This window comes from Herpailurus yagouaroundi, unplaced genomic scaffold (assembly GCF_014898765.1).
Source record: "Herpailurus yagouaroundi ecotype Mexico unplaced genomic scaffold, PumYag 162, whole genome shotgun sequence".
In the NCBI taxonomy this organism is placed as follows: domain Eukaryota; kingdom Metazoa; phylum Chordata; class Mammalia; order Carnivora; family Felidae; genus Herpailurus; species Herpailurus yagouaroundi.
Genome location: NW_024412403.1, coordinates 554,021 through 694,002, shown reverse-complemented (window position 1 = coordinate 694,002; position 139,982 = coordinate 554,021). Strand labels below are relative to the sequence as shown.

Genomic DNA, 139,982 nt, shown 5'->3' with positions numbered 1-139,982 from the left:
AAATAGAGAGGAGTGTTACATAATGATAAGACGGCCAATTCATCAAGAAGACAATCTAAGTGGTTATTCATCTAGCGGCACCCATGTGGCTCAGCAGTTAAGCATCTGATTCTTGATTTAGGCTCAGGTCATGAACTCGTGGTTCCAGAGATCACGCCCTGCGTTGGACTCTGTGCTGGCAGCAAGGAGCCTGCTTCGGATTCTCTCCGTCTCTCTATCTCTCCCTCAGTATCTTCCCCTCCCCAGCTCCTGTTTGCACTCTCTGTCTCTTTCTTGCTCAAAATAAATAAATAAACTTAAAAAAAAATTAATGGGTATTCATCTAATAAAAGAACCTTCAAAATACATGAATTAAGAACAGACAGAACTGGCAACCCCACAATTGCAGTGGGGACTTCAACACTGCTCTCCGTGACCAACAGAACACAGGCAAAAAAGTCAGGAGAGCTATAAAAGACTCAGTTAACGAATGTACCTAATTGACGTTTATAGAAGTGTACATTTAACGACGGTGGAATAAGCATACTTTTCAGGTATGTGTGAGATGTTCTATAAAATAGACCACATACTGGGCCATAAAATGAGTCTCAATAAATTTTAAATGAATGAAATCATACAGGACATGTTCTATGACCACAATGGAATGAATCTAGGAGTCAATAACAAAAGATAGCTGGAAAATCCCCAAGTATTCTAAATTTAAACAAAATTCTTACACATGAAGATTTAGTCAAAAAAGAGGTCAAAAGAAACTTAGAAAATATTTTGTACTGAGTGAAAATGAAAACCCAATACATCAAAATAGGTGGTATAGTGAAAGCCGTGTCTAGGGGAAAATGTATACATGAAGTGCTTATATCAAGAAAAAGACCTAAAATGAAAGATCTAGTCTTTTTATATTCAGAAGCTAGAAAAATTAAAAGGTAAATAGAAAGAAGAAAATTAAAAGGAAAAGAGTGGTATCAATGAAATAAAAAACGGAAACAAAATAGAAAAAAAAATCAATGAAAACAAACCTGGTTTACTGAAAATATCAATCAAATTGGTAAACATCCAGATACACTGAGTAAGATAAAGAAGAAGAACCCCAAATTATCAATATTAGGAGTAAAACACGAGTCCAAAGCATTAAAAGGGTAGGAGGCTATTACGAAGACCTTTATCTCCACCAAAATTGACAACTTAGAAGAAATGGAAAAATTTATTGAAAGACACAAATTAAAATTACCACCTCATTTTTTGATGCCAGTATTACCCTTGCATCCAAAAGAAAGACATTATAAGGAATGAAAACTACAGGCCACTATCCCTTATGAGTATAGATGAAAAGGTCCTCAAAAAAATCAAATCCAAGAACATTTTTAAATGTATCTTGATCAAATAGCAGCCCAGAAGTACTAGATTCATTTAACATCAACAAATCAAACAATTCAAGTCACCATATTAATAGAATAATTAAAAAAAACCAATATGATTGTCTTAATAGATGTAGAAAAAAGCATTTGCCAAAATTCGACTGCTATAAGGAAATCAAAACTCTTAAATATCGGGAATAGTAGGAAATTTCCTCACCCTGATAAGGGACATTCACAGGAAAAAAATCTTATAGCTAATATCAATTTAATGTAAAAGGCTAAACGTATCCTTCTTAAGAAAAGGAACAAGGCAAGAATGAAATCGTATATTAATACAAGACACAGGAGAAACACAGCTTCTATTCAACATTGTACTCATAGGGCTCACCTAAGACCTAGCCTTACCATAAGCCCTCCTTTCAAAAATAAAGACATAAAAGTCATACCGATTGGAAAGAAAACAGTAAAATTGTCTTTCTGCACAGACAATATGATTGCATACCCAAAAAAATCTTCAGTAATCTACTAAAAAGCTACTAGAACTGACATACGAATTTAACAAAGTCATAGAATACAAGATAGATACACCTTTAAAAAATTCATTGTATTTCTAGATTCTGCCAACAAACAACTGAAAGTTGTGATTTTTTTTTTAATTTTTTTTTAACGTTTATTTATTTTTTGGGGACAGAGAGAGAAAGAGCATGAACGGGGGAGGGGCAGAGAGAGAGGGAGACACAGAATCAGAAACAGGCTCCAGGCTCCGAGCCATCAGCCCAGAGCCCGACGCGGGGCTCGAACTCACGGATCGCGAGATCGTGACCTGGCTGAAGTCGGACGCTTAACCGACTGCGCCACCCAGGCGCCCCTGAAAGTTGTGATTTTTAAAATATAATTTATAACAGCATAAAATTAAAAAAAAAAAAAAGACCTGCTCAGGGATAAATTTAAGAAAATCAGTTTGAGACATGTACTCCTAAAACTATACAACATTGCTGAGAGAATTAAGACCTAAATAAGTGGAGAGGTATACCATGTTTATGAGTCAAAAAACACCATAACGTTAAAATAAAACTCTCCAAAATGATCTACACTGACCTCCGACCACTAAGTTACCATGTGACGTGAGCAGCCCATCGATCTCATAAAGCCATAGCGTTGGGCGTGCACAGCAACACTCCATCATCACATGGAAGCGATGTACACATGATCAGACCCAAGCAGGCCCTAAAGGCACAAGTACGTTACATGAAGTAGTCCAAATGCTCCTGGCCCCCGCTCCTGCTCCACTGCCTTCTGTCCCCCAGCCTGCACCTGTGGCCTCATGGGGAGCGCCCCGTGATTAGTTGACAGAGGAAGAGAAACTTCAGCCTGGTTTTCACAATGTAGAGACACCACTCAGAGTGGACAGCAGCCACACTACAGCCTGTCCCTGAAGGACAGTGGAGATGGGAAATCCTCCCCAGTGGGCAGAACTCCAGGCCCAGCGCCCGGTTGTTGACTTTGCTTGGAAGGAGAAATGGCCTCACATGTGGTTATATGCCAATTAATGAGCCCTGGCCAATTGTTTGGCTGGACTGGCAAGGACTTTGATTAGATTAGGACATGATTAGAAAATTGTTGACAAATTTGGGGAAGAGATTTGTGGAAAGCCTTCTACCTTCAAAAGTGAAGACATGTGTATCCCATGTGACTACTCACCAAGGTGTGACCTTGGAGGAGGATTTTAATAATCAAGTAGATGGGATGAACTGTTCTGTGGATACCAGTCAGCCTCTTTCTCCAGGCCACCCCTGTCATCATCCAATGGGCTCATGAGCAAAGTGGCCATGGTGGCAGGGACGGAGGTTAAGCATGGGTTCAGCGACAGGGACTTCACTCACCAAGGCTGTGCTGGCTATGGCCACCATGGCATGCCTAAGCTGCCAGCAGTAGAGACCAACACTGAGCCCCCATGTGGCACCATTTCTTGGGTGATCAGCCAGCCACCTGGTGGCAGTTGATTACATCAAAGAAGGGGCAGGATTTTGTCCTTCCTGGAGAAGACACTTAATCGGGATATGGATTTGCTTTTCCTGCACATAATGCTTCTGCCCGTCCCTGGACTTAGAGAATGCCTCCTCCACCATCATGGCATTCTCACAGTACTGCTTCCAATCAAGGAACCCATTTCACCACAGCAATGGGCCCACCCTCATAGAATCCGTTGGTCTTACCATGTTCTCCACCATCCTGAAGGAACTAAGTGTTTTGCTCAAATGGTGACACGGCCCTTTGAAGACTCAATTACAGTGGCAGCTAGGTGGTTCTCCAGAAGGCTGCACATGCTCTGAACCAGCGTCCCGTGTATGGTGCTGTCTCTCCCCGTAGTCGGGATTCACGCGTCCCGGAATCAAGGGGTGGAAATGAGAGAGATACTACTCACTCTCACCCCTAGCAACCCAGTAGGAATATTTTTGCTTCCTATTCCTGTGACTTTATGCTCTGCTGGCGTGGCAGCCTTAGTTCTTGAGAGAGGAGTGCTCCCACCAGGAGCTACAAGGATTCCACTGAATTGGAAGTTAAGACTGCTGCCCAGTCACTTCCAGATCCCCTGCCTGTGAATCAAAGGCAAGGAAGGGAGTTCTTGTGCTAGCTGGGCGATTGATCCCAACTTCCAAAGGGAGATCTCACTACTCCTCCACGGTGGGGGCGAGGAAGAGTGTGTCTGATCACTGGAGATCCTTTAGGGCATCTCTTAGTATTAGCATGCCCTGGAATTAAGGTCAGTGGAAAGCCACAACAACCCAATCCAGGCAGGACCACTAATGACCCACAGACCCTTCAGGAATGAAGGTTTGGGCCACCCCAACAGGTGGTGGTCAGAACCATGACTAGCCGAGGTGCTTGCTGCAGCAAAGGAGTACAGAATGAGTAGAATATAGCTATAAATGCCAACTATTACCATGTGACCAGTAACATGGCTGTAATTCCCGTAAGTATTTCCTCCTTATTTTGTAATAGATATATTTGTATGTGTGAGTGTATGTGTATTAAACAAACGTCTTTGTTTTCTTTCCTCTCTTATTCCCTTCGTATGTAATACAAAATGTATTGACTTCATACCAGTATTAAGTATTGTTAATTTTCCATCATAGTATTTAAGCTATGGGATATCAGGCAGAAGACTGTAAGAATCACCCAAGGTCTTTACCTCCTCTTCTGGGGAAGGAGTTAATGCAATTTCACCTGTATGCAGGATGGTTGTTTCATGTTAGGCAAAATTATGTATGACATTTTATTGCCTTTATTTGGAGATTAAATATGGTTTAAGGATATGTGTATGGATGCCAAGTTAACAAGAAGTGGACCTGTGATGTTAATTTTATGTGTCAACCTGATAGGGCTAAGGGCGCCCAGATAGCCGGTAAAACATTATTTCTGGGTGTGTCCGTGTGATGTCTCCAGAAGACATTAGCATTTCGATTGGTAGACAGAATAAAGTAGATCACCCTCCCCAAGGTGAGTGGGCCTTGTCCAATCCATTGAGGGCCTGGTAAAATAAAAAGGTGGAGGAAGGGGACACCTGGGGGGCTCAGTCGGTTGAGCCTCTGACTCTTTTTATTTTTTTATTTATTTTTTATTTTTTTTTCAACATTTATTTTTGGGACAGAGAGAGACAGAGCATGAATGGGGGAGGGGCAGAGAGAGAGGGAGACACAGAATCGGAAACAGGCTCCAGGCTCTGAGCCATCCGCCCAGAGCCCGACGCGGGGCTCGAACTCCCGGACCGCGAGATCGTGACCTGGCTGAAGTCGGATGCTTAACCGACTGCGCCACCCAGGCGCCCCAAGCCTCTGACTCTTGATTTCAGCTCAGGTCATGATCCCAGGGTCGTGGGATTGGGCTCACGCTGGGCATGGAGCCTGCTTGGGATTCTCTCCCTCTGCCCCTCCCCTCCTCTCAAAAAAAAAAAAAAAAAAAAAGTGGGAAAGGACAGATTCTCTTTCCCTATTGAGCTGGGACATCCGTCTTCTCCTGCCTCACACAGTGGAGCTCCCGGTTCTCAGGCCTTTGGACGGCAGGACTGACCAACACCACCAGCTTTCCCGGGCCTCCAGCTTGCAGACTCGGATCGCGAGGCCTCGGGCCTCCATAACCCAGGGAGCCAATTCCTCTAATAAGTGTCCTCAGATAGATAGATAGATAGATAGATAGATATTTTTATAGATCGATATTTTATTGGTTCTGTTTCTCTGGAGACCCTTTGACTAATACTCTTGCCCCACAGACTAGAAATGCAGAGCCAGTAACAGGCAAAGGCCCTCAGTGTCCTTCCTGATGCTTCCTGCGCTTCCCCCCAACCCCCGCCGGGGGCTGCCATTGGATTCCTGTGTGTGGCTCCCCCGTTGGATGTACTTCCTGGCCCTCTTGACTCCAGTTAACACAGAAGGCACAGAAAATGGGTCTATGCCTATGTTCGTGTTTCAAAATCCTAGTCCCTGAGGGGGACTAGGGGGACTAGAAGGACCTCAGGGAGAGTGGAAGATTCCAGAAGATCCTGCATCACAGGCCGAGCCTGGGGAAGGCAACCTTTGTGTGGGAAGTGTGGAGGGCACAGAAGCAAGGGCCTCCAGGATGGGGCGGGGCCGCCAGGCCCACAGAGCACAGAGCCAGAGGAGAAGGGCTGTCTGCAGACCCTGCGAACATGAGGTGACTGCTGGGCCTGAGGGCTGAGGCAGGGGTTGCTGCTGGCCCCAGGGTGGGCACCCACTGTGCCCCGATGCCTCGAGCCACAGGAGCCTCCTAGGATTCTCTGGGACGGGGCCAGAAAATCCCCCATGACGGGGGTTTAACACACATGGTTCCAGGGCCGTGGAGGCTGATTAGCCACTGAGCAGGGTTACGGGGAGATAAGGGATCTAGTGTCCCAGCGCCACTGAGCGTGTCCCGCAAAGTGCCACAGAGGCACCTCGGAGACACCCAGGCCCTGCCAGGCTGGAGAAGCGGTCCCAGGACCCCCAGCTGGGGACTCTCAGGAGGGACCCCAGACCACCAAGCTGCCAACTTGTCTTCAAAACCCAAGGATTCGAGTCAAGTGGTTCCAGATGTGGGTCAGAAGTGCTGATGTGGTCACGTCCCTGACCATGCCCCCAGGGCTCTCAGTGGCCCAGCATAGATGAGGACACAGTCCCCCACAGGGTCCAAAGAGTACATGAGGCTGAATATAGCTGCTCGGATTCCAGCTTCCACACACAGCGGTCTCTCTGCCAGTGGGACACATAATTGGAAACAGACCTGTGTGTGACTCAGAGGAAGCCGGCACCACCCTCCCCCACCAACTCACACAGGCTTTTTAACAGGGGGGTTCACTTCCTGTGAGCTCCCAGCTCCATCTGGCTAACATGTGTTGGCCACACAGCTGATCTCATCCAGCCAGGGTGTTCTAGAAGGTTCTGCTCCCAAGCATGTCTCTCCTGACTCCAGGAGAGTGGTCACCACAATGCCTCATCCCTGCCAAGGGCACCTGGCTACATACATATACATTTATATACCCGTATACACACATATACATGTATGTGCACATGTATGTGCACATACACACGGAGACACGTATACGCACGCGCACGTGCACATGTAGGCACACACCCATGTACACATGCAGACATATACCATATTCATATTCATAAACATGCATGCACACATACATATCCACATAACCACAGCTCCTCAAGGACATGGGATCCTGGCACACTGAAGCAACCATGCAGGGCTCCTGATACTCTGCCTCAGGCCCCTCTCCAGGGCCTCTACTTCAGGAAAATGCAGCAGAGAACAGGAGTCTCCACTGGGGATGGGAGGGGTGGGAGGGGCACTGAGTCTCTCCTACAGTCACAAGACTCCCTCACCCCCACTGAAAAGCAGCCCCTGAGCTCACGGCAAATCAGTCCCTGCTTCGTGGGTGTGCAAGGGTGTGTATGCTATGGGGTGTGTGCCACGGGGCGTGCCCCATGGGGTGTGTGTGCTATGGAGTGTGTGCACCATGGGCTGTGTCTCGGGGGTACACCTTGATGGAGGACACGCGCCACCTGGTCCCGGCCTCGCCTCATCAGCGCAGGCACCTTCACCTCTTATACTCTATCTTCCGGTTACCTGATCTTGATCCCTAGAGGGTGATCCAGATGGGACCTGCCCACACCCCCCCCCCAACATCTGGCTTCCCCTCACCCACCACCAGCCGACCGGCGAGGAGCCAGGAGCACATTCCATGAGTGTCAGGCAGATGCCAGCCCGCAAGCTGGCGAGGCCCCCAGGGCACTGTCCAGTGGGGTCGTAAAAGTGCCACTAAACCGGCAGGGCCAACGCAGAGAGGCTGCCAACCTTGCAGGGGGTTAGAGGCCCCTGGGCTTGGCAGGAGGGGACCCCCGGGACCGTGTTAGTTTCCCACAGACTCTGCGCCACACCCACTCTCAGCCCATGCTCTGTAGGTAAGAAGCCCGGGGGCCAGCGGGTCCTCACAGGCTGACGCCAAGGGCTGGGGTCCGGTCGGAAGCTGTGAGGAAACCCTCTCCCAAGCGCATCCTGGCCACTGACCAAACCTAGTTCCCTGCAGCTGTGGGACTAGGGCGTCCGGCAGGCTGTCGGGGGGGGGGGGGGGGGGGGGGGGGGGGGGGGCAGGGCGGAGCTCGTCTCCTTCCACGCGACCTCTGTACCCCACCACGAGAACCCCCACCTCCCTCACACCCAATTCCTCGGGGCTCCCCGTCCCTTGGGCTTCCTCTTCTGCCCCCAGCAGGGGAAAACCGCTCCCCGAGGGCTGTGTGACCTGGTCGGGCCTGCCCAGGTCACCTCCTCCTGAGGTCAGCTGGTTGACCAGCTTCATCGCACCTGCAGGCGTGACTCGGCGGCCACAGGAGGGACAGGAGGCGGCAGTGCTGTGCTCGCCGCCGCTGCCTACAAGGACCTCCTGGGGCCTGAAGCGGCTTCTGCAGGACCACGGGCAGAAGCGGAGACTCCCAGACGCCAGCTGATGCTCGGGCTCCACTGGGGACCCGACACAGAGGGCCTGTTGGGCAGCCAGTGTGATGTGTGTTTCCACGGTTACTCACAAACAGCCACATCTCTTTCTGATAAATTCGCTGTGACACATCCACCTGGACCTGACCACCTTCGGAACATTTTCCCTGAGTGACTAATACAGCCCAACTGCCCGGATTCTGGAAAGTGTGTCATCACCGGAGCCACAGCGGCCAGTATAGCTGCCCCAGGGGAGGGACTGTGGCCACGTCTCCCCCCGCAGTGGGCAAGGGATGGATGTGAAGCTTCCTCCCGGCCCCACAGACCCCACCAAGTCCCCGGCAACAGGACCTGAGGGGCAGGCCCAGAGCAGGAAGGAGGAGAGTCCGGCCTTGGGTCTCTGCGGGGCTCCCCCTGCCCCGTGCCACTGGGCCAACAGCAGCTAGCTCTGAGCCCCCAGTCCTCCCAGCCCCAGACAGTGGGGACGCCCATGCCCGCGAGCAGCTCGCACACCCCGACCTCAGGGGCTGACGGATTTAGCCCGACCAGAACTGGGGGCCTCCGGCCAGCAGCGTCTCGAGCAGGGACGCGGGAGGTTCACTTGTTCTCTTAACGGGGAGCGGACAGCCACCTGCTCTGTCTCACAGACTGTCTCAGGTGACGCAGACGCCCACCTTACAGGTGGGGAAACTGAGGCAACCAGGGCGCGAGTGGCTGGCCTCAGGGAGCACAGCGGCGAGTGGGGCTCTGACCCCCTGGCTTCCGGTCGGTGCCACGCGTGAGCAGAGATCAGAGGGTGCACGTACCGAGACTGGACTGGGGGCCTAGGGGTGGAGAGACCCTCCGAGAGGTGGACAGAGGCCCCCACCTACCGTGCAGGCGCCCAGACCCTGAGACACCATCCCTCGGGCAGGCTGCGCCGCTGGGCCCCGAGAGGCTGGGCTTCGCGTCTATAGGCAGTGTGGGAGCCCAGCCCTGGAGGCAGCCCCGAGGCCAGGCCAGGAGGGTGGGGCAGGAGGGCTGCAGATGGACATCTCTGTGCTTCGTGGGCCCGCAAGCCCCGCAGCGCCTCACCCTGCGTCAGCCGTGGCTCGAACGATGAGGCCGAGGGCTGACCGCCACGGCAGGGTGTACGTCCTCCACGGCCACCATCGGCTGCCTGCCCCCCCCACCCTCATCGGACCCCCAGCCCAGGCCAGTCAGCTCCCCAGAGACACTCCAGCTCCGCCCAGCCCCGTAGGCCAGGATCGCGGGCAAAGCCGTCCTCTCACTTTGGGCCCCAGGTCCAAAGCTGAGCCTGGGACCGCCAGCCGCAGGGGCACCTCGTGGACCAGCAGGGAGAGAAGGCTCAGGAGGACCACGCTGGCTGGTGCCTCCTCCAAGAGGGCCTCCGCTTCTACTTCCACTCAGAATGGGGAGACCAGGTCACCAGACATAGGCCAAGTGAGATGACAGGCTGGCGGGGACCTAGGGCAGGGAAGGGTGGCCGGGGTTCCCTGAGAAGAGGGGTCTCTGAGTTGGTGGAAGATGTGCTCCAGGAAGAGCCGGCCGGAGTGGGGGCTTTGCCACGGCCCAGGCTCAGGCTCAGTGATGGTCACAGGCCTTGGTGCCAAGCCCACAGTCCAGACTCCTTTGGGGCCCAGGGAGCACACAGGCAGGGACTTGAGCACGGCCAGACCCCTTCGACAGACACCCGAGCTTGGAGACGGTGACCTGAAGGCCACTGGGCTTCCTCCCGGCTCAGGGAGTCCGGGTCGACACGGGCTTGCTCTTTGTAGAGGCGCTGCCCCCGTTTGAGCCTGTTCGCCCATGAGCCCCTGGACAGCGCCGGCCTCACCCGCAGAGGGAAGCAGGGACTGCTGTGTCCCTCCGGCACGTGCCGCCACGTCTACACCCGTGGAGGGTTAAGTGTGTGGGATACCAGTGGGTGGAGCAACACGCTGCTGGCCTCACCTCGACCACGTCCACGGTGGCCCGGTGCGCATGACGAGGCAGGACACCCGCAGCCATGCCGGGCCTCACCACAGGCAGGTCACACAAAAGCAGAGGGCAGGCGACAGCTGCACCCGTGAATCCCTCCTGGCCCTGGGAGTCCCCGATCCCGAGGAGGAACTGATAGGGCTCCGTGGCTTTTCAGAAAATCCCACACCCATGATTACCCTGAGCCCTGGAATCAGGGCTCTCTTGAAGTCCCTTCCAACTCACAAATCCGTTCCAGTCACCGCCCACAGCGCCGGCTGGCCCCCTGAATGTAGGTCTGTGGGAATTCACCCATGCTCTCGTTGGTTCTGGGTCTCAAGACCGTTAATCCTCAGACAAGCTGGTTCTGTTTAGGGCTTAATTTGTCACAATTTAAATGTTTTTTCCTGCCAGAGAGTGGGTCCATCAAAGGGAAGCGATCCTTCTCTGGCTGATGTCACTGCGTCTCCCTCCCGGAGGCAGCCCGCGGAGAAGGGAGAGGCTGCAGGCAAAGTGGGTGCAAACCAGGGGAGGGGTCTGTGCCCGTGTGAGGAGGGTGGGCTCCTGAAGAAACACAGCAGGGCACAAGGCTGGCTGCTGTGGCCCCACGCCCCTCCTGACTGCGGGGAGCCGCACAAGTCCCAGAGTCCTGGCCGGGCTCAGGGGGTCGGGCTGTGAGACGAGCGCGCCTCCTCAGGTGATCCCAAAGGTCGCTTCCGGGGGCTCTCCTCATTCCCGGGATGTGTTCCATTTCTGACGCTCGGCCGTGTGCACACTGCTTCTGGTCCCCAGGGGCCCCTTCTGCTTCCCGGCCCTTCCCCAGTATTGGCATCTCAGCGGCAACAACCGGACTCGCTGTCCAGTCTCTGGGGCTGAACACACGCCAGGTCACCTCCAGCCCCCAGGCCTCCAACTCCAGCTCCGAAAGATGACCCGGTGCCCCGTCCCGAGCCCTGTGATGTCCCCTGCCCTCTGAGGCTGGAACAAAGCCCAGATGTCCTAGTGCCCCACCACCCCCGTGCAGCCTGTTACCTGCCCGCCCCGGGACTTCTCGTGGGAGGTGGTACGCTCCTGTGTTCCCAGCACTCTGCGTTTGCACATCTCTGCCATCCTGGGGGCCAGGTCAAAGCCACGCTGGAGGAGTGGGGGCGTGTGACTGCCAAGCTGATGAGGCTCTGAGCCTGTGGATAACACAGTAGAACTAGGGAGGGTCACAGATTCAGTGAGAAGAGCAGAGGTGGGGACACGTCCCACACCAGGAGGGAGCTGGGAAAATGAGGAACGTACAGGAAAGCAGCCCAGATTTTGCTACTGAGCGTGAGTGTACATGCCTACTAATGTGAGAATAAGGTCCAGCAGAAACGGGTATTAGGTGTTTTTGACGGCAGTTTGGGCCTCTCTTTAACCAGTGACAGGTTTTCTCCTCTTCTCTCCACGTGGGACACGTAGATGTGCCTCCCTGGGTTCAGCTGGAGTGAGTTCATGAACACACCAGGCAACACGCAGGTGCACCCGGTGGTGCTGAGACCTGCCAGGGAGCTGGTAGATGCCAGAGAGGTCGAGACACAAAGCGCATCGTCCCGACCCTAGAAGCCTGCAAAGTTACTGATGCGGAACATGCCACCTGACAACGTGCCATGAACCCTGGCCAGCATCACAGAGCACAGGTCTGAGCCTGGGGCCGTGCCCTTCACAGCTGGTCACTCGTGTGCTTTGGCCGCATCATCTTGACCACTGTCGTCATGGACCCACCGGAGGCTCTCACCTCCACAGACAGACTGGCCTGGTCATCATCCCAGACAGAGACAGGCCTAGCCACACAGGGAAGTCAGGCAGAGCATCGTGGTCTGGTTTGGGTATCAGGGTAATCCTGGCCTCCTAAAGCGAGTTGTGAAATGTTCCCTTCTCCTCTACATTTTCAAGAAGTTTATACAGGATGGGTGTTACTTCTTTCCTAAATGTTTGCTAGAATTCTCCAGTGAAGCCCTCTCAGATAATGAATTCAATGCCCTGATGAAATATAGGGCTAATTCTTCTTGGGCTAGTCAGATAATCTGTATAGTCCCCCCAAAATTGTTTCTTTTATCTAAGTTGTCTCAATGTACTGGCATAAAGTTGATCATCATATTTCTTACTGAGTTGATGAGAGAAGAAAGAAGCCTCAGCAAACTCACCAAACCATCAACACAATGAGAATTATACCGGAAAGAACCTCGGGTCTGATGTTTGTTTTAGTTTTGATTCTTGAATGCTAATGTGGAGAATTCTACACGAAACATGCAAAAAGCAAATATATGAAGACAGAACATAGACTAGTAGTTTCCGGGGTGGAGGGTGGGTAAGAGGCATGAGGAGTCTTACGGGGTGGGGAAAAGTTCTAAAACTGATCTATGGCCATACCATTCAATTTACCAAAACTTGTGGAATTGCACACCTGAATAGGATGAATTTTGTTATGCAAAACATACCTCAACAAGCCTGTTTTTAAAAAAGCCTAAAATAGCCTTTGCCATCTCTTTGATAGGGAGACAATACCTAGAATTCAGGACCCTCAAAGGGACAGGACCCTCGGTTAGACATAAATACCCCAGGCTCTCAACGGGGCCCTTAGAAAGTTATGTTCCAGGAGGAAGGAAGGAGTGATAACACCCCGGTCTTCACAGAGAGATAAACCCAGATTTGAATCATATAAAGGGAATCTTCCCTACACTAACTGCCCACCAAAATAAAATTAAATCCAATTCTAAACAAAGAAGATAATACTATGCAGGACCCCTACAATCCTTCACACATAATGTCCAGCATTTAATAAAAAATCACCAGGCAGGTCAAGAGATGGGACCACATGACTCTATGGGGAAAAACAAACAAGAGAAACAGACCCACAGGTGGCCCTGATTTTTGGAGTTATCATATATGGACTTTAAACTAAATGTGACTAAGGGGCGCCTGGGTGGCTCAGTCGGTTAAGTGTCCAACTTTGGCTCGGGTCGTGGTTCGTGAGTTCGAGCCCTGCATCGGGCTCTGTGCCGACAGCTCGGAGCCTGGAAACTGCTTTGGATTCTGTGTCTCTCTCTCTGCCCCTCCCCTGCTCGCTCACTCTCAATCTCTCTCTCTCTCTCTCTCTCTCTCTCTCTCCCTCTCAAAAGTAAATAAACATTAAAAAATTTAAAGTAAATGTAATTACTATCTCAAGAAAGAGGAATATGAGACAGACAACTGGATAAGAAGACTGTAATCTGTAAGTTGAAGAGAAAATGCAAATTCTAAAAATAAAAAAATGCAGTATTTGATAGTTAAAATTCAATAGATTGGGGTTACCGGCAGATTAAACAAAGCAGAAGTGAGAGTAAGTTAATTGGAACAGCTCAGGAGAAAATGGGCAAGACCGAAAGACAAATTAAAAACAGATATAAAATACAGAAAAGAGCACACGACATGAGGCCTGATGAAAATGTCTAACATATGTGAAATTTAAAGCCCAAGTGGAAAATACAGACAGAATGGCGCAGAGGCAGTATTTGAAGAGATTTTCTAAAGGATTTTCTAAAACTGATAAGAGATATCTTTCCAAAGATTCAGAAGAGAAATCCACGTGCCAGACAGATGCAGAGCGCCACATGTGAGTAGTACGTCACCGCGAAAGCGCTGTGAGCCGGAGATAACGGGACGTCTTAGAAGCAGCTGGAGAAGGGAGGCAGGTTATCCTCAGAGGAACGACAGAGAGACAGATTTCCCACAAATCTGGACACCAGAAGACAATGTAATGTCGTCTTTAGAGAATCACAAGGAAATAGCCGCTAAGATGGAATTCTCACCCAGAGAAATAGCCTTCAAAACTGAAGGTTCAATAAAAGTCGGTGACACAGGTAAATCCTGAAAACTGTGCTGCCTGCAGACGCGCACTAACCAAAATGATAAAGGGGATGGTGGCAAGCTGTCTCTAAAATGGCTTTCATGACCCTGCCTCCTGGTACTCATGACAGAGTGTAATCCTGTTCCCTGGAGTGTGGGCTGGGCCCCAAGACTCATTTCCAACAAGCAGAGATCATGGTGAAAGTGATAGGAGGTCAATCCTGAGGTCAGTTTACAAAAAGATGTTGGCTTCTCTCTTGACAGACCTGTCTCCTCTTGTTTTCTCTCACTGACGCTCTGTCCCTTTGTGTCTCTGTCTCTCTCTCAGCTCCCACTGGGGGGGGAAGTGAGCTGCCGTGCTGCCGTGCGTTGGGGGCCGAGACCCGCCACGGCCCCGTGAGTGAGCTTGGAGATGATTCTCCCCAGGCAGACCTCGCAAGGTTCTCTGAGAGGGAAGGCCGCCTTTCACCCCATGCCCTGTTGTACCTTATGAATCTGGGACGATGAACATGCATTATCTGCTCCAAAATAAATAAATAATATTACAAAAGTTTAACACCAACCATTAGTAACATTTTAAAATTGTTAAAAAAAAAAAAAATTCAAAGGCAAAGAAAAATAAGCCCAACTGACAAAGGGCACAATCTAGTCATGCACCAGACAGAGGCCCCCCCACCTGCCCCAAGATGGAAGAGTTCCAGACCGCGGGACCTGTGCCCTCTGACTCCCTCAAGGCTTCTCAAGCCTAAGTGAGCCTTTACAACGCCACTGTCCGTCCATCATGAACTTGTCTCTTATCTTCACCCACGCGACAAGACCTCTGAGGACAGAGGCTGTATCTTTCTAAGATCCAACCCCCTGCAATCGTCAGTGCCTGCCTGTGGAGAGGACGGTGGGGGAGGCAAAGCTGACGGTCGCAGCAGTGGGTAGATGGTGGCGGTGGTGGCGGAATAGGCCGACGGTGGCGCTCTTCCCGGCAAGAGCTGGAGCCCTCGTCTCCACTCCCCGAGTCACGGTTGGCCCTGTGTCTCGCTTCGACCAACAAATTGTGGCAACACGATTGGTTATGACCCCTGAGCCCGGATCTCAAGAGTCTGCGTGGCTTCTGCCGCCATTCCGCTGCACGCGGCCACCACATAAACGGATCTGAGTTGTCCTTCCAGGGAGGCCACAGTGAGGAGAGCAAGAGACCTGTGAGTAATGCCAACCTAGATTGTCCTCCCCCTGCAGGCCTTCCTGACTGCCACAGCCTGGACGAGCTGAGATGAAACCATCAGGTGAACTGCTCCGCTGATGCCAGCCCAAAACGTCAACCCACCGAAACTGAGCAAAGGAGATGATTGTTGTTTAGTCCAGTAAGTGCAGGGATGCTTTGTTATGGAGAAATAGATGATGGTGGGGAGGTGACGGCAGGGGTCGTGGTCATGAGGAGGAGGACAGCTCCAGACCTCCTAAATCATCCAGAAAGATTAAACAGCATGATTTTGTGTATTTTGTTGTGTCCCAGTTCACTGAGTATGTGTAATGCTTCTGGAACCACCTGCACCTTTGAGAATCCAATGGCCCCCTTGCCAGGAGACGCACATAGACAAGGTTTGGCTCAGACTCTGGGGCTGTGGTGACCCTGCCTCCCCACCCTGACTCCTGAGGAGAAGCCCTGGGGTAGGGCTCCCAGCGTTGGCCCACTCGGGTTGGCCAGCCCCTGGAGTGTGTTTTGGAGGGGCCCTCCCGGGCCAGCAGGGAGCCGAGGCACGTGACGTTCTGGTGACCCTGTCACCTCAGGGAAGCACAGCTGGTGACGAGGAGCTTTTAATGAGGCATAAATATTTTGAAGCATTTTATAAACGAGTTTCATGAAGTTTACATACGCTTGGAGGGGGCAAAGGGGAAAGACCACCACCCTTGGACCAAAAGTTCTTCCCCCCGCACATTCCCCCGGGAGACCCCGTGTCCTGCCTGTGAGACGCCCACGAGCAGGATCTGATCAGGTCAGGCACGTGAGGGGAGCTTTGTAGGCGTCCCACTGGCATGCTGTGGTCTCGGGCTGGCTTCACTTTCCAAGAAATGACCGTACATCCAAGGCCAGAGGCCAGAGCAAGTGGGGACCCCTTGGGAGCACCGCCATGTGTGGACCAAGTCCATTGGGAGACACAGCCCCTCTCCACCCAAGGGGCAGCTCCCATCCACCAGCACTTGTCCCCAGACCTCCCTGCCACCTGGCACCTTCGCCCCTACAGGCCCTCCCCGCGTGCCTGGCTCTGTCCTGGCTCCCTGGAGATGCGGACAAGTTCTCCGCCCAAGTGTCGTCATAGAGTTAGAAGGCTGACATACCAGCTGCCCAAGACCTAGAGGGATTACCAGGACTAACGGGGTAGCTTTGGCTTAAATGAATAGAAGCCACCTCTCGCTCACCAACTGGAACACACACCACGATGTGCTGACTCCCCCGTGTTGCCCGTGGATGGTGGGTTTTGTAACGTTTTCAGGTCTCTGGAGAAAGTTGAGAGCGGTTGGGGTGGGGGAGGGGAACCTTACCCTTCGACCCCATGAGCACGCAAAGGAAAACAAATGTCTTCCGAAATGCGTTTCTAAGGCCATAGAGCAGAGCCCTGCCGCCCAGAACCGTCCCACGAGACGTGCAGAGCATGAGAAAGCCTCGGGGGGGTGGCCTGTCCACTCAGAACCCCTCAGGCATCCCTGGGCCTGAGAACATGTGGGCAGACACAGAAACGGCATTCCTTGACCGTCCCTCAGGCCCAGTGTGCCCAGATGACAAATCCCTTCCCTGACGGCTCCCACGAGGCTTCTCCTGTTACAGTCGTTCTCCTGAGCACTGGCATCTACGCCGCTCATCTGCTGTCACCGCACAAACAGGGTCAGAGCGGCACGGTCTCGCGACCTTGGACGGGCTTCCTCTCTGGAAACGCAGTCGCACAAACCACGTGGGGCGCTGTGAGCATCCAGTGCCGGCCTCCGCACAGACAGCCCCCAGATTCGGGACACCCGAGCACCCCCACGCCCCTCTGCCCCTCACACCGTCCCAGCTATTCCGCCTCTGGCCGCGGGAACACTCAGGCAGGAACAAGGCGACGGTGCGGGCGCTGGTGTGGTGACGCTCAAAGCTCTCCGGACAGAGAGTCTGGTGGGCCAGCCAGGCCCGCTGAGGGAGGTGACCCAGCCCACCGGTGGTTCTAGAATGTCAGCAAATCAAGGAAAACAAACCTGTGGCAGACAAGGGGAGGGTTCCTCAGGCCCAAGAGACACTGAGACCGACATTCACGCCCTCCGGGGCTGTTCAGCAAAGCCACCGGGAGGCCCTATTGGTTTTAATGGTGGCCTGGAGCACTGCTCAACCCCAGAGGGCGATTCTCAGGCTCTCAGCCCCCTCGTGAGTCTCCAGAACCACGGGGCCCCAAGGAGGCTGCATTTCAGAGGCTCCAGGACCTCCTGACTCACGGCTCCCTGCAGGGGCCGCTCAGCTCTGGGTCCTCCCCTGCAGATGTGGAGACACAAGGCGAGTCCTTGCCCAGGGGCCTGCCCTCTGCCAGCAGGCTGGGCCTTCTGGGGAAGCTTTCTTCAGCTCTGGCCTATTTCCTCTCAGCTGAGGGCAGTGGGGGGGGGGGGGGGGGTGGTCCTTGAGCTGCACACGCAGGGTCTGGCATGTGACGTGCTCCTCAGGAGGCACGAAGCGATGGCATGATTACCACTCTCATTACCGCTTGGAGAGACAAACAGAAACTCAACAAGGTGAGGCCACTCGCTGGTGGTCCTTATGGCAGGACCCTTGCACAGAAGGAAGTGGGTAGGAAGTGAACCAGCAGGAGCCCCAAGAGCCCTCCACTGGGTGTCTTTTCCCACAGGGACATCTCCAGCACCGCATGGTCCCAGCCGGGGCCTGCTGCAGAGACATGTCCTGCTCCTAGGCTCTCCTTAAAGCTGACTGCCTCCGCGTCACCTGAGATATGGGTCAGAGTAATATTCCCAAGGGTGGAATGTAGTCTTCAGAGCCCACAAGTCCCACCAGGCCTGTACTTTCTTCTCTGAAGCAGAGGATACAACAGGAGGCTATTTGTCTTTTAATTTCAGGGGGATATCCCAGCATGCCCTTGACCACCAGACCCCTAAAGCCTTCCCTGAAGTGCAGACCTCTGGATGTTCACAGGAGCTCATCTCCCACCCTCTGGGGCACATGTGTCCGAAGGCCTCCGGCACACGAGCCTCCTCTCCCTTGACCTGCCCGGTCAGCACAGTGTCCTGCCCCTGGGGGACGTCCAGGGCACCTAGCTTCCCAGACCACGTTAGGACAGAGGGGAGGATTAACGTGACCCTGAGGCCAAACCACAAATGCATATTATCTATCATCCCTCCCATGCGAATGCAAACTGTTCCTGTCTTTCCTAATTAGGATGGAAAATAATGCAATTGTAAATCCACAGCCCCATTGATCTGCTCTCGCCAGAATTCTGCGGGAATTCCAAGGCCCACACAGCAGAGGAGGTTGGGCGGCCCCGTGGTTGAGCCTCAATGGCCTGCAGCCTCTCTCGTTGGTCTCCGGGCTCGGTGGGAGACCGAGCTTCTTCCAGGTCTCAACCTCCAGGGACACGATATTGTTTGCGGTTTGCTCTCTGGGCCGTGGGGGGTGGGGGGTGGGGGGCGGAGTGGGGTGGGCAGTGTCCGAGTTTCCCCTGGGCTTCCCCCTGCCGTGTCCACAACCACACCGGCCAGAACCCAGTTATTCCAATGGCCAAGTATGGGAGTGACAATGACACCCTTGGGAACCAGGGAAACGACCCCTGGGTGGTCTGTTGACTAGGGGACCCACTGTGACCAACACTTTAGCCAAGAGTCCTTTTATTACCTGGCCCCATAAACCTCCCTCCAACAGGGAGGCCATGATGACGCTCTGGGGGTGAATCCAGTCACCCAAGTGAATGCTGTAGGGCTCTTTAGGGGAAGACAGGCACAGACACACTCTCACACACCTGCCTCCCTCGGTGCCCCTCACTCAGGGCACCTGACGCACACAGAGAAACACGGTGCCGGACCAGAGGAGTGACTGGTGCCTCCCGGGGATGGTGGGCAGAGAGTGGGCACTGAGAGTGGCCCAGGCAGAGGGGTGATCTGGGAGCCAGGAGCAGGTGGGAGGCCACGTGCTGGGGCCAGGGCACATCTCAAAGGCCCTTTGGACATCAAAGTAGGGGCGTCCTGTGGCGCAGCCGCAGGGGTGGCCTGTCCCTCCTCACGGGAGACATTACTCCCCTCTGCCTGAACAACCTGGGTCTGCACGGGGCTCCCTGAAAACACAAAGATGCCTCCTTAGAACCCTGCCCTCATCTGGCCAGTCGGTGGGACCCCGGTGCACCAGAATCAGGCTGCAGATGGAAAGAAGTGGTTAGGAAGACCAGAGGGCGTGCCCCCGGGGCACATATAGGTGACCAAGAAGCAGCGCACGTCTCTCCTCTTGAGGGGAGGGTGCTAAATCAGAGATTTGCCAAACGGAAGCTGGAGCCGCAGCCCCCTCCCTGCAAGGCAGTGATCCAGCCCGGCCCCAGACCCCCAGGACCTCTGCCCAGCCCTGCCTGCACCCCAGTGGGGGTCTGCCACTCCAGAGTGGGGAGCAGGGACTCCCACCACAGCTCTGCCAGGGACCCCCAGACTCTGCTCACGGGTGGACTTTGGACATCACGGCGGCCTCTGGGCCCAGCACCAAGCCCACCTGCGGAGTTCTCCAGGGAAAGTGCACCTGCAGGCTCCACCCGCCCCGCCCCTGCAGCTCCTGAGGCTCCCCCTGTCCTGGAACCCCTGCCCTTTCCCAGCCAGTCCCCTCCCATCTGACCGGGAGGCTCTCGGGCCCTGGGGAGGCGGGAGCCCACGGCGCAGAAACACATTGTGACTCGCAGGGTCGCAGGAACTGCGTGTTCCCAGACCAGGCTAGGTCAGGCTAAGCCTGAGCAGGGGGGACACGGAGAATGGGGACCCCTTGGCGCCGTCCAGGGGCGAGTCCCCGGTGCCTCCCACCACTCCAGGTGCAGGGCGCGGCTCCCCATCTCCCAGGTCAGCTCGGCCTGGAAATCCGGCAGCGGCAGCAGGCAGCCAGGCCGGGCGTGAAGTCCAAGCAGCTGCCTCAGTGAGGTCCAGGTGTGGACGGGTGTGGACTGGGCGGCGCGGAGGGCTGTGAGGACCGCTGGGGCGGGGGCTTCGGACCAGTTCACGGAGAGGTGGCAGCGCCCGCGCCCCGGCCACGCCCTGTTTCCAGCAGTGCCCCCCCCCCCCGTGTCCCCCTCCAACCCTCCGTCCTCCCGGCCCCCCTCGGTCCCCCCGCCACACTGCACCCCTGTCCCTTCCTCCCCACCGTGCCCTTTTCACTTCCCGCCCCCCAGTCCACCCCTCCGACCCTACATGCCCCACCCCAGGGCCCTCACTTCCCACCCCTGGTCCCCCGCCATCCGCGGGGCCGCAGCGCCTCCCGCTGTCCGCGCTGTCGGGGCGTCGGGGCGCGGCCCTGGCGGGCGGCGGGAGGCGTATAAAGTGGGCGGCCCCCGCCGCGGACCCCTCCCTCTTGCCCGCTCGGAGCCCGCGTCGCGGCCGCCAGCACCCGGAGCTCCTCGAGACGTGTCCGGCGAGGGCGCCCCGCGCGCTCCGGGGTCAGGTAAGCGCCGCTCGGCCGGCCCGGCACCCCCCTGGAGCCGCGGCCGCGCGCGGGCGCCTTGGGACCCGCCGGCCGGCTGGCCTCCCCGGTGGCGAGCGAGCTCCTCGCGGGGGTCCAGGGGGCCGGGGGCGCGCGGGCCTGGCGACCCCCGTTCCAGCTGCTTGCCCTCCCTCCGAGCTCCCCACGCCCGCTGCTTAGGACGCGGTGGGGACCGGGGGAGGGACTCGTCTGGCCGCCCCCTCTTTGGCACCTTCTGGGGCAGAGCTGAGGGGTTTGGAAGGGATTCCTCCATTTCCGGGCTCGGTGCGAAGACTCTGCGGCTTCCGGGCTTGGCTGCTGGGACGGTAGGGGAGACCTCGCGGTCACCTCCTCACCAAATAGCCCCCAGGGGCTCAGCGTGTGCAGGCGGACCCCTGGCTGCTTCCTGGGAGTTTGGTTTTATCTCTGGCCTAGAGATCACATTCAGAGGGCTGAGGAGCCCAAGTCACCCCCCACGGGAAGACCAGCCCCTCTGACTTGGAACCCTCACCGGGTCTCCAGCGGGGCTGGTCCCTCTCCTGTGGGCTCAAGAGGGAGAGCCTGTTCCTCCTCCTTCTGGAAGGAGCTGCCAGGTCCAGAATGAGCTCTCCAGGGCCCCCCAGGCACTCTTCAGGTGACAAAGGGTCCCTGATACTCTAGTGGAGAGGACAGGTCACCCCTCCACCCTCGCTCTAGAATCAGCAAAAGTCTAGCCTGCCCCCCATTCCTCTGAGGCTGGAGGTGGCCCACCCGCATTCTCCAGCCCCGCTGCCCACCAAAGTCTGCCGGGTTAGACTACGCAGGGGGAGCAGAAGTAGGAGTCCTGGCTGGTGGCGCCTGTGACGGCCCCCTTGCTGGGCCAGACCCCACACCCTCCCAGGACTCCTCATCCAGTTTAATAGGGCCCTGGGGTCCCAGCACCCTTAGAGCAAGGCTTTAGGGTAGGGGTGGGGGGGGTCAACTGAGAGGTCTCTGACACTAACAACACAAAAACCAGCAGGGCGTGGTGCCTCAGGTGTGCCCACAGGGCATATCACCACCACCCCCGCCCCCCCCCGCCCCCGTACCCAGGGAGAAAATCACCAGCTCCAGCACCCATACCTTCTGTCTACCCAGCTGTCCCCAAGAAAAGGAACCTCATTTTTAGATTAATGCCCAAGAAGAAGGAAGCTGGAGATCCACAGATTCGCGGGGTTTTTTCTTGCAATAAAGGAGTTCTGGCCCGGGGATAATCTTACATTTGTTTAACAACAAGAAAGCCTTTTGGGGTTTATTCCCAGCCTCATCTCACCAGGCCAGGAGGCAGGACAGGCCTTTGGGGCTCTGAGGAGGGACACTGTCTGCCTTCCTGACGTTATTCAGAGGCAGGAGAGTGGGGTGCAGGGAGCGGAGGCAGGAGCCCCGGGCATACGTGACCTGGAGTCTCCCAGGCCAGGCTGGAGGGGGTGGGCACAAGAGTCCCAGGTGTGGCCCATTGGCAGACTCAGGAATCGATGCGCCATTGGGCCCTGCTGGCCACGGTGACGCTGCCACCATGTGCTAATGAAAGAAACCCGGGAGGCTGACAAAGTCCGCAGCAGGGCGGGGGCTGTCGTTGGGCACAGCGGTTAGAGAAGGCACCGTGCAGGGACAGAGTAGGTAGGGCTCCTGCCACTGGGCCACCAGGTTAGGCGCTGCCCGGGCCCCGGCCCCGGCCAGTGCATATGACACGCAGCGGACTCGGCATCACTGGCCAGAAGGGTGGCTCTGTGTTTCCGCGAGCTGTGGGCAGCAGGGGGGCCTTCAGATGAGCACCCTGGGATGGGCCAGGTCGGAGGAGGGACGGCCAGGGCCGAGGAGAAGGAGCTGGGGCCTCGGCAGCGGCTGTGGGCCTGCCCACCCTCCTCCCCAGCCAGCATCTTCTCATCTGTAGGACCAGGCTGGGCTTAATAGTACCTGCCCTCTTCACTGCCAGGGCTGCCAAGGGTCTCCGGGTGCAGAGTATGGGAAGACCACGTTTGCACCTACAGAATGCTTTGTGATGCTGGAAGAACTTAGTTCTTATGATTAAGAAAACCACAAATAGTTTGATTCTTTCCACATTTCAGTGGATCAGTCCCTTCTCTGGCTTCTTTCACACATTTGTGCAAAGTGAAGGGGGGACCCTGGTGTGGGGTGCACCTGCAAAGAAGCAAGGATCATGGGATGCTGCTCATTGAGCAGCACCTGGGGGAGCCCAACCCCCACCCGAGGGGCGAGGCGTGGCATTGGGCCATGTCATAAAGCGACATTCTCCACAGACGGTACACACACCCTCCCGGGTGACCTAAAACATGTCAACGCTCCACGCCACACAGTGTGTGAGCCTCGTGGTGGCCCATTGCAGCCGCTGTAATAAGCAGGTGGAGGTGGGGATCCAGTGGTGAGGGGCCCCTGCTGCTGGGAGAGTGGCTCTGGGTAAAAAGCTCTGACAAGTGTCAAGGCTTTCAGGCTTCCCGTCAGATACGCACCAGGAAAGTGGGGAAGGACGCTGGCATTCTCCACAATGGGAGGGATTGCTGTTTGGTTTGTTTTGGTTTTCTCACATGCCGGTTTCATGGGTGAGGAGCCGCGCACTGTTGGTCTGTCTATAGGGCCTCAATTCCTGTGCCTTCGACAGCTTTTGATTACTGACCATTTGCCTGGTTGTGGTTTCCCCGTGTTCCTAATGGGTGCTCAGTTTTACTAATTTGTAAGGACTTTTCCCCCCAGTTTTTACACATAACATAAAGCTTATTGTCGTAACCATTTTTAAGTGTAGAGCTCAGCGGTATTAGGTACATGATCATCTCCGTCTCTGAAATTCCTTTCCTCTCGAAAAACTGAAACCCTGTACCCATTAAACACTAACTCCCCTTTCCCGTCCCCAGTCCCTGGCAGCCACCATTCTACTTTCTGTCTGTGATTTTTTCAATATTCTAAGTCCCTCATATAATTGAAATCTTACAGTATTTGTTTTTTTTTGTCACTGGCGTATTTCACTGAACATACTGTATCCTCAAGGTTCATCCATGTTGTGGCAGGTGACAGAATTTCCTTTCTCTTTAAGGCTGAATAATACTGCACTGTGTGAATATACTGCACTATATTCTGTGCTTGCACTGTGGTTATCCATTCAAGTGATGCAAGTGGACACTTGGGTTGTTTTCATGTTTTAGCTATTGGGAGTAACCACTAACGTGAGCAATGAAGATGGGCGTACAAATATCTCTTTGAGACCCGGCTTTTGATTTGGGGGGTGGTATATAGCCAGAAATGGAATTGCTGGATCATATTGTAATTTTATCTTTTTTTTTTTTTTTTTTTTTTGAGGAACCACCGTACCGTTGTCCACAGAGGCTCTACTGTTTTACATTCCAGCCAATAATTCCAATTTCTCCACATCCTCCAACATGTGTTATTTCCTGGGGTTTTTTAAATCTTAGCCGTCCTAATGAGTATGAGGTGATATCCTCAGAATTTTGGTATGTGCTTCTCTAATAATTCATGACGTTGAGCATCTTTTCATGTGCTCATTGGCCATTTGTATATCTTCTTTGGAGAAATTTCTATTCAAGTCCTTCATCCATTTTTGAGTCAAGTTGTTTGGTTTTTTTTGTTGTTGAGTTTTAGAAGTTCTCTATCTATTCGGGACTTTAATCCCTTACCACATGTACAATTTGCAAAGACTTTTTCCCATTCTGTAGGGTTGCCTTTTGACTCTGTGGATAGTATCTTTTCATACACAAAATGTTTTATTTTTCAGAAAATTCAGTTTGTCTATTTTTTCTTAAGTGGCTTATGCTTTTGGTGTCACAGCCAAGAAATCATTGCCAACTGCAATGTTGTGAGGTTTTGCCCCACGTTTCTTCTAAGTTTTATAGATTTAGGTCTTATATCTAGATCATGGATCCACTTTGAGTTAATTTTTGTGTCTGGTGTTAGGTAAGGGCCCAACTTCATTCTTTTGCTTGTGGATACTCATTTTTCACTGCACCAGCACCATTTGTTGAAAAGAACTCTCTTTAACCCCACTGAATGGTCATGACATCTTTGTTGAAAAGTACTTGAATATGTATGCAAGGATTACTTCTGGACTCTATTCCACAGGTCTATATGTCTGTCTTTATGCCAGTACCACACTGTTTTCATTACTATAGCTTTGTAGTAAGTTTTGAAATGAGGAAGTGTGAGTCCTCCAGCTTTGGTCTTCTCTTTTAAGATCGTTTATGTTATTCAGGGTCCCTTGAGGTTTCTTATGGATTTAGAATGTTTTTTTCTATTTCTGCAAAAATCATCATTTGGATTTTGATAGAGATTGAATTAAATTTATAAATCACTTTGAGTGGTATTGACATCAATACCACTCAACTTAATATTGTCTTCCAATCCATGAACATGTACATCCAAGTCAATTTTCATATATGGCTTTTGTTATATTGAGATGGGTTCTTTCTGTTCCTAGTTTTGGGGTGTTTCTATCATGAAAGGATATTAAATTTTATCAAAAGATTTTTCTGCATTGAGATATCATGTGGGTTATATTACACTGGTCAATTTTCAGATGTTGAACTATACTTGCATTGCAGGAATGAATCCCACTTGCTCATGGTATTTAATCCTTTTACTATCCTATTGAATTCTGTTTGGTAATACTTTGTGGAGGATTTTTGTGTCATTGTTCAATAGGATTACTGGTCTGTATTTTCTTTTCTTATAGTATCTTTGTCTGACTTTGGCATCAGCATAATGCTGATGTCATAGAATGAGTAAGAGAATATTCCCTCCTCTTCAACTTTTTTTGAAAAGTTTAAGAAGTGCTGGTGTTAGTTCTTCTTTAACGTTTGGTAGAACTCACCAGCGAAGCCATCAGGTTCAGGGCTTTTCTTTGTCAGGAGATTTTCAGTTCCTTATTCAATGTCGGTACTAGTTATAGATCTGTTCGGAATTTCTGTTTCTTCATGGTTTGTAGGTTTTGTGTTTCTAGGAATTTGTCCATTTCCCCAAGGCTATCCAATTTGTTGGTGTACAGAGAAGCTACTTTCTGTGATATTTTCTTCTTAAACCATTGAGGCTGCCATTGTTGTTTCCTTTCCTCCCATCATTGCAAGTCCCCATCCCTTCCTTCTCTGGCTGAATTTACTTACAGGGGATTTAAAGTATTGCCACTTTTTTTTTCCCTATTCACTTTTCTCTTTCTTTTTGGGGGAGCCAGACATTGAAGAGTAGGGCATTAGAATGCAGCTGCATATAGAGAGGAATTAGGTGGGCAGTGAACCTGTTCAGGGAAGGTGTGTGGTCAGGAAACACCTGAGAATACCTCTTACTTACACTTCAGGCTGATCCTTGGCACGAAGACGGCCTATAACAATCAAAACCAAACAAACAGCAAGCCCTGGGGAAGGAGAATCTGATTTCCAGACATATCACATCATCAGATTCAAATGTCCAGTTTCAACAACAACAACAAAAAAAAATCACAAATCATACAAAGAAACAGGAAAGTATGGCCTGTTTAAAGGGAAAAAAAAAAACATAGACCAACAGAAACTAACCCTGAAAAAGACCTGATGGTGGATCTACTAGGCAGACCTAAACACAACCATCTTAAAAACGCTCAAAAAAACTAGAGGAAAGCATTAAAGAAATCAAGAAAACAATGTCTGAAAAAAAAGGAAATACCAATAAAGAGATATCTATATAGAATTCAAAAAGAAATAAAGGAGCTGAAAAGTACAATAACTAAAATGAAAACTTCCTTAGAAGAATTTAAAGGCAGACTTGAGCAGACAGAAGAAAGAGCCAGGGAAGTTGGAGATAGGACAGTGCAAACTATTGAGTCTGAGGAACATAAATAAAAAAGATCAAAGAAAAGTGAATGAGCCTAAAGGACCAGCATGCACAGTGTGGGAGTCCCAGAAGGAGAGGAGAGAGAGAAGCAGGCAGGAAAAGTATTTGAAGAAATAATGGCTCAAAACTTCCAACTTTGATAAAGACATGAACATAAAATCCAAGAAGCTCCATGAACTCCAGGTAGGATAAATTCAAAGAGACTCACACTGAGACTCATTGTCATCAAACTATCAAAAAACCAAGACAAAGAAATTTTTGAAATAAGCAGGAGACGTGACTCATGATATCCGCGTGTCCTCAATAAGATTACCCACAGATTTCTCATCAGAAACTTGGGAGACCAGAGGCAGTGGGCTGATGATATTCAAAATGCTAAAAGAAAAAAAAAAACTGTCACCCAAAAATTCTATATCTAGCAAAACTGTCCTCCAAAAGTGAGGGGAAAATTAAAACATTCTCAGATAAACAGAAGCTGAGGGAATTTGTTACTACTGGACCTGACCTTCAAGAAACACCCAAGGGAGTCCTCCAGGGTGAAATGGAAGGACTCTAGACAGTAACTTGAAGCCAGATGGAGAAATAAAGTTCTCAGTGAAGATAAACACATGAGCAATTATAAAAGTTAATGTTATAGTAACAACGGTAATTCCACATTTTGCTTTCTACATAACTTAAGAAACTAATGCATTAAAAATAATATTTTGTTATGTTTTGAATACACAATGTATAAAAACGTAGTTTTTTGACATCAGTAACTGAAAGCGATAGGGGTAGAGCTTGTAAAGGAGCAGAGGTTTTGTATAATACTGAAGTAAAGCTGATATAAATTCAAATTAGCATGTTGTAACTTTAGGATGTTAAATGTAATCCCCCTGGTAACCATAGATACCTAAAGAATACACACAAAGAGAAATGAGGAAAGAATGTAAATGTTTCACTACAAAAATCAACTAAACACAGAAAAAGTCGTAACGCAGAAAATGAGAAACAAAAAGCTATAAGGTATATAGAAAACAAATAGCAAAAGGATGGAAGTGGGTCTCTCCTTATCAGTAGTTACATTAATTGTAAACAGATTACACTCTCCAATCAAAAGACAGAGACTGGCAGAATGGATTATAAACAAACACGATCCAACTGCAGCCAACCCTTGAACCTGAGTTTGAACTGTGCAGGCCTACTTACGTGCAGATTTTCTGCACTACGGTACTATAAAGGTATTTTCTCTTCCATATGATTTTCTTAACATTTTTTTCTCTAGCTTACTGTAGCATTAGAATCTGTAATACGTATAACATACACGGTAAGTGTTAATCGACTCTCTATTATCAATAAGGCTTCCAGCCAACAGTAGGCTATTAGCAGTTAAGTCTGGGGGAGTCGAAAGTTTTACCCAGTGTGGGGAGCGGGGGGTTGGCGTCCCTGACCCTCGCACTTTTCAAGGGTCAGCTGTGTAAAAGAGACTCACATTACATCCAGGGACACAAGTAGGTTAAAAGTCAAAGGATGGAGGAGGCTCCTGGGTGGCTCAGTTGGTTAAGCGTCTGACTTTGGTTCGGGACATGATCTCACAGTTCGTGAGTTTGAGCCCCACATTGGGCTCTGTGCTGTCAGCGCAGACCCAGCTTCAGATCCTCTGTCTCCCTCTCTGTCTGCCCCTCCCCCTCTCACCCTCACTGTCTCAAAAATAAATAACCATTAAAAAAAAAGTGAAAGGATGGAAAAGTTATTCCATGCAATTCAGAACCAAAAGAGAGCAGGGTGGCTGTATTAATGTCTGGTAAAATGGACTTTAAGTCAAAACCAGTTACAAGAGACAAAAGACATTATATGTTAATAAAAATTTCAATAGAGCAAGAAACTGTAATAGTTATAAACATTGCACACCTAATAGCAGGCCATCAAAATTTTTAAACCTTAAAAATATGAAATCTTGGGGCACCTGGGTGACTCAGTCGGTTAAGCATCCGACTCTTGGTTTGGGCTCAGGTCATGATCTCATGATTTGTGGGATCGAGCCCCTCATTGGGCTCCATGCTGTCAGCATGGAGCCTGCTTGGGATTCTCTCTCTCTCTCTCTCTGTCCCTCCCCCACTGACATGTGTTCCCTCACTCTTAAATAAATAAATACATACATAAGTAAGTAAACTTCAGAAAAATATGGAATCTTGGAAAGACTGTTGTCTGGCTCTTGGTCTGTCCCAGGGCTGCTCACATTTGTGCTATGAGGAAGGTCCCCTGTGGGAGTCCAGTTATCAAGAGAGTGGACCCCGAGCCGTGCCACCTGGCTTTGGCTGAGCATCCTGGACAAGTTGCCTCCACTTGGTCTCCGTCTCCTCCCTGGGAGGCGGGGACCGTCAGGGTACCAGTGCCCGAGGGCGGTCGTGTTGCGTGAGGAGAGGTAGCGTGGTGTCTGGTGCACGGCGATCGTAGGAGATATTACTCCCTCGTCGTCTCATTCTTTCCATGTTTTCCCCAAAGGCTTCTTAGTCTCTTTCGCACTCACCTCTGGAATTTATCTGGGTCCAGGCCAGACTACACCCGTTTCTCATCATGTCAGGGAGCCCTGGCCCAGGACCCCGTCGCTGCGCGGAAGGGCCAGTCTCAGCCCAGTTCCGGGCGGCGTGGCCCGTTGCTTGCCGGGTGGCCTGTTGGCGCCGTCCACCACCAAACCATAAGTGCCGGATCGCTGCGGTCTTATTGTGGCGCGAGCCCTTGATAGCACAACTCTCCTCGTTACCCTGTGTCTTTTGTTGCTCTCAGCCACCCTTTATTCTTTCTGCCTCGGGTTCTTTTTGTCAACATGTCGGCAGGCACGAAGCAAAAATGTTTCCTGGAGATTCTAGTCAAAATTACATTCAGGTGTAGATCCGGTTGGAAATAACTGATATTCTTAAACCATTAGAGACTCTTAAATACAGAGCACACACTGAGGGTTGATGGGGGTGCGGGGGAGAGGGGAAAATGGGTGATGGGCACTGAGGAGGGCGCTGTTTGGGATGAGCGCCGGGTTGTGCGTAAGTGATGAAGCGCCGGGATCTACCCCCAAACCCAAGAGCGCACCGTACACGCTGTATGTTAGCCCACTTAACAATACATTATATTTTAAAAATAATTTAAAAACTAAAAAAAGAACTGATATTCTTAAATACTGTGTTTCTCATCCAGAAACAAGGTTTGTCTCTCCTGTGTGTTCCTTAGAAATTTTTTTTGAGTTTGTTTAATGAGTCCTGCACATTCTTAGATTCTGAAGTTCACTCCTTAGATTTACATTGCTTTTCTTGCTAATGTAAATAGTGCTTTTTCCATTGGATTTCCTCACTAGTTGTTGCCGACAGAAGAAAATTGACAGCCTTTCGTATATATTTTTCTTATAACTGCCTCACTGAACCTCCCCTGCCTTCCCATAAACTTTTTACAATTGATTTTATTGGGTTTTCTGGGTGGACAGTCCCGTCTTTAGTGAGGGCACTTTCCATCTCTTCCCTTTCCAAGATTTATACTTTATTTCTTCTTATGGTCCTATTGCATTGGCTTCCAACACAACACTGAAAACGAGAGAGGTTTTTGTCTTGTCTTTTTGTCTGTGGACGTTGTTTGAGCGCAGGAGGTTTTTGTTGTGGTCGCTGTTGTTGTTTTAACGTTTATTTATTTATTTTTTTAATTTTTTTTTTCAACGTTTATTTATTTTTGGGACAGAGAGAGACAGAGCATGAACGGGGGAGGGGCAGAGAGAGAGGGAGACACAGAATCGGAAACAGGCTCCAGGCTCTGAGCCATCAGCCCAGAGCCCGACACGGGGCTCGAACTCTCGGACCGCGAGATCGTGACCTGGCTGAAGTCAGACACTTAACCGACTGTGCCACCCACGCGCCCCTAACGTTTATTTATTTTTGAGAGACAGAGAGAACTAGTGGGGGAGGGGCAGAGAGACAGGGAGACGCAGAATCCGAAGCAGGCTCCAGGCTCCAAGCTGTCAGCACAGAGCCCGACGTGGGGCTCGAACTCACGAACCACGAGATCCTGACCTGAACTGAAGTTGGACACTCAACCGACTGAGCGCCCCCAGGCACCCCTGAGTGCAGGAATTTTTAATCTGGGGTCAGGTCCATGGATGGACTCCCTGAGTTCATGAAAGGTGTGATTTCTGTACATGGGCATCTGTGCATTTGTGTCACATGGAATGGTCCAGATTCTTGACGGAATCTGTGCCCTACAAAGATAAGGACGCCTATTTTAGTTTCTGTATAAAATACGATATTGTTTGTTGATTTTAAATTTATATGCTTTGTAATGTTAATTCAACTCCTAAATTTCTTATGAAGTTTGCCTTTTTTTTTTTTTTCAGTCAGAAATGGATGTATCTGGGCTCCTTAAACCAGTTACATGATTTTCTTTTTATATTAATGTGCTTCATGTTAATATGCTTTGTAGTGTCGCATCATCATATTTCTAAACTAACTTCGTCTAGCTTTGGTACAGTCGTCCTTAACATGCTACTGGACTTTATTGTCTAGTCTCTATTAGGATTTTTGCAACTGTGTTTAAAAGTGAGATTTGCCTATAGAATTCCTTTAGGGACTTCCTTGATCAATTTTTGGCCTCTGGCTTTTCCAAGTTTAAAAATGAATTGAAAAGCTTATCTTTTTATGTTTTGGAACAGGCAGAGAAGCATTTGTCCTTGAAGACCCAAATCCATGTGGGCCAGAACCCTAGGGGCGTGTCCCCTTCTGGGGCCGAGTCCCATCAGTTCCGCACCTCTCCTCAGACTCTTCCAGAGCATGGTCTTTCATACTATTAGCTTAGAGCTGCACGTGGTATGCTCCTTCAAAACCTTCTTCATCCATCACTACATTATTTTACTCATTCCTAAACTCTTGTATTACTATATTCGTGCCTCATCATTTTTATTTTTGATTAAATTTTTTTACTTTATTGACTTTTCCAAAGAACCAGCTCTTAGGTGTATTTATAGTTCTACTGTTGTTTTGTAATCAATTGGTTTATTTCTTATTATTTTCTTTCTCTTATTTTCTTGAGATTCATTTTGTTAATTTACTTTTGCCCTTAGCTTCTTTAACTGTCTAATTTGTTACACTAATTTTCCATCTTACAACATAAAGCATCTAAGGCTACGTATTGTCCTGCAGTTACAGCTTTGACCTTTTAATATTTGTTTTGATACATAACACTGTTGTCACTAATTCCTATGTCGTTTTAGCAAGAGAGAATTTTTTAAATTTCCAGATGCTTTAATATTTTTGTGTGTGTGTCTTACTAGTGACTGGTTTTGCATTGTGGTTCAGAGAATTTGATCCTTACAATTTCTAATTGTTTTTTAAATTAATTAAAGCTGATTTGTGGTCGCTCTAGAAATGAATTTTCTAAAATTTTTAAAAGAACATACATTCCCTACTTGTAGGTTTCAAAGATAGATCTAGGTACGTGTGTGTCTGTTCTATGCACATTATCCAAATCCTAATGTTTAGAAAATACATATTCCATACTTGTTACTACCAGAGTTTTACAAAACATGACATTCAGATCCTCTTTTTTGTTATTATGTGATCTATCAAGAACTTTGAAAGCTGAGTTAAAGTCTTCTATTAATAATTGGCTTGTCAGCTTTTTCTTTGATTTTTCACCACTTTTGGTGTATATAATTTTGTGCTACAAAACCCGATAGACTCATTATCAGATAGCAGCCTTTATCTTTTTCTTGGCGCCATCCCTCACCCTTGTCCCATTTTAGATTGGCCCTATGATGTGGCCCCACCATCTTCCTCTCTGTGCTCACCTGCCCTAAGTTTCTCTGCACCATCTGTGACAGTCTATCTAGTGTCACTCCCGTGTAAACCTCATCAGACAGGTTTCATTGTTTGATCCAATTTAGTAATATTTTTCTTTTCTTTCTCTCTTTTTTTATTGAAGTATAATTGACACGTAATACTAGATTACTTTCAGGTGTACGGCCTAGTGATTCGACAATTCTATACATTCAGCTGTATGCCCCCCCCCCCCCCCCCGTTAGCGTGGTCACCACCTGTCACCACGCGACGTTATCATGGAAGTGCATGCTGCGCTGTCCGTCCCCATGACTCATTTATTTTATAACTGGAAGTTTGTACCTCTTCATCCCCGTCACCTATTTCACCCATCCCCCATCCACCTGCCTTCTGGTACCCATCAGTTTGCTCTCTATATTAAGAGCCTGTTTTTAGATTTATCTGGTTTTTACTCCCTTTGTTTGTTTTGTTTCTTAAATTCCACATATGAGTGAAGTCATATGATATCTGTCTTTCTCTGCCTGACTTATTTCACTAGCGTAACACTCTCTAGCTCCTTCCATGTTGTTGCAAATGGCGAGATCTCATTCTTTTTGATGGCTCAGTAATATTCCATTGTGTACAGAAACCACATCTGTTTTATCCACCCATCAGCCAGTGGGCATCTGTGCTCTTTCTATAGTTTGGTCGTTGTTGATCCTGCTCTTGTAAACATAGGGTGTGTGGGAATATTTGTCTTTAACGGAAGAATTTAAAGCATCCACATATATTGTCCCAACTGGCCCATGTGATGTTTCTGGCATTTAATTGTGCTTTCTGGCCCTTTTTTCCTTCATTTTTTATATTTTACTGTATTTCTCAGGTTTCTTTGCTCTCTCACTTACTCTTACTCATTTCTCTGTTGTCTGCAGAATTTTTTTAGAAATGGTATGTAGGTGAGCCCCTGCACATCTGAACCTTTTATCTTTTACATAAAGCTAGGTTGACTAGACAGACATCTTTGGTTCATTTTAGTTTCTTCACAAAATTCTGCAGTTACGGTCTCATTGTTTTTCTGTCTATAATATTGTGGAGGAAAAGTTTGATGCCTTAATTAGTTATCTGTTGCTGTGTAATAAATTACCTCCAAACTTAGGGCTTTAAAACAGTGAGCGTTTGCTATGTCATAGTTTATTTGGGTCAGGAATGCAGGAATGGCTTGGCCAGGTGATTCTAGCCCAGGGTCCCTGATGAGCTGCAGTCACAGTCAGGGAATTGGCCAGGGCTCCGCTCACATGAAGCCTTGACTGGGCTGAGGATGTGTTTCTGCAGTGGCTCGCTCACCTGGCTGTTGGCTGGAGGCCTCGGTTCTCCCTCGTGGGCTTCTGCAGAGGCCGCGTGAGCGTCTTCATGTTATGGCGGTTGGCGTCCTTCCAGTGGGTGACCCGGGAGAGGGCCAGGCACCAGCCGTGATGCCTTCTGTGAGTTCATCTTGGAAGTCACACACTGTCCACAGCTCACACAGGCCAGTGACAGCTGAGTGCGTGAGGATTTCAGAAGGGCGTGAGATCCAGGAGGCAGGAGTCATCGGCCCCCCCCTGGAGGCTGCCCACCACACACCAAAATAACTCTTCCCTTTAGGTCCTTTACGTATTTTGTTGCTGCTATTGTGTTTTCTCCTGTGTAGATGACTTTTTTAATCCTTCATTTCATTTGAGAGTAAGATTTTTCACCAGAACACCTTATTATGGGCGCCTCTTTTAATTGATTGTGTGTGCAGTAGCACGTGTGTGGGTGTGTGTGATATGTGTGGTTTGTGCAGTGTGTGTGCACCCATGGAGAGCGGGGCCGAGCGGGGCACAGAACCCCCGGTCCTTCAGCAACCCCTCCCCTCCCATAGCAGACAGGACAGGATGGGACTCAAGGCTCCCCGGCTGGGGGCAGCAGGGCGAGGGCCGTAGAGGACAGAGTTGCACCCACATCCCAGTGCTCAGCCCTGCCCAGCCCCCACCCTGCCCTGCCAAGGTCCCACAGCGACCACAGCGGCCGTCACCAGTGGTTGATGGCTCTGGACCTCTTTGCTCTGACTGATGCAGCCTGACTTCCTCCGGCTTCCAGGTTCTTCGGGAAGCCCCTCGCTTGCCCCTCACGCCACCTTTCCGACCCGCGCCTCAGCCAAGGGCTGCCCCCAGCCCTCCCTGAATGAACCTTCCCTCAGCCAGGAGCTCGCCTTCCTCCAGCCAGTCCCCTCCGTCTGGGCACATCCAGCACCCCATGCAGGAAGCTCCCCTGGATTCCCTGGCACACCCACTGGGCTTGCTTTAGTCTGGGCAATCGTCACCGCCCTGCTGGGTCACAGCCTCTGCCTGCAGGGTCATGGCCTCTTGACCTGACCATGACCTTTGCTGGGGAGGCAGGGCCCTGTCCTGTTCACCCCTAACTTTACCAGGACCAGCCCCTCTTACCGTCAACCCAAGCGACCTTGAACCTTAAACTTGCCCCCCGCCCAAATCCACCTCCTCTCAAAAGAGGTGATGCGCTGAGGGGCATCACCAGGGAAACTACACCAACTGCCCCCAGGGCCCAGCCCACCAGTGCTCCCCACTGGCAGGCCAGGAGTCCCTGCTGGGGCAGCATTCTCTGCTGTGGGGGCTCTGAAAGGCAGCGAGGCATTTATGTGACCCAGGTTGTGCGAATCCCGCAGAACCAGCCCCTTCCTCTCCCTCCTGGTCCCCAGAGGCCACCCAGCCACCCACCCATGCCCTAGGCCGTCTCCCCATCTGTCTGGTGGCAAGGGGCAGCAGGGAAGCCTCGGTCCCCACGAAGACATGACAGGACACGGTGAGCCGCACTGGGGAAGGACCCCCCGCCATCCAGCGCCGCTGTTCCCCCAACAGAGCGGGACCCTGGCACTCACCGCCTGCCAGCCCCCCCGGGCCTGTCTGCCTCTCATCCCCCCCACCCCATCCCAAGGCCGCTCCCCCTGGTCTGTCAGCATGGGGTCAGCTGGATGGCTGGCATCGACCGCCAAGGCCACCCTGCCCCAGCCTGGGCCTCTCCTCCCCTCCCCTGCTACCCCTCCTCCCAATCACCCCAACTGACCCCTCTGCCCTGCCCGCCCCCAGGCCCCCTGCACTGTGCTCATTGTCACCAACGCCTGCCACTGGCACGTCAGTTTCCGAGAACGCGCCATCTGCCTAGTGCACCCAGCCCCGCAGGGCAGAGACAGGAACGTCTGAATCCACCCAGAATCAAGCCCAAAGCTCGCAGTCTCTTAGCCCACTAAATGTGTGCGGCCTGCCCCCGCCTAGGGCGAGGGAAGAGGGCGTCTCCCTGAGCCCACGCACCGCCCGCTCCCACCGCCTGGGGAGGAGGGCCCCAGGGGCCCGCAGAGGTGCCGCAGCACGAGCCGCGAGCGCCGTCTGCAGTGGCCGCTCCTCCCTGTTGCAGGACACCAGAGTGCATGGGTGCTACCAAGATGCTCCGGGGCCCCTGCTCCGCCCTCCTGTTCTGGGGGCTCCTGGGGACCCCCCGTGCCCAGCAGCAGGAGCTCATCAGCCCCAGCACCTCTGACAGAAACCACTGCCCAGGTACTGGCCGCGGGGGCCGGGGGCCGGGGCCCGGGGTGGGCAGCAGGGGGCCGCTGTGGGGGCAGAGCCCCGAACCCGCGGGCGCGGGGCCTCCCTCCACCGGGGCGGCCGGTGACGCGTGCCCCGCCCCCCCAGAGAAGGCCGACTGCCCCATCAACGTGTACTTCGTGCTGGACACGTCGGAGAGCATCACCATGCAGTCCCCCACCGACAGCCTGCTCGACCACATGCGGCAGTTCGTGAAGCAGTTCACCAGCCAGCTGCAGGACGAGGCCTACCTGGACCAGGTGGTCCTGAGCTGGCGCTATGGCGGCCTACACTTCTCCGACCTGGTGGAGGTGTTCAGCCCGCCCGACAGCGACCGGGCCTCCTTCACCAGGAGCCTGCAGGGCATCCAGTCCTTCCGCAGGGGCACCTTCACCGACTGCGCGCTGGCCAACATGACCCAGGAGATCCGGCAGCACAAGAGCAAGGGCGCGGTCAACTTCGCGGTGGTCATCACCGACGGCCACGTCACCGGCAGCCCGTGCGGGGGCATCAAGCTGCAGGCCGAGAAGGCCCGCGAGGAGGGCATCCGGCTCTTCGCCGTGGCCCCCAGGCAGAACCTGCTGAACGAGCAGGGCCTTCGGGACATCGCCAGCATGCCCTTGGAGCTCTACCGCAACAACTACGCCACGATGCAGCCCGACTCGGAGATCGACCAGGACACCATCAACCGCATCATCAAGGTCATGGTGAGCTGCTCCCTGACCCTAACCCGCGGGGCACCAGGAGGGGACGGTGGGGGCCAGAGCCCTGGGACCCACTTACCCGGGACGGCGGCGGGCCATACACTGCTCTGGGCCTCAGTTTACCCATCTGTGAGGGAGGCATCCGGAGAGGGTAAGCCCCGGGCAGGGTCTCCCCCTGCCCCAGTGTGCAGTGTTCCCACCCAGATGCAATGCTGCCCCACCTGCAGCTTCAGCTAAGCAGGGTTTCTCTGTCTTTCCTGCAGAAACATGAAGCCTATGGAGAGGTGAGAGACGTTTACCGTTCCTGCCAGCCCTGGCCCGGTGCTGCTCGCTGGGCCTCTGAGGCGCTGACCCAGGAGGGACTACCCCCGTGCCAGCCCCCTGGTGCTCCCCGGCGTCTAGGACACACAAGCGGAGGCCAGGCAGCAAGGCCCCTCTGCTCCACGTTTGGGCCTGAGACTCTTAAGTCTGCATGAAGGGCTCCTGTCCAAAACCAGGCTGTTTAAACCCGGGGGTGGGCATTAGGGTCACCACCGAGCACACACCACAAGGACCAAGGCTCAGGGTCGCCCTCCACGCTGGTGGGCTCTGTCCACCTGAGCCAGGCCAGCAGGACGGGCAGGGGGCTCGTGTGCCGTGTGGCTCGGGACCTTCAGCTCTGACACTCCCCTGTCCCTGTGCGTCCTCAGCGCCAGCTCACAGCCCGGAACGGTCGCTTCCCACTCTGCGAGGTTCCCGCAAACACGCCCCTTCCCAGAACAGCTGCTCACAAACACGGTGGTTTGACACGCAGGCATAAGTGGCTACGATCAGACATTGTTTAACCCAGCCTCGGTTTTCCCAAACGTGACCAGAGTGTGTGTGGGCTTGGGCTTCCCAGGCACCTCCTGAGTCCGCTCCTGCCTCCAGCCCGTGCTCGCCACACCCCACCCCCCAGTGGGCCTCCCACCCGGGCCTTACTGGACGCCGCTTGCTTCTTGTTTCAGTGCTACAAGGTGAGCTGCCTGGAGATCCCCGGGCCTCCCGGCCCCAAGGGCTACCGCGGACAGAAGGTAAGACGCCTGCACGGCCCCCCGGGCCTGGCCTCTTCAGCTCCAAATTTAGGACCAACCACACCTCGAATGGCCTCAATGCTTCGGACCTTAGAAGTACCAAAATTCAGTTTTTATCTACGTCCTTTTAAATGGCGTTTTGAGGAAAGTAGGAACAGTTCTGTTAGTACTGAGGTTGGTAAAGCAGCCTGCTCGAGCACGTCAGCGAAACCGGAAGCAGGTTTGTGTAGTGATGCGGTTGCTAATTCATGCAAAGCACCCGCTTCTGCCGTCTGTCAAACAGGCAGGTTTCCATTTTTCTTACAACACTGACTACCAGGGTATCAGAAATACCACTAGTTCACGTCAAAGGTTATAGATAAAGGCCGAGGAGGGAGGGAGGCCTCGGGGGGCTGAGCGCCCCCCACCCAGAGACAGTTATGGGGAAGTTGTTACCACGTAGCCTCAGGTTTTCGCCTTTTCTAAGGGAGCTGCTTAAACCAGTAGAGATGTAGACACACGTCCACCAGGCCTCCGGGTAAACACTCGCACTGCCCTCTCTCCTGGGTGGTGGTGCCCAGGCATGGATGTGGCCACAGCTCTGGCCGCCGTGGTCCTCCCGGGTGCGGGTCGCTGGAAGTTGCCTCAGGGACCACAGCTGGCCTCTGTGGGGCCACAGAGGAGCCCCAAAACAGGACACAGCAGTACAGAAGCCTCTGCCCTCTTGCTTCCTGCAGTCTCTTGTCCTCTTTCTGCCTTAGTTTACCCCTTTTTCCATCATCTGCTTTTAGGGTGCCAAGGGCAACATGGGTGAGCCAGGAGAGCCTGGGCAGAAAGGACGACAGGTGAGTGTCCTCCCCACCCCTGCCCCGTCGGCCGTGCTTCTCCAGGACTGGGGTTATAGCTGTGGCCTCTGTTCTTCCACAGGGAGATCCAGGCATCGAAGGCCCCATTGGATTCCCGGGACCCAAGGCAAGTTGCTGCCCGCTCTGCCCCCATGGCCGGTGGGACGTGGGGACAAGCCTGGGTCAGGTGGGGCTGGCCACCCTCTCCACCCCCAACGCAAGAAGTGAAGCATCTCGATATTTTGGAAGTCGTCCCCGAATCGAGCACCCCGCCTGAGGCTGACACCCAGCCGCTGTTCCCCTGAGCCCGTGGGTGCAGCTCACACCCCACAGTGACGCTGCTCTTTTTTCCTTCCAACCTCAGGGTGTTCCTGGTTTCAAAGGAGAGAAGGTGAGACTCTGACACAGCCACGACCCCAGCCCCCAGCAGCATCCGTCAGCGAGCCTGTGGCCCCCATCAGGGCAAGGGACCCGTCGTCATGCCACGAGCGGCCCTCTCGGGGGCCCTTGTGGCCTCGTTGGTCCAAGGCAGACCTGGGCCCCTGAGGCAGCGGTGTCTGCGATGCTGAAGGCGCCTAACTGACCCACCTCGCTTTCCTCCTGCACAGGGTGAATTTGGAGCTGACGGGCGGAAGGTAAGCTGGCTGTGCAGGCCGGGCGGGCCGGGTGCCCCACCCTCCTGCTGCTCCCGGGTTGACGATCACACCTCTCCCTCCAGGGGGCCCCTGGCCTGGCTGGCAAGAACGGGACGGATGGACAGAAGGTAGAGTGCGTCTTGGGCACCCTCCCTGGGCTGGGCGGGAGTGCAGGTGCATATCGGTGTTTCCGACGTATGGGGGGTAAGCGAGCCTCCGGGAGACCCTCAGGTTCTTACCTAGGGCCAGACTTCTGGGCCCCACCGGCCACTGCCCACAGCCCGTAGCTTGATGGGTCCCAGTGGCACCTATCCAGTGGACACGGGACAAATAACACCGACAGAGCCAGTGGACATTTGTTCCCGAGGGCCCACCCTGTGCTCCAGATCTGGCCCACCTGGCAGGCTGCGCACATGCACACGTGTGGGCACGGGGAGAGGCACTCGGACCCTCTGTTCTGGCTACGGCCCGGGGACTCACCGTCACCCCACAGAAATGCCCCCATGCAGTCGAGCCGCTGAAACACAGCTGTGTGCCCGTGGGTGTGGAAGCCACACAGACCGCACCTGTGCATACACCCATGATTGGTACACCTCCCTGACGCACCCTGCCCCTCTCCTCCCCTCCCCTCCTCTCCTCCAGGGCAAACTGGGGCGCATTGGGCCTCCTGGCTGCAAGGGAGACCCCGGGAGTCGGGTAAGCCCAGCTTGTGTTCCTCCTCCGGTTAAGCCCCCGGCTCTGGGTACCCGGCAGGGTGGGCAGGGTGGTGGCCAGCCCCTCGAGCTGCAGCAAGGAAGCTCAGACCCTTCCTTCAGCCCCTCTCCTGCCTGTACCTGACTCCCACCCAGGGTTCAGCTGGGGCCGTGGTCACACAGGAGGGAGTAACCTCAGGGAATTCTGGGGGAGGTCAAGGGCGGCTACTTCTCAGAGTCCTGATGGAGGGTTCTGGCAGCAGAGACCCAGGCGGAGCACTCAATCCAGACAGTGGGTGTTTGCCGCCCTCCCCCAGCCAGCCCCGAGCTGACCGGGAAACCCCGGCACCGCTCGGGGCAGGAGCCCTAACATCCTGTCTTGCAGGGCCCCGATGGATACGCAGGCGATGCCGGCAGCCCTGGGGAGCAAGGGGACCAGGGCACCAAGGTAGGCTGCCTGGCCAAGGTGGCAGGCCCTCCACGACAGACCCAGTGGCCCTCTCCCCACCTGCAGCACCAGGCCCCGGGGAGAGGCAGCCTGGCCGAGAGGGCCTGTCCCTGCAAACCGGCTATCAGGCAGGAGGCCTGGGAGTACCCTGCCTGAGGGGTCACAGGGTGCCCATGTCCAGGGGGTGTGGGGTGCTCACACTCAAGAGGGTCACGGGGTGCCCGCCTCCAGAGGGGTCAAGGGGTGCCCATGTCCATGGGGTGTATGGTGCTCACACTGGGAGTCAGAGGTACTCACACTCGGGAGGGGATCATGGGGTACCCACGCCCTGGGGCTGTGGGGTACTCACACTCAGGGGAGTTACGGGGTGCTTGCACTCAGGAGGGTTGCGGGTGCCCACGCCCAGGGGGTCATGGGACACCCACGCCCTGGCAGTGCTCTCACACAGGGGGCCACAGAGTGGCCTGCCCGAAACGGTAGCAGTCCATGGCCAGCTTAGGACCGTGTATCCTGGCTCAGCTCTGCGGTGCCCCGATGGCCACAGCAACAAGCCCAATCCCCTCCCAGACCTCTCCGGGCCCCCTCTGGAAAGCTCTCAGCTCCCTCGGGTGTTCTGCGTCCACCCTCCTGGCTGCCCAGGCCGCCGGAGGAGCAGGAAGGACAGCCCTTCGCCGGGCCCCTGCCTGGCGAACTCGCCCGCGCGGCTGTGCGGGGCCCACCCCTCGAGAGCAGGGTCCTGCCCTGTTGCCAGCGTCCGAGGGATGGGAAACTGATCTCTCCAAACTTTGCCAGGGAGATGCTGGCCGCCCAGGACGCAGAGGACCCCCAGGAGACAACGGGGCCAAAGGCAGCAAGGCAAGTGCCCCTGGCGGGTCCCCGCTCTCCCGCTGCAGCCAGACAGCAGCCGCGCCCGCCGGCACAGAGCAGGGAGCGCAGGAAGGCCCTGTGCTCTGCGCACGCTGCCGGGTGACCGGGGCCCCCCACACCCACCCGACGGCGGCCGGGCTGTGGAGTGAGGACGCTCAGCGGGGCCGTTCCCTGCCGTGGCTCACATGTCTCCTCTCCGCAGGGGTATCAAGGCAACAACGGGGCCCCCGGAAGTCCCGGTGTGAAAGGAGCCAAGGGCGGGCCTGGCCCCCGAGGACCCAAAGGCGAGCCTGTGAGTTCACGCTCCTCCCCCACAGACCCCTGGGGCCCAGAGGTCAGTGGCGGCCGGCCGGTGTGAGCTGTTCCCTCTGGGTCCGGCCTGCCCACCCAGCCCCGCCTGCAGGGGCACCCCCCACACCCTGCTTGGGGCCTCTTTGCGCCCTGCATCCTCCAGCTGCTCCTCGTGTGCCCCTTGCCCCCTGGCGCAACAGACCGCCTGCGGTAGCACTCAGGCAGGGCCAGACCCCTGCTGGCCAGGCTCCGCTGCCTGGGAACGGACCTGGTGTCCCCACAGTGCCCTCCCAGCGAGACACTCCGAGGGCTGAACCTACACGCAGGCGTGCACCCTGTGGGTCCCTCACGGTGACCCCGCCCAGCTGTCCCCTCATGGCTCCTGCAGGTCAAATGGGACCTGGTCCCAGCCTGACCCTCAGAGGGGACACATCCCGAGGACTGGCCTCGCCCAGAAGTGAACAGAGTGACCGTGCTGATGGCTGGTCCAAGCTGGGCCCCAGTCACATCAACTAAAACTCCTAATTGACTAGGTCTTACGAGCGGATCAGGAACTCCTCATTTCCTAAATCCTTGGGTACAACAAAACTTACCCAACAGATGACCAAGGCCCCTCCCCCAAAGTCCATGTCCAAGTGTGGAGAGCAGAGCGTGGAGGCCCCACAGGGCCCTACCACCAAGGCCTCCTCTGTTCTCTGCAGGGGCGCAGAGGGGACCCAGGAGCCAAGGGCAGCCCGGGCGGTGACGGCCCCAAGGGTGAGAAGGTGAGTGTCTGAGAAGGGCAGCTGTTGGCTGAGTCTGCACCAGTGTCTCACCGTGGTGTCGACAGGGCCATGGGACAACGGACAACCAACATCCCCCCACCATGGTTCACCCAGGAAAACAAAAGTGACCCCTGGGTCCTGGCCATTGGTGGGGGCAGAGGCACCTCCTACAGGTTCTCAGAAAACAGGAGGCAGGTCATCCCCACCCACAAGCCCTGCCGAGGAGCGTGGGCAGGATAAAGCCAGTTTCATGAGTGACATGCACAGCTGTGCAGGCTTCGCACTGCTCCACCCCGCAGCTTTCGATTGCAGACACACACACTCCTGTAGCTAACTCAGGATGTCTTTGTCTTTGTGGTAAAATCTGAGGGCTGACCGTATCCCACAAGACCTGGGTCAAGGGCTTGAAGGAGGGGCTTCCTCCTCTGGGAAATGGGTGGTAGTCCCTATCCTGGTGCATGAACCTGCATGAGCAGGGCTGCTGTTCCAGCGAAACCTGCCATAATCTGGCATCCTCCCCTCTAGGAAGTTAAATGATCCCCTCTTCTCCCCTGCCCCTCCACATGCCCAGGCTAACTGGGCCTCTCTTCCAACAGGGAGACCCTGGCCCTGAGGGGCCCCGGGGTCTGGCTGGAGAGGTTGGCAACAAAGGAGCCAAGGTAAGTGAGGCCACTCATCCTCCCAGGGCGGGCACCCAGCTCCCCGGCTGGAGGGGGGGAACTCGGACCCCCTGTCCTTCTTCTGCCCAGGGCCTCTTGGAGAGCAGGAGGAACCCCCCCCCCCACCATCCCTGCCTAATCTGCAGTGATCAACAGCGGGGTCTCTGAGGTGCCCTCATCCGATTTCTTTTCAGGGAGACCGAGGCTTGCCTGGACCCAGAGGCCCTCAGGGGGCTCTCGGAGAGCCCGGGAAGAAGGTCAGCAGCAGGACACCTGGGAGGGCCCTGAGGTTCTGGGGCCCCCACCCTGTAATGCCACTTGGGTCCTCCTGTCCTCAGGACACTGTTCCCAGGCAGGACACTGTCTCCATGACCCACTCGGACAGCAGCACAGTGGGGGGACGAGAGCCACTGTGCACCTCACACGGACGCCCTGCCCTGAGGCGTCCAGCTTTATCATTTGGGAGGCAGCAAGGGGGAGACAGGGTGTGGAATCTGGGGGCCAGGCTGCGGCACATAGAAGAAGAGGCGGGCCTTAAAGCTCAGGGCGCCCGGTCCCCCCAGGGCAGCAGGGGAGAAGGGCAGTGTTGCTGGAGCTGATCAGTCCCCATCGGTGCTGACTCCACTTTCTCTCTGCCCTCAGGGATCTCGGGGAGACCCCGGTGACGCTGGTCCCCGTGGAGAGTCAGGACAGCCTGGTCCCAAGGTACCCCCCATACCCTGCTGGACAGGACCAGCCTCAGCTTTAGAGTGAGGCGGCCGGGAGCGTGCCAGTCCCGGCCCCCTTGGCGTGGGGGACATGAGGGGGCCGGGCAGCCCCCGCTGTTCTCACCCTGGGGGGTAGCACGTCCTTCCCCAGGCGGGGCCCTGCACCAGGCCAGCAGCCCAGCCCCCTCCGCCCTCGTCCTCGGTCCCTGCCAGCCCGGTCTCTTCCTCTCCCACTGGACCCTCCCTGACCGGCCTCCCCGTCCCACAGGGAGACCCCGGCAGGCCTGGATTCAGCTACCCAGGACCCCGAGGAACGCCCGTAAGTCCTGGCATGGGTTTGGGGGCCCGCTAGTTCCTGCAAGGGCCTCCCGCCAGGGGATAAGGTGAGGGGAGTGGGCACAGGGTCACCTGGCAGGGGCAGGGCCCCCGGAATCGTCCCAGACCCGGTGCAGCTGCCGTGGCACTCACCTTCAGCCCCATGGCTTTATACAGGTTGTGACACCTGAGACCATAAGGCGTGGGGGGGGGGTGGCTTCCAAACATCTCTGGGTCCCCGGGAAAGCCAGCCGCCCGCCCGAGGGACAGCCCTTCAGGCTCCGTGACCATGACCTGTGCTTGCTTCCCAGGGAGACAAAGGCGAGCCTGGTCCTCGCGGCCCTGAGGTACGTACCGAGGCCCGCTCCGCACCCACCGTGGGGTGGCCTGCATGCCCCTCCCCTCCCACTCGGCCACCAACCAGCTTCCCGTGCTGAGCTCTGCATGGTGGAAACTGCCACGTGCTAGTCTCCGTCAGACGGAAAACCGCATCTCTCCTGAGATGCCATGTGTAGTGGCCCAGCAGCAAACCCGACTGCCAGGCACAGGCTCTTCCTGACAAAAGCAGGCTGCACCCCCGCAGACACCCTGGAGGTCTTGGCTGGGGGTGGAGGCAGTGCCCAGCTCCCCACCCCTGGCTGACCAGCGTCCCGTGTCTCAGGGGAGCAGAGGTGACTTTGGTGCCAAAGGAGAGCCCGGGAGGAAGGGCGAGAAGGGTGAGCCTGTAAGTACTCAGGGCCAGGGGTGCAGGGAGGTGCCGGGGGGTGCAGGGGGCTGCAGGGGCTGAGAGTGCAGGGGGCTTCCGGGGCCTACAAGGGCCAGGAGTACAGGAGGATTCAGGGGAGGTGCCGGGGGCTACAGCGGGGTGCTGGGGGTACAGAGGGGTACAGGGGCTGAGAGTGCACGGGGGCTGCAGGGACAGGGGGTGCAGGGGCTGTAGGCCTGCCAAGGTCAAGGCTGCCACCCACCTGCCCTTCTCCCTCCTCAGGCGGATCCCGGTCCCCCTGGTGAGCCCGGCCTGCGGGGGCCAAAAGGAGCCCCAGGACCCGAGGTAGGTCAGTGGCTGGTCCCTCCAGCGCTCAGGCCACAGCCCTGGGCCAGCCCAGCCAGCGTGCACCCCAGACCTCAGGGCTGTGCCGGTGGCAGACCCGTGCGGTCGGTGCACAGGGTGTGGGGGGCTGCCCAGCCTCGGCCCAGACAGGGACCACCCCTCACGGTCATCCTTCCTCCTCCAGGGAGAGCCCGGCCCCCCTGGAGATCCCGGCCTCACGGTAAGTGTCAGGTGGAGATGGAATGGTGTTCCCCTCGCTCCTGAAACGGGAAAGCAAGGGCGGCGGGGATGAGGTCAGAGGCCGAGGTCAGCAAGCACTTGCTTTCTTGGGCCGGGGCTGACCCCCCTGTGTCGCAGGAGTGCGACGTCATGACCTACGTGAGGGAGACATGCGGGTGCTGCGGTGAGTCTTGGCCCCCACGCGGCGGAGGAGCTAGGCCACTCGCGTCCCTGGGGGGCCCTCGTCCAGGGGTCAGGGTCATCTGTCTGGGTCGCGCCCTCCCCCTCAAGGTCACTGTGTCCCCCTGTGCGCCTGGCCGTGCACCGTGGGTGTGTCTCCCAGGGCCTGGGGTCAGTGCACACAGCCACCTGCCTCTCCCACTGACCCTGCCCCCGACCCCCAGACTGCGAGAAGCGGTGTGGGGCCCTGGACGTGGTGTTCGTCATCGACAGCTCCGAGAGCATCGGCTACACCAACTTCACCCTGGAAAAGAACTTTGTCATCAACGTGGTCAACAGGCTGGGGGCCATTGCCAAGGACCCCAAGTCAGAGACCGGTCAGCTGCGCCCGCGGTTGGGGCGGGTGGGGAGTCAGGAGGTCCCGCTCACGGGCAGGGAGGCCAGGCAGGCCGGAAGCCCTGAGGTCCCGTCACGAGAGTCGGTGGACAGACAGAAATTCAAGGGAGGGGGTCTCAGCTCTGCCCAGGGGCCCCAAGTTTCCGCTTGAGGGTGGCGACCGATGCAAGGCGGTGATACCTTCATGCCTGTGTCTGGCCGCCGCAGGAACCCGCGTGGGCGTGGTGCAGTACAGCCACGAGGGCACCTTCGAAGCCATCCAGCTGGATGACGAACGCATCGACTCCCTGTCCAGCTTCAAGGAGGCCGTCAAGAACCTGGAGTGGATCGCCGGGGGCACCTGGACACCCTCGGCCCTCAAGTTCGCCTACAACAAGCTTATCAAGGAGAGCCGGCGCCAGAAGACCCGCGTGTTCGCGGTGGTCATCACGGACGGCCGCCACGACCCCCGGGACGACGACCTCAACCTGCGGGCGCTGTGCAACCATGACGTCACAGTGACAGCCATCGGCATTGGTGACATGTTCCACGAGAGGCACGAGAGCGAGAACCTGTACTCCATCGCCTGCGACAAGCCGCAGCAGGTGCGAAACATGACCCTCTTCTCTGACCTGGTGGCCGAGAAGTTCATCGATGACATGGAAGATGTCCTGTGCCCGGGTGAGCAGCAGACAGACCACTCGCTTCCCCGGGCCTGTCCGTCCGGTGGGGAGGGGGACCCGCGGCAGGGGGGAGGGGGCTGGGGCGTCCACGGGCAGTCGGGGAGCCCAGCCCCCGCCGGCCCCAGCAGAGACTGACCGGGACCCTCGGCCCCTTTCCTTGCTCCCAGACCCTCAGATCGTGTGCCCGGACCTTCCCTGCCAAACAGGTAACTCGGGGCGCTGCCAAGCCCCCTGCCCTAGACTAGCAAGCAACCGGGTGCTGGGCAGGAGGGGCCGCTGCGGGACCCCTCCCTGGAAAAACACCTGCAGGTTGGCGTCTCAGCCCACACCGGTGGTTTCGAGGCCCCAGGACCCCGGCATGTCTGAGGAGGGGCTGGGGTGGGGGTTGACATCTGGAGCCCTTCGGTCACCACCCCACCCCTCCCCACCCCCACTCAGCACATGTTAGGGAGGTGCTCTGTCCCGGCCCGCGCTTGGCTGGCAGCCTACTGGTCTCCAGCGCAGACTCACAGCCTCGTCACCTTGTGGTCCCCACCCTCCGGGAGGAGCAGACACCCCAGGGCCATCTCAGCTCCCACAGGCGGAAGCCCTGGATCCGGTCCACAAAGTGGCTGATTCACCTCCGGGAGGTGAACGCATGAAGCGCCACACGGCGCCGGCTCGTCCGCTTGCCTCCGCGCCAACAGCCCTGAGCCACTGCCTCTGGAAGCAGGCGCCCGCTTGTGTTCGGGGCCTGTGCCCTCGCCTGATACGGTCGCGCTGCATTTGAGGTTGAAGTGCTGGGTGCACAGAGAGGCTGTCCTTGGGGTCCCTTGGGGCCAGGGAAGGGGCAGGACGGGCATCGTCCGCGCTCCCCTGGCATCTAGATGCTACCTCCGAGGCTCAGCTGTGCAGTGACTGAGGCCAGGGGGCCCATGGAGGCACCCTGGGTGTGGTGGAGACCTCCCCACCAGCCTGGGTTCTGGAACCAGCCCCGTGCCTTCTGGCCGGGCCGCGGGCACCGGGCCCGTATCCTCCCATGACCCGGCCCGGGGAGGTGGGGGCACGTGAGGCCGTGCTGCCGGGTCCAGCAGAGGACCCAGCTAGGAAACGCGTGGCCTGCACCCACGTCCACGTCTGCCGTGCAAAGTCAGCATTTCTGGGCTTGCGTGTATACCCCTCAGGGGGCAGGACTGAAGGCGCAAAGGCAACCCGAGGGAAGGAACTGTCTTGGGTTGGGGGCAGGAGTCCCCACACTTCCCCTCACAGAGAACATCCCAGAAAGTGGCCATCACGGTTGTACCTCTGGCCACACCACGGCTATGTGAGTTCTGGGATCACTCTGGACGCCGCCTGGGCCTGGGGTCCCCAGAGTCAGCTGGCGATGGCTGGAGGCAGTACCCACAGCTGTCTGAGACCTGAGGCCACACGGAGCTGCCGACCGTTCCCCCCCCCCCGCCCCCACTGTGTCCCTGCCCTGCCCGTCCTGGGGTGGGGCCCCCCCATCAGGCTGGCCCCTTGAAGGCCAGAACCCAGAGCCTCACCCCTGGTGCCAGGGCCCAACACTCTCGCCGTGCCCCAGCCGTGGCAGGGAAGCTTCGAGTTTTTCAGCACTGAGTACGAAGTTAGCTGAGGTTCTTTGTAGAGGTTCTTTGTCAAGCTGAGAAGGTCCCTCTGTTCCTTGTCACCGAGGATTCCATCATGAACCAGTACGAAGGCTTTGTCATGTGCTTTTTCTTTATGTTTGGATAGGACCGTGTGACTTACCTTCTTTAGCATGTTAATGTGATGGAGGGCATGGATTTTCAGATGGTGAGCCAAACTTGCAGACCTGGGATAAATCCCATCTGGTCGTGGTGTACAAATTGTTTTATATATATTTGTGGCATTTGGTTTGCTAACAATTCGTTGGGGACTTTTGCATCTGTGTTCATGAGCAGTATCAGGCTGCGATTTCCTTTCTTGTGAGGTCTCTGGTTTTGCTGTTAGAGTAACGCTGGCCACTGGGATGCTGACCTTGCTTCCCCCGAGCCTCCAAGACCCTGCAGTAAAAAGGGGTGGTCCCCCTGGGAGACCCTTTTCCATCTTCTCCTACCTTTTCTGCTAAAGTCATAAGCTCATCCTTTAAAGCGACCAAAATTTCCAAGCATACTAGACGCGGTGACCAGAGAGGAAGAAAGCAGATGTAACTATGGGATAAGATCTCGCGAACCATCCCCTGGCACCCTGAGGGCTGGGTGTGCCTCTGGGCATTTCCAGGCCGAAAACAGGATGTTAGGTGGATGCTGTTGGCTGTGGCTTGACCCTGACCTTCTGGGCCAAATGGCTCCATCCACCCAGAGGCCTAGCCACCCCTAGGCCAGGGAGCAGCTTGCTTGGTTGGGTCGGAACCACGAGAGCTTCAAAGAGAAACAGAGCTGGACACCAGCTGAGGTGCAGACTGAGCTTGGTCTGGGCGGCTGCTGCAGGGGCGGGAGCCCCAGGGCGACCTGAGCCCAACTTGCCTGGGCCAGAGGCGGGAGACTCTCTAGGGCTGGGCGTGCAGGGGTTCAGGCACGGGAGGCAGTGTGCGTGTCGGGGGTGTGGGCTCCACGGGACCAGGCCGCCTGGGTTTGCTACCTGGCACCTGCCCAGAGGACACAGAAACTCCTGGAACATTAGGACAGGAGGCCGTGGTGCACGCACCTGGAGAAGGGCATCCACAAGATTAGGCCCTGACGCCGCGAGTGTCCGTGTCGGAGCCCCCGGGTCCGTGAGGGGACAGTTCTGGGCAGTGGAAGATGGGCGCCTCAACACAGGAAGGAGGATTTATCACAGCAAGGTTTCTGGTAGCTCTTCTGAGAGGGGGTCCGGGGCCCCCCTGCCGATCGCCAGGTGGGGGCTGGAACCAACTAAACTCTCTTGGCCGCACTGGCTTTTCTCAGTCAGGTGTTGTAAGTGGGGCTGGGGTCCTCCGGGGGCACAGCCTCAAGCCGCTAGAAGCCAACCCGAGACTGGTCAAGCCTCAGTGCCACCTTGTGTACAAGAGTCTTGCAGGTCTCCAGGTCTGTAGCGACCCCGGAGGTGCTTCTGCTCCCGTCTCCCCGGCAATGCGCTTTGCTGCTGGCCCCCAAGTCCCCTGTGAGCTCTGGCACCCGTGCTGACAGTGGGGGAGCTGCAGCCTCCCGCCTCCTCATCCCACCCCCTTGCCTTCTCTGGATGCCCCTGCAGATGGACCGCGGCCTGGCGGCGAGTCCCCGGTCACCTTCCTCCGCACGGAAGAGGGCCCGGATGCCTCCTTCCCCAGGACCATCCCCCTGATCCAACAGTTGCTAAACGCCACGGAGTTCACGCAGGACCCGGCCGCCTACTCCAGGCTGGTGGCCGTGCTGGTCTACACCGCAGAGCGAGCCAAGTTCGCCACAGGCAACGAGCGGCAGGACTGGATGGAACTGTTCATTGACACGTTTAAGCTGGTGCACAGGGACATTGTGGGGGACCCTGAGACCGCACTGGCCCTCTGCTGAAGCCGCAGGGGCTGCCCACATGCAGGGCTGGCCAGAGCTGCCCGGCCCAGCTGCGTTAGCTCCCGGTGGCTGCCACCACATGCTAAGGGGCTTAAAACAACAGAAATCTATTCTCGCTCAGCCTGGAGGCCGAAAATCCAAGACCCTGCTGTGGCAGAGCCATGCTCCCTCCGGGGGCTCCAGGGAAGATCCTTCCTGCCTCCTCCAGTTCCTGTCTGCCTCCATTGTCACAGAGCCTGTCCCTTTTGTAGCCTGACTGCCCCGTCTCCCTCTTGTAAGGAGCTTGTGGTGGCACTTAGGGCCCACTGGAGAATCCAGAATAGTTTCAAGGTCATAATTTAATTCCATCTGCAGTGGTTTTTTGGTTTTGTTTTTTGTTTTTTGTTTTTGTTTTGGGCCATATAAGGTCATGTTCACAGGCTCCAGGATTCGGATGTGGACATCTTTGGGGGAGCCATTATTTAGCCAAAAATTGAGAGAAAGGAGCAGAGCCTCGTAAATAAGCCCAGAACTCCTAGCTTCCCCTCCAGCTTCTGCCTGTGGTCACCCCTTGTGCATTTTTGTCAACCTCCCTGGTTGATGCCTGGGGGAAAACTCCCCTCCCCCCACGTGTGTCTCTGCTGGGAGTGACTTGGGAGCGCGGGGGACCTAGACTACTTGCTAGACGTTTTCAGCAAGTCCTGGCTGTGTGGATTTATAAAGCAGAAGCTGCTTTTTGTCCGCACTGCCCCCAGAATAAGCTATGTCATTAATAGAAGCTCCTTTAAAAAGAATCCTGCAATCGTTGCTCCATCTGCTGGTGGCCTGGCATCCACACTGCGTGGTGACGCACCCAGGGGAGCATCCTTCAGATGTTGTGATCACATCTTAAACATTCTATAAAAGCTGAAAAAGAATGTGAACACGTTGCTGTGCAAGTGATGTGCTGGGGCGACATGCTGCTGGCTGGGGGCTGGACTGAAGCAGCCCCCTGTGCAGGCGGGTGCCCAGTGCCCGCAGAGCCGCCCCAAACCTGGGTCCTGGGCTGAGGCCCTGGTCGTTGGTGCCAGGAGTTAGAACCTCCTTGATGGGATCCCCACCCTCCTGGCCCCAGGGGTCAGCAAACCTGGACCAACGTCCCAGAGGGGGGCCCGTAGGGCTCAGGAGCTGAATGCAAGCAGGACCGGCCACCCAGCCCTGACTGTGGCTCTGGTTGAAGTCTCCAGCAAGGCCGCAGCAGGGGGGGGCCTGGCCGCATGTCTGTGGAGGGAGGGCCACATGTATGTGAGGCGTGGGTTTTCAGGCTGTGCTGTGGCGTCCGCATCCCGCAGAGGCGTGGCCTCGCCCCCACACTGTCTGGTGTGTCCAGGGCTGGTGACCACCCAGACACCAGCAGGGCCCTCCTCAGGTAACAGAGTCGCCCAGGCTGCTGCAGGGGTCTGGGTGCGCCTGTGCCTACCGCCTATCAGACAGGTGTCCAGTCAGAGACGACACCGGCTCCCCTTGCCTGTGCCCCCAAAACTGGGAGAGGTGTGGCCCAGCCAGCATTGGCAGCTTTGGGGCAACAGGGACTGAGGGGGTTACGGCCAGAGATGCGTCCCTGCAACCTGGAGGTCTTCAGGGCTGGAAGTCTTTATGAGATCTTTTTACGTGATTACAAATTCGAAAACAGCCTCCCTGACCCTCTCTCCCACCCGTACTGTGGGCTGTGGCCATTTCAGGGGTCCCCTTCCTGCCCAGGAAGGCCTGGAGAGACGGTGCTTGGAGGGTAGAAATAAGCCTCTCCGCCCTCACGTTGGGGGACATTTCCTGGTGAGAGCAAAACCAGAAAAGATGGTGACAGGTTCCGAGGACATGGGGCAGGAGCCCCCATCCTCGCCTGGGGCCACTATGGTAGGGGTTCCCGATGATGGGTGACTTTGGACGCCACCCCACAACCCTGGTGGCTCTTAGGGCTCCAGTGGGGGGCGGTGTACATAGATGGGCACAGGGCACGGCCAGGCGGGGCGCCAGGCTGCGCCAGGGCCTGCGGCGGCCGGGACAGGTAGCCGGGTCGCCCGCCCACCACCCCGTTTTGCCCCCAGAGCTGTACGTGGCCCAGTGCACGCAGCGGCCTGTGGACATCGTCTTCCTGCTGGACGGCTCCGAGCGGCTGGGCGAGCAGAACTTCCACAAGGCGCGGCGCTTCGTGGAGGAGGTGTCCCGGCGGCTGACGCTGGCGCGCAGGGACGACGACCCGCTCAACGCGCGCGTGGCCCTGCTGCAGTTCGGGGGCCCGGGCGAGCAGCAGGTGGCCTTCCCGCTCACGTCCAACCTGACGGTCATCCACGAGGCGCTGGAGGGCGCCCGCTACCTCAACTCTTTCTCGCACGTGGGCGCGGGCATAGTGCACGCCATCAACCACGTGGTGCGCGGTGCGCGCCCGGGCGCGCGCCGCCACGCCGAGCTGGCCTTCGTGTTCCTCACCGACGGCGTCACGGGCAACGACAGCCTGGAGGAGGCGGTGCACTCCATGCGCAAGCAGAACGTGGTGCCCACCGTGGTGGCCGTGGGTGGCGACGTGGACGCGGACGTGCTGTCCAAGATCAGCCTGGGCGACGCGGCCGCCGTCTTCCGCGAGAAGGACTACGACAGCCTGGCACAGCCTGGCTTCTTCGACAGGTTCATCCGCTGGATCTGCTAGTAGCCCCCGCCCCGACGTCCCCTGCCCTGCGCCCCCGGCCCCGGCTTCCAGCCAGCATCTCGAACTCCCAGCCCCCAAGGCCACACCCGCCCCTGCCCCGGCCCCAGCCCCGCCCTGCCCTGCCCTGCGCCCTCAGCCTGGCACCCCCAGCTCCCCGGTCCCGCAGGCGCCGTCCTCCCATCCTTGGTGCTACTCAGACCCCACCCAGAGGCCCCGCATGCTGGGGACTCGATCTCTCCAGGTGTGGGTGTGAGGTCAGGAAAGGAGGATCCCCACCCACGCCCAGCTCCTCCAGAGGGTCCCACAGCCCTACACCCCTCCTGCCCACGCCCCTCTCTCCATGCCCTCTCTGGACCCTAGAGGCTTCCCGGGGCGCACCCTGGTGGCCAGTGCTCCAGAGCCTGCTCGGACAGGCCCCTCGCTGCCCGCCCCCCACCCAGCCTCAGCCCTGGGCTCCTCAGCCCCTCCAGTATGCTCCAGAGGGTCTCTGTGGGCCCCACCAACTCCACTGGGCTTGCTCCAAAGTGTCCGCCTGGCCTTTGGAGGTCACCTGTCCCAGACTGAGCTGTGACAGCATCCCTGCACATTCCTGTATGCACTCATCCCCATACAATAAAGGCTTTGAACTGCCTCCTGCTCTCCGCCTCCTTATGTGTGCGCCCACCAAGGACCCTAGCAGTGGCCATGGAGACATTCAGACCGTTCACATGCCACCAGGACTGATCATGGTACCCTGGCTGGCCTCCTCTCCTGGGGGCAGGTGCTGTCTCCGGGCACTGACTGTCCACACCACCCCAACGTATAGACTGGACAGCTTCAACCATGGATTCCATGGAATCCACGCCTGTCTTGCCGGCATTGAGCTGAAAAGAATGCTACTTGCTCAGGGAAGTCCCTCTCTATCCCCAAACCAAGCCAAAGTGCTTTAAAAATGTTTGTTGTAGGGCATATGGGTGGCTCAGTCAGTTAAGTGTCTGACTCTTGATCTCACTGTTTGAGTTCAAGCCCCAAGTCATGAGCACAGAGCTGTGGGCACGGGGCCTGCTTGAGGTTCTCTCTCCCTCTCTCTCTGCCCCTCCCCTGTTCCCTCTCTCTGTCTCTGTCTCTCAAAAAAAAAAAAAAAAAGTTTGTCGGTTTGCATGAGGCCATTTGGGTAGATAGATTCTAAGTGACTTTTTGTTCAGACTCCCTGGTCTTTTATTTTTTTTTTTTATTTTTAAAAAAAAAATTTTTTTTCCAACGTTTATTTATTTTTGGGACAGAGAGAGACAGAGCATGAACGGGGGAGGGGCAGAGAGAGAGGGAGACACAGAATCAGAAACAGGCTCCAGGCTCTGAGCCATCAGCCCAGAGCCCGACGCGGGGCTCGAACTCACGGACCGTGAGATCGTGACCTGGTTGAAGTCGGACGCTTAACCGACTGCGCCACCCAGGCGCCCCTCCCTGGTCTTTTAAACTCACCATCCGGGGAGTGCTGCCTGGAGGACCACACCAAGCCACCGGCTCCCGCAGGTACACCCTCTAACCTTCCTGTTTGTTGTTTGCTCGGGCTGCCTCAACAAGCCACCACTAACTGGGTGGCTTAAACAACAGAAATTGATTGTCCCCCAACCTGGAGGCCAGAAGTCTGAAACCAAAGCACACGGCACAGTGGTTACAGAACCCACCCAGGACGGTGAGAGGTGCCAGCCACGAGGCATCACCAGCATGCCACGCCCAAAAGTGGGGGCCCTAGCTCCCTGTGGGAGCTCAGTGGACTCCCCAGGCCTCAAAAATGTGCATAGGGGCGCCTGGGTGGCGCAGTCAGTTAAGCGTCCGACTTCAGCCAGGTCACGATCTCGCGGTCCGTGAGTTCGAGCCCCGCGTCAGGCTCTGGGCTGATGGCTCAGAGCCTGGAGCCTGCTTCCGATTCTGTGTCTCCCTCTCTCTCTGCCCCTCCCCCGTTCATGCTCTGTCTCTCTCTGTCCCAAAAATAAATAAACGTTGGAAAAATGTGCATAAGTTGGGGCGCCTGGGTGGCTCAGTCAGTTAAGCATCCGACTTCGGCTCCGGTCATGATCTCACCATTTGTGGGTTTGAGCCCTGTATTGGGCTCTGTGCTGACAGTTCAGAGCCTGGAGCCTGCTTTGGATTCTGGGTCTTTCTCTCTGCCCTTCCCTGCTCACACTCTGTTTTCTCTCTCTCAAAAATAAATATTTAAAAAAAAATTTTAATGTGCCCAAGGCCATGGGTCCCCTTACCCAGAAACAACACGTGTACTCTGTGACCTCTGCAACAATGTGTTTGAAGGGGTCTCTCATCCTGAGTGAATGTCCTATGAATTCTGCTCTGGAGGAAGGACAGACCTGGACTAGAATGATCTAGACCCTCACAATCTCGATGAGGGGCCCACACCAGCAACACTCCTCCTGACTCTCAGAGCAACACATGCCCTCTAATATCCCCACATTAACGTCTCCTCGCCAAGGTTCCCTCAGCAGCATGCCCTAACAAACATCCCTAACATCCCAAACATATACTAACCATATGCTAACCCGTCTCCTTACCAGTGTCCACACACCAGCATCCCTCATGAATGATGTCCCCACAGTAAGGCCCACATCAATGTCCCCTTAACAACGTCCCCTCGTTAACATCTCTTCAATAACATCCCCTCATTTATGTCCCTCCCCAACGTCCCCTCGCTAAGATCTCCTCACCAGCGACCTGTCACTGACATCCCCTCTCAAATGTTCCAACAGGGACATCCGAACTGTCAAGCTTGCACCTGCCTGACGGGCCAAGAGGAAACGGGTCCAGTCATCTTAGTGCAGGGTTGTGGGGGTCAGGGGGATTCTGTGACACGAGAGGGTCACCCAGGACATGGGCACAAATCCTTGAGCTACTGGTCGTGGTTTCTGAATGTGTCTTATATTTCACAGTGAAATGGTTAAGAAACTACAGGGAAAGGATGAGTGAATAAAACACATTCTCTAAATACCAATACGAAAGGCCTTCGGGGCTCTCGGGAAGTAGAATCAAAATCCAGCATGTAATCTGCTCTCCTTACACAGTGAAGCAAGAATTGAGAATCTATGTTCACGCTTCACTAGATGCTACGTGGGCACGAAACACAGAAGCAGTGAACCCTGAAGAGGGCGTGGGGGGCTGGCGGGGACGGGGTAACGAGGCTTCACGCAACCTCTGCGTCGCTTCGGTTTTTGAGCGCGTAACACGTTGCGTCTTTTGAAAGATGAAACTAGGAAAAGCTCAGCCTGCAGCTGGGGATGGCGTGGCCTCCTGTGGCAGAGCCCACCCTCGCCCAGTCAAGGCTCGGAGCCCCCAGGGTGGCATCCCGCTGGGGAACGCAGCCACCTGCGCCGAGCCTCACCAGCACCCCTCACCAGGGCCGCTGCACACCTGCTGTCTTCCTCTACTTGGAGCTCCCACCCAGAGCCCCTCGCACCCCCCTCAGTCACCGCTGTCATCCCTGGCCCGGCAACACCTGAATCTGGGGCTGCCTGCCAGGCGGGAGGGTCTCGTGGGCCCAGCCTGCGCTCCTACAGAAGCCCTGGGGAACCTCCACGACACCTCTCCCTAGATCCTGCAGGGGGACGCAACAAAAGGTAGAGGGGCTGTGGGCTGGGAGATGGGGGAACTGCCCTCCTGGGACCCCCGGGTCTGATGGTTTGTCCCCTCCCAGCCAGGTCAGGGGAACTCATCACCTGACCCACGAATTCCCGGCATGCTGTTCCTTTTTCTCCTCACCCGCCCCAGCATCTGGACCTGGCCACCCCCACAGCACCGGGCGCCGGCCACACCCCCTCCCTGAGATGTGATGGAGGGGCCCTACTATCTGGGGCACTTCTGTCCCGTGCATGACCCCAGGGCCACCTAGCCCAGGCACCCTTCAGTGAGCCCCGGGTGCTCCCAGCGACCTGTGGCTCAGGCCCCAGTGGCATCTCACACCCATCCATGGAATCCTGGAACCAGTGTGTCACCTCATGCTGTGCCCACACTTCCTCTGACCACCTGCCCCCATGCGCACTCGTCATGAGCCCCCCATCCCCGCCCACATAGCTCGACCTTTCCCTTCTTCCCCCAAACACACTTCCAGCCCCAAACACACTCCAGCCCCAAACACACTACACTATTGGTATGCCGTGACTTTACTAGAAGCCACAAGAGATGGCGGGAGGTGGTTCTGCCACCCCAAACAGAGCCCTGGCCCCACCCAGCCCACCCCGGGCCCCACAGGGGTGGTGACTGGAGGCTGTCCTGTGCTGTCGGGCGAGGCTGGACCCTTCTGGGAAGGGGGAGGGGCACTGAGGGGTGCAGAGCCCACGAGGTCTCCGGCGTCCTCACTCCTGCCGGGCCTCCAAGCGGTCCAGCACCAGCGCTGCCTGGGTCTTGGCTTCCTGCAGGAGGCTGGAGATGTGCTGGCGGGTCTGCCAGACAAAGGCCAGGTGTCACCCTGCACCCGCAGCCCGTCCCCGCCGGCCCACAGTCCCTGCTACCTCTCTGCGCCCTCTGGCCATTCTCCCTGGCCCGTCCTCTCTGGGGTGGTCCCGAGCCCCCCACCTGGGGAACCCCAATTCCTCTCATGTCTCTCTTGAGATGTAAGGACTGCCGGGCCCAGGCCCCCCACCCTCCTGTTTTTCCCACTTTAGCCACCACTGCAGAGGGTAAGGCTGTGTCCCCACGCCCATCCTTCAGTCCACAGCCACGTGGGCACGTGGTGGACAGCGACGTCCCTCAGAGGCCAAGCTCAGCCCCTGACAAGGCCTTCGTCCCGAGCTGGAAGGTCACTTTTTAAAGATTATTGCAAAATCACAGAGACAGACGAGTGGTGTCAGGGGCTATGGGCTGAGGAAAAGGGGTCTTACAATGGGGGGGGGCCTCCCTTTGGAGTGATGAGAATGCTCTGGAACTTGATAGAGGTGGTGGTCACACATGTGCAGAATGCGCTGAGTTGCACACTTTAAAATGGTGAACAGTATATTCCTCCAATTGACCTCAACAGCGATCACAACGAAATTTTCACAGAGGCCGAAGCTAAGATCGCATCGTAGGTTGGTGACCGTTCTTTGAGATGGCGTGCGCCAGTGCTATGGTGCCGACCGTGGGGACCCCACCCTTGGCGGCCCCACCAGGCAGGTGAGTGTGGAAGGCGGCTCAGGATGGCCCCATAGAGGGCATGGGGGCTCCCACCGAGCAGCCCCCCAGCCTCCCCCCCTCCCCCAGCTGATGAGGCCTGGCCACCTGCCACCACAGAAACCTCAGAGAGGACAACGGCCACCACAGGAGGCCAGAGGAACATCTCCACAGGTGGACACTTCCCCCAGGCCCGCATCTTGGAACCACAGCCCTGAGGGCGACCTCCAGGTCCCGCCACGGGCCCAGCCCCCACGCCTTCCCGCTCACCTGCTCCTTAAACGCGCTGTCGGTGACATCCTTCAGGTTGATGAGCACGTTGAAATATGCCCCAAACACGCCTGTCTCCAGGGCTTTGGCCGCCACCTGCAACAGGCGCCAGGCATGGGGCCGGCGGTCCGTGACCCTGCAGATGGCAGGCCCGCTCTACCCACTCTGCTACACGGGGCCACGATTGGGGGCTCTCACACCCCATCAGTAAAGATGGCAAACTGAGCGCCCCGGGGGTCCCCATGAGACACAGGGTTGGCCTGTCTGAGGAGGCTATGGGGCTCCACGCACAGCAGGGGGGGCTCTGGCCTGGCCCCTCCAGAAACAGATGACAACCACAGCCGGAGCGGAGAAAATGAGGTCCCCTTGGCGCCTGGGTGGCTCAGTCGGTTAAGCATCCGACTTCGGCTCAGGTCACGATCTCACGGTTCGTGAGTTCGAGCCCCGCATCGGGCTCTGTGCTGACAGCTCGGGGCCTGGAGCCCGCTTCTGATTCTGCGTCTCCCTCCCCTCAGCTCCTCCCCTGCTCACACTCTGTCTCTCTCTGAAAATAAATAAAGATTTAAAAATTTTTTCTAAAAAGAAAGAAAAAGAGGCCCCCTCGGGTCTGAGCAAGGTGTGGCCTGCTGGCCTGCCAGCTTCAGGCTCTGACTATGGCCGGCGCTCCTGAGTCCCATCCCTGCTTCCCACCTGCCAGCCACCAGGAGAGAGCAGGTCAGAGCACGGCCTGGGGATGAATCCAGAACCCAGAACCGCCGAGCCACTTGGCCCAGATGGCATATGGCTGCCCCCAAGGGGAGGAAGAGAGGCTTCTCCAAGGCCCCAGGACCACCGAAAACAGGTGTCTCTCTTGTAGAGACCCCACACACTGGAGCTCAGGACAGACTGTGGAAATCACAGAGCCCATTCTGATGCTCCCACACCCTGAGCCTTCCACGCACCGGCAGGGCACAGGGTGACCTGTGCACATCTGCAAGGGGGCTTAGGCATTTTCCAGAATAGCAGCCGTGAGAAGGAGGGAAGGGGAGAGGATGAGGCAGGGTAGGAGATGGGGTCCCCGGGACGGTCTGTGGGCTATAGTCAGGGGTGGACTCTGGAGATACATTAGACTTTCAGCCCCTCTGCCATGCAGGCTTAAATAAAATCCTTACTTCCCACTTTTAAAACAGGACGAACCAATGTGCTCTGCGGGCTAAGACCAGCCAGGACCCCATGGGAAGTGCTCCTGCCCGGGGCCTGGCTCAGTAAGTACCCAACGACCCTCCCCACTGCTCCCCTACAATGGGAGGCTGAGTCCCAAGCACCTGCAGGTCGGACCGGCAGGCCAGGTTTCCACACTGTGCCAGCTCCTGCAGCGCGGGCCACAGCGAGGCCACCTTCTCTGCTAGCGCCAGGGGCACGGCCACCGCCTGCCTCAGCCCCTCCTGCAGGGCAGCCGCACGCCTAAAACCAAGGGGGTCCATGGTGAGAGCCCAGGGGCCGCCCGGACCCCCACCCACAGCGCCCCGCCAGCACACAGAACCGGGGTGGGGCCAACAGGGAAGTCATTCCCCAATCACAACACAGCCCCAGCGGGTGGATTAAATGTCTCCGAGATCAAGGCACCTGGGTGTTCATGGCCCCGGGGCGGCACTGCCCCACGACTCACCTGTCCCTGTCCTCAGGTGTGTCCTTGGGCAGCTTCGTTGCCTCCTGCCAGAACAGAACACACAAGCGAGTGGGGTGAGCAGTGGCCGTAGCCTGGGGCCACACGGAGAGTCTGGGCAGGTCAAGGGGCAGTGTCCACACCAGCACCCCCAGGGCTGGCATTTCTGCGGGCATGGATGCACTGGGAGCACTTCTGCCAGGTTCCAGGCACTCAGGGATTGGGGACGCCCTCAGGGACCAGGTGTCCCCTCACACAGCATGGACTCCAGTCACTGCTTGTGCGTTAACACAGGCAACTGGGAGCACCTGGGGGGTTCAGTAGGTTAAGTGTCCAACTTCAGCTCAGATCATGATCTCGTGGTTCTTGGGTTCAAGTCCCGCATCGGGCTCTGTGCTGACAGGTCAGAGCCTGGAGCCTGCTTCGGATTCTGTGTCTCCCTCTCTCTGCCCCTCCCTTGCTGGCGCTCTGTCTCTGTCTCTCAAAAATAAACATTAAAAAATTAAAAATAAATTAAAAAAAAAACACAGGCAACTGTACCACTCGGGTCTAGACCTCATGGGTGTCCCCCCCACCAGTACTGGCTCGGGCCCTCCTCCGGGACTGGCCACACTCACCCTACGCCGGTGACTACGTCAGCTCCCCATCTGTGCACCCCCGTCTGCCCAGGCCTCTCCCTCACACACCGAAATCCCACCCTGCCCACTGCAAGGGCCCAGGGCCCGAGGGCCTTGCCAGGTGGGGAATGTGCCTGTTGAAGATTTGGATAAATCTCCACCCAAAAGTCGACGCTTGTGTCAGCAGGCCTGATGGCAAGTGAGCCCTGGCCCCGCACAGAACCCACCGAGTCACCGCCCCAGCGTCTCCTGAGTCTCCCGGGGCTGCCTCCCCCCAGTCTCCACAGCAGTCCTCACACACGTGGGGCACTGACCCCGGCTGTCACCGTGAGGCCGCCAGGCTGGGTGCTCTGAGTCTCCACTGGGCCAATCGGGGCTGATGTCAGTGAAGCCTGTCCTTCACGCGGTCACATCTGTGTCCAGGCGAGGACGCCACCCACTTGGAGTTAGGCTTACTGTGAACTTTGTTTAACCCCACCTGAAAATTACTTGCTCATTTGGCACAAGACAAGAATGTCCCTTTTTTTCCCCAGAACTCCACCTGCTTCCAGGGAGCGTGGCACACTGCTCTCGCTCTCGCGTGTGTGACTTCCGACGGTGCGCTCTCTAAATCACACACCCTTGCTGATTATCTTTCTTTTCTTCCCTGCCTTCTGATTAGATTTTCATTTTTCTACCTCCCTCCCGTTGTTTTCTATTCATTCACCTTATTTCTAATCGCTGGTGGTTAGCCCTAAATGTTTGTATCTATATTTAAACTGATGCTTCTCCCTAACCGCCTCTCAGAGCACAGGAGTCTGGGAAGAACCAGGAAGAAGCCCAGCAAGCACGGCCAGGAGGCCCTGTGAACCATGACAGGAAAGAACAAACGGCAGACTCCAAGCTCAGGAACGAAAACCCATGCAGCCTACAAAGCTCCCGGGCAGGAAGCAGCACGAGCACCGCCGGAAGCAAACGGCCAGCGGCAAACCACGGAGCGAGTCCCAAGTGTGCAAGAGGGTCCTAGCCAGCGGGAAAGTGCCTTTCCTCTCCAGAAGGGACACAACACCGCCGTGAGAAATACAAGAAACGCTCCTGGCCACACACATTGAGCAGCACACGCCAGGGCCGCTCCAGGAGACAAACCACAGGGTGACTACAAGTCCGACGGCAGGGGTCCCGGGGAGGAGCCCTCAGACCCCTCAGGCAGAGCCCCATCCGTGCAGCCCCGCAAGGGCCACTTGGCAGCGTCCTTCAAAGAAGTGCACCCACCTTGGGCAGCAAGTCCTTCTGCGAATCATTCCCACAGGCTGCCCACCGCCCCCAGTGACGGACGCCAGAGGTGTCCACAGCAACCGCCCGGGTGCCGACTAAAGGGCCTAAATCCCCCAGTGGGGCTGGCCAACCGCGCTGTGACCCAGACGTCTGCAGGATACAGACAGTCCCCAACTTACAAGTCCCCTGGAGTTTCCACACGCCGTGTCACCCCGGGGCTGGGCGGCCACGCGGTCCCCGCACACCGATGACCGTTCTGGGCCCACACGGTCTGCCTGTCACTTCAGTACGGTATTCGGTCAACTACTCGAGACGTCCACCCTCCTTGTAAAACAGGCTGTGGGCCAGGCGGCTGTGCCCGTCCGCAGGCTAACGGAAGTGTTCTGAGCACGTGAGAGGCAGACCAGCTAAGTGTGATGTGCATAAGTTACATGCAACAAATGCATTTTCGCCTTACGCTGTTTCCAATCTATGATGGGCTTTTGGATGTGACCCCCTGGTAAGTTGGGGAAGATCTGTGCTGGCAGCGAGGGGTGTGGTCTCCATGCGCCAGTATAGAAAGATCTGACAGAACACCAAGTTAGAAATGCAAGAGGCGATCTAAGAACACGTATGATGCCATTTGTGTGAGAAAGGAGAGAAAAAAAAAGCTGCATCTACGAGAATATAGATAACCATCCCAGGACACATGCCCTAGAACTTGCACCTGTTAAGGGCGTGTGGGCAGGGGGAGGCAGGGCATCGGGTCTTCTCATCTGCTACTCTCCTGCCCTTGTGAATTCTTTTACCTACTTTCAAAAGCAAACAAATGAAATTTAAACATAAAAACACAAATGGGAAAAGGAGATCTGTCTCTACACCTCCCTCCCAGAGGACATGAACTTGAGTTCCAGATGGTGACTTATTTAGATGAGACTCTGATTCTTCCCTGTCTGCATACAGCCTTCACTCTGGGGGTGCACGGCGTGCCCTGGAGGTCACCAGCGGTCATCAGAGTGCGGGCCCGCCTGCTCCCCAGACTGCCCTTCACCCCAGCTCTGCCCGCGAGGTGGCTCTGGGGCGGCTGGCAGCTGCGAGCTCATGCCTCTCCCGGGACCTTCCACCAGGAACTGCTCTCAGACACAGACGCACGGCCAGGCTTTGGTCCTGGACTCCTCCGTCCTCTGCCCTGGGTTCTGAGCGCCTTCTCTGTCACCCACCACCTGGCACACCAGCTGCCTCTTGCCCGTGAGCGAGCGGGTTCTGATCTGACCCGCCAGCTCTCCCTGTGGTCCTGTCTCTACCTTGTGGCTGAAACGTCTTCTCCAGTCTCTCTCGGACCATCGGTCACCAGCTCTTCTAGGATTTTCACTGCCCACCCGCCCTGTTTGACGCCTTCCTGCAGCGTCTGCGGGTCTGGGTGCCAACCCGACTGTAAGACTCAGGGGCAGCTGGGGGGCAGGTGCTGAGCCTGGACTGAACTTCCCACCCCACCCCGCTGCCGCCGTGGATGTGAGCGTGGGGTCACGCCTGCGCCAAACCCTCAGAGCCCCTGAAGCAGCCTTTCACGCTCAAGGCGGGGGCTCCAACCTCCCCTGGTGCCCAGACACCCGAGCCTGCAACAGCCCTTCCCCTTCCTGCAAGTTCTCTGTGACCCCGCAGGAGCTTTCTCTCCCCAGCGCGCCCCCCATCATGAGCTGACCTCCTCTCTGAGCACTCACCAGGTAGGCCTGGAAGGCCCGGGCGTCCGCGTCCACCAGCGCGGTCAGCTCAGCAGAGGCCGTGTGGAAGGGCGGGATCAGGCGCCGCATGGTGGCATCCAGGTGTTCAAACTGGCGCCGCCCATAGGTCATCAGGCCGGCCATGGAGGCCAGCGCGGCACCCTAGGCAAGGCATGAGCCACGCGTGAGACTTGGGACCCCAGGCCAGGCGCCCCGGGCCCTGTCCTCGTCCCTCGCCCCTTGCCTCGCACTCACCATGGCTGCACTGGCCGCTGCCACCGAGCCACCCCCCGGGGCCGCCGAGCGGGCGCCCACCTCACGGACGAAGGCACACAGAGACTTGCTCACCAGGCTCTGCTCAGGCCCACTGTTGGGGACCAGGTACCTGTGGGGAAGGGTCAGTTCAGCAAAGCTCAGAGAGGGGAGGGAAGAGCTAAGGGCAGGGACAGGGGATGTGTCCTCCGTCACACAGGGCCAGGGATGGGGGATGGGGCTCTCGGGGACAGGGGAATGGAAGACAGGATCCAGGGTCACTACTGCCAGGCTGTGAGGGCAGGGCTGGCTCAGACCCTGATCCCTGACCCCAGGCCCCTCCCACACACCCCCTCACCAACACAGGGGAGGGGACACAGTCCCAGTTTGCAGAGTGGCCATGCCCACGCAGAAGCCCTCGTGAGGACACAGTGGGACCCTGTTGGGACCTCACTGTGTCCCCTCAACCAGCCTCCGGCCTCATGGCTGGCACGGGCACCCTGGCATTTGCCGATGGATGAGTGGCCAACTGGAAGGCTCTGGAAGGACTGAGGCAGGTGTCTGCGGGGGTGAGGGCTGTGCTCACTCGATGATCCTCTCCTTGGGGTTGAAAGGGGATAGAGAGTCCAGGCCCAGCCGGTTCACCACCTGGAAAAAGGGCTGGTGATGAGGACCCACCTCAGCCCCCCACACATGAGGCAGGCTACTGAATAATGGGGTCCCACCTGAGTCCGCGATGGCATCCTTGCTCCCATCTGCCTCTGTGGCGGGGGCCAGGCAGAGCTGGCTGCATGCCCGCTTGCCAGGAGCTTGCTTACCACGGGCTCCTGGGAGAGCCCCCAGCCCAGAGCAGGGCCCACAGACCTCCTGACACACCCGCCCACACTTCTTATCCCACAGGGAAACTGAGGCTCAGAGAGAGGAAGCCCCTCATTCTAAGCCACATGCGTCCCACAGAAAATGCCACACGTGAGCCTGTCACTGAAAGGGGCCAACAAAACTGTCCCTTTGGGAAAGATTTTAATTCTTTGGGTGTCACACACGGTGTCCTCACAACTTTTAAAGCCCAGGAGCTTCCTGACTCACCTACACATAAGACTTGTTTTGTGAGGAAAAATAGATTTTACCTGAATTCAAAATAAAATTGGAATAATCTCCATTTAAGATCAGAATTCTTTTCACCAAAAAATATTCAAAAGACTTTATGGTGTATATGCCAGTGGCACATCCCGGTGCGTTCTTGAGCCAATGAGGCTGACACTTTCTACAAAACTTTCTTTTTTTTAATCTTTTTTTTAATATGAAATTTATTGTCAAATTGGTTTCCATACAACACCCAGTGCTCATCTCAACAGATGCCCTCCTCAATACCCATCACCCACCCTCCCCTCCCTCCCACCCCCCATTAACCCTCAGTTTGTTCTCAGTTTTTAAGGGTCTCTTATGTTTTGGCTCCCTCCCTCTCTAACCTTTTTTTTTTCCTTCCCCTCCCCCATGGACTTCTGTTAAGTTTCTCAGGATCCACATAAGAGTGAAAACAGGGGCGCCTGGGTGGAGCAGTCGGTTAAGCGTCCGACTTCAGCCAGGTCACGATCTCACGGTCCGTGAGTTCGAGCCCCGCGTCGGGCTCTGGGCTGATGGCTCAGAGCCTGGAGCCTGTTTCCGATTCTGTGTCTCCCTCTCTCTCTGCCCCTCCCCCGTTCATGCTCTGTCTCTCTCTGTCCCAAAAATAAATAAACGTTGAAAAAAAAAATTAAAAAAAAAAAGAGTGAAAACATATGGTATGTGTCTTTCTCTGTATGACTTATTTCACTTAGCATCACACTCTCCAGTTCCATCCACGTTGCTACAAAAGGCCATATTTCTTTCTTTCTCATTGCCACGTAGTATTCCATTGTGTATATAAACCACAACTTCTTTATGCATTTTTCAGTTGATGGACATTTAGGTTCTTTCCATAATTTGGCTATTGTTGAGAGTGCTGCTATAAACATTGGGGTACAAGTGCCCCTATGCATCAGCACTCCTGTGTCCTTTGGCAAAACTTTCCACAAAACTAGAAAGTGAGAAATGCTTGAGAGAAACCAGCTAGCAAGGGGCGGGGAGGCGGTCTCCCCAAGGACATGGAAATGGGTAAGAGGGACTCGAGGGGCATCTGGAGGGGTCAGTTGGCTGAGCGTCCAACTTCGGCTCACGTCATGATCTCTCAGCTTGTGAGTTCAAGCCCCGCATTGGGCTCTGTGCTGTCAGAGTGGAGGCTGCTTTGGAGCCTCCGTCTCCCTCTCTCTCTGCCCATCCCCCATTAGCAATAGCCACCCCCCCCTTAAAATAAATAAACACTAAAAAAAGAAGGAGTGCCTCTTGGGAGCCCGCCAGACAGTCCTCAACAAGCAATAAGGCAAAGCTCTCCTGGCACACAAGACCTCAGAAAGACAAACAGAACTTTAAAAAGGAATTCACATGCCTGGCTAAGTGGGCAGAAAGTAAAGGAGCTCATTCAAGGCCAGAGATGACCAGAAAGGGAACCAGGCAGGCCTGCCGGCCCTGAAGCTGGGTGCCCCAGGGACATCTGAGAGCCTCTGGAAGCCGCTCATGAGCAAGGCAGGCGTCAAGTCCTGAGGAGTGGGGGTCAGCCTGGAGGCCCCTGAAAGGGGACATCTCCAGGGATGAGCAGGGTTGGGGAGAAGTCCACTGAGGATGTCATCGGGATACTTTTCACACTCTGCCTTCCCTCTGGGGATGCAGGAAGATGTCTTCATGGGAATTCTAACCACAGGCCTCCCTGGTGGGGATGTGGGCGACGGTTCACAAAGAACTCTCTACATGTGGGGTCCCAAAGCTCCAAGCAAAAGACTGAATCTGGGGGGCCCTGTGTGATCATGTCCCCGAGAACTTATGTAGGCAAATCCGGACTTTAACCCAGGTGTCCAAGAATTACCACAGATAAAGTTGCAAAGAACATGCACTCGTAATCAAAAATCACAAAACACACAAAGCAAGTCACTGTGAGAAAGTCCGCTGATACGGCAATGTGCAAATCAGACCTTCAAAGACTGCAGATATTAGAGCTTTCAGATAAAGAATAAAAAATAATGTGTTAAAAGATACAGGAGAGCATCGAACACATTGATAAGGAATAAATAAATGTGGGAGAGGTGAAAGCATTTTCTTACAGAAAAAGGGTAAAACTAGAAAACCATTACTGGCTGCTAAAACCTATGGCTGGAATTTTAAGAGGAACAGGGTACTTACATATCCTTAAAGTACGTCCCACAGCGCGCTCACCACAAAAGGAAAAACGGAAACATTGCAGCGGATAACGGCACCTTGACCCCAGGACCCCAGGCCCAGATGATGGGCGCCTGACCCGGCACTCTGAGGACAGCACATCACATCTGCACTGCTCCCGCCGCCAGCATACAGCCACGGCAGTCATGAGACGTGGTACGAAACAGCATCCTGTACTTTCAAAGTATGTCAAGGTCAATGAAGGGCAAGAGCACAAGGAACGGTTCTGGATTAAAGGCAATAAATGACTGTCATCCGGATTGCTCCATGGGTGGGAGCAGAAAGCACTGTAATAGGAATGACGGGGACATCGGTGTCGTGCGATGATGGTCTGCAGACTAGATACTATAATTGTATTAACGTTCAATTCCTGATTTTCCTCATTGTACTGAGGTTCTGTCAGAGAACGTCCTTGTTCTTAAGAAATGAAACCTGAAAACATTCTAGGTAAAATAGTACAGTCTTTAACCTACTCTCGGGTGGTCCAAAAAAAACACAACACGACTATGTGTGAATACAGAGAGAGAATAATAAAGCAAAGAGGACAGATGCGAAATACTGGTGAAGCTGGAGTATGTAAGGGAGGTCCTTGTGTCGTTCCCACATCTTTCCTGTGAGCAGGGAATTATATCGACATAAAAATACACAAAATTTGTAACAGACCTGGCCATAAACTGTATCAGTACCTTAGAGGCTAGGTTCGAGAAAACCACAGTGAACACAAAGGGGAAGAAGTAGAAATAAAGTCAAGAAAAGACAGAAATATGCCACTGCAATGTGACTGGCATCCTGAAAGTAAAAGAACAAAATAACAGGATCAAAAGTATAACAGAGGAAAATATTCCTAAAACTAAGCAAGAATGGAATCTGTAAATCACAAGGAACATTAATCCAGAGAAGAAAATGATGTAGAATAATTGACCAAGATGTGTATGGCTTATTGAACTTTGAGGACAGAGAAGGCGTTCTGCAGGCATCACGGACAAAAACATGTCCCTGGAGATCGGGGAGATAACCAGGCAGTCTGAGACCTCCCCACGGGACATGTAATTCCAGAAGATTGTAAAGATAGGTTTGCAATATTCTCAGGGAAAACAAGTGACTTGGGATTTTGGCTTTCCAACTGTCTTGCAAGAAAAAATTCACAGAAAGACATTGTCAAGCATGCCAGATCCCACAAGGAAAAGCACCATGAGTCTTGGTTTACAAAATCTGCTTGCGAGGGGTCAGGGACGGGGGGAAATCTCCTTGATTGTGAGATCCAGGCAACAAACAACAAACAGATAAGTAAGAAGAGAGATGACCTCATCTATGAATAGAGTGAAGGTTAAATACCTGTGGCTATTTAATACATGTGGACCAGTTACAGAAGGTACACGTTATAGATTTGACAATGTAAAAATAGCAACATAACAATTTAGAGCACAGATGACCAGTTGCACAAGTGCACTAATATTCTTGTCTTTCTTCACCAAACAAACATCAACAAACACTGTCTAACATTGATAAAGAGAGAAAGGATTAAGCATATTATTTAAACTTAATAATTTAACAACCTAGAACTAATAAATGAATTCAACAAGGAAGCAGGGTACAAAGTCAACAAAGAAAAGTCAGTTGCATTTCTATACACTAACAATGAGCGATCTTAAAAAGAACTTGCAAAAACAATTCCATTTACAATAGCATCAAAAAGAATAAAATAAGTAGGAATTAATTAACTTAACCAAGGAGGTAAAGCACTTGTACAAAAAAAACTACAAAACATTGCCAGAAGATATTAAAGAAAGCATAAATAAATGGAAAGCCCCTGTTCATGGATGGGAACACTTCCTATTGTTAAGATGCCCGCACTCCCCAAAGCAATGCACAGAATCAGTGCAGTCCTTATCAGAACTCTAATGGTGTTTTTTGCAGACACAAAAAAACCCATCCTGGGTTATGATGGCTGCATAACATTATGATGTACTTCATATCACCAACTGTATACTTAAAGATGGTTAAGATGCCAATTGTATGTTACGAGTACCTTACTACAAAAGAAAAAGTTGAGGGGCGCCTGGGTGGCTCCTTCAGTTAAGCGTCTGATTCTTCATTTCGGCTCAGGTCATGATCTCACAGTTCGTGAGTTCAAGTATCGAGTCGGACCCTGTGCTGACAGCGTGGAGCCTGCTTGAGATTCTCTCTCCCTCTCTCTCAAAATAAGTAAATAAACTTAAAAAAAAAGAAAAGAAAAATTGAAAAATTTTAACCACCAGAAGAACTCCCACCTCCCACTAAAAACTACTATAACTCAAAAAATTCAGGAAACAGAGAAGAAAGAAAAGATGTGACTAGAAGCTAAGTAAGTTTTCTCACCTCCATAGCAGGCTGTCAGTGTAGTGATAGAAACTGACAAATCAAATTATATATTTGAAAATTTGGATAACATTTTTAAACCGATAAATCAAAAACAGAAGTATATTAAGTTGTAAAGGTAATCACCAGAATACCTAAAAAATAGACTCTTCCATAAAACTGGAAGCAACCACATCCAACACTCCCACATGCCTGAAAATGGGACAAGAGTCCAGACATATTTGCTGAATCAGGAAATGCAAAGGGATAAACTCAACTACGAAAAGACAAAGACTTTCAGAGTGTGTCAGAGCACTCATGTGCTCATTGTGGAGAAATTCAAGTAAAGGTATCACTTGGGACAATGGCACCAGCTTCTAAATAACCTGGCGATGTTCGTGGGTGCATCCCGGAGTGCTGTGGGCACAGGGCTGACGCGGAAGTGAGGGCTCCCACCTTCGCCAGAGCAAGGCGCCCCCAGGACAGACACCAGAAGGGGCGGGGGGGAAGTGATGTGCATCCTCTCTGAGGAATTTTTACAAGACTGAACGTCTTCTCGGTCACAAAGAAAACTTCTGCAGTTTCTTTTCCCCAAAATGATAACAGCATGATCTCATCTAAGCCCAGACACTAAAACAGCAGAAGAGGAGGAGCGGGGCCCTGCCTCGCAGACAGGGCTCCAGGCCCGGGTGCAGGTGCTTCCAGCACCCAGGCCTGCTCTGAGAGCATCAAGCTCGCTCCCATCCCCCCACCAGCCCCTCGCTCGGGAGCACAGCCCACCAGCCTGATGCGGTGCTCCTCCTCCAGGATGAAGAGATTCTCCTTCTTGCAGTAGAAGGCAGCGGCATCCAGAAGGGCCTTCAGAGGCACCAAGCCCACCAGCTGTGAGCCCACCACCGGAAGGCTCAGCTCCTGCAGAGGTCCAGCAGGGTCAACGCTCAGAGGAGCCAGACTCGAGACGTCCCGGGACCTGCCCCGCTCAGCTGGAGGGACGTCACCCCAGCCACCAGGGGACGCCCACCCCGCTCACCTGGAGGGGCTCTCGTGGCCAGCAGGGGATGCCCGCTCTGCTCACCTGGAGAGACTTCACCCCAGCCAGCGGAGGACACCTGACCCACTCACCTAGAGGGGCCCCCACGGCCAGCAGGGGACACGCGTCCTGCTCACCTGGGCCTCTCTGCAGGTCTCCTCATAGACCGTATGCAGTGCTGTGACCTCAAAGTCCAGAAGGTTTGTGGATACTTGGGCCAGGTTCTTCTCATCCAAGTACCAGCCAATGCCCTGAACCTTTTTCAGGCGTCCTGGCTACAAAGAAAAGACTTTCCCAGCACAGGCCCTGCCTGTCCTCCTCTGGAACCTGTGCTGAAAGCCCCTTGTACCTGCACTCCCTGCTGGTTGGAGGGCTCCCTCCCTCCACTGATACCATGGCTTACAAACTGTGTAGTGTGGAATGTGTGTGAGGACTGTGGCGAGGACTGTGTGGGGAAGACTGTGTGCTGAGAACTGTGTGGTGAAAAATGTGTGGTGAGAACTCTGTGGTGAGGACTGTGTGGGGAGGACCGTATGGTGTGGACTGTGTGGTGTGGACCGTATGGTGAGAACTGTGTGGTGTGGACCGTGTGGTGAGAACTGTGTTGTGTGGACCGTGTGGTGAGAACTGTGTTTGAGGTCCCTACCACGTGCTGGGGACCTGCCTGGGGTCACCCCCACCCAACCCCTAACTCCTGTGTTTAGTCCCTTCCTGCCATCCCACCCTCACCCCAGAGACTGGCTCTCTGCTCCTCACTTCTTGGGGTGGCTCAGTCCACCTAAGAAGGACCTTTGACCTCTGAATTCAGCAGGAGCAGAAAGAAGGATTTGGGGTTTGCTGTGTGTGTTGTGCTTCCGTACTGCATCTGCAGGCTGGGAAGCTGGGCTCCTGGGGCCTCAGCTGTCTGGCGGGACCCAGGTCTCTGGAGGTTGGGGGCTGACAAGCAAGCAGGATGTCATCCTCCACCTCCTTCACCAAGGGTCGCTGTGTCTGTGTGTCCAACTCACACTTTCTGCTAGATCAAAGCTCAAACTAGGAGACAGTTGCTGTGGCAGACATTGTGGGTCAGGACACCTGGGACACCTGGAGGTATGCGGGGACACCTGGAATTACCTGGCGCACCTGGGGGTAGCTGGGGCACCTGCAGGACCTGGGAGTACCTATGGATCTTGAAGGCATGTGGGGGTACCTGGGAGTACCTGGGACACCTAGAGGCCTGTGGGGGCACCTGGGGCTCAGAAGCGTCTCTTCTCCTACTAGAAATGCTGCAATGTTTTAACAATAGCTATACCCCTGACTGATTCCATGGAAATGTCTTTTAAGGCAAGTGTTCCCCAACTTCAAACACTGGAACCCCCGCCTGCCCCGTCCCACTTGTTGGGGACACCAAGGCTGGGCTCTCAGCAGGTCCATGCCACAGCACCACCCTACCCTGGCTCTCTCCCAGGAGCCCCTCAGGATTCCCCGGAGATGGTGCTGGGCCTCTGTGGGGACAGCAGGCTGCTCACCTTGTCCTTCCCGCGCCCTTGCTCCCGGAGGTTGAGGGCGATGCGGTGGGCCTGCTCCTTGGTGCTGAGCAGGTTGATGTTGAACGCAATGAGGAACTTCCGTGCCCCTGTGACAGTGGCTCCCCAGCTGGGGACGAAGGAGCTGGGACCGAAGTCAGGCACCCACTCGGCCTGCTTGAGCTGTGGGAAGACTCTGCCTAGGCTGCGGTGTCCCCCACGGGAGAGGCGCCCCGCCAGGGTCGAGGAAGGGGAAGGAGGAGGGGAATCATCCCTGCCCACCCTGGAGAGGAGACACGCACCTTCTCAGGGAGGGCCTCATACTCCCCGGCCCGGATGGCTGGCAGGGTCCGACGACCGGCTGTCTGCGCCGCCTCCCCATAGAGGTACACTGTGAGGGAGACTGGCTGGTCAGGCTCCCAGCCAGGGGCAGCCCAGAACCCCCACTTCCAGAGGAGTAATGAGGTGGGCCGCTCCTGCCAGCCTCAGCCCGGAAGACCAACCTCCCTCGGTTCCCCTCTCTTTGTGCCTCATGGGTGTGAGTGCTCACTGATGGACACTCAGTTTGGGCCAAGACCCCTCCCCTGCTGCTCCCCACTGCACAGATGTCCCCCCCAAAAAAACCATCACAGAGATTATAAGAGAAGTAGATGTGCGGGATGGATGTTCACGTTTCTTTCTAAAATGTATTTTCATTGTACCATAAATATGACCACAAAGTAAGAATCATAAAGAAAGGAAAACAAAAGTCACCACAAACTCCCAAGATCCATACCACAACTGTGACAGCATGGAGCGCACTGGCCCATATCTGCACGGGGTTGGATTTGGGGCCCTGCGCTCCCGCGTCCATCTGCCCATTGGACACGGTCTGCAGACCTGTGCTGGGCCTGCACTCTGTTTCCGACTCATCTACACTTGTTCTAGGTTAATTTCTTGTTTTGTTTTGTTTTTCCTCTAGAGTTCTATTTCTATTCTTGTATTCAGAATAACCGTATCCGTTACCTCCTGTGTTTTACTTCAACTGCACTATACTTGGAATGTAGGTGTACCTGGAAGAGTCAGAGTACATCAAAGCGACAAGAGTTTTGAAAATTACAATTAATGTTTCAGAAGAAATCCACCCAGGTTTGCATGTTCTTCATCTTTACATTAAAAGGAGGAAAAAAGTCGGGATTCTTGGGTGGCTCAGTCAGTTGAGCGTCTGACTTCAGCTCAGGTCATGCTCTCACTGTTTGTGAGTTTCAGCCCTGCATCAGGCTGTGCACTGACAGCGTGGAGCCTGCTTGGGATTCTCTCTTCCTCTCTCTCTGCCCCTCCCCTGCTTGCTGTCTCTCTCTCTCTCTCTCTCTCTCTCTCTCTCTCTCTCTCTCTCAAAATAAATACATAAATAAACTTAAAAAAAGATGGAAAAAAGCCATCCTAGCCATGCTTCACAATTTTTTAATTTTAGTGTTTATTTATTTTTGAGAGAGAGACAGAGAGAGAGCACAAGGAGGTGAGGAGCACAGACAGAGAGGGAGACACAGAATCCGAACCAGGCTCCAGGCTCTGCGCTGTCCAGAGCCCGATACAGGGCTGGAACCCACGAACTGTGAGATCATGACCTGAGCTGATGTTGGATGCTCAACCCACTGAGCCACCCAGGTGCCCCAGCCATGCTTCACATTTAATCAGATTCTTCTATAACAATGCATAAAAGGTTTGGAACAAGTCGTTCTTGACGAGAAATAGTTCATATTAGAAAAAATTAGAATAAGAGCCTAACGTTCAATTTTCTAGGTTCAGAATGTCTGAGAAAGCATTTTCAACTACAAAAGTTTATTTAACAAAAAAGTTCAATATGAAAATGCGCGATCTGATTTTTACATTGTAGGAAAACAGGTGCCATAGAGAGGGGGTGTGTGGAAGCCGCTAGTTTCTTCCCTTGAGCACACCCACCGTTTATGCTCGTTCCAAGGCTCCTAACACGATGACATGACTTTCTGGAATTACCGCCATTCTAATGTCGTTCTGTCGCCCACTAGTTGCCATCACCACACATTCATCTATCACAAGATTCATGAAGGGATCAACCCCCCCACAGTTTCCTTGGGAGTGTCTGCCACCATTTAATTTCAATAATAATTTCTTGTCCATAAATTTTTCCAGCCCGGTGGGGGGAGCTTTGCTCATGGCATCTACTTGGTGAGCTCAGACATGCCACTCAAAGACTTGGGTGAGTTCCCCAAAGTGAGACGATTCTATTAGCAAGCCCGGACTGGACTTCACAAACAGCTAAGCAGTGTCTGCTGCCGGGCAGCACGTGAGGGCCACTGGCTCCCTGACCCCGGGTGCACTTGGTCATGGTTTCTATTTGTGTTTATCTCGTTATGGAAGAAGCAGGACATTTCCCTGTAGGTCAGTTTGCAGACTTTTTTGTGTTAAACTGCATTTTTAAGGAGCTAAGAGCAGAGAACCATGAGGGTACTGAAGTGCAGTGAGGGACCAGCAGGGGGAACCCCAGACATGAGCACTCACCCGGCACACCCAGTTCCTCCGCCAGTCGCTGGCCAAAGGCCTGGGCACAGAGCACACACTCATCCATGGTGACGCCCCTCACTGGGATGAAGGGGCACACGTCCAGGGCTCCCATCCGAGGGTGCTCCCCTGCAGAGAGATGGGGGCTGAGGAAGGGGAGGCCAGGGGTGGGTGGCTCCTGGACCCCGCACCTTCTGCCCCCAACCTGCCCTCCATCCACACACCCAGCTGGTCACGCTGCCCCACGGGGAAGCAGCGTCTTTGTGTAAACCCCTCCCTCTCCTGAAAGCCACAAAGGTCACTGCCCGGGGCTGCCAGGCTGAGCATTCAGAGTCCTGCCTGGCTGGTCTTGCCGCCCAGCCCTCCCCGCCACCCCCTGGCCCTGGGCAGCTAGCAGAGCGTCCTTTTCAAAACCAGAACCCCCACTGTGGGTCAGACAAGCTGTGGTCAGCAGCCCCCCAAGATGATGAGCCCCCTCACCCGCCACGTTCCCCCACCCCCCCCTCAGGGAGCTCCTGGCTTTGAGATAAGCTTTCTAACTTTACCAGTTGGGATCACTTGTGGATTCCCTTCAAGTGGGGCCTCACCTCCCCCCACTGTGAGTGGCCAGAGACCCTGCCCTTTTGACCAGCTCCCTGTGTCCACCAACCTTTGACCCTGCCTGCCACAGTAAATGTGTTTGCTTTTGCAGGCTGTTGACAGGCCGGTTTCCGAGTCTTTGCCTCCCTGCCCCCCAAGGCCCCTAGGCCTGAACAGAATGCCACAGTCTCACCGCCACTCATGCACAGGGAACCCCCAAAACATGGGTGGAGGTGCCACGGACCTTTGCCCGGCATAACACATTCTGTGTCCCGGGGGTCCCCCAAGGGTAAGCTCACAGGCCATTCGGCCCCTATGCCCTGAGCCAAACCCTGTGGGTGAGGACAGACAGCCTGGTGCTCTGGCCCCTCACCTTTGTGCTGGCTCATGTCGATGAGCCGGAAGGCAGCCCGCGCAGCATTGAGGGCCCCCTCCACCACGTCTTTGGGTTGCCCTACAAAGGTGTAGACGGTGCGGTTGGTGGAGGGGCCCGCGTCCACATCTAGCAGCACACAGCCCGGGGTCTGCGCCACGGCTCGGGAGATGGCGTCAATCACCTGGGGATGAAAGTCCGACACTGTGCCTCAGTTTCCCCACTTGGAAGAGAGAACAGGAGCTTCAGAGGTAGGCATGCCTTTCCTGCCACCCCAACCACCACCCAAACATGGGCCTAAGGAGCTGGTGCCGAGCATTTGGGAATTCCTCAGAGTACAAGCCCAGAGAGGCCTACCACCGAGCTATGGTTGCCAAGAAGGAGGCAACAGGCGGCACCCTCCAAGAGAAACCGAGGCAGGAGTCAGAATCCGGATGGAGGGCTTGCTGGGGCTCCCAGAAGGTGACCTATAGGCCAAGGTCACAGAGGTCAGGGCCCTAGCTTCCCCATGCAGCCCCTAGTGGGAGCATTTGCACTAGGGGAGGGCCATGAACGGCCCAGAACCTTCTGAGGCAGCAGCAGCCCAGTGGTTGGGAGCAGGGGCTCAGGGCCTAAATTGTTCCGTGGCCCTCAGTGGCCTGCACCAACTCTCTGTGCCTCAGTTTCCTCGTGGCTGACATGGGGATAATGTCAGAGTCCACCTGATAAGGTTTGGAGACCTTCCAACTTCCCTGTGACGCAGACCCAGGTCCAGGACCCCTGCCTGACTGCCCATCCCACAGTCTCCTCCTCACCCATCAGCCACATCTCTGTCCCAGTGCTCATGGGACCCATCCCTGCGGGGCTGACAAGAAGTGGTTCTGTTTCGGGAACCAAGCACACCTCTTTCTCCTTGCCCCGGGCCACTTGCTTAGCCCGGCCCCCCCCCGGCACCTCACCTCCTGCTTGTTCCCCTCGGAGAAGTTGGGAACACATTCCACCAGCTGGGACATGGTCTGGGCCTCGATCCCGGTACTCCTCTCACGGGGCAGACCGAGGGAAGGAGGGACGGTGCTCTGCAGTGCCTGGCGGGGCCTTTATCCACCTGGCGGGGCCCTCCCATGGGGGCCGGGCTGCTTATTAACCACAGGCTGTGGTCCCTGCGCAAACGCAGAGCAGCTGGGAAGGGAGCAGGACCCCTGTGAGCCAGACAATGGAAGGGGAGGGATCCCCATACCCAGCCAAGAGCAGGACCTCAGCAGGGGTGGGGAGTAAACCCTCTCCAGGCAGTGGACTCAGGCCAGTCCAGGCTCCAATCCCAGCTCGTCCCGGCGCTCCTGAGGACTGTCTGTGTGGTCCTCCGTGTGAGCCTCCACGCGACCCTCCACGTGGCCCTCCAGGGGACCCTCCATTTGATCCTCTAAGAGACCGTCCACGTGACCCTCCACATGGCCCTGCACGTGACCCTCCACGCGACCCTCCATGTGACCCTTCAGGTGACCCTCCATTTCATCCTCTAAGCGACCTTTTGCGTGACCCTCCATGTGGCCCTCCAGGTGACCCTTCACGCAACCCTCCATGTGGCCCTCCAGGTGACCTACTGAGCCCCGATTTCTTCACGTCAACTCGTCAGCCTCAGGCAGCAAGCAGATGAGAGGGATCGTGTGTGAGACGCCACCAGTGGACGAGGCTCTTGGTGGAGGGCAGCTCAGCCTGGCCAGGCAGGAGAAGGGCAGGGAGAGATCGAGTGTGTGCACATGTGCGGATGCCCTTGGGGAGCAAGTGCTCACGACGAAGTTCCGGCTCTCCCAGTCGCTGGCTGCTGTCCCCCGAGGCCAGAGGCTCCCCACAAAGAAGTGATGTGCTCAGGCCAGCAGCCCAGGGCCCTGCACCCAGAGGGCCCAGCTGGAGTCGGTGCCATCTTGAATAGGGTGGGCACTTCCAGTCTGCAAAGCCACCTCTCGTGGCCACTCCAGCAGTGTACAGATACCTCAAACCTGAGGTTCACCTCTGCCCCGCCTCTCAGGGCACTCTCAATCCCCCTGCAGGGACCCCCCCAAAGGCAGACCATACCCCATCTGCCTTCTTCCCGGGCACAGGCACCCACACAGCCGTGGCAGTGCAGGGTAGCCACAGGGCCCAGGTGAGGAGATGCCCGGATCTCGTGGATCCCCAGCTGTGTGGGCTGCGGGACCCCACCTCTCCAGCGTCAGCCCTGGAGCAGCCAGGCGAGCCCAGAGACCCCGGAGGCTGGGGGCGGGCCAGACCATCTCCAGCCACGACTCCCCTGGGTGGACGCAGACGATGGCTGCTCCACTCCCGGGTCCAGCACGGTCACAGGGGAGCCCCAGCAGCACCCGGCAGACAGCAAAGACCCAATAGAAACATTCCTCCAAACCCGGCTGCTAACGCCAAGGCTCACCCAGAGAGAGCCTGCATCCCAGAAGTGCCCACCACCAGTCCCTCCTCCAACAGCCCAGGTGCCAGACCTGTGTGTGCCCTGCAGAGACCCCCAAAGTCAGAGAGTCCCTCAGCTGGGGGTGGGCGTCCCGTGGCTGGAAGGGGAGGATGGCGTCAGTTGTGGACTGAATCGTGCCCACCTCCAAAATCATAGGTAGAAGCCCCGACTCCCCAGCACCTCAGAATTAGCTGTATTTGGAGACAGGGTCTTGAAAGAGGTAATAAAGCTAAAATTATGTCTGTCATAGGATGACCCTAATCCCCTCTGACCGCTGTCCTGAAGAGGAAATCAGGACACAGACATGCAAGGGGACAAGGATGTGAGGACCCAGGGAGAAGGCTGCACCCACACGGCCAGGAAAGGCCTCAGGAGGGACCAGCCCTGCCACCACCTGGACCTCAGGTGTCCAGCCTCCGGCACGAGGAGGAAATAAATGTGTGTTGTCCGAATGCCCCTGGTCTGTGGTGCTCGTTACAGTTGCCCAAGCTGTGCCCTAAGGTGCTGGACACCTGGGACACCAGAGGCTGTGAGGACCGAGGGACGGTCCTCACACCACCAGCAGAGAAGTGACCAGAGACCCTCTACTCACAGTCAAGGCCAGGAAGGTGCCAGCACCAGGCCCTGGTCCTCACGTGGGCCCAGAAGGTCACCTGTCCTTAAGACCCCAGGAGAGACAGGGAACTGATGGCTCCAGCAGGGGTCAAGGGGTGGGGTACATCAAATCATCTCAAATAAATAGCCTCCCAGGAATCCTCACAGGATGGGCCTGTGTGCATGGGCCCTATTCTCTATCCCACACGCTGCTGTCACCTTCTTGAAATTCCTACTTTTGAACAAGAGACCTGTGTTTTCACTTTTCACAGAGCTCTGCAGATTCTCTTGCTGTCCCCCCAGCATCCGGATCCTTGCCTCAGCCTCTCCGTTTGGGGAAACCAGCCACTGGCCCTTTCAAGGGAGGAGACAGACCTCAGAGGATGGTAATGGGGTCATGGGGAAGGCCCTGAGGGCCGGAGGGTCTGGGAGCCTGGCCAGAGCCACAGCCCCCTGCCCTGAAGGCTCGGTCCTGGCTTCTTTCCACAAATACCAGCAGGCACCTCCTGCTACGCCCTCCACGCCTTCAAAGAGCCAAAGGTAAAGGTACACAGGAAAACAGATGATTTTAATAAAGTGCCACAGTGCCGCACAGGGGTGGGCGGCGGGCGGGCCGGGTGCCCGGGGCGCGGCCCGGTTGGTGAGAGGCGCCTGTGGCCCCGGGCGCCCTGTCGGCAGACTGGGCCCCTGCCCTGGGCCGGAGGGGACACGCAGGAGGCACGTGGCCCCCGGGTTTGGAACAAACATGTTTATTGCAGGCAAGGCACGGCGGGTGCGGACGGGCTCACCAGGCGAAGAGCGGCTTGCGGTCCTCCTTGGAGAGCTCACACAGGCAGGTGAGCAGCAGCAGCGCGTCACCCAGGAACTTGGGGGGCACCACGTCGATGACCAGCTTGCGCAGCGCGGCCGGGCTGCTGTGCAGCGGGTCGGCGCGCAGGTCGGGCCGCTGCTTCAGGATGCCGTAGGTGTTGATGAGGAACTCGCTGAACACCGGGTGCACCTCACGGTTGTAACCCAGCCTCTCCAGGCGCGCGGTCAGCATCAGGTAGCGGTGTGTCAGCTCACGAAGCTTCTTCTCGTCCACCGACCCATCCAGGGACTTGATGGATGTCTGGGGGTGGTGGGGGTGGGCACAGCGCGGGCGTGGGTGGGGGCGACAGGGGCCCCAGGGCAGGGAGGGGTCCTCACAGCAGGGAGGGGACTCCAGGACAGGGAGGGGACCCTGGGGCGGAGAGGCACACCTGCTTGATCTTCTCAGGGATGTTGGACACGGTGAAGCCATACAGCCTGGTCACTCCCGGGAAGACATAGGCCAGGATGCGCCGGTCCAGCTGGAAGGCGATCTCCCCGACGATGCGCCCGTCCTTCGCAGCGCTGGAGAAGCCCTGGATCTCTGTGAGCAGCGGGGGCAGTGAGCCAGGCTGGGGGCTCCAGGACACGGACGGTCAGGGGCCACCCGCCTTCCTCCTGCCCATGCCCCAGGATCTACTTTGAGAAAAGGACCAACCTAAACGCAGCTGCTGTAAGTTTGGGGTGAAGCCACTGGGGCCTGGGCGGGGCTTCCCAAAGGGGCCCAAGCATGATGAAGGCGCATGGCCTGCTCCTCCCCACTGCTGCATCCCCTGCCCTCCACTGTGAGGGCAAATACAAATGGAAAAGAAAACCTTGACTTTTCTGTCACCAAAAAGGAGAGAGACCTATTCTCTTTTCCCTCTTAGAGCAACCTGAGAAAGCTGCGATCCTGAGTCCTCTCTCTGTCCCTTTGAGATGGACAGAAATGTCTTTAAGAGCTTGTTTTACAGCCCAGGACTATTTGTATTGCCCCTCCCCCAGGGGATTCTGGCCAGGCACCTGGGTCAAGAGTAAGCCCTACCAGAAGGCCCACCCCTCTGACCAGGTGCATCGGGAGAGGCTAGGTAGGCATGTCCCCTCATCTCCTGAGGGCGGGGTGCAGGTTGACTCGACAACACACACGGGTGTGTGACCCATGTGATTCAACATGTGTGTGCCCCGTGTGACTCGACAACACGTGTGCCCCATGTGACTCAACACACATGATCCATGTGACTCGGCAACACGCTGACCCATGTGACTCAACAACACATGTGATCCATGTGACTCAACAACACATGTGCCCCATGTGACTCGACAACAGGCATGATCCATGTGACTCGACAACACGTGTGATCCATGTGACTCGACAACACGCATGACCTATGTGACTCGACAACACGTGTGATCCATGTGACTCGACAACACGCGTGACCTATGTGACTCGACAACACGTGTGATCCATGTGACTCGACAACACGCGTGACCTATGTGACTCGACGACACGTGTGTAACTCGTGACTCGACAACACGTGTGACCCATGTGACTCGACGACACGTGTGTAACTCATGTGACTCGACAACACATGTGTGCCCCATGTAACGGGTCCTGTCCGCCTGGCTGTCTTGGAAGCCTCTGCATCACAGGCTGGTTTAATGTTTACTTGATAATAAAACTCTTCCCTAAGTTTGTGGAGAGGATTGCTAGGTGGGCAGGAGATCCTGTCTAACTGTCTTCCTGATGTTTCCAGGCTCAGCAGCCACCCTCCCCCCCCAACACCTGCTTCCAAATCTGCCCTCCTACAGCAGCCTCTGTTCATTGTGCAGCAGATAGGCGGCCACGCCTTCAAAACCCTGTGCTCTCTGAAAAACACCCTGCCAGTTACTACCGTTGGATGAATCTGACATGGAGAGACCCAAAGCGAGGGGGCCTGCGTCAGAGTCAGGCAGAGCCTCTGCGCTGGGGACCCTCCACCTGACCGGGGCCCCCAGACCCCTGCCGCTTCCACACTCTGCTCTTTCATCCCCACGAGAGACACTTAATAACAGAGCCATCCGTAGAGCCTTTCCTAGAGCCCCTGTGGCTTTTCCCAACCTGACCGCGATGCAGACCCTCCAGGGCGTTGACCGGGTGCAGCCCACGGGGCCCACCCAGCAGGCGGACAGCGCACGCACGGACTAGGTCCTGTTACCCGCACACAACTGCACCCTCCGGAGGCTCGGGCTCCAACACTCAGGACACCCCACACCAGCCCAGGGGAGCCTCCCGTGTGGCCATCTGAGCCGTGAGCGCTGCGGAGCCCCAGGACCAGCCATACCTGTGACCCGTACAGTTGGCCCCCTCCTGTGACTGTGTCCACATAACCGCTAGTCCCAGAAAGCTGCCAGGTCACTCCCACCACAGGAACACGGTAGCCCCTCCCAGCACATAACAGCCAGTCAGCACGGGCTTATCAGCTCCTTCCAGGACAGGCTGGACAGCCAGAGAGGACAGGCCGAGGGGGTAGGGGACTGTGCTTCCACTCCCTCAGCCGCACCTGCAGGCACTGAGCGGGGAGTCCATGACCGAGGCGCACGGGGCACAGTCCATGTGGCTCTGCAGGCGGGGGTGGGGAGAAGGAGGGGCCACAAGGGTGTGGATGCAGATGGCCCAGAGCCACATGTCCCCCAGCAGACCCCGCGAGGAAGGCCTTGGAGCTGTGAGGCCCTGGAGCCAAAGGATCACCGGGTGGGGAAAGTCGGATATGAGCTGAGACGGTGCAGGGCTCCAAGGGCCCAGGAGAAATGCTGGGGTGGAATGCCGGGGAAACGGGCCACAGAGGGTGTCAGAAAGTGATCTGGTGTCACTCAAGCAGCTGGAGCGGCAAGAGGGGCAGTGGCTCCCCACACATCTCTGGACCTCAGGAGGTGAGCGGGTGAGGGAGGTTCCTGGCAAGACGCCCCCTCCCAGAAGCACCACCTGATGGGGATTCGGAGCCCTCCGAGGCATCCTGGGGGGCGGCATCCGCTTTCTTTCCCCAGGAGCGTTTTCTGGTCCCTCTGGGACTTCATTCATCCTCACCATGATCCCAAAGGGGGCTCAGACCCCACTTACAGACAAAGGAACTGAGGCATATGGGGCCCAATGCTTCCCCGATCATTTAAAAATGTTTTTTATTCAGATACAATTCACATCCTATAAAACTGAGTCTCTCAAAGTACACAGTTCAGATGTTTTTCTATATTCACAGTTGTACCGCCATCACCGCAATCAAATTCCAAAATATTTTCATCACCAAAGCGATACCCTGTACCCACTATCAGTCACACAGCGCTCTCCCCGCAGCCCCGCAGCCCCGCAGCTACCAAACTACTTCCTGTCCTTATGGATGTATCTATTCTGGACATTTCATGCAAGTGTAGCCACGCAGCAGGTGATCCTCGGGCTGGGCTGGCTTTCTCTCAGCTGTTTCCGAGGTGCCTCCACACTCCAGCAGGTGTCAGCACAGCATTCCTATCTGGGGCAGAACCAATCCCGTTGCGTGGATGGACCACATTCTGTTCATCCCTTCGTCCGTTGAGAGGCCTTCGCGCTATCATGGACAACGTTGCTATGAACATTCATATAAAAATTTTTGTGTGGGGGCGCTCAGTCAGCCAAGTGTGACTTCAGCTCAGGTCATGATCTATCTCATCACTTGTGAGTTCGAGCCCCACACTGGGCTCTCTGCTGTCAGGCAGAGCCCACTTCAGTTCCTGTCTCCCTCTCTCTCTGCCCCTCCCCAGTTCGTGCTTTGTCTCCATCTCAAAAATAAATAAAAACATCAAAAAAAATTTTTTTTAATTTTGTGTGGACAAATGTTTTCAGTTCTTTTAGATACATATACCCAGGAATGGAATCATTGGTAATTCTATGTGTAACTTTTGATGAAATGCCAAACTGCTTTCCACAGCGACAATGTACATGGGTTCCGATTGTCTCCACATCCTCTCCAACACTTGTGCCGGTCCCTCATTTTTTTATAGCCATCCTAGTAGACGTGAAGTGGTTTCTCATTGTGGTTTCATCAGTATTTGGCTGATGACTGAGGATTTGGAGCATCTTTTCATGTGCTTATTTATCATCTATACATCTTCTTTGGGGAAATATTCATTGTGTTTTGCCCATTTTTAATTAGATTGTCTTTTTACTGTGGAGTTGTAGAGAGTTCTTATATATCCTGGATACTAGCCCCTTATCATCTGATTGACAAATATTTTCTCCCACTCTGTAGGCTCAGTTCACTTTCTTGAAATGTGTTCCTCTGAAATACAAAAGTTTTGGGGCGCCTGGGTGGCTCAGTTGGTTGAGCATTCAAATTCAGCTTAAGTCATGATCTCATGGTTCATGAGTTTGAGCCCCGTGTCGGGCTCTGTGCTAACAGCTCAAAGACTGCTTCAGATCCTCTGTCCCTCTCCCTCTCCCTCTGCTCCTCCCCTGCTCGTTCACTACCTCTCTCAAAAATAAATAAACATTAAAAAAAAAAAAAAAAGATTCTCCTTCCGCCCCTCTCCCCTGTTCATGGACTTTCTCTCTTTCTAAAATAAAAAAATCAATAAATACAAAAATTTTTACTTCTGATACAACCCAATACATATACTTTTCCTTTTGTTGCTAATGCTTTTGGTGTCACATCTGAAAATCTATTGCCAAATCCGAGGTCATGAGATTTTTCTCTGTGTTTTCTTCTAAGTGTTATATGGCTTTAGCTCTTTTAGATTTTTTTAGGTCTTTGATACATTTTAAGTTAATTTTCACATGGGGTGTGAGGTCCAGCTCATTCTTGTACATGTTTGTCCACTTGTCCCAACATCATTTGTTGCAAAGACAAGTCTCTCTCTGCTGACACAAGTCTTGGTGTCCATGTTGCACATTAAACCTGTAAACGCCTGGGCTTATTTCTGGAACCTCAATTCTACTTTGCTGATCTCTGTACGTCTGTCTTATGACCACCACACTGCCCGGATTCCTGTAGCTTTACAGTAAGTTTTGGAATTGCGAAGTGTAAGTCCTCCAATTTTGCTCTCCTTTCTCAAGATTGTGTTGCCTGTTCTGGGTCCCTTACATTTCCACCTGAATTTCAGGAGGAGTTTGTCAATTTATGCAGGGAAGCCAGCTGGGATTGTGATGGGAATCACGTTGAATCTGCAGGTCAACTTGGGGAGTGCTGCCATCGTAATGATGTAAAGCCTTATGTTCGGGTCCCCGAACATGAGATGTTTTTCCACTTATTCAGGCCTTCTTTATTTTATTGCCACAGTGCACTGTAGTCTTTAGTGTTCTCCTTCCCTAATCACTTTGCGAGGCTGCATAAGTACCCAAGAGTTCGAGCTGAAAACCAGATTGACTGCACAGCAGTTTATCAGGGCAGATGAGGGCCATGAAGCTCAGAGTGCAAATTTCCCCTTCTATATTCATACACTTCTCTAATCAGGAATCAGTCTCTCTTACCATCCTGTTCTGTCTTTAAAGCATAAATTGGATGGAAGAAGTGATATATACCTGAGATGTTCTAGCAATCATTTCTAGTCCAACCTTGGCCTTCCAAGATTCAGCCAAAATCTATTCTTCACAGAAAAAAGTCAACAATATTGATAAACCTGTAGCCAGACATATTAGGGGAAAAGAGAAAGAGGACAAAAATTACCACTATCAGAAATTAGAGATGGTCTCACCGCAGATCCTACAGATGTTAAAAGGATAATAATGGAATACTAGAAACAATTTTATGCTAATAAATTTGACAGCTTAGATGAAATGGATTAATTCCTTAAAAAACACAAAAGCTCACTATCGTGAGTGAATTGCCAAAGCTCCCTAAGAAGAAATAGATCATTTGAATAGCTGTATATCGACAAGGAAACTGAACTTGTGGCAGGGGAAATATTCCTACAAAGAAAATTAAAGACTTGGGTGGATTCAGTGGTGACTTGTACCAAACATCTAAGGAATAAATGATACCAATTCTACATAAACATTCATCGAAGTCAACATTAACCTGGTACCAAAACCAGAAAATGACATGAAAAGAAAACTATAGACCAATATCATAGACAGCAAAAATTCTCAACAAAATTTAGGAAATTAAATCCAACAATACAAAAAAGTATAATACGTCACGACCAAGTAAGGTTTATCTCAGGAATGTGAGGTTGGTTTACAATTCAAAAATCAATCAATGTAATTAACCATATTAGCTGAAACAGACTACAAATAAAAACCAAATGCTCATCTCAGTAGATGCAGAAAAAGCATTTCACAAAATCCAATATCCTAAGAAAACTAGGAATTAAAGGGAACTTCCTCAACCTGATAAAAGTCATCTACAAAGACCTGAGCTAACATCATACTTAACAATAACAGACTGAATGCTTCCTAAATTAGGAAAAGATAAAAAAGAAAAAGTCCACTGTCACCATTTCTTGCCAATGCAATAAGAAAAATAAAAGGAATACAAACTAGAAATGAAAAAATAAATTTGTCTTTATTTGCAAATGACACAATCATATATCCTAAGGAATCTACAAAAAGCTACTAGAACAGTGGTGTCTGGATGACTCAGTCAGTTAGCGTCCAACTTTGGCACAGGTCATGATCTGCTGGCTTGTGAGTTCAGGCTCCGCATCAAGCTCTGCACTGGCAGTGTGGAGCCTGCTTGGGATTCTCTCTCTCTCTCTCTCTCTCTCTCTCTCTCTCTCTCTTTCTCTGCCCCTCCCAAATTTGTAAGCTCTGTCTCTCTCAAAATAAATAAACTTAAAGAAATCTACTAGAACAAATGAGTTCAGGAGGCGCCTGGATGGCTCAATAGATTAAGCCTCTGACTTCAACTCAGGTCATGATCTCACATTTCATGATTCATGCCCAATATTGGGCTCTGCACTGACAGCACAGATTCTCTGTCTGCCTCCCTCTTCTCCCTGCTCCCTGACACTCTGCCTCAAAAATAATAAATAAAAACATTTTAAAAAATAAGTGAGTTCAGTAAGGTTGCAAGATACAACATTTTTATTTTTCAGGGTTCTCCAGAGAAATAGAAACAGAACCAACAGGGTGTGTGTGGGTGTGTGTGTGTGTGTGTGTGTGTGTGTGTGTGTGTGTAGGAAATTGGCCCACATGATTATGGAGACTAACAAGTCTCAAGATCTGCAAGGTGAGTTAGCAAGCTAGAGATCCAGGGAGACTGAAAATGTTGTTCTAGCCTGCCTTTAAAGGTCTGAGAACCAAGAGAACCAATGGTGTGGTTTCAGTCCAGAGCACTGCAGGCTTGAAACTCAAGAACATGTTTCAGTTCAAGGCATGTTTCAGGTCCAAAGGCAATCAGGCAGGAGGAATTTTCTCTTCCTTGGGGTAGGATCAACCCTTTTGTCCTATTCAGGCCTTGAGGTGATGGGATGAAGCCCACCCACACTGAGAGGGCAATGTGCTTACTCAGTCTATTAAATGTTCAACTCATCCAGAAACACTCTCACAGAAACACCCAGAATGTTTGACCAATTATCTGGGTAGTTCTTTTCATGGCTCAGTCAAGTCGACAAATAAAATTAAGGATCACAGGAGTAAATACACAAAAATCAACTGTGTTACTATATACTAGAAATGAGCAATCAGAAATTGATAATGATAAAGGCAATACTACTTCCTATAGTATCAAAAATGCAAAAATACTAAGAATTAATTTATCAAAATGTGCAAGATCTATACATAGAAGACTATAAACACGGTTGAAAGAAATGTTTAAAGAACTACATAAATGGAGAGACACACAGCATTTACGGACCCAAAGGTTGAATATTGTTATTATTAATAAATTGTTAATTTCCCTGAAAACTGACCTAATCAATCTGTAGATCCAGAGCAATCCCAATCAAACTCCTTGCAAGCTTTTGTGCGAAGTTGGACAAGTTGATTCTAAAACTCATGTGGAAATGCAAAGGACCTACAATAGCCAGGGCAACTTTGAAAATGGAGAACAAGACATTATATGAATGACGATCTTACTTTAAAGCTACAGTAATAGAGACCATATGTACTGGAATCAACACAGACAAATAACACAGCATGGCAGGGGGAAGGTGTCCAGAGATAAACTTATACGTATATGAACAGTTGATTTTTGACAAAAGGGTCAAGGCAATTCAATGAAGAAAAAATAATCTTTCTAAACACTGGTGTTGGAAGAAGCCAACAATGCACAAAAATTGACTTGAAATTGATCAGAAACCTATATGTAAAATCTAAAGCCATAATACTTCTAGAAGAACACATAGGAAACAATCTTTGTGACCATGAGTTTGACAAAGATTTCTTAAATAGGACACAAAAAACATGAATTGTATAAAACAAAAAAAAATCAATAAACTGGACTTTATCAAATTAAACAGTTTTGCTCTTTAAAGAACACTTATGCAACTGAAAGGCCAGAGAGTGGGAGACAACATTTGCAAGACACACACCCAGAAAAGGATTTGTATCCAGAATATATGTAGAACTCTGACAACTCGATCATAAGATAAGCAAGTCCATTTTTTTTAATAGGCAAAAAATGTCCACAGAAGCAGCCCCAGACCCTGGCCTCCCAGCCACACTCTCCTCCCTCTGCAGGAAAATGGAGAAGCTGTGCCCAGCTGGTCACCCAGACTACTGCACCCTGGTGCCCGCCCCTGCCTGGGCCATACCGTTAAGGTAGTAGCTCCTTCTCGTCCTGTCCCCAGACGGCAGGCTGCTCTCTGAGAAGCACACTTTCTTGGGCCGGACCATCTCCCTGGGCTCCAGCAGGGTCTTGTCTGCCAGTGGGTCCTGCAAGGGGTTCAGGAGCGGGGACAGCTTCCTGTCAGTGCCTCGGGGTGCACGCAGCTCTGGGGGGCTGAGGAAAGCCTTGAAGGGCACCTGGGAGGAGGTGGCACAGCCAGGGGAGGCGTCATCCTCACTGGAGATGGGGGCATGTGAGCACAGCAGGTCCTCCAGGGAGGACGTCTGCAGCTGGGAGGGTGCATCAGGGACGCCACTGAACCTTCCAAAGTCTGCACCTGGGATGGGGAGGGAGGGCAGGTCAGGCTGTGTTCCTGAGACATCCCTAAGGAGGGAGAGAATACAGAAGAACATCCACATACCCAGCCTCAATCTGTGACACCCCACCCCGTGTTTCAGAGCCCTCCTCCTCCCTCTAGAGAATATGACACTGTGGGTGCCCAGCCCACCTGAGGAAACCACCAGCCTCAAGTTTATGGGCATGGCAAGCACACGTGCCCCCGTGCGCTTCCCACCCACCTGGGAACCCACACACAATACAGAGGGACTTGCTTATGCTTTTAAATGTACATAAATGGTATCATCCTATACATGTTTTATCCTGCAAAATACCTTTTTGCTGCAGCATTTTTTTGGGAATTCATCCATATTGAATCATTGGGTAGCTTACCTGATACATTTAACCATTTTTTGGCACACATGGGCATGCATGCATGCACGCATGTGAGCATGCACGCGCGCGTGCGCACACACACACACACACACACACACACACAGCAATTTTCATATCCACTGCCCTGTTGATAAGCATGGGGATGATTCCTGTTTTCCTTGAAAAAGCAAAGCTATAATCAGCATTCCTTAATGTGCCTCCTTGCTCACAGTGGGCAAGGTGTGTGCTGTTTATACTGTCTACACTGGGCTCAGGTGTGTGCTGTTTAACCTCCTCTGTATTCTACATCAGTGGTCCCCCGGCAGAAAACAACACATGGCTTTTCCCTAATCCCCAGTGATAGTGAACATCATTTCATGTGCTCATCGGCCCCTCAGGTTTCCTTTCTGTGAATTTTCTTTGCCTTTTCTCTGCTTGTTTTTTTGGGGGGAGGGGTAGTCTTTAAAATTATTTGTAGCAGCTTTTTTTGTCTCCTGCATACTAATTCCTTGTTGATGAAAAGTGTTGTGTCTTCCGGTGGGTGCCTTGCTTAGGTCTGAATCTCTTTCATACTGACTCTCATGCAGAAGTTTTAAATTATAATGTAGTCAACTTTAACTTATCGATTCTTTTTGATTTATAAAATCCTTTCTTACCCTCATGTTATAATCTTGTTCTCCTGGCAATAAGGTAAATATATACTTGAGAAATAGTGTGTTTTAAGAGCTATCATGAAAAATTATATCCTAAAAGGTGCCTCCTCAGGAACCAACTGATCTATCTCCAGCAATGATTTCTCAGAAAAAAATGTTCAAAAAAAGACATCCATTAGGATGTGTCTTGCCTCCTGTTGCCCATGTGGCCAGGAGAAAATTGCATTTCCTCAGAAGTAAAAGCATTCTCCCAAGTAACGATCACATCGAGGAAGAAATAATAATAAAAAACAATCATTATTGATAATGAAAATCAGAACATTATATATTAAGACATCAGTACGTTTAAGACTGTATTTGGATTGAAATTAGTAATTTAAATGCTTCAATTACTTTTTAAAAATCATCTCGGGGCGCCTGGGTGGCTCTGTCTCTCTCTGTCTCAAAAACAAATAAACGTTAAAAAATTAATAAATAAATAAATAAATAAATAAATAAATAAATAAAAATCATCTCAAAATTAAACATTCAAATCAAGATATGAAGAGGAGCTCTTAAGAAAACAATGAACACGACCGCGAAATACACCGCAGACAGTTCTGTGAAAGTCTACAAGACCATGAAACTGTGGAAAACTACCTTAGGGAAACAGAAAACATGAAGAAATAAAATTGGAAATGAGAAAAGCAACATAAGAAAGACCAGGAAGAGGTCTGAGTTACAAGCAACCATTATACACAACTGCATCGTCACTAAGATTTCAGTAACAGGAGAACTCTTGCGGGAAATTATTTTTAAATGACTCAGTAAGAAGTAGAAAAACTAAATGGACCAGTAAGCAAAGAAGAAAAATCTAGAAGTTATAAAACAATTATGCTCTGAGGGCTGCAGGCCTGGGGGCCTAGTGGTAAATTCTTTCAGGCTCCAAATGATTCTGAATCCCTATATTACATAAATAAGGTTAGAACACTGAAAAAAATTAAAAGATGCTTCTTGATTGAGATTATAACTGGTCACAAGTCTGGTATCAAATCCCCAAACAGAGATCCCACAGAAAGAAGACCAAACCCCAGATCCAGGTAGGAACAGAGTCCCCAGATCCTGAGCAAAGACCCATCCTAGCGAACACCAGGACAGACAACAGGAGCCCGGGCCTCCCGATGGAGCAGGCCAAGGGCAGGAGCTGAGGGCACCCTACCAAGGCCAAACAAGGTCATGGAAACTGAACAAAACAAGCTGTTTCTCAATTTTTCTTGTTCTTTAAAAAGAAGGACTAGAAGGATCCTCCCAGCACCTAGCCTGCATGCCCCTCCACCCCCAGGCCCAACTGCCACCAGAGCCAGGGTTCTGGGAATACCAAGGGCAAAGACAAAGGCAAAATTAACAAGTATACACACTGTCGATCTCATTTAAATCATTTGCACACAGTGCGGTTGTAGACTCAGAAAACAGACCAAACTAACAAGCGTAGCACACAGGGCACACAGGCAGCTGAGGAAGAGGCTGGTGTGCGAGCCTAGCCACTGTGCGTGGTCCTGTGGGTCAGGAGGGCACTGGAAGGGTGCAGAGGACACAGCAGCATCTATTTCAACAGCACAGGGCCTTTGACCCAAGGATTTCCCGGCCGTTACCCCAATGGCAGGTGGCAGGGGGCTGGAGGGCACCGCCTGGCCTGGCGCCGGGCTGCTGTTGTGGGGAACCCCTGCCCTCCACCCCGAGAGTCGCTCCAGAGCTGGAGTGCAGGCCCTGGATCTAGAAAAGAGGACCTCCAGGTGACAAAAGTAAGGTGGACGGAAGGGGCAAAGTATAGAACAGTTCAACCGTGTTTAGGGGAACCCAGAAGATCCCCCGATGTGCGCATGAATATCCACCACAAATTTCAGACAGAAACCCAAGAAAATGTTGACAGTGGCTCCCTTTGGGAGCAGGGCCAGGAGCACGAGCTTGGCCTTGTATGTTACATCCTCTTGGGGTATTTATAAGTTTGCCAGGAGCTCCTGTTGTTGAATGAAGAAAGGTTTTTAAAGCACATCCTGCGTTGAAGGCAGATGTTAAGGGCCCGTGGGAAACATGAGCCATTGCTGGTGGCAGTTCCCTTCTGTTCACAAATGTCTGCTGCTGTGTTAAGAGTCATTCCAAACTCCAGTCCCCAAAGAAGGCTGAGGGTTGTGGCCAGGCCCGAAGGCAGTGTCCCAGAGCCCCGGGCATGGGGGTGGCCCCTCCCTGAGGATGATCAGCCATGCTGACGTTGGCCCACACCCTGCAGCAAGGGCTCCAGGCCTCCGTGTGGAAGGCTTGGTGGTGTTGGGCTGGCCCAGGGGACTGGAGCTCCTGCTAAGACTGGTGTCTAGCAAAAGTCTGGGATTGCTAGGGGTGACCCACAGGCAGGGGTGCTGGTTGTGGTCCCAGAGACTCTGCCCTGACCTAGGCCCTGACCAGGGTCTCTCCAGGAGCAGCCCGACCCTTGTGAGTCCGCACCTCTACTAACCAGGCATGGGAGGGAAGGTGAGAGAGGGAGGGCCTCAGCATTCCTGCCAGTACTGACACAGGGGTGGCTCTGAGCCCTCAGAGGTGGCCCCAGCCTGACCCAGTTCTCAGGACAAAGGACAATGAAGTCACACTGGGTTTGATTCTTGGCAGTAATCACAGCACCTATGAGGCTTGGTGACAAGTGCCTTTTGCAGCCACTGCACAATGCATCCCTGGTGGCCCAAGGCGGCAGCACTGACCCTCTGTGGGATGTCACACAGGTGACAAGTCCTGGGAGGTCAGTCCCTCTTCAGCAAGTTTCTGGTGACAAGCATGTGCCTTGGCCTCTGGTGGGAATTCAGAACTGGTGGGGATAGGGTTTTCTCCAGCTGCCCCTTGGGGCGTCATTGTCCTCTTTCTGCCATCCTCCACCCCCACCCTCTGCTTGTCCAAGCTCCCTCTTCAAGGTCCTCCTTGAGGCTGAAAGACCCCAAGGACATGTTTGCCCAAGGGGCTTTGCATCCATGAGCTCTGTGCAGGGGGCTGGTGAGTAGCCGCTAGTGAGGTGGGGGGCTAACCCCCACCCCATTTTCTAGATGTGGCTTCGTGGCCCAGAGGGCCTTACCTGAGGACACACAGGAGAATGGGGAACTGGGTCTTGGTTTACTCAGACCTCAGGGATGGGAAGGGGCCCGAGACCACCGGCATCACCGAACAAGGCCCCTGCCGGGGCACAACGGCCTCACCACGGCTCCTGGACCCCAGCAGCCAGCTGGGCCCTGCTGTCCTGCCTGTAGCCTCACCTGCGCTCCCGGGGGAGCTGTCCTCGGGGTAGGCGGGTGCCTTGGGGAAGGGCAGGTCCCGGCTCCCAAGGCCACAGCGCTCCTGGCAGCTCTCGCTGAGCAGACGCTTCAGCATCTGGTTCTCCTTCATGAGGCGCACCTGCTTCTTCAGGTCTGCATTCTCACTCATGAGCCTGTTCATCAGCTCACTCCCCTCGGCCATGGCCACGTCTTTAGGTGCTCACGTATGGGCCTGCAGCCCCATGGAGGTGGAAATCCAGTGCCGTAGACGCTCCAGAAACAGCCCTGGAGTTCCACCACTGCCTGGCCTTCCGCAGCCTTGTGATGTCGCCCTTAAAGAGCCAGTGCCACCCCGGCCGTCGCCCGTCCCACCTGCTGCACCCACAGACCTCACCTGTGCCGGTGCCCACAGAGCAACACCTCCCACCAAGAGTGAGTGCCAAGAACACAGGGAACGGACAGGAGGAATGAGGACGGGTCTTGAGGGGAGGGCAGCCAGCTCAAGAGAGGAATGTTCCGGCACCTTCTAGCAACAGCCAGAGCACTGGGCTGAGGGGAGCACCAGGCCATCCACACCGTGTGGCATGTGCAGACCTCAGGGGGATTCTGCCTTTACTCCGCCTGACTCATGGTGTCTCTGCCCATGAGTGGCTCCCCATTCCGGGGGGTAAGCGGGATCCCCCAGAACCGAGGCCGGTGTCTGGTGTGCAGACACGTATTAGGGTGCGCACCTGGGACACACACTTTAAGAAAAAGGGGCAGTGGGGCAGAGGGAGGGGAGCTCGGGTGCCCCCAACAGCCCACAAGCCCCGTGGACTCCAGGAGGGCTCTGATCTGAAGGGGCTGGCAGTTGGAGGCAGCCTGCTGACCACACTTCCCTCGTAAGAAGGGCTGGACTGTGAGCCCTGAGCGACCGGAACACTGACTGTTACTGGACCTAACTGAAGACTCCCCCCGACCGGGCACAAGGGCTGTGCGGACCAATCACACACAGACCTGTGCTTGTGGAGTCCTGCCAGGGTGCAGATTTTGGTCCTCGGGTAGTGGGACCACCACAAAGCCACCCCAACACCCGCTCTTCCAACTAACTACTGAGGGCAATAAATGCACTCAGCACTGTTTCCTGGCTCTGGAGTTCTTGGTCGTGCTTCTTGGCAGCCGTTGAGGCACCAGAGAGGTCATGTCCTGATCCTCTTGGGAAGGGATAGAGTCCAAACAAGGAACCAGCATATCCTCCATCCTTCAGCCCCAACATCCAGGGTTCCCCATGCCCCATCAAGGGCACTCGGGGTACAGGTAGAACAAAGCCATTATTTTCCCCAGACTGCCAAGTTAGCATAAGGTTCCTTCAAGGAGAGAAAGCCTTGAGTCGGGTTTTGTGGAAAAGATTTTTTTTTCTTTTTTAACTTTTTAAAATGCTTATTTATTTTTGAGAGAAAGAGAGTGTGAGTAGTAGAAGGGCAGAGAGAGAGAGGGAGACACAGAATCCAAAGCAGGCTCCAGGCTCTGAACTGTCAGCACAGAGTGTGATGCAGGGCTCAAACTCACAAACCGTGAGATCATGAGCCAAAGCCGGACGCTTAACCCAGGCACCCCTGGGAAAGAGGATTTCTAAGTCCCAAACGTACCTCATGCAACCTGAAACAGGCCCAGTGTCTGGACCCACAGCCTCTCACATCAGACAAGGACAGCGGGGACATGGGTAGTGCCCACTAAGCAAGGGTGTGCAGGAGCTCCCAGGACGGAGGATGGATGTCTCCCCTCGAAACCCCTAAGAGCAAGGCCCTGGGACATGAAAGCATCCCCCCTACACCATGGCATTTAAAATGCCATTTCTTACAACCCCTAGAAAACCCTATGGAAATCATATCCCCTCCAGCCACAGGACCATCACCCTCTGCCAATTTTCTGATCATGATGCACCATTCTTTTATCACTGGGTTCCACTTGCTAGTAGTCTGTTAAATATTTTCTGTATTTGTGTGGGGAAGTTGATCTGTATTTCCTTTTCCAGTAATGTCTTGATCTGGTTTTCTATCAAGGTCACACCCTCTCAAAGGAGTCACAAAATGTTCTCTCCTCCTCGAATGTCTGGGTATTTGTGTTAGATTGTTATTTGTCTTAAATGATTGACAAAACTCACCAGGAAGCCATCTGAGACTAGAGCTTTCTTCTAGGAAAGTTTTAAATTTCAAATTAATTTCTAAAATAGATACAGGGTGATTTAAATTTCCCACTTCTTCTCAGGAACACCTATATAATAACCGTGTCTTTCAGGGGATTTTTTCCGTGTCTGCGCTGTGGAACACTGGCACTGAGCACCCCACGACATTCTCTCATTGTACTCTGTGGTCTCATGCCTCTGAGGACAGACCGCACGGCCACAGCAGAAAACCTAACGTGAACGTGGAGCAGCAGCGCCAGCAGGTGTGTGCAGCAGGACATAAGGATCAGCAAGCCAGGCACAGCAAGCCAGGCAGTGCGAGCAGTGGGATGCAGAGAGGCAGCAGCACGGTGAGCTCAAGCGGACCACGCCAGGTCAGTAGGCCTGGGGGTAACCAGGCTGGATACTGCCTGCTGTCTGCGGGACCTGTGGCAATGCACCTTTTTAATGCCTGCTGTAGGTGTCCTTTCTTTCTGGATCAGACCAGAGGCTTGTTAAGTTTCTCCAAGCATCAACTTCACTGATCTCCTCTGTTATGTTTCTTACAGCATTTGACTTGTGCTCTTTTATCTGGTATTTCCTTCCTTCTACTTACTCTGGTTTTAAGATTTTTTTTAAATTTTTTTTATTTTTGAGAGAGAGACAGAGTGTGAGTCAGGAAGGGGCACAGAGAGAAAGAGAGAGAGAGAGAGAGAGAGAGAGAGCGCGAGCATGAGCAGGGGAGGGGCAGAGAGAGAGGGAAGCACAATCTGAAGCATGCTCCAGGCTCTGAGCTGTCAAGGCAGTCTGATGCAGGGCTCAAACCCATGAACTGGAGATCATGACCTGAGCCAAAGTCGGACGCTTAACCGACTGAGCCACCCAGGTGCCCCTGGTTTTAAAATTCTTAAGGTGGACATTTAAATCACAGATTTGAAACCTTATATAGTGTTAATATTTCAGCCTGTAACCATTTCTATGACCACTGCTTTAGATACATCCCACAAATTTCGATGTCATTTTTTTCACTTAGCTTGAAATATTTTATTTCCCTTGTACTTTCATTTATTGATCATTGGCTATTTAGAAGTATAATGCTTAATTTCCAGATATTTGGGATTTTCTCTTTTTTTCCCCCATCACAAATTATGCAGTCAAGTTTCCTACATTTGGGGAAATCGCAGGGGTCAGCACATTCGGAGTGCAATGGTAGCTCCCCTGCCAAGTATTCTTTTTGTCGCTGATTTTTAATTTCATTCCATTACAGTTGGAGAATACACTGTATGGCTTCAATCCTTCCAAATTTCCTCACCCCGCATGTGGTATTAGTGAATGATGGGTCATAAGCTCTTGAAAAAGAATGTTAGGTGAAGTGTTCCATAAATGTCCATCACTTCAAGTTGGCTCAAGATTTTGTCTACTCAGGATTGTTCCTGTTGAGACAATGTTAAAATCTCCCACTTTATCGGATTCCCTCTCCCTCTGCCCATTTTCGTTTTTCATATTCTGAAGCTGTTATTAGGGCATACGCATTACTGTTATTAAATGACTCTTCGCTTCTAGTACCATTCCTTTTCCTGAAACCTACCTTATATTAACAGAGTACTTTTCCTTATGATTAATGTTTTTTCATATAGTTTTCTAAACTAGTCCTTTTATCCTGTATTTTTGCATTTAAGATTTCTCACGGACAACACACGAGTCATGCTTTTTCATTCAATGTGACAGTTTCTGCTTTTAACTAGAGCACTTGGTCCTTCAATTAGTAAAATTACTTAAATGGTTGGTGCGGCAGTTTTCTAGGGCTACCTAACAAAACAGCAGACTGGGTGGTTTTAACAACAGAAATTTATTTTCTTACAGTTCTGAAAGCACAAAACCTGAGAATCAGGTGTGGGCAGAGTTCTGTCCTCACGTGGTCGTTCCTGTGTGTCCCCTCATCTCTTCTTAGGACACCAGTCCTATCAGATCAGAGCCACCCTGTGACTTCATTTAACCTTATTATCTTCTGAAAGGCCCCATATCCAAATTTAGGTCCTTTTCTTCCAAATGAATGTTGGGAGACACAATCCAGTCCACAAGAGTTAGGTTTATCACATTTTCTATCGTCCTGTCTGTTCTTTCTTCCTGTCTCCTTTGGGATTATTTTGTCCCCTTTATCAGTTTTCTAGCTATACCCCCTTTCTTTTTTTTAGTGGTTTACTCTGGGTTCACAATAGGTTCCTTTTACTTACAACAATCTGTGTCCTGGTAAATACTGTCACTTGGGGACGCAGCACTTGACACACAAGGGGAGCCTTCTCGGCAGCATCTGAGCATCTGCCGTTGTCCTCCAGCACATTTCTTGTCCGTGTTCACATTCTTGTTTTTGCCTTTAAAAGTTAATTCTATTTTAAAGAGGTTTTTGTTTGTATGCTTGTTTTTAACAAAGGGGAAAAAGCCTTCTACACGTAACATTTCTGGGCCTCATTCTTTGGTGCAGATCAGTTTCCACCTGGTTGTCACTATCCTTGGGCCCAAACAACGTTTCTTGTAGGGCAAGGCTGCTGGAGAATTCCTTCAGTTTTGGTTTGTCTGGCAAGGGTCTACTTTGCCTTTTTCCCTTTTAATACTTTATAAAGACGTCATGCAGCAATGCCTTCTGGTTTGCATTTTACCTGATGAGAAGTCAGCTGTCCTTCCCTTTGTTCACCTGTATATAACATGTCTGTTTTTGATTGCTTTTAAACCTTTATTCATCACTGGTTTTCATCAACTCATGATGTGCTCTGGAGGAGGTTTTGGTTTTGGCATGTTTCGTCTGTGTGATTGTTCTGTGTCTGCTGAGCATCACAGATCTATGGGTTTATATATTCCATATCTGGAAAAATTTCAGCCATGATTACTCAGATGTTTTTCTGCCTCCCTCCCACCCCATTCTGTGAGACTCCAATCATATGCATGTTGGACCACACAAGATCATCCAACAGGTCACTGGCACTTTTTTTTTTTTTTTTTTAAAGTATTCTGGCCACCATGGGCTGTTTCAGTGCTCACCTGTTCCTGGATGGTCCAAGAATAGTTCCCACTTCTCTACCCCCTCCCAAGAACCAGAGAGGGCATCAAAGACACAGGGTCTCCAGCCCACTGCGTCTCACTCCCACAAAAGGCCTGGTTGTGGGGAAGGTATCTGAGGCCACCTGAAGCCATGCAAACTAGCTGTTCTCCACTTGTCTCAAGCATGGGTTTCAGACACTCCCTGGGCCATCACTGTCCCCAGAGGAAGGTTGGAAATCACCCACCAGTAGTCATCATGGAGAAACTAATGGGTGAATCATTTTCACTGAAGAAAACAGGTAACCTTAAGTTATCCATATCACCCTTATATCCTCCTGAGTGATGAAAGGGAGTCTTTGAGACAGCACCCAAAACCCCAGGTGAAAATGCCAGGCATGAAGTTCATACCACAGAGTGACCCGGTGCTCTCCAGAGCAGCATCCTCAGCCTCCTTCCATTGCCACCTATGTGGGTGACTATGGTGGGATCCCACCGCGAGCAGACGCCCTAGCTGTGACCCATCCACAACCGGTGAGACCAGCATCTCCCCAACTACTGGGGCTGTTGTGTGTAAGCTCCAGCCACCTCCTAGAAAGCTAAGCACCAAAACTGAGGTCATAAGAACAAACCAATCTGACCCCGACCCATGCCTCATGTCCTATCGACTTTCCTCTGACTGTTTCTACCCTCAATTCCTTTTTAAACAAAGTGAATCGTGAATAAAAATTTATATTGCAGATGGAGACAAAGATAAATCAAGCTGACCAATTAACCTATAATTAGCATAACTGCTGAGATAAGAAAAGGATAAAGAAGCAACAGTAAATAGCATTACTTTTTATAACATTTTATTGCCTAAATAAAATTTAAATATATGTAGCATATTGATTAGGTTCAGTAAGGAAAAGTATTTTCTTAGAGTCGAATTTCCACTGTGAGTTAAGGATTTATAGTTAGAGAATTCCTCAAAGGAAAGGTTTAAAGTTTACATCTGGTGAATGCAGAAAACCTAATATGGCTCCAGCAAAAACTTCCCAGTAAATACTCAGAATCTGCTCCCAATAACCAAAAATAATTTGAATTCAAGCATCTTTGATGATTTGCCCAGGAAAGAGAGCCTGATTCTTTTTTAATCTCAAGTACAACTGACACGCAAGGTTGTGTTAGTTTCAGGTGCACCACACTGATTCAACTGTGTACATGCTCAGTACCCCCAAAGTAAGTGCAGTCACCACCCAACGGGACTGCTGTATCATCAGCTATATGTTTCATGCTGTACTTTCTATCATTTGACTTACATATTTTATAACTGGAAGTTTGTGTTCTTATGCCCCTTCTCCTATTTCACTCATCCCCCATCCTCTCCCCTCTGGCAAGCACCAGTTTGTTCTATATTCATGAGTCCATTCTGTCTATTTCTGTTCTGTTTTGTTGAGAACTTGATTTTTAATTAGGCTGAAGCGCATAATTTCCATTCAAAACAACATGCACCTGCTCATCTTTAAGCAGTTACTCTTATCCCCTGAAACTGATGAGGTGGTGGCCCAGTGTCCAACATGGTATCCAAGTGAGTCTCTGAAAACCCCAGATCTGTGACTCTTTCCAAGATGAGACAAAACACAAGTGTGACATGCTTCTAAGGGAATCACATGTCAATTTATTAAGGTAGCTGCCCACAGAAGTGACAACATTTGCAGTATAAAAGCAGATTTTCATTTCTTAGGTTTCATTAACCCTATGATCTGGCCATGGCTGGGAGCCTACCAGGGGCAGCAGCCACTTCAAGGAGAAGACTGTGGTCAATCACCACCTATGTTGCTATTACCCCAGCTGGGGAGAACAGGGGCCACGAAAAGAAGTGCAAGAGCAAACCTGATGATTTCAAATGGATCCCAACAGTTCCTTCAGCCAAAATAAACCCGAATTTAAAAATGTCTGGGGAGAAGTGCTGATGTCAACAGGTATCCACTGAACACCCACTACATGCCACACAGTGTGGCAGCCAGTAGAGCCGATGGGGCCATCTACGTGTACACAAAACCCAGCCCTGCAGGGCTCATAGCAGAAGCACCACCCTGGGGCAAGAGAAGTTAGTGAAGGAACAGCTCAAGCCCAAAGCAGGCAAGCCCCAAGCAGAGTCAGGGATGGCACTCAAGGCCAAGAGAGCTGCAGGGTCAAGGCCATATGGTGTAAAGTCTCAGCAATGGCCCTGTAGGGATCTGGGCAGAGAACGGCAGGAGCAGAGGAACACTCAGACATCTGGCTGTCTGAGGGAGGACGGTCTGCCAAGGGAGCACAGTCAGGGGCGGCTACCAATCCAGGAGGTGGCACAGAAGAACAGGCAGAGAGGCACTAGGGTGGCCAACCAGAGCAGGGCCCTAGGGGCAACACCAGGCCTGGATTTTATTCTCATCAAAGCTCTTGGTGACTCCTCACAGCCACACTCCTAGCGAAGCCCTGAGCACATGACCCACTTGTCCTCATAGGTCAAAGGCAAATCCAGAGCCCAGGTTTTTCCATCCTGGCCCCCAAATCCATGCACACCAAACCAGACATAGAGCCAGAAGGGAATTGAAAGGTTTAGCTCCTAAGAGGCACCACCCTGGAATTCCAGCCCTCACTTCCCCTCAGAGCACAAACCAGGACACGAGCATTGGCGGCAGCCAAGAGGGCACCCTACAGCATCAGGCCCGTCCAGCCAGCAGCGCTGACTGCTCCGCTGTGCCTGGCACACGTGGTGCCCCATGGTGGTAACCACTGAACCACTCACGAGCACTTGTCCCTCGTCACACTTAGTCTCCTGCCTGCGCCTGTCAGCACGAGACACTGCAGGCTACAAACTCGGGAGAGAGCGATACTGGCGCTCACAACTTGTGACCACGATGCAGCGTGGGTGAACCTAGGGTGTAGGGCACGGCCAGCAGCCACATCTGACTCCCCTCCACACAGCCACAGACACTCGGCGAGTCCGGTCCCTGTCCCTTGCCGTGCCCGGGGCCGCCACGGTGAACAGATCACGTCCCTCAGCCCCACAGACAGAAGAAATAGGAAGAGCCAGCCTAGGGGCAAGCCCAGTCGGGCTGGCTCCTGGGCAGCACCGGGCAGGAAGAGGGGAGGCTGCACTCCCCTCTCCTAAGAACTGAAGTACTGGTGGAGAAAGCCCTCCCAGCCCCAAAGCAAGGCCGCACACCCTGGCTAGGTGCTGCAGAACACACTGTGCCAGGATCATGGCTCATCTTGTTCTTTCCTCACCTGAGCTCCACGAGCTCTTCTAAGAACTAAACCTACCCTGAAAATCAAGTACCTAAAGCCACCGGCCCCACCCCTGCCCCAGGCCTGGTCCCACCCCGGGGAAGGGGTTTGTGAGGGGCACTGGACCCCTGGGCAGGGGATCCTGCAGCTCACCGGAGATGATGCCCCCTTCCTGCCCCGCCCTCCCGGACGACAGTGCCCACCACCCACCTGCCTGCCAGGCACCCTCAAGGGCGGCCAGCAAGGGCACTCTCAGGGTACAGGTGGGAGAAGCGGCCAAGGGCCCAGATGGGGAAGATGTTCCTGTAGCTGCTGTAGTTGATGACACACGACTTGTTGAAGACGCCAGGGATGTTCTCCTAAAAGAACACAGAGAAATAAACACAAAGGCTCTAGCAGGTGGCTAAGGGGCTCCCTGAACAGAGACCCTAGCCAGAGAGCTGGCAGGCTCCCAGAGGCAGGGGGGTTTCCGAGGGAACCTCTGCAGGCCATCCCCCTGCTACCACCCTAGCTCTGGACCCCTCACCCTGCAGCAAACCCTCTGGCCTGAGTTACCAGCCCCTCACAGCTGTCAACCCTGGACTCATCCAAGGGAGGGGGTCAGCCTCGTGTGACCTCGTGACCCCACATCAGAGGAGACAGGTGAAGGTGCTCCTGCACTCCATGCTGAGGCAGAGCCTGAGGCTATCCAGCGTCCTCTGCCCCAGCACCACCAGCCCTGCCTCCGAGCCAGGGCTTCCTTGTAGACCTGCTTCCACCACAGGCTCTCATTGGCGGTGTTCACTAATCTCAAATCCCCAAAGCTGAGACCCCGCCCGCGAGGAGGTCACCAGGGACACAGGGACAGCGTAGGGCTGTGAAAACATTCGTGCAAATCGAGGTCGGTGCTGGGCCTCGAGCTCTTCAGACCTCCTCAGCATACCTGGGGCCAGTCGCCATTGGGGAGCTGTTTTCTAAGCAGACACCGGACTCCCTTCTCCAGGGCCTCTACGCAGGGATGCCTGGGGGGGGAAGAGGAGGCACTGAGTGCACCTGCCACCACTCTCTGGGGGAAGTGCCTCTGGCTACAGCCCAACCTGCACCCGCACCCTTGCGCTACTGGCACAAGGCAGATGGGAAATCCTGCGTGGTGACTGAACTGGCGCTGACGCACACAAGGAACCAGAACCCACCATGAGAGTTAGCACGCCGCAGGCTACCGCTGCACGTTTTCTACCCAGAATCCCAGAAAAATGCAAAAGGCAGCCAATGTGGAGGTGAGCCGGCCAGGTGGGCAGCCCCACACTTGTGGCTGGCTGATGGCCCTGCCTGCTCCAGACCTGCCCCAGGGCCCTGCCACAGGACACTGCTCTTTTGGACAGAATGAGGTGAAACCTCATGGCTGTCCGGCCCACTGGTCCTCAGGACCCTCTGAGGGCCGCACACGCCACATGTGCTAATCCTCACTCATCATGGAAAGGGATGACACCCCAGGACGGAGGGTGCAGGACTGAGCTTGGCTGTGGTAGGCAGATTGGGGGTTGGTCCCTGAGCCCCCTTCCCTAGAGGTCCCCCCACAGACTGCTGCTCCTGTTCACACTGACCTGGCCTAATTTTGAGGGAGTTTTAGGAAGATTCCCCAAATGGCCTCAAAACCAACAAGACCACACAGGCTGGGACACTACGCGTGTCTGTGTGCATGTATGCACACGTGCACACACGTGCATGTGTCTGTGCTTACACACACACGGAGGTAGGAGGGCCCAAAGACAGCAGCTACAGGGACTTGCCTCACCCTACGCTGTTGACACAGGCCTCTTGTCTCCCTGGTCACTTTGGGTGGTCTTCTAAAAGGCAAGCCTCTCTGCAGGAAGCCCTGTGTTTGGTCAGACATATGCCCTCGCCCTGCAGGCCTCACCTCCTCCCACGCCTGCTCACAGGTCAGCCACCCACACCCCACTCCTCCCAACCCCACTACTTGGGGATGGGTCTCGCAGCCCCCACCTGACGGCCATGAGCCCCATCAAGGCCCAGGATGTGTTGTGGATCTGGGACGTGGCACTCTGTATGTAACGCCGCTGCTCGCAGGACTCAAAGTCTTCCCCCCAGCCCCCATCCACCATCTGCTGGGATAGCAGGAAGTCACAGGCCTGGGAGACCGCCGCACACACAGCCCTGTAGAGACCAGCAAGACAGGAGATGCTGTCACTCCAGGGAGGTCCCAGGCGGCCAGGCCTCCCCAGGGGTAAGGGGAGGAGAATGGTGGGGGGGAGGGAGGCAGTCTGCACCCAGTCCCACCCACTATGTGAAGTGAAGGGCACAGAGACACCTGCCTCCTAGGTATGCTGGGAAGATAAACTGAAAAGCTCTCTGGCTGCAGATGCCACACAGGTATGACCACCCCGAAACACCACAAAACAGAGCTGGGTGAGGTGGCTGGAGACAGCTAAGGTGCCCCTCCACACACAAGCCAGAAACTTCCCAGAGCAGTGTCTTTACTAGAAAGGGTGCTGTTGGCTCATGAGCTTAGAAAAATACAAAATACTTCAAAGGAAAAGACACCCCCAACAGAATGTCCTACTGAAAAGAGCCTCACTCCAGCAGGGACAAATGCCCATACTCACCCGCTGCTATAAGTCTGCCCCATGCAGGCGAAAGCCTCCAGCCCAAACCAGGTGCCGTAGGTGAAGCAAACTCCCCAGGAGCTGGAGGGGGGACAGAGGAGGACCTCAGCCTTGCAGTCTCATTCAGAAGGCGTGTAAAACAACAGGAATTCTGCCGGACTTTGGGAACACCCTCCATCACGGAATCAAGGAAGCTGGGGTGATTTGCAAGAAACCCATCCACATAGCCTTCAGCAAGCAACTGACTAGTGCCCCCAGGCTCTCAGGCCAAGGAAAACAGACCTGCCATCCCCGGCCCTCACAAGATGGCTCCAGCTGCTGCCGCCACAAAGCAGTGTAAGAACTGATGCACACCCAGAGGAAGGAGTAATCACAGACACAACAAACCAGGCACCAGGCCACCGAGCCCTTCCAACACACTTGGCCAAACCGCTTTAACAGTGAGCTGAGCAAGCACCGCCAGGGTGAGGCCAAGTGTTCAAAACTGAACAAGGCCCACCAGAAATCTGTTGCTGGCAGCTCACTCCCGGAGCACACGACTGAGCATCACAGGAGCACAAAAGAGCAGAGCCCTCCCATCCCACGCACACAACCGGGAGCTCACTTACCCTTCCCAGGAGCCGTCAGCCCGCTGCTTCTGCCGACAGAACTCCAGGCCCTGCTCAAGCGTCTCCCTGGAACACAGAAGGATGGCTAACCAACAGAGCAATCCACCCACCCGGAGTTCACCCGTCCCACGGCCTCAGAAGAATGAGCAAGGTCTCCCTTACAAAAATAGGTAAAAATAAACCAACAATTGAGAGAAGAAATGCAAAGGTCAGAGAAGAAGGGATGAGAGGGCAGAGGAGGGAGAAGCAAACTGACAGTGAAAAGAAATGCAGGAGGGAAGTAAAATGTCAGCGATGAACCTGTATTACAAGCAGCTACAGATACAGACAAACTCTGTTTCACCGCAATGTCACTGACGCGAGTTTCAGTAAATATACAGAATGAAATTTTAAAAAGAAATGAAAAATTAGAAAATAATAGATTTTGAGGGCAGAGATCCATCCTAAGTCTAACTGGTACTTTAGGAGAATAACTGGTTCCCTGAAAAGGCCAGAGTGAAGATACAAATACACCCTCCAAGGTGACCCCCGTGACCTTCACCAACAGGTACCCACACCCATGTCATCCCATCCCTTGGGTGTGGACAGCACCTAAGACTTGTTCCCAAACAACAAATTGCAGCAAAGCTGATGGGACATCACTTCCGTGACTCGGGCACAGGGAAATCTAGCTTCTGTCTCGCAAGCAGACTCCCTGGCCCTTCCCAGCTTCATGAGACACCACAAAGGTGCCCAGATGGCAAGAAACTGAGGGTGGCTCCAGACAACAGTCAGAGAAGAAATGAGACCCTGAGGCTGATATTTTGCAAGGAATGGAAACCTGCCAGCAACTACATGAATGCCATAAGACCCTCCCTTAGCCGCTGTTCAGATGAGATCCCAGTCCTGGCCGGCATCCTGGCTGCAGCCCCATGGAACCTGCAGCAGAGCACCTGGTTAGGTTCCCGACCCACAGAAACTGTGAGGCAACAGACATGTGCTGTTTGAAGCCACCAAGTCTTAGTAATGTTGTGACTCAGCAAGAGATAACAAAGGATGAAGGGACAAATAAGTAACACTAGCAACCAAAGAGTGATGTGACCACAAGTATAGTGGAAACTAAAAGGTTAAGAGAAAATAAAAAAAACTTTCGGCAGCATATGGGAAAACTCAGAACGCACAAACTACTGGAAAAGTAGCTTCTCAAAACCACCTCAAGCAGAGAGGGAGCCTGGATGGTTCTACAACTACTAAAGACAGGACTCACTTTGCCCAGAAAAAGAAGTCCAGGCCTAAAAGTTTAAAAGGTAAGTTCTACTAACTCACCAACAATGATCATTCTAATGTTACACAAACTCTTTCAGAAAACACAGGAGGAAGGAACACCCCTTGTTATTCTGCAAATCCAACAGACCATATAAAAGTGATGTAGCAAAGCACAATTTTCAGGCTATTGATTAATGAACATAAATGCAAAATTCAAATCTAAATATTAAGAAACTGAATACAGCATAGATATATGCCAATACTAAGCTGGACATATGCAATACTAAGTTGGCATAAAACACCTCCAGAAACAGAGGGGTTTTAACACTAGGAAGATCTATAGTAATCATCTATGACATTAACATATAAAAGAGATTATGTTTATCATCCTTACAGAGATAGAAAAATTTCCTAAAATACAACACCCATTCACAACAGAGGGAAAAAACAACTTAACAAAATGTTAAGTAAAAACTTAACATTAAAAAGAACTTTGTCGGGGCGCCTGGGTGGCTCAGTCGGTTGGGCGTCCGACTTCGGCTCAGGTCATGATCTCGCGGTCCGTGAGTTCGAGCCCCGCGTCAGGCTCTGTGCTGACAGCTCAGAGCCTGGAGCCTGTTTCAGATTCTGTGTCTCCCTCTCTCTCTGACCTTCCCCCATTCATGCTCTGTCTCTGTCTCAAAAATGAATAAACGTTAAAAAAAAATTAAAAAAAAAAAAAAAAAAAAAAGAACTTTGTCAGGAGCGCCTGGGTAGCTCACTTGGTTAAGCATTCCACTTCAGCTCAGGTCATTATCTCATGGTTCATGAGTTGGAGCCCCACGTCGGGCTCTGTGATCACAGCTCAGAGCCTAGAACCTGCTTTGGATTCTGTGTCTCCCTCTCTCTCTGCCCCTCCCCCGCTCGCACTCATGCTCGCTCGCTCACGCTCGCTCTCTCTCTCTCTCTCTCTCTCTCTCCCCCAAAAACAAACATTTAAAAAAAAAAATCAAAAGGGGCACCTGGGTAGCTCAGTCAGTTAAGCATCCGACTTCGGCTCAGGTCATGATCTCACGGTTTGTGAGTTCAAGCCCCACGTCGGCCTCTGTGTTGACAGCTCAGAGCCTGAAGCCTGCTTTGGATTCTATGTCTCCCCCTCTCTCTGCCTCTCTTCTGCTTGAAGTCAGTCTCTCTCTCAAAAATAAACATAAAAAAAATTTTTTTTAATTACAAAAAAAGAACTTTGTTAACCTGAAAAGGGGTAATTAACAAAAACCTACAGCAAAAATCATTCTAAATGGAGAAATATTGGAAGCAGCCCCCTTTAACATCAGGAAATACTACAAAGATGCCACTACTGCCACTTCTGCTATGCAGGCTTAGCCAAGGCAGTAAGACAAAGAAAAATATATCATTTGCAAGTGATAGGACGGTCTAGGGAGAAGAATCAAAAGAAGCCACAATTAATTAGAATATAAAGAGTTGCCCATATGGATTCACTGGTGATTTCTACTAAACATTTAAGGAAGGAATTATACAAAGTGTCTACAGTGTTCTCCAGACAATAGACACAGAGGGAACACTGCCTGATTCATTCTAGGAGGACAGCATCACCTGAATACCAAAAGCGAAGACATCACAAGAAAGGGAAACTATAGAACATTATCTCCCAGCAGCACAGACACAAAGATCCTCAAGAGTATTAGCAAATCAAATACAATAACATGAAAGAATTATATACCACAAACGATATCCCAGGTACATAAAGCTGATTCTACATTCAAAAATCAACTAATATACTCTATCAAATCAACTAGGCTGAAAAAGAAAAATCACATGATCACATCAATAGCTGAAGTATTTGACAAAATCTAACACCTATTTATGATTAAAAATTTTCAGCAAACTAGGAATAGAAAGAAGTTCCTCAACTTGATAAAGAGCAGCTACAAAAAACCTACAACTAACATCACACTTAATGGTGAGAAATGATGCCTGCCTGCTGAGATGAAGAACATGGATGTACCCTCTCACCACTCCTCTTCAACATCGTATTGGAAGTCCTAGCCAATGTAACAGGACAAGAAAAGAAATGGTATATAGATTGGTGTGGAAGAAATAAAACTGTGCCTGTTCACAGATGACATGATTATCTATGTAGAAAATCCCAATATCTATATAGAAAATCCCAAAGAATCAACCCAAACACTTCTGGAACTATTAAACAATCATAGCAAGCTTGCAGGATACAAGGTTAATAGACAAAAAACAATTCTACCAGCAATGAGCAATTCTGAAATTAAAATCACAAGATCAATTATGTTAGCATCAAGAACAAAAATTAAATACTTAGGTATATATCTTTCAAAATATGTACAATATCTATAACAGAAAAGGTACAAAAATCCAATGAAAGAAATCAAAGATATTCCCAACTTCATCTATAGATTCAATGCAATCCCAATCAAAATTCCAGCAAGTTACTTTGGAATACTGACAGATTCCAAAGTTTATACAGAATGACAAAAGACCCAGCACAGCCAATACAATTCCGGAAGGAGAATAAAGTCAATGACCAACACCACTCAACTTCAAGACTTGCTATAATACCTACAGTGACCAGACAGTGTGGTGTTGGAGAAAGAATAAACAAAGAGACCAATGGAATAAAATAGAGAGCCCAGAAATAGACCCACATAAATTTAATCAAGTGATCGTTGACAAAGGAGCCATCAGACTTCAGCTCAGGTCATGATCTCACAGGCTTCAGGCTCTGTGCTGACAGCTCAGAGCCGATGTAGGGCTTGAACCCACAAACCCACAAACTGCAAGTCTGATGCTTAACTGACTGAGCCACTCATCCAAGCCATGAAGAGATAGGGAAGAGGGGCGCCTAGGTGGCTCAGTCAGTTAAGTGTCCAACTTCGGCTCAGGTCGTGATCTCACATTTCATGAATTTGGGCCCCACATCCGGATCTGTGCTGACAGCTCAGAGCTTGGAGCCTGCTTCTGATTCTGTGTCTTCCTCTCTCTCTCTGCCCCTCCCTCGCTCACGTGCTCACAAAAATAAAAACATTTAAAGAAAGAAAAAGAAAAAGTGATATCACTAAGTGAAAGAAGCAAATCAACTGTGAAATTCTGGAAAAGGCAAACTATAGTGATTCTCAGGGACTGGAGGTAAGGGGAAGGGTGAACGGGCACAGAAAATTTTTGGAGCAGTGAAACATTTCTATAGGATAATGATGAACACACGTGTTATAGATGTGTCACAACCCATGGAATGTACAACACAAAGGGTGACCCTGAATGTAAACCGTGGACTTTGGATGATAACATATTAATATCAGTTCATCAATTGTAAAATAACGAACCAATTTATGCAAGATGGAGTAGGAGGTGGAAGGGGGCTGGTAAACAGGAACACTCCACTCAATTTTCCTGCAAACCTAAAACTGCTCAATAAGATAAAGTGCATCAAATTTTTAAGTTCAGCAAATTGTCTAGCTGTAAGATCAATATCAAAAATCAATTGGAGAGGACTCTGGGAAGGTGGCCGAGCAGGAAGCCCCAGGAACCTGTCTCCCACCTGGGCACCAACAGCACCGGCAGCACCTTGTCTGCTGTAGCTCTGGAGTCTGTCCGAGGCTTGCAACCTCCAGGGGGAGGCTTGGAGGGGAAACTGCAGCTCTCAGCACGGCAGCAGCCACCCGTCTCCCAGCCCCAGCCCCTCGACAGGCTGGTGTGCACCTACTCCTGGAGCAGCTAACACACAGGTTACAGCGCCTAGGTGGGCAAAAAGGACCCTGTCTTCCAAAATATTGTGCTCTGATTGCTGCTTCTGATCAGACATTGCTGCACCTCCCACTCTAGCTGAAGTGACCACCAGGGAATTTAAATGCTGTTCACTACAGCATTAGTCACAGTGGCCAAAACGTGGAAGCAACCCAAGTGTCTCTCAACAGATGAACAGATAAGCAACATGTGGTCTATCTATACAATGGAACATTATTCAGCCTTAAAAAGGAACTTTGGACACAAATCACAACATGGATGAACCCTCAGGTCATTATGCTCAGTGAAATAAGCCTGTTGGGGAAGGTCATCAAAAAGGAGCGACTGCCAACTGACCCATGAGCTGGACCTGGGCACTTGGGAGGCTCCTCACCCCTTCCCCTGTCCTGGGGATATGGGTTCCACTTGCTTTTCTGGCTACCAGAGGCCACTCCAAGGACCCAACCTTGAGATGGTGATGTGGTACTAAGAACTTCTCCAAGGTAAAAAAATAAAAAAATAAAAAAATAAAAAAAATAAGAACTTCTCCAAGGTATACAGGACTGAGCCCAGGTAGGGCCTCTTTATAAACTTCTATGATCTGGTGAGAGCCTGCAGGGATCCATTCACCTTTCTGCCCCTCCCCCCCCAAGACAGGTCTTTGCTTATTAAAACTGCCCAGGGGCACCTGGGTGGCTCAGCTGGTTGAGCGACGGACTTGGGCTCAGGTCATGATCTCGAAGCTTGTGAGTTTGAGCCCCATGTCAGGCTCTGTGCTGATAGCTCAGAGAATGGAGCCTGCTTCAGATTCTGTGTCTCCCCCTCCCGCTACCCCTCCCCTGCTCACACTCTGTGTCTGTCTCTCAATAATAAATGTTAAAAAAAAAAAAAAAAAATTTTTTTTAAAAACTGCCCCTACCCATCTGGAGGGTCTGTCTCTTTCCTCGGTCTTTCCCTGCCCTCCACATACAAGGCATGTTTCAGATTATACATGGGAAGCTCCTAAGGGGGGTGAGAACCAACAGACCCAGTCACAAAAATATATTACAGGATTCCACTTACATGAGGTAAGAAAAGACAGAAAACAGAATGTGGACTGCCAGGGAATGGGGGCAGAAGAGATGAAATAAAGCTAACAGGTACAGGGGCACCTGGGTGGCTCAGATGGTCAAGCATTGACTTTGGCTCGGGTCATGAACTCGCAGTTCATGAGTTCAAGCCCCGCATCAGTCTCTGTGCTGACAGCTCGGAGCCTGAAGCCTGCCTTGGATTCTGTGTTTCCCTCTCTGCCCCTCCCCCACTCGCATTCTGTCTCTCTGTCTCTCTCAAAAATAAACATTAAAAAAATAATTTAAAGGGCCCTGCGTCAGGCTCTGTGCTGATGGCTCGGAGCCTGGAGCCTGCTTCCGATTCTGTGTCTCCCTCTCTTTCTGTCCCTTCCCTTCTTGGGCTCTGTCTTCTCTCCTTCAAAAATAAATAAACATTAAAAAAATAATTTAAGGGGCGCCTAGGTGGCGCAGTCGGTTAAGCGTCCAACTTCAGCCAGGTCACGATCTCGCGGTCCGGGAGTTCGAGCCCCGCGTCAGGCTCTGGGCTGACGGCTCAGAGCCTGGAGCCTGTTTCCGATTCTGTGTCTCCCTCTCTCTCTGCCCCTCCCCCGTTCATGCTCTGTCTCTCTCTGTCCCAAAAATAAATAAACGTTGGAAAAAAAAAAATAATTTAAAAAAGACAAAAATAAAAATGATTAAGGTGATAAATTTCACATTAGGTATATTTTAACACAATAAAAAAAAAGGAAAAAGTCAACAGCATAAGAATCCATGACTCCACATTAATAAACAAACAGGGGAAAAGCAAACAGTAGAACACCAACTAACACATATGGAAAAAACGACAGTTTTGTAGCCATCATATAAATAATGATTCAGGCAAAAATCATCATCAGATGAGAAAACTAACAGAAGTTTGATGAGAAACAGGTCACTTACATAATCTAACACTTTCTCCCACAAGAAAAAAACAGTAACTTCACAGTGGAGAAAACAAGTGGTCATCACCTTAATCACAGGGTCCATGTTGACGTGCACATCCTGGTGTCATGCACTAAGAAGTCCCCATCACTTTTGTAATCTTCCTGACATAAATGCATAATTTCATAACCTGAATCTAATCATGGGGAAACACCAGAAAAACACATGTTGAGGATATTCTACAAAAACTTGTCACGAGCCTTAAAAATGTCAGTCGTCAACCCCAAGGAGACACTAAAGGATTGTTCCAGGGGGAGACTAACAGCTGGCAGCTCAGTTCAGTGACCCTGGGTTAAATCATGAGGGAAGATTTTGCTATAAAAGCAACTTGGGCAATTTAAATGAATTCTGTAGAATAAACAATAGGATTATATCGACACTAATATTATACAGTGTTAATACTGTGACTTGTATTTCCATAAGAGAATATCCTTGTTAAGAAAGGCTAAAGTACTGGGGCATCTGGGTGCCTCAGTCGGTTAAGCATCTGACTCTTGATTGTGATTCAAGTCATGATCTCACAGTTCTGAGATCAAGGCCCACATCTTGCTCTTCACCCTGCTTGGGATTCTCTCTCTCTCTCTCTCTCTCTCTCTCTCTCTCTCTCTCTCTCTGCGCCCCTCCCCCACTCTCTCCTTCTCTCAAAAATAAACTTAAAAAAATTTTTTTTAAAAAGCAATGCTAAAGATTTTAGGGATTAAGGCACATCACATTTGCAATTTACCCTAAAATGATTTTGGAAAAAATATACGTTGAAGGAACACAATGAAGCAAATGTGAAATGTTAACAGCTGAAGAATCTTGGTAAAAGATAAAGAGGAAAGCTTTGTACTACTAGTATAACTTTCCTGTAAGCTTGAAATTAAGAGAGAGTTTCAAGTCAAGATAGTAAAAATGGAATGTTCCATATATGTAGCGTCACAGTACCTGGCTACCTCAAACTATATCTCTAAAACTCGCCCAGATAAATTTAAAATTTTAATATAATAAATTAATACATTTATTTAAATGCTTCTGTTCAAACTGGCAAGAGATAAAAATGGTCTAGAGCTTTAACACAGTTAACAACAGTCACTCTGTGCTTCCCGAACTGTTGCCCCCACCCATCCCACTATTCCCCTTGGGTCGGGGAGTCCAGGCCGACAGGGGAAGTGACTGGGACCAGGACAACACTACCAGGAAAGGGCAAGGGTGGAGGGGGGGGGGATCTCCCCACACAGGCTGACCCTAAAATCATGTGGATCTAGGGAAAAGTAATGGTTCTGGATGAAGATTTAGCAAGAGGACACTAATTAAGGTTAAAATGAGGAAAAGCTGAAAAATGACAATGAAAACTTAGAAACACCCAAGACACTACTGGGCCACTAAAACAATGAAATGCCTACAACCATCACAACTCCTGCAGGAGGAAAATGGGACTTCCTGACATGGAAAGTCATCCCCGGCTCTCAGACTCCTCGCCAGCACCAACTGAGCCTGCTCTATAGGACCCATGGAAACGTGGAGATCAAGCAGTCCTCACAGATTCCTCCCAGCAATGATGAGCTGCTTGCTTCTGCATTCTCCAAGATTCCTCCAAAGGGCACACTTTACTTTTTTTTTTTTTGAATACTTCCTAAAAAGATGATCCATTAAAAAAGGTCAATTACATGAGAGTGTCACTGAGAACAAGCTGTACCCAGAGGAAGGGACCAGAGATCACCCTTCAGCGCAGTGCATGGCTCATGGACCCCCAGGCCCAGGTGACAAAATCACGACGAGACAGAGGTGACAATATCATGACTAGACAGACACAGCAACCCCCCAGCAGTTGTACCACCTGCCAGGACAGAAGAAAACCAGCAAATCACAACTAGAAAATCCTCCATTTTTTTTGGAAATGAAGCCTCATACTCCTGAACAACTCCTGGCCAGAGAAGAACTCACAACAGAAATAATTTTAACCAAATGATACACCAAGACTTACTGTATCTTAAGTGCACATTTAAAAAGCCTGAAAATCATTTTAGTATCCATCTAAGTTAGAAAAAGAAAGTAGAAAGAAAATAATAAAGAGCAAAAATTGATGAAACCAAAAACAAACATCAAAAACATAAACATAGCTAGACAGAATCAAAGACTAAAGATGGTTTCTGTGAAAAGACTGGTGAGATTGATAAGCTGCTGGTGGAGAAGAGGTCCAAGCTGCCAACATCAGGAAGGAAATGAGGCTATCAGTGGCAAGGGAGCTGTTGAGCACCGTGGGCAAGCTCTGTGCTGATCCAGAAAATGGAGCTAAACAGGAAAATCCCCAAAACTGATAGAAACACAAACAAAAGGAAATCTGTACAGTTCTATAACAAGTAAAGAAACTGAACCTGTAAATAAAAATTTAACCCTTTCCGTCAAAGGGAACTCCAGGGCCAAATGGAACCTCTAAACACTTGAGGCAGATATAGCACAAACCTCACAAACTCTTCCAGAAAATCTAAAAAGAAAATATACTTTCCAACTCCTCTTACAAGTCCTGCGTTACCTTCTTGGGAGAGCCTGACAAAGACATCGAAGGGAAAGAGTAGACTGGTTTCTCTATAACCACAGTGGTAAAAAATCCTTTCAAAAGTACTCTTCTAACTAGATCCAGCGATATCCAAAAAAGAAAGCACACCACGACCAAACTTGAGTCTATACCAGGTTTGCTGTGAAGCATGAAACAATGAGATCACACTGGATGAAGGCTTATCTACAAAAGTGAATGAACGTACCCCACAACACAGAGTACACTCCTAAGCACGTGTCCTCAAGAAAGGGGTGCCCTGGGCAAGTACAGAGTGTTCCCAGCAGGATAATTCACAGGAACCCACTGAAAGGCTCCCAAGGATCCAAGACAAACCAATGGATAAACAAAGTGTGGCATCTGCGCCAAACAGAAATGCCGCCAGCAAAGAGGGTGGGCTGCTGCTCCACAACCACGGCCTCACCGAGCACCGAGCCGAGTGAAAGAAGCCAGACCCACGAGTCTGGCTGTGGGACTGATTCCCTAAGTGTAGGATCAGAGCAGCCTGAGAACCAGGAGGGCAGCTTCTGGTTACATGTATGTGCCCACTAGGTGATAAATTCATTAGGCACCACACATAGGAGATCTGTACACCTCTCTGCATATGTGTCAGATGTCAACAGGACAGGCTTATTTAAAAACTACCGTTTATGGGGACACAGGTGGAGTTGGGGGTACAGATCTTTCTGACCTTCATTAAGAGATGTGAAAAGTAACTCATTTTTGCGTTACAGCTCTGCCACTCTGAGCCCTCAATACACATATTTGATGTAGAACTGACTTCAGAACACGGATTCCACTTTTACGCAGATTTTTCTCGATAAATATCATACTGTACTGTAAATATATTTCGTCTTATTATTTTAATGTTTTCTTTTCTTTAGCTTACTTTATTACAGTATATATAACACATAACCTACAAAATACATGTTAATCAACTACTTATGTTATCAGTAAGGTTTCTAGTCAACACAAGACTATCAGTAAAGTTTTTGGGTAATCAAAAGTTGTATGCAAATTTATGGGGTGCCTGGGTGGTTCTATCAGTCGACTGAGCATCCAAATTCAGCTCAGGTCATGATCTTGAGGGTCGTGAGTTCGAGCCCCACATCAGGCTCTGTTGCTGACAGCATGGAGCCTCGAGAGTGCTTTGGATTCATTCTGTGTCTCCCTCTCTGCCCCTCCCCTGCTTGCTTGCTCTCTGCCTCTCTCAAAACTAAGCATTAAAAAAAAATTTCTTTTTCAAATTTTTTTAATATTTACTAATTTTTGAGAGACAGAGACAGAGCATGAGCAGGAAGGGGCAGAGACAGAGGGAGACACAGAATCCAAAGTAGGCTCCAGGCTCTGAGCTGTCAGCACAGAGCTGACACGGGATTCGAATCCACGAACACTGAGATCATGACCTGAGCCAAAGTGGGACACTTAACCAACTGAGCCACCCAGGCGCCCTCCACTCCCCGGCAAAAAAAATTTTTTTTTTTAAGTTACACACAGATTTACAACTGCACAGGGGTTTGGCACCCCTAACTCCAAAGTTGTTCAGTTCAAGGGTCAACTGTACTTTAGGGCATACAACTAGACTCAGGAACACTGGAAATCCCTTCTGTTATTAAGTGAGTTTTAATCCACAGAGTCCCCTTCCTGCAGTGAGCCACCCAGCCCAGCAACAACACGCTCTGTGTCCTGTGTGGCAGCATCTCAGTTCTTGGTTCCTGAGCTGATGACACCCGTGGCTCAGTGACCAAACATCCCTGTGCCAAGACCACCCTTACCGGATCTCCCTGGCCCTGTGGTCCGGGAAACGCTCATGGAAAAGTTTCAGTGCCTGCATCACAGCTGAGGTGCACTCCACATATGTGTAGTCAATCATGATGTCCCCTGGAAGAGGGAAGGAAGAATTGATGCCTATCAGCTTCACCTTGTTGCCCAATTTGGCAGCTCAGACCACACCATGAAGAATGCAAAGATCATAACATGCAGACCTACATGGAACATCCAGAGCCTGAAGGTCCTCCAGAGGAACAAGGGAAGAGACCCCAGTGACTGGCCCAGGAGACACAGCCACTGGGGGGGGGGGGGCGGGGAGTGGCCGGCACATACACAGTGACCTGGAGGCCCATCTGGCTACAGAAGAGCTAAGCCAGTGGGAGGGGAAAGGAGAGGGGTACAGGGCAGAGCCACTCCAACTAGACCACATTTAACAGTTACAGAAGCAAGACAGAGACCTGCAAGCAGGGTATAGGAGCATTTGCAAGGTTTGCAAGGAGAAACTCAGGTGAAGGCACACAGGTAAAGCAGCTGCCCTTACAGACCGGAACCATGCGCACAGCAGGGAGGACACAGGGCTAGGGGGTCCCTACCGACACCCTCCTGCCAGGTGCCTGAGCTCCATGAAGAGCACGCAGGACACAGGGTGGTCTCCACGGAGGATGGAAAACAGAGCAGGAGCCAGCCCAGGCTCGAGCCAGAAAGCCAGGTGACTCCTCTGCCAACCTCCGAGAAACAAAACCACAGCTTTTCCATCCACAACCACAGGCACTATGGCCACCTTCAGAGGCCAAGGAGCACAGAACATTCCAGTGTTTAGGGAGTGCTCCTTAAAGGATCCACCATCATCTGCCAACACCTTTGTTGGCACTGCTCCCACCCTGGGGGAGGAACTCCGGGCTCTGGTTGGCAAATCCATCTCAGGGCATGCAGGGCCCCTGGGTCTGCGTACCACCTGGCTGGCCAACCACTCACCAAAGACCTCCGAGGGGTTCAACAGCTCCAGCAAGTAGCCCCCACGCTTAGTCTCATAGGTGGCAAACCCTCCATCAGGATTTCTCATGTCCAGCAACTAAAACCAGAGAGAGGGCATCCTGAGAGTTCACTCATGTGGTTAAGCAGGCGGGAGAGCCCACAGGTTGTGGCAGACCATTCTAGAAACACCCAAGGCTAAAACGAAAGGGGCAGGGATGGGGAATGGGGGGCCAGTTCTCATATTAAACTGAGACCTTCAGTGCCTAGAGGAGTGGGCCACAACTTTATCACTCAGGTGCTCTACGAGTGACCATCTGGGACCCTGACATGCACCTGCTTATCCATTTATAAGTTACATGTGTGCTGCCAAGCCACACGATCTCCATTGTAAAACACGCACAGAGTGGGTGTACTGAAAGGGTTTTACACAAAAACAAACAGAAGTTCTCATCTTTCTGCAGATACCCCGTGGAGAATACCAGCCTTCCCGAAGGCAGCCCCTGGGAGCAGCCAGATATGCAAGCCTCCAACACAGGGCTCACGGCTTCCCAAACACAGACGCTGTCAGAGGACATGCCCCTCTGGGCTTTCAATCTGGCCCTGGGGATTTGTGGACACAAAAGCCACGGGAAGTGCAGCTCCTACACAGCACAAAGTGGACCCAAGGGTTGGTGGTGGGGCAGCCGGGTCTCCCTCGTGCCCAGCAGCCTTACCACAGCAACAGCATCATAGATCTGCTCTCGTGCAACATGCTTGGTGACAAAGGGACACTGTTCTTGCAGGAGAAGGATGGACTTCAAGGCCTCAGCTGTGCAGTCAGTAACAATCCAGCCACAATCCAGCGTGCTGAAGGGGAAGCCACCCTGGAAAGTGTGGGGCCAGTCATGGCCAGGGCAGAGGGCCGAGCCCGTACCCTGATCTTTAGGACCACCCGAGGTGATGGTACCTCCCTCACCCAGGCAGAGCCCTGGCCACCATAAAGGTGCAGCCGCAGCCCCACACCACGCACATGTGGACAGCCTCCCAACCTGATGTGAGAAGGTGTGCACTGCATCCACGCTCCCACACGCCCAGAGGAGCTGCCCTCCACCCTCTGCAGCTCCCTCATCACCCTAAACCACATTCCGACAGCGTATCTGGTATCTGCATGTACTGCTGTCTAATAGCATCTCTGAGGCACAGGTGTGTGTGTGGGGGGGGGTGGGGGTGGGGGTGTGTGCGTGCACAAAACACTTGTCGTGGCAGCATGAGGAAGCCTCACACGGCTCACTAACTCACGCACACAACTCCCCAGTCAGGGAAACCTTGAGTGTGTTGGTGAAACCCCACACCGTGTGTCTATCAGAGCAGGAAGCCACAGGAGACCGAGGAAAGAGCCCTATCAACTAGCAAGGCATAGCTAACTGTGGTGGTCTCTTTTGGAGCGCAGGGCGTAGGACTTGGGGCAAACAGGGATGGCCGTGGTACCTTGCTCATCTGGCGGTAGTACTTCTGGTAGTCAGGGGGGCTGTCTAGCACCTAGGCGGCATCCACATGGCACATGCAGAAAACAGAGAAGGCCCATGTCACCATCAGATGCAGACACCAGAGCCAGTAGGAGCTGGTGCAAAATACACAGGGACCAAGAGCCACTGGCCTACTGCCCTTTCAACCATCGGGGCCAAAGGCACCCTTTAAAGCATCACCCCGTGGCCCAAGGCCTGCCACCCCCATCCACTGCTGGGGAAACATGACCAAGGCACCACGCGGTACCAGAGAGGGCAGACCAGGGTGTCAAGGCAGAGGTGAGAAGGCGGTACCTCTGCGTGCAGAAGCCCCACCACCCTCAGGTCAGATCCGACCTCACCTGTGAGATCCGGATAAACTCATGTGCCTCCTGCAGGGAGGACGAAAACTCGGGCCTGTGCTGTGCCCCCGCCTGGAAGAGACAACAGAGGCTAAGCTGCTCGCTGACACAAGCCTGCACAGATGAAGTGGTTCCCAGACAATCCTGGTGACGTCTTGCCACCACTGGGAAACAGGAGCAAACTCACCAGAGTCTCAGGCTCTGGATTCTGCTGACAAGTCAGAAAGATGTAACAGAGAAATAAAGTAGGCAAAAGAGACAGTCCACACCACATCCAGTGGAGCCCAGCCCAGCCCATGTCCAGAGGATCCCTGCCCCATCTAAGGCAGACCATACGTGGCCCTGACCACTCTTCAAGGTTCTCCAGAATGTCACCACTCTCAATCCTACCAGCACAAAAACACATTCTGGTTTCCCTCCAGCATGTGCTCAGAGGTACCCATAATGAGCAATCTGAATGTTGAGAAAAGCCTAGAGCCCACTTTCCCTCTGCTAGAAGCTTCCTGCCCTGTCTCCCCAGGAATAGACCTTATACGCTCCCTACTCCTGAAGCCTCCCAGCTGGCAAGATCACTGCCAAAACTTCTGGGCAAGATCACTGCCTCAGCAAGACCATCGCCAAAGGCCTCGGAGTCCAGGTGGACAAAGAGTCAGGGCTAGCAAGTGCCACGTCCACATTGGGTGCAGGGGTGGACACCCAGGAAAGTCAATTGGAGCCACGGGAGGCTAAAAAACAAGGAGGCAGAGCCACGTACCTCTAGCAGAGCCTGGATGGTAAATGAGGTGTCCCACACCTGTGAGCCGTTGGTGCCCTGCACGCAAGAACAAGCCATTAGAACAGCAGCTGCAGCTGGGCACTTGGGTGGCTCAGTCAGTTGAGCATCCGACTTCAGCTCAGGTCATGATTCTTGTGGCTTGTGAGTTCGAGCCCTGCATCGGGCTCTGTGTTGACAGCTCAGAGCCTGGAGCCTGCTTCAGATTCTGTGTCTCCATCTCTCTCTGCCCCTCCCCCGCTCATGTTCTGTCTCTCTCTCTCTTTCTCTCTCTCTCAAAAATAAACATTAAAAAAAAATTTTTTTAGAACAGCAGCTGCAGCTCCCTCTACCCACCCACCACTGCCCAGGATCCTCGGGGATCGAGGGCACCTCAAGGGCCGAGGAGGAGTCTGGGGGCTCACAACAGCTCCCGCAAAGTGGTGGGAGCCTAGCCAACTCCTGACCTAGGCTCCATGTTCTGTGCACCCCTCAATGCCCCTGAGGGCCAGAAAGGGGACGTCTCTGCAGGCAGATGAGAGTCAGGCAGCTCCACCTGCCTTCACCAGGCCACCAGTTGGGACAGAACCCTCTCAGGGCACTTCCGGTATCTGGACAACCACTGCCCGTGACCTCCACTGTCCCAATACCCAACAACAGGCTTTTGCCCCAATCACAATGATGACCAAAAACACCCCCTCAGTTCTGAGTACACCTGGAGGTGGTGGGGCCTGGCTGAAGCCTCAACAGAGCTGAGAAGGCCCCCTTCAAATCCCACCCTGGGAGCCTAGTTCATTGGTCAACACTCTGGTCCCACCAGAATGCCAGTGGCCAAATTCCAGTGACACTAAGATAGACGGTGACAGACACTTGGATAATAGGGACAGGGATGGCAATGCCAGAGCCCAGACCAATTGGCGGCACTGAGAGAGCAACAAAAACCATGGCCTTGCAGGACAATATATAGGAAGGACACCTGCCACCAGGAAAGCCTCCTGGCCAAAAGAAACCTGAACTGGATCAAGCCTGAGGGTCTAAATGCCAGTTGCAGGAAATACAGGGCACAGAGGAAACAACCAGTCAGATCCAGAAGGGGGATGCCCTGGGAACCACTCAGTCATCCAGGAAGGAAGGGCAAGCACCCAGAAGACACTGGGCAAAAGTGGCTTCGAGGACCAGTCACCTGGCTCAAACCCTGATGCCAACAAACCTGCCACAAAACCAAACTAGGGACTGTCATCAACCCCATAAGGCAAAAGCAGTGTGATTTTGCAAGAACAAATAAGCTGGGGTGCTCAAGGAGTCAGAGGGGATGGAGAGCCCACACAGGGGTTTGTGACCTGCCTCCACTTGGCATGTAAGAGTCAGGGAGCTGGGAGTAAGGCAAGGACGCCGAGGCGAGCTCTGTACTGGGCAGTGCTGGGTCCATGTGTATCTGTCCCAAGGGCCAGTGGCCTATCTGACCCAAGAACACTGCCGGAGGCTCTGTGTTTCCACACTTAGCCAGGTGGGTGACAGTACACATTGTCACCAAAACTCCCACAGGGTGATGCAACGGTTCCCAGGTCGACCGCTCTCAGGTCAGCCCTAGCCACAGTGTGACCAGACACCTCCACCCCCAGGGTCACACACAGGAAATGAGCCAGGGAGGGAGGTGGTGGCAGAACACCATTTATGATAAATGGCACAAAAAGCAGAGCAGCGGACACAGAGAAGGGCCACAGGGGAGCACATCTCAGCCGGGGGTGCGAGGACACGAGGCTGGGGGCATGAAGCACAGGCTCCCCTCCTTCCTGCCTGACGCCCACCTCCCATGGGGGAGTTGCAGACTCTCAGCCTTCCCGCAGCCTTTGGGGCCTGTCAGCATCGCTGTCACACGGCACACGCCCAGGAAGCACCCCGGCTGTCCCCTCAGACTCAGGACTTGGGATACCAGCGGCCGCTCAGCACGTGCTGCCAGAACTCACTGTGAGGACTTACTGAATCTTAACAAACCTAAAGAGCAGGAATGGTTGAAAAGGAAGCAAACGGCCATGGCTTTATAGCCTTTACCTGCATTTTCATGCCATCGAGACCCAGCCTGTGAGGACAAGAAAAGCCCAGGTCAGGAAGCAGAGGGCAAAGAGCTGAAGTCAGGCGGCCACCCAGAGCCCGGCTCACCCCACTGCTGGCAGCAGACCCACCTGGCAGACCCACCCACCATGGTCCCAACTGCAATCAGTGACTGACCCATTACTCTTGTTGGCGAGGCCTTTCTGACGTTCACCAGAACCTGTCCCATGCACTCCCAGGCTTCCTAGCTCTACCTTCCCAAACCACCAGAAGTTCTTGCCACATAACAAATCTTTCAACTCAGAGATAACCCTCACCATCTTCCACACAACCCCTGAAATTCCTGGTTCCAAATGTCACTATACACATACGTGATCTCCACGCCTGCCACTGTGCTGGGGAGGCCCCCACGCACGTCTGCCCTTGGCTCTCAGCCATGTGCGTCAGGGACCAAGTGTGATGCTGACCAGCCACAGGCCCTTCCAGCTGCACTCACCAGAGGTAATCAGGAATCCTGGAGATGTGCTCCTGGAAGGCAGAGGAGTCTGGCCCGTCCACGTACCAGCGCACAAGCATGTTGATGGTTTTTGAGATCTGCAGGAGACACAGCTGAGTCAGGACCTTGCTCCAGACCTGTAGTGGCTCCCAAGCATGAGGACCACAGCCCAAACACTGGGCCCCCAGCACAGCCTCGCTCCGGGCCAGACAAGGCCTTCGACTCTAAGTGGAGCAACTCACTGCTCACCAAGCCCCGAGAGCCAGAGACCTAGCCAAGTTGTGCCGCCAGAAAGGGAGATGGGAACGGCCTGGGGCACGTGCATAGACAGAAGACAGAGCATCCTGTGAGAAACAACGTGAGCCGAGGCAACTGGTGAGCAAGCACAACCGCCATGAGGGCTGGGGGTCCCCCACGTGGGCATGCAGGGTGTGCCTTAAATAACTCAGAGACGCAGAACAGGATGGCAGGAGGGGCAGGGTAGAGACAGAGAGATAAGACCTGTGTGGCATGGACTGCTTGCTCACGACAGAATGTTGGGTTTTTTGTTTTTTTTTTTAAAAATGATTTGATACTTTTTTTTTTAATTTTTTTTTTTAACGTTTATTTATTTTTGAGACAGAGAGAGACAGAGCATGAATGGGGGGAGGGTCAGAGAGAGAGGGAGACACAGAATCGGAAGCAGGCTCCAGGCTCCGAGCTGTCAGCACAGAGACCAACGCGGGGCTCGAACTTGTGAACCACGAGATCATGACCTGAGCCGAAGTCGGACACTTAACCGACTGAGCCACCCAGGCGCCCCTTGATACATTTTTTTAATGTTTATTTTTGAGAATGAGAGCAAGAGAAAGAGTGTGCGCGAGCATCGGGGAAGGGCAGAGAGAGAAGGGGACAGAGCATCCAAAGCAGGCTCCACACTGACAGCACAGAGCCCAGTGCGGGGCTCAAACTCACGAACCATGAGATCATGACCTGAGCCGAAGTTAGATGCTCAACTGACTGAGGCAGGCAGGCATCCCTGGAAAGAACGTTCTAAAGGCCCAAACCTCCGACTCTGGCTTCTCATAAGCAGTTAAGTGCTGTTCTCATGTAGGTCAGCCATGCTTTACTCAGTGCTGAGCCGAAAGCCCATGAAAATCACACTGCTGTTAAAGGAACACGACTCACTGCTCCACTGCTCCGTCGAGGCAGGACAACCCACCAGGCTGTCAGAGGCCCCACAGAACACCAGGGAGCAGGCTGCAGAGCGGAGCCGCGGGATGCCACACCAACTGGACTTCCCCAGAGAGGCCGCGGCACGGCCCACCAGGGGCCCAAAACAACAACGTCCCCCGCAGCTGTCACCCCATGGCCGTAAGGCAGCCCCCCAACCCTGCACCGGCTGGGGTACACCCGCCTCTGCATGCGTGTCCACACCCGGCCTCTGTCAAGCTCCACAGCCTCACGACGCAAAGCCAGGTCAGGAGCCTGGAGGCTCGGAGAAGAGAGCTCCAAGTCACCAGGCGTGGCAGGAACCAGGACTGGAACCTGAGAGCCCCGGCACTCCAAACCCCACAGGACAAGGGCAGAAAATGAGTTCTAGGGAAGACACTCAAGAGAGGCCAAGCATCCCTCCCAGCAGCCAGAGAGATCTTGAGAGGCAGCCCCAGGAGCAGCACTACACACTCACCAGGTGACAGGAAGGGAAGGGAGTACTAAGTGCAAGACACAGGGGACAGACGGGGGTTCTCTCTGCCAGGCTCTCGTGGGAGGCCTCACCTCCGGGAAGACCCCCACTCCCAGCTCCAGAGACTGGCCTCGAGACAGTCTTCTGCCCCAGCTCCTCCCCCCACATGGGCTGCAGTTGGGTGCCCACCCCAGGCCCAGACACCCAGCAGTGGGATCACTGACCGGGCCAATGCTAATGTACTTGGAGAAGCAGTCATCGGCCACGATGTGCTCGTACAGCTTCTGGATGGCCCGCTCCCGCAAGCTGGTGCTGTGGTGGCCCTCGTACAGGTTGAGTAACACTGCGGGGAGTCAAGGGTGTCAGCACAGGGCAGCACCTGGGGCCTTCCCCATGACCCTCCTGGACATCCTGGTATGGCGCCCTGCCCTGTCCCTGATGCCATGTTCAGGGTCCACTCCCCCGAGTGGAACTCCAGCCCGGGTACATCTCAGCACTGACTGGGGCAAAGACCCAGCTCCCACCCCAGGGCTCAGCACAGAAGACGTGAGCAAGGCGACATGTGATCAAGGGAACATGACTCACACGCGGCACCCCATGCTGGACCCCGAGCCACCAGGGTTCTCGCAGGAAGATGGGTCTGAGCTGGGCCCCACAGGGTCCTGCCCCTTCTCCCCTAAGGAAGGAACAAGCGTGCCCTCCAGGCCTGCAGCCTCCAATCCTCTTGTCCAGGAGCCCCAGCCACAGGCTTGCTCCAGAGGTGAAGATAGGGCAGGCCTACTGGACACGTGGCGCACACGGTAGCCCTGGTCACCACAGGACCCAAACGACAGGCGGTGAGGAAGAGGAGGAGAGTCAGCATCATTTTAGGTGTAGGAGGCCCACCAGCCCCTCAGAAAGCACCCACCGTACACCACACGGAGCAGCCAGCTGTGCGGTGTGTACAGATCATCAGGGCACACGTTGTTCCTCTGCGCCGGCCAGTCGATGCTAGCGTAGTCCTCCACGTAGAGCTCCTGGGGGGCAGCAGCACCTCAGCACCCTCCTCTGCCCACTCCCTTCCCGAGGGCACGCCCAAGGAACATCTGCACCCCTAGCCCCATCTCAGTACCTCCTTCCCCAAGACACAGCGCAGGCCAGGACTCTGCTCACAGGTGCCCTGAGGCCATCCCACCATGCAAGCCCTTTTGGGAAGTCACTTATGATATGGGGAGGTGCAGGATTCACCCCCACTTCATAGAACTCAGCCCTGCAGGGTCTCCGGCAAGCAGGCATGTACAGTCGGGACTCAAGGGTAACCCCTCACCTGGGGTCCCTGCCCAGGAATTCTCACCTGACGGAGGCTCTGGACCAGTGGGTCCTCCTTAGCGCTCAGCCGGATGGCATAGCAGTAGCTCATGGGCAGATAGACCTGTCGGCAGTGGCACCAGAGTGTGGAGGGATGTGCAGGCATCCAGTCAGGAAACAGCCTGGGGAGACGGCATGTCAGCAGGAGATCTGGCCCCGCCATCACCACCAGTACAGCCCAGGCCCTTCCAAGGGTGGAGTCGGGGTAGATGGCTATGCTCAGCCCAAGTCGGCATGTCACAGCCACGTTCCTATGGGGTGCCGAGGAACATAGTCTGCAAGAGTGACAACCACTCCTCTCAGTTCAGCTGGGCACATGCTAAAACCAGGAGACTTGACTCTTAAACTTTCAGGACTGTCTGTGGGTTCAGCTGGGACAAAGGTACCACAGTAATATAAACTGTTAATAACAGAAACAGGGTGAAGGGTCTACAGGAACATTCTGGACTATCTTTGCAACTTCTTTGGAAATTGAAAACTGTTCCAAAATAAAAAGTTTACCTAAAACCCTTTAGAACTGGCACATCTTCCCAAGGACTGAGGCTTGGAGAGTTATCACCACCAACACGTTTTTGCCGAGTTAGCCTGACCTCAGCATACACAGTTCCACCAGCTTCCCACATAGGTGGGTACCCAGAGTATTTTCCCCACGCTTTCCCTTCAAGCCTCCTATTCTCGTGTGTGAGAGGCATGGGCATGCCAGTCACGAGCTGGGCAGGCTCCCGCCTCTCCCAACCCTGTCCTCAGGCCACTTCCCTCACCCTCAAGGGCTTGTCTACTCACTTTAAAGGGAGGTATTTTACAATCTCTCTGTAGCTGGTGGTCCAGGATCTCTGGTCCCCCTCCTGCACACATTCCTTTCATCTTCTACCCGTCCCTTCAAAACCACTCCAGGAAAGACTGGCAGTGCCCTCACAGCCTAGCACTGACTGCCAGATCCACCATGTAGGGACACAGACAACAAACAGTGCTCTGACACCCACACACCCTCCTGACACTCTGCCCATTCCTTACACACCAGGCAGGTCCAGGGTGCAGCCAGCAGGCAGCCAGTGAGCACCATTGGGATAGCCCCAGAATGCCTCCCGGACTCCTCCCAAGTGTAGGCCTTGGGTAACAGACCCCCTCTCCCACTGCCTCCTCACTGCCCCTCAAGGCTGCAAAGGCTTGGTCCTCAGCACTTTCATCAGGATCTTTCACCCGATGCCTCTCCTCTACCAAAGTCATCTAATACAGAAGCCCTCCAACCTCCCTGATAGTTTTCTGGGGGGCTGCAACATCACTGGTGTGCTCCCAGGAGCCAGCAGGGGCTCTAGCAGGGGGCTCACCTCCTGACGGGGACTCTGGGTGATCTACACACACGTGAATGTTCTCTGGGAAGACGCCCATAGCTCTCAGATATTCACAAAATGTGAATATCATTGATTAGAAGTATCACATTAGTGTTGATGTGACTAAATATTTATTTATTTATTTAGAGAGAGGAGGAGGGCATGTGCACGAGCAGGGGAGGGACAGGGATAGGGGAGAGAGAGAGAGAGAGAGAGAGAGAGCAAGAACTCCAAGTAGGCTCCGTGCTATCAGCGCCGAGCCTGACATGGGGCTCAATCTCACAAACTGAACAGTGAGATCACGACTTGAGCTGAAATCAAGAGTCAGATAATCAACCTACTGAGCCACCCAGGTGCCCCGATTTTACTGAGTATTTAAAAAGCATTGTGGTTCTGTAATTCTTCTCTTTTAAAGATACACACTGAAGTGTTCACAGATAAAGTATGATGTCTGGGATTAACTTTCACATTCACCAGCAGAAAGCTAAGGGAACAGAACAAACAGCACAGCACACTCCAGTGCTGAGGCTGGCAAGGGCTGCATAGCCTACTGCCTTCTTGTCTCCACTTCTACAGATGCTCAAAACATCCCTAACAAGACACAGGACAGCACTGGTTCTCCCAGCCCTGCAGGGCCCCACCCACCTGCCACATGGCCCACCCCCATGGTACCTCCCTCCGTCCTGCCCAAGTGGGAACCCCTTCCATCTGTCTGCAGGATTCAGCCAAGCAGGCCTCCACCAGGAGCCTAACACAGCCTCACTCCACAGAGTGGACCGCCTCTTCATCTGGGGAACAGGCAGCAAACGATCCAGGGCCCGTCACACAACTCAGCAAGGCACTGGCAACCCAGCCACACATCAACCTCAGAAGGACAAACATACCACATCTCCGGGAACAGAGTGTTGAGGCCTTCCCAGCTATAAACATTCAGGACAGCCAACCAGAACTTCCCCCAGGAGGGGATGGCCACAGCACCACCTGCAGAAGAGAAAAGGCCCAGATCATCTGCCTCTTACTATGAAGATTAGCTCCTCAGAAATCACGTGTGCCTCTTCTCACATGAACTGAAGACAGTGCTAAGGATCCTCCAACCCCAGATGAGCAACAGGTTCCAGAGCTGCTCAGAACCACCCAACAGCACAGTTGCTGAGTGGAACCAGCTGCTTCCCCAGAATAAGTGTGTCCAGCCCCAAGAGAGACATTCATAGCCTCCACCTGCAGGAAGGCAGCTACCTGGGCAGGTGAGGGGCCCAGATGCACGCAGCAGCCTCAGGCCTAGAGAAGGTGATGAGGGGAAGTGAGCATACACTCAGCTTTCTCTCTTCGGGGGACCATACCTAACTGTTCCTCATCTGGGAGTCCCTACTTGGCAGACATGTCCACGCCCCAACATGGCGTTCAGAGACACTCAAGACGCCAAATTGGGGCCACTTCCAGAAGCACCAGGCCTAGGCACAGAAACACTGTCCAGGACATGCTTCCCAACAAGGCCTCACCCCAAACCCAGGTGTGTAAAGTCAAACACCCACAAAGCTACTAGGAAACTCCTTCACCACGCAAGGAACCAGAAAGCAGCCTTGAGGCTAACGACGAGTTCACCATCAGAACAAAACCTGTGAAGAACGCAGGATCTATTAGAATGTCCACCAAGAGGCTTAATCTAGCCTGGTGGGTCAGGAAGGGCTCCCACAGAAGTGACAACCACAGTGCTGGATGAAGGCTAAGTAGAAGTTCCCGGGCAGCAGGGTGGGAGTGGGTCAGGAGGCTCTAGGCAGAGGAAGTACCACATACAGGGCCCAAGGTAGGAAGGGGCCTCAAGGAGCTGATGGGAGGCCTCTGTGTGAGCACCGAGAGCGAGGAGGACAGGCATATCATGGAACGTCTGTGACACACAAATGGGAGAGACCTTGCCCAACCTGTAGAGCAGCAGGAGCCAAGACGCCCCCCAGAGCTATAATCTGTCACCTTCAGAGTCCAGAGGGGAGGGAGGGAGAGGCGCCAGCTGCTGGAAGCCCCACGGGGTGTGTGGGAGGGTGACTGTGGGGCTGAGCAGAGCCAGCTGCCTCCAGAAAAGCCACTCCAGGTATAGCCCTGCCAGCAGCACACTGGCGGACTACTGGCTGAGTCTTTGCCATTGTGTGAGACAAACGGGATTATGTACTTTTGAAAGTACTTTTGAAACATTTTGTACCTTTTGAAACAATACCAGTGAGGTTAGAATGTGTCCATCTCTTTCTGCTTTGATGGATCCCTTTTCACATATTTCACCCAGGATTTCAAATGGAGGCTGATCTTTCTAGTTCTCATTTGCTAGAGCTCATTATGCCCAGGTGATATGGACTCTTAACCCAATGCACGCTGTGCCAGGGGTACCTTTCTTGTGAAGAATGTTCCGGGCTCGTACCAAGTCAGGATCGTCAGGGCCAACACCCAGAATTCTCAGAGATACATAGTTGAGTGCAGTCCCAAACACTGTGGACTTGTCCTCCATGTGCCTAGGGGAGCAAAGGACAGAGTGAGAGAATGCCATGTTTCATTACTTGTAAGGAATTAAGCAAGGTTTTCAGCAAAATTTCCTCAGAAAATCAAAAATACTAAATTACCTTACACTGATACAACATGACAACATAATAAAACACAGAACAGCAATTTTCCAGTAAGAATCCACGTGCCTCCCATAATTGAACAGTTCCAAAAGTGCCTGTGCAGGACTTGCCTGCCTCTTCGGCTTATTTCCCATGCCTGAATCAACATGACCAATCCCAGGGTGCAAATCCAACTAAGGCTCCTTTGTCACTACAGCACACAGAACAAGCATCAGAGGCAACATGGCAGGTAAGGCCAAGACCCTGTGCCTGTCCAAGGGCACTAGTGAGATTTCAACATCCACCAAGATGCCCTGGGACCTGCAGGCCCGAGAGCCAAGGCCTTAAGCTTGAGGCCCACAACTCTGTCAAAGGATGAAGAGAGGCTGGGCTGTCCTTCAAGAATTGTAATGGAGAATCCCTGTGGTGTGGATTCAGCCCGCCAGAAAGAACCCCATCTCTGGGTGTAGAACAAAGGGCAGCAGAGCCCATGACCAAGGTGGGCAGGCAGCTGACCATCCTGGGGGAAGACCATGCTCCCAGAGTGTGCTAAGTGTCAGAAAGGCACACTGAGACCTGGGGAGGGTTACCTGGCCCCCCTGGTTCCACCTGCTGCCATCCCAGGGCCCAGAACAATTTCCTTTTGCCTTAGCAATAACAGCCAGGTGGCTTTCTGTGGGGTGTGGGTCTCAAGAGCCTCTCAACCAGTCATAAAGTCCAGGTACAACATAAGCTATGAAACCAACACCCAGAAAGCAAGTAGCCACCTATTGTAAGACCCTTGGGAAACCAGAGTTCAGCACACAGCATCCAGCCAACCTCCTTCCTCCTAGGTTCTCCCCCCGACCCACCCAGGTCCAGAGCTAGTCACCCCACCCTTGACAGGTATATCTCCTACATATGAACATGTGTGCACAAGTAAGCACATGTGTGCAGTAACAAAATGACTCACAGGCCCCAGCCGCCATCAGGGAGCTGCACTGACCGCAGGTACCGCACTATCTCTTCTTTATATCCGGCTGGCAGATGGATTTGCGCCACATAGCACGTGATCAGGAGACCTGTGTGGCAGAAAGGACGTTCCTTTACTGGGAGGAGGAACACTCAGTACTGCCAAGCCTAGGCCCCTTTCCTCTCAACCCAACAGGGAGCTGGGTCTCCTTTGCATGGAAACAAGCCAGAAAAGGCTATTCCTCCTGGCCTCATGAGGGACTTTGGGAGTGAGGGCCCGGGGAGCAGCCACAACACAGGACACTCCTTACATAGGGTGTGCAGAGCCCACCCAGCCAAGTTCAGGGTCCTGCAATACTGTCCATACTTGCTGGAAAAGAAATACCAAATGGGTCACCCCTGGACAGAATATTTATTGCTTATGTTTCTCTGTTTTATACTTTTTTTTTTTTCTACCACACATAGGAATTTTTTTTTTTTTTTTTTTTTTGTAGAGAGAGAGAGAGAGAGAGAGAGAGAGAGAGAGTCAAGAGGGGGAGGGGGCAGAGGAAGAGAGAATCTTAAGCAGCCTCCAACCTCAGTGCAGAGCCGGATGCAGAGCTTGATCCCACGACCCTGGACCATGACCTGAGTTGAAATCAGGAGTCAGATGCTCAACTGACTGAGCCACCCAGGCGCCCCTATACGTTTTTTACTAGCATATGTCACTTTGCAAATGTGGGAGAAGGACAATAAACATTACCCAGCCTAGCCCTCCTCAACATGGTGCTCCCAGGCCATCTTCAACCCCACTCTTATCTCCCCCAGCATTGGCTCCATCAGTCACATGCTGTAGCGCCCTGCAAGGGGAGAGGTGTCTTAGGGTAGGCCTTAGCCAAAATGCACCATGAGATACATGCCTGGCTCTAGATCAGAGGCATCAGAAGCCCTGGAAGACATGGCCACACACAGACACAGCCTGGAAGAAGGGACAGCTAGGTCTGGAGATGCTACAGAGGTTCAGAGAAAAAAGTCATCCCAAATCAAGCCCATCTCATTTCATCAGTTACAATGCTGTCAAGACAAAGAAACATACGTGGGCAAAAAACAGAACCAGTGTCTCCCTCATCTTACAGGCAAGGAAACTGAGGCAGGGGGCCCAAGTGGTGGGATTGGGGCGGGAACCCAGGGGGTTGGACCCGAGAATCAGGGCTCACCACAGCGATACATATATGTATATGTATGACTGAATCCAACTCCCCATATCACATATGAGGCAGCCAAGGCACAGTGAAGTCCTGTCACCTTACCCAGGGTCACAGCAAGCCAGTGCCATGTCATTGCTTCCCCATAAAGACCCCTGGGAATAGTCAATGCCACATGAACCACACTCAGTCAGGAACTGTCTATACAGAATCGCCCCCCCCCCCCCCCCAACCAGGAGCATTTTCCAAATTAAAGCAGATAAAGGAAGGACCAAAGCTCACTCAGCTACGGAAGAACGCTGGAATGGTACTTCTGAACAGAACAGCATCAACCTGAGGAAGAAGGTCTATCCAGAGTCCAAAAAGGGGAAGCCCAGGAAAAGCCCCAACCTGCAGCCTGCACAGAGCAGAAGCCCCAGCTGGATGAGCCCAGAGCTGCAGCAGCAAGCCTAAAATAACGCAGGACCAAGAGCTCCCTGCGTGCCTGGTTTTGTACGTGTATGACCTAACCTGATTCTCATCATCTTCATGTCACAGATGAGGTGGCTGAGACACAGTGAAGTCCTGTCACTCTGCCCAGGATCAAAGCAGACCAGTGGGATCATGTGCCACTACTTCCCTACGAAAACCTCTGGAATAGTCTCAACAGGCTCCTAGTGGGGCCAAGGGAAGAAAAAGGCCCTTGACTTGCCCCTAAGGACATGCCCGTGGGTTCCTGGATAGAAGATATAATGACGTACAGCACAGGAGAGACAAGAACACAATGGATTCCCAATGCTCCTCCCACTAGGAGAAAAGAGCTCTTCTACATAAATTCAAAGGAGATTTCTCACATTACATGGCCAAGTATTTCTTCAGTGAAACACTCTCAGAACACAATGGCCTTACCTAGCCAAACCAGTTCAGTACCCAGGAGGCCTAAGTGCAATCCTCCTAGGACTCAACCAACTGAACCTGCAGTTTCCCTGCCCTGGTTCCCTCAGTCACCCCTTCAAGGTCAAGTTCACACACCCAAGCTGTCTGGCCTCCCCCCCACCTGCCCAAAGAAGCCTTAAAGATCCCACCCATCAGGGCACCTGGCTGGCTCAGTTGGTAGAGCACACAACTCCTGATCCAGGGGTTGTAAGTTCGAGCCCCACGTTGGGTGTAGAGATTAAAAATAAACTTAACGGGGCGCCTGGGTGGCGCAGTCGGTTAAGCGTCCGACTTCAGCCAGGTCACGATCTCGCGGTCCAGGAGTTCGAGCCCCGCGTCGGGCTCTGGGCTGATGGCTCAGAGCCTGGAGCCTGTTTCAAATTCTGTGTCTCCCTCTCTCTCTGCCCCTGCCCCGTTCATGCTCTGTCTCTCTCTGTCCCAAAAATAAAAAATAAATATTAAAAAAAAATAATAAAATAAAATAAAAAATAAACTTAAAAAAAATTAAAAAGGTCCCACCCTTCACCTGCCCACTCTAGCTAGCACCTTTACATAGGCTAGGTCCTCCCCCTTGGAGTGTCCCTACCACTCTGTACTGGGACTCAAGAGCCACTCCTCCTCTGTCCCCACAAGAGTACCCCTTGCTTCCCTTACGGAAACACTGGGCTGGCAGTGAACACTGGGGATGGCACTCCCATTCCCCAGCACCAACACCAGGACAACACAGGCACAAGGCAACCCTCCAGAGACATCTTCCAAGTAAGCTCCTGGGTTTTCACCTGTTTACTCATTCACACGCTGCATTCACCAAGGACCTGAACCAGGCCCGACCAGGACCCCAGGACGGCCTCACCCACAAGCTGGGGCAGCACCCACCTACCTGGCAGGAGGAAGAGTGGGCCACCATAATCACCTGCCCAGTGCCCATCCTCAGCCTGCAGCCCCACATAAAATGTCATCCCATTCAGAGCCCCTTCGTGGGCTGTGCAGGCTTTGGGCAAGTCCTTAAAGTAACCGGTCTGCAGAAGACAAAAGAGAGGAGAGATGAGGGGTCTGTTGCCAGGCCAGAGGAACCCTCAGCACCTACAGCCAGGCCAAAATTACTTTCCAAGTTTCAACTGTTCGGATCAAAAGTCTACAACTCTTCGAAAGCACTGCCACCTCAAGAGGCAAAAGGAAGGTTCTACGTTCTCCTGCTTTCCAGTCACTATTTTCAAATTTCTTCATAACTTCTCTGGGACGTCTTAAATCAATAAGACAGATGTCCAGGCGCGCGGGAGGGGTGCAGTGCTGCCCCGGGCCTGCCCCCCTCCCCCAGCCTCTCTCGGGAAGGGCCGCCAACGGGACGGGACTGGACTGAACGGCACGGCAGGTGGCAGCGGCAGACAGGGCCCCAGGGAGAAGCCCCACCGCCCGGCGCCGCACACTCCTTCCACCAGCCGAATCGCTCACATGCAATTTCCTGGATCAAAAACGTGTTTCTCAAAAGGACAGCGGTTTCCTCCGCGTCACTTGGTGCTAAAGGGACTGAAGCAGAGGAGCCCGGCCCACCTTTAGGGGACATCTTGGTCCGCACGCCCCACCCCCGCCGGGCCCGGCGCTCCCCGCTAAGGCAGGGGCTGCGCACTGGCTTCCGCCCACCTGCCCGCGGCGCCCGGCGCGGGCACCTACCGGGTCCAGTCCCAGCGAGTGCGCCTCCAGCCGGGTCTGCCCGCGGCCAGGATCCTCCCCCTCCTGGAAATACGTCCACGTCTGCCTTCCCCTCTCATTTCGGAGGCGCCAGCGGCTGAGGTCGGTGGCGGGCTCGGTGCGATAGGGGCCCCCTCTACGACGCAGACACCTGAAAATGGTCGCGCTCCGGTGAGAGGCCGTCCTGCCCCTTCTTCCCAAGTCGGAGCCCGGAGGCCGCGGCCGTCCCTTCCGGCAGCCCACAGACAGGCCACCGTTTTCCTCAGCTCACAAAATGAGAACTCTCCGCGCCAGCTGGGCCACTACGCTCCCGCCGCCGGATTTCTCCCCGAAGCCCCACGCCCCCGCGGCCCCTCGGCCGCGCTCCGGACCGCTCCCTCCCTTCCCGGGGGTCCCGGCCTCGTCCAGCGGGCGTGCTAGGGCCGCGCAGGGGTCCCGGGAAGCAGAGACTCACGTGCCCTCCGTCATGAAGGCGGCCGCGACGTCCCCTACCCGCGCCCCGGCGCGGGTCCGCGTGCGCTCAATACATAGACTCGCGCCTCGGGCGACTTGTGGAGCGCGGTGGGCCGATGTCCGTGCAGCCAATCAGAACGCCGCGAGGGTGGGCCCAGGGCGCGCCCGGCCGCCTCAGTGGTGGAGAGCCAGACGCCCCAGCGCGATGAGGGCGTGGCCTGGGCGGGGCGGGGCCTGCAGTCAGGTCCGGAGCTCCAGGTGGCGAGCTGCGTGGAGGGTGAGGAGGAGTGCCTGAGGCTTAGAGCCGCGTGGGGAGGGTCCCGGTGCGCCGGCGGAGGGCGGACTGGCGGGAGCGACCTGGGAGAGAGGCTCAGGCTGAGGTCACAGGCAGGGAAGAGCTCCTGCCCTTGAGGGAGAGGCCGGCTAGCTGGAGGTGAGTGCTTGAGGGGAAGACGGAAGCCTCGAGGTTGGGTCTCCAGGCGATGAGGTGGGAAGCCTCCTCGGCGGAGGAGGGAGGTGGTAGGGACCCGGAGGAGGCTGAGCCCCCGAGCTGCCCTGATGGGGATGGGCCTGGTGAGGCGAGCCTCCGCCCCCCCCTCCACCGCCCCCGCCCCCCACCCCGGGCCCAGGGGCCGGGAGGGCCAAGCGGGGACGTCAGGTGACGCTCGGGGACAGCCTCGGCTACTCACAGGGGTGCCCCGAGTCAGGGTGTCCCCAGGATAACTTAAAGGTGAAAGGGCTTGACAGTAAAGGGAAGGGAGATAAAGGTGGAGACACAGAGTAACCGAGCTTGAAAGGGACAGCTGGGGTGGGGGCAGCCTGGCCCTCAGGGGTGCACCGCAGAAACCTGGGCTGCGGGGAGAGTGGAGGGCATCTGATGGAGGAAACGGTGCTGACCCGGAGGGACTAGAGCCACAGGGCCCAGAGGCAACCCCTCAAGAACCCACAGGCCGCCCCACCATTTGGTCCTCTGCGGACAGAAGCCCTGACATCCCTCTGGTCCCGCGCCGCCCCCTCCACCCCACGTGTGAACCACCGAAAGCCAGAGGGAAGGCGGTGGGGGAGGGGCTCCTTGGAAAAGAAGAAACACACACACCTTCCCTTTAATGGAATGAGTATTGGGGTTTTAGACGGTCAGTAAAGGACACTTGCCTCTTCCAATCGTCGTTCAGAAACTAGTGAAGATGACACACAAGTAGGATGATATTAAAATACCAGCCTTGGGGCGCCTGGGTGGCGCAGTCGGTTAAGCGTCCGACTTCAGCCAGGTCACGATCTCGCGCTCCGTGAGTTCGAGCCCCGCGTCGGCCTCTGGGCTGATGGCTCAGAGCCTGGAGCCTGTTTCCGATTCTGTGTCTCCCTCTCTCTCTGCCCCTCCCCCGTTCATGCTCTGTCTCTCTCTGTCCCAAAAATAAATAAACGTTGAAAAAAAAATTTTTTTTTTAAAATAAATAAAATAAAATAAAATACCAGCCTTCCACATATACAAAGTAGTTTGGAAGACATGCCTTAGATCTGCAATCAAGAGGGGAATACTGACCCACCCCTAAATCAGGCAAACATCTCCCTCAACCCCTGACCAGATGGGCAGCTGCAGCCTCGAGGCCACAGAGCTGCCTCACCGAGCACCATGCAGCCAAGTGCACGGAAGAAGATACCACCAGCCTGTGGACCCCACGAAGTGTACTCAGAGGAGCCTGAGCATACTTTACCCTGTCCATTCTCCCAAATTCACCAATCCATACTTCGTTGGGAGTAGAAAACAGTTTTTCTCCACTGATGTTCCTCCACGTGGAAACACAAAGAGTGGGAATTAGGGCTCCAGCCTACAGTATGGACATCTGAAACCCTGAGTCTGGCAAAGCCAAGGGACAGAAGCAGTTTCAGTTGGAGCACACTTTGAGTTTTGATATTTTACTGTACTGGAATTTTTATGAGCAAAATAACAATTTTTTAAAAATATCTTGGAGAAAAAAAGTGTAAAAATCCATCTGAGAATTCACAGGTAAGACTTTCTAGAGACAGTCATGAGAAAAAATAATACTTCTCTCTACTTGCACCCTACCAATTCCAACTCATTTAATAAATTGGATACAGAAGGCTCCAAAGTTTTTGGCATGAACAACTGGGCATATGATGGTGTTGTTTACAAAAGTAGAGAAGGTTTTGGGGGAAATTTCAACTTAGATTGGAAACATGTTAAGACAGATGCTCATCAGACATGTGAGTGAGTACACTAGAGTAGACTTGTGTTCAGGAGAGAGGACAAGGCTAGAGAAAGGAATTTAGGAGTTACCTATTTTTAGGTGATGTCTGAGAATAGGAGATTGGACAAGATCAACTAGAAAGTGAGTGTTCCAAAGAAGATTTTCTGGGTGAGTCCTGGGGCAGGAATAGTTTCCAGTTCAGAAGAGAAGGAGTAGCCAGAAAAACAGGAGAAAAACCAAGGTAATGTGGAGTCAGGGAAGCCAGGCAAAGACATGGTTGCGTAAAGGTTTTAGAGGAATTGTAAAATGGGGTCTGAGAATTGATGATTCTAAATGTTGCAAGACAACTTGTTGGTGACTGATAAGAGCAATGTTAGGAAATGTGAAGAGAAGAGCCCGGCAGCAGAGTTTTATTTTGTTTTTAAGGGGGGAATTTCCAGTTAAACATGTCAGACTGAGCACAGGCATTGACTTCCATTTCCCATCCAAACTCTATTTACATAAAGTAATAAAAGATAAAAAAGTGAAAGAACGGGAGAGAAGTTACCAGCAAACTAGACAGATCAACACAATTGTAGAAGTTGTGATGTAAGAAGTGATAACTGACCTAGCAAGCCAGAAAAAGCTGAAACCCACAGGTAGAAGTGAACCCATCAAGAAAGAGACCATTTTTGCTAACAAATCCAAGGAAGGTGCAGAAATCGAAAGACCTTTGAATAAGCAGTATGATGATAGGTCCCTTCCTCTACCTGGGTGGGAGCCTGTAACAGTTGAGTCAGAGCAGGTGTGAACTCAGGAAAGACACAGTTGAAGTCTACTGAAAGTGGGGGGGGGGGGGGGACAGGGGAAGGTTGAGTGAAAGTCTTACACTCGTGTAGGAGCCCGGTCCTGCGCCTTCCATTCAGCCATAAGACTTCAGGCAGTAAGAAGAGGATTTCTCTGGAGCAGATGGCCCCCCAAAAAGACCTGCAAACATTGACAGCTGGGACCCACTGTTAAAGTGGAGAAGCCAATCGGCTGTCAGGTTGTAACCCTTGACACAGAGCTTCCAACAAGCTCCTTAGAGCCCTTCATCAACGTGAGCCAGACATTTGAGGAAAGCCTCTATGAAGAAAGACAACAAAACATACCCAAAAAGGGAATTTTGAGAAATAGAGAGGATGCCAGGTGTGGAAGAGGACTTGAACAAAAACATGTCCTCACAGAGGTAGGATGTTGCATCCATGAAACCAGAACCACCTGATGCTCTTTCCCTCCCTACACTATTTTCCTCAGTGCTTCCCACTGATTAGCAGACCAAACAGTTTGCATATTTATCTTGTTTACTGCCTATCTCTCCATTAAAATATAAGCCCTGTGAGGGCTGACGTTTGTCATATCCCCAGCACCTGGAATAATGCTTAGCAGATAGTAAATATTCCGAAAGTATATACTGAATAAACGAATGAACAGGATTCTCTAAATAAGAAACATTAAGGAAAAAGACTCTCAGGAATAAAAAATATGGCATCAGATTTTAAGTCCCTAGAATAGCAATTTAAAATAGGGAAATTTTAGGATAGTGGGATAAAAAATAAGGATATAAAAAATAGAGGAGAAAAAATTAGAGGATCAATCCAGGTGGTCAAACATCTGAATATTAGGAGTTGCAAAGGGAAATAATGGAGGAAAAGAATATATTAAATAATTTCAAAAAATTCCAACATAGGCGGATAATTTTCCAGACTGAGAAAGCATGGCATATTGTTTTCTAAAGATTCCTGCAACACCTCCCATCTCACATGCTCTTGTACAATATGGTCTTAACACTCGTCCCAATGAGAAGTGGGATCTACATCCCATCCCTTGAATCTGTACCCAAACACTCGTAATACCTTGCTGTGAAAGTTATCCTGCACGAGTTCCAAAGCTGGGGTTGCATTTTGCTCACTGGAGCACTTGTACTTGGACCCCTGAGATTCCATGTAAGAAGTCTGACTACCCTGGGCAACCTTGCCATGGCCACATAGTGAAGTCACATATTAGCCACTCAGGTTGAAAGGCCCAGCTGAGCCCCCTGCCAACCATGTGAGTGAACTTGTCTTGGACAGCCAGTCTAATCAAGCCTTCAAGTGACTGCAACTGTGTGAGCAATCCCCAGAGAAAGCTGCCCAGCTGAATCCTTCCCACATTTGCTACCACATATGTTTGGAGTAGTCTGTTACACAGCAATAACTACTGGGGGGGGGGGGATGCACCACTAATGCTCAGCACAACAAATTGGGTGGGTAATAGAGGAGGGAGACCAACACAATCAAGCATGTTTTTGAGAAATTTAAGAACACTAGGAACAGATGATTTGCAAAACTTCCAGCAACAGTAACAACCAAAACAGGAGAATGATTACCAATCTAAAATTCTATTTCCAGGGTGCCTGGGTGGCTCAGTCGGTTAAGTGTCCGACTTGATTTCAGCTCAGGTCATGATCCCAGGGTTGTGGAATTGAGCCCTGTATCAGGACCCATACTGAGCATGGAACCTACTTGGGATTCTCTCCCCTGCCCTTCTCCCCTACTTGTGTGTACGTTTTTTCTAATAAAGAAATTAATTAAAATTAAAAGGGGCACCTGGGAAGGTCAGTCAGTTGAGCATCCGACTTAGCTTAGGTCATGATCTCACAGTTCATGGGTTTGAGCACCACATCGGGCTCTGCTGTCAGCACAGAGCCCCTGTGGGTCCTGCTTCAGACCCTCAGTCTCTCTCAAAGGTAAAATAAATAATAAAAGAAAATAGGGCACCTGGGTGGTTCTGTTGTTAAGCATCTGACTCACGTCATGATCTCACGGTTTGTGAGCTCAAGCCCCACTCCAGGTGAGCATGAGCCCTGCTCCAGATGGGCCTGCTTCTCTCTCTCTCCCTCCCTCTCTCTTTCTGTCCCTCACTTGCTCCGTCTCGCTCTCAAAATAAAAGATAAAATAAATAAAATTCTGTTTTCATTCAAATGATAAATCAAATTTAAGGGTAGATATAAAGACAAGATAGGAAAGCTCAGAAGGCTGCTAGAATATGGGCTCCATCAAAATGAGAAAGCAAACAAAGGAAGAGGAAAATCTAGGACTCAGAATCCAGGACATGTCCACACTGTGGCAGAAAAATGGGTGTTTCCCAGTGGGTCATCTCCAAAAGAAAGTGGAGCCTAGCACAGTGTTGGAAGGAACTTTACACTTAGCACAAAAAGTTTTGGGTGAAGTAGTGATAACATAGAAAAACAAGTAAAGGCAACCAACTCCAGGGAAAACTGAAAAGTTGGACCTGTTAACCTTAAAAATAAAATCATCAGTTATTCTTGCCAGCAAAAATGGGTTTATTTGGGAATTTCAGAGAACCACAACGCAAGACAAGCAAGCTAAGGCAAAACCATAACTCCAAGGAACAAACCAGAACATGGCCTTATAGAGGAAAAGGGGGAGTTGGGCAGGTCTATTGTAAACAGAAAATCAATTGTAGTAAACTGGGTGCTGAAAGTGTTGTGGCTTCTCATTAGCTGAGCTGTAACTTTCTCCCATTGCTTGAGCTGTGGCAGTCTCTCATTGGCCGGACTATTGCCTGGCCTGGGCAGGAGGAAACCTTCCTTCCTCCAGTTGGGACAGTAAAGTAGTATCCTGGCAAGATGTCCCTCTTCCTGATAGGTCTTCAGTTGGTAGGGCACTAGAGCTCCCCCTACTGGCCTCCCGACTCCATTTTAAATGAGGTTTCCTTTTATTAATTTTAACGTAACTAAAGGAAGTGTAATCATAAACCAATACTGGGCTCAATGGCCAACAGTATTAATAGTCACACTGAACTCCGAATGCACACTTCAGCCCACATTTTGTCAAGCTGTTTGGAAGACTAGTAGAAGAGGAAATGTGGATATTTAGGCATGCATAAAGTATGTTGCAGAGAGGATAGTCCAGGAGAGCTAAGTTCTCTTCCATTGTGGGAAATCAACAGATAATGTCTAAAATCAAGATTAAGAAATAGCGTTATTTAAGGTCTTTATTGATGAACATGAAATTAATCACTGAAAAAATCCCTAAAAAAAGTAAATAGTTTTGTTCTGAGGAAGTGGGGATTGGCTGGTAGATTTGGTGGTCGTGGGATAAGAAGTTCTGTTCTTAGTGCTTCTGTTTTCTCAGTGACATAAGCAAGGT

The 139,982-nt window shown here is 52.9% G+C and overlaps 5 protein-coding genes and 1 pseudogene across 13 annotated transcripts; 1 reads left to right on the top strand and 5 right to left on the bottom strand.

Annotated features, from left to right (window-relative positions):
• The first annotated feature begins 20,683 nt into the window (after positions 1-20,683).
• On the top strand, positions 20,684-53,308 carry COL6A2 (collagen type VI alpha 2 chain). Of its 2 annotated transcripts, none has more exons than XM_040483708.1 (28): positions 20,684-20,814; positions 35,898-36,037; positions 36,173-36,771; positions 37,032-37,052; positions 37,755-37,820; positions 38,591-38,644; positions 38,727-38,771; positions 39,009-39,035; positions 39,253-39,279; positions 39,363-39,407; positions 39,922-39,975; positions 40,357-40,419; positions 41,212-41,274; positions 41,489-41,578; positions 42,279-42,341; positions 42,938-43,000; positions 43,195-43,257; positions 43,643-43,705; positions 43,976-44,026; positions 44,334-44,369; positions 44,684-44,746; positions 45,011-45,073; positions 45,258-45,293; positions 45,431-45,476; positions 45,697-45,849; positions 46,076-46,528; positions 46,698-46,736; positions 52,079-53,308. In XM_040483708.1, the coding sequence occupies exons 2-28, from the start codon at positions 35,911-35,913 to the stop codon at positions 52,675-52,677; spliced, it is 3,072 nt and encodes a 1,023-aa protein (XP_040339642.1). In that variant the 5' UTR covers positions 20,684-20,814; positions 35,898-35,910; the 3' UTR covers positions 52,678-53,308. The 2 variants fall into 2 exon arrangements, with proteins under 2 accessions (XP_040339642.1, XP_040339643.1); XM_040483709.1 differs by lacking the exon at positions 52,079-53,308 and adding an exon at positions 49,720-50,917.
• Positions 53,309-55,568: 2,260 nt separating this feature from the next.
• FTCD (formimidoyltransferase cyclodeaminase) lies at positions 55,569-76,380 on the bottom strand. 4 transcript variants are annotated; one of them, XM_040483704.1, is made up of 15 exons: positions 76,119-76,372; positions 75,538-75,647; positions 75,181-75,364; positions 74,229-74,357; positions 72,011-72,099; positions 71,712-71,891; positions 70,341-70,478; positions 69,954-70,085; positions 64,135-64,196; positions 63,552-63,681; positions 63,297-63,458; positions 59,729-59,772; positions 59,385-59,523; positions 58,081-58,176; positions 56,909-57,104 (listed from the first exon to the last, which is right to left on the bottom strand). In XM_040483704.1, exons 3-15 carry the CDS (start codon positions 75,194-75,196, stop codon positions 57,018-57,020), a joined length of 1,404 nt encoding a protein of 467 aa, XP_040339638.1. In that variant the 5' UTR covers positions 75,197-75,364; positions 75,538-75,647; positions 76,119-76,372; the 3' UTR covers positions 56,909-57,017. The 4 variants fall into 4 exon arrangements, with proteins under 4 accessions (XP_040339640.1, XP_040339638.1, XP_040339637.1 ...); XM_040483706.1 differs by lacking the exon at positions 75,538-75,647 and having other exon boundaries at positions 55,569-57,084; positions 76,119-76,380; XM_040483703.1 differs by lacking the exon at positions 75,538-75,647 and having other exon boundaries at positions 76,119-76,370.
• LOC121035837 (small nuclear ribonucleoprotein G-like) lies at positions 73,488-74,221 on the bottom strand. Its single transcript, XM_040483707.1, has one exon. The coding sequence runs from the start codon at positions 73,881-73,883 to the stop codon at positions 73,653-73,655; it is 231 nt and encodes a 76-aa protein (XP_040339641.1). The 5' UTR covers positions 73,884-74,221; the 3' UTR covers positions 73,488-73,652.
• A 2,372-nt stretch (positions 76,381-78,752) lies between the features above and the next one.
• On the bottom strand, positions 78,753-93,421 carry SPATC1L (spermatogenesis and centriole associated 1 like). 2 transcript variants are annotated; one of them, XM_040483702.1, is made up of 5 exons: positions 92,387-93,421; positions 87,948-88,087; positions 87,737-87,857; positions 79,453-79,604; positions 78,753-79,322 (listed from the first exon to the last, which is right to left on the bottom strand). In XM_040483702.1, exons 1-5 carry the CDS (start codon positions 92,586-92,588, stop codon positions 78,996-78,998), a joined length of 942 nt encoding a protein of 313 aa, XP_040339636.1. In that variant the 5' UTR covers positions 92,589-93,421; the 3' UTR covers positions 78,753-78,995. The 2 variants fall into 2 exon arrangements, with proteins under 2 accessions (XP_040339636.1, XP_040339635.1); XM_040483701.1 differs by having other exon boundaries at positions 87,737-88,087; positions 92,387-93,418.
• Positions 87,987-133,713, bottom strand: LSS (lanosterol synthase). Of its 4 annotated transcripts, none has more exons than XM_040483699.1 (23): positions 133,605-133,713; positions 133,133-133,301; positions 132,342-132,480; positions 129,364-129,472; positions 128,200-128,321; positions 126,708-126,804; positions 124,479-124,614; positions 124,053-124,161; positions 123,370-123,488; positions 121,480-121,577; positions 120,984-121,011; positions 118,935-118,991; positions 118,181-118,252; positions 117,802-117,852; positions 117,048-117,197; positions 116,335-116,431; positions 115,365-115,470; positions 104,029-104,094; positions 103,421-103,501; positions 102,801-102,971; positions 101,740-101,818; positions 101,028-101,176; positions 87,987-88,087 (listed from the first exon to the last, which is right to left on the bottom strand). In XM_040483699.1, exons 1-22 carry the CDS (start codon positions 133,616-133,618, stop codon positions 101,045-101,047), a joined length of 2,202 nt encoding a protein of 733 aa, XP_040339633.1. In that variant the 5' UTR covers positions 133,619-133,713; the 3' UTR covers positions 87,987-88,087; positions 101,028-101,044. The 4 variants fall into 4 exon arrangements, with proteins under 4 accessions (XP_040339633.1, XP_040339632.1, XP_040339631.1 ...); XM_040483698.1 differs by lacking the exon at positions 87,987-88,087 and adding an exon at positions 97,130-97,389; XM_040483697.1 differs by lacking the exon at positions 87,987-88,087 and having other exon boundaries at positions 98,397-101,176.
• On the bottom strand, positions 95,643-95,762 carry LOC121036573 (uncharacterized; annotated as a pseudogene).
• Positions 133,714-139,982: the final 6,269 nt, after the last annotated feature.

Coding starts and splice junctions, on each gene's coding strand:
- COL6A2 (XM_040483708.1), top strand. CDS start 35,911: ATGGGTGCTACCAAGATGCTCCGGGGCCCCTGCTCCGCCCTCCTGTTC. Junction 39,408..39,921: donor ACGGGACGGATGGACAGAAG/GTAGAGTGCGTC, acceptor CCTCTCCTCCAG/GGCAAACTGGGGCGCATTGG. Junction 43,706..43,975: donor CAGGACAGCCTGGTCCCAAG/GTACCCCCCATA, acceptor CCCGTCCCACAG/GGAGACCCCGGCAGGCCTGG.
- LOC121035837 (XM_040483707.1), bottom strand. CDS start 73,883: ATGAGCAAAGCTCCCCCCACCGGGCTGGAAAAATTTATGGACAAGAAA.
- FTCD (XM_040483706.1), bottom strand. CDS start 76,172: ATGTCCCAGCTGGTGGAATGTGTTCCCAACTTCTCCGAGGGGAACAAG. Junction 74,358..75,180: donor CGACATGAGCCAGCACAAAG/GTGAGGGGCCAG, acceptor ATCTCTCTGCAG/GGGAGCACCCTCGGATGGGA. Junction 63,682..64,134: donor CCCAAGGAGAGGATCATCGA/GTGAGCACAGCC, acceptor CCTTCCCCACAG/GTACCTGGTCCCCAACAGTG.
- SPATC1L (XM_040483701.1), bottom strand. CDS start 92,588: ATGGCCGAGGGGAGTGAGCTGATGAACAGGCTCATGAGTGAGAATGCA. Junction 79,605..87,736: donor AAGGAGCTACTACCTTAACG/GTATGGCCCAGG, acceptor CGCTGCTCACAG/AGATCCAGGGCTTCTCCAGC. Junction 79,323..79,452: donor TCCCTGAGAAGATCAAGCAG/GTGTGCCTCTCC, acceptor CACCACCCCCAG/ACATCCATCAAGTCCCTGGA.
- LSS (XM_040483699.1), bottom strand. Junction 121,012..121,479: donor AGGATTCCTGATTACCTCTG/GTGAGTGCAGCT, acceptor TTGTCCTCACAG/GCTGGGTCTCGATGGCATGA. Junction 117,853..118,180: donor AGTTTATCCGGATCTCACAG/GTGAGGTCGGAT, acceptor GATGCCGCCTAG/GTGCTAGACAGCCCCCCTGA.